The sequence below is a fragment of the Excalfactoria chinensis genome, chromosome 8, assembly GCF_039878825.1.
Source record: "Excalfactoria chinensis isolate bCotChi1 chromosome 8, bCotChi1.hap2, whole genome shotgun sequence".
Classification (NCBI taxonomy): Eukaryota; Metazoa; Chordata; class Aves; order Galliformes; family Phasianidae; genus Excalfactoria; species Excalfactoria chinensis.
Genome location: NC_092832.1, coordinates 6,346,362 through 6,490,540, shown reverse-complemented (window position 1 = coordinate 6,490,540; position 144,179 = coordinate 6,346,362). Strand labels below are relative to the sequence as shown.

The window sequence follows — 144,179 nt, the reverse complement described above, 5'->3', positions numbered from 1 at the left end:
AGTGGATCAACTATTAATCCTCTGCCTTTCCAGTACATACAACTTCAGCGAATGAATCTCCAAGAGTTATTGTTCAGTGAAATCACTGCAGCAGCTGAACTCACTGAGGATACACACACACACGCCTGTACAGTAGAATAAGAGTCTCTAGTATGAACACAATTATCAGAGTGAAAACTCTTTCACTATATTTTTAACTGTGCAAAGGTACATATCAAGTAGAAATCCACTGAGGAAGAGTATCAAAATTATTTCTTAATTTATTTACTTAATCTTAAAAATGGAATTTGCATTACTATCTTTATATACTTTCTAACTTCATTTATGTATTTACATGTCCAGGCCAACAGCTAGCATTTTAATCTCATTGATACATCTGGGAAGGGAATATGAAGCCAGTGCACTGAATTAGTACAGTTTGTACATGGACAGGATAATCATTCACACAGCGTGAGTACCATGTTTGCCAAACCTTCAACAGACTTATTATACAGAAGTAATCAAATGAATCATGAAAATATTTTCCACATACCGCATCCAAGATTATCTATATATGTGCCATGATTCTCTAGGAACAAGAGTTCATGTTCAAGTCAACAAAGTTGACTTCACTTTAGCCTTCTATTTACTTTTCATCTTTAAATGGCCACATGATAGTAGTCAATGGTCTTGAAAGCAACTGAAGCAGCTCAATACTACACTTTGAATGCATAAAGTCAAACTTCATACAAGCAAAAAAGTACTTCCAACAAGACCCAGCATAAAACAAGCCAGTAGGAAAAAGTATCATTCCAAAAGACCAAAATCTCTAACTCAAATTCTTCAATATTCTTTAAAAAGCAACAAAGTTTATACATGTTTCCTAAATTCCTGAGACACGCTTCTGACATGTTATATAACTAGAATTATAGACATACAACGTTTATGTGGAGCTACTTGTAAATTGGCTGTTCTGTATGATGTTTGACATGAACAAGTTGTAAAAGACTGATCCAGACAGATTATATACTTTCAAATGTGCATCTGAACAACTTGTTCTCGTCTAAATACTCAGATAACAGTGCTACATGGGTTTTGAATCTGAACTGGGAGATTCAGACTCCAGAAAGCAGGAAATTGAAAGAAAAACTTTGAACACTGTAAGAATGCCAAGTTGAAAGCGCCAAGAATACAAGCATATCTATATACATTAACACGTTCTTTTGAGGAGTTTAGTAGATTATATTAGAAATATCTGGCATCACCCTCCTGTGTTCCACAGTAACTATAGAGAGACACATACATAAGACTTGTACTACAGCTCAAAATGAGGTTGCCATCAAAGGTCAGACTACTAAAATGGGTAAATACATCAATTCCTGTATTCCTGTCAATATAAAAATGCTGAAATGTATACAGAGGCCAATAACCAGATCCTTGTGAAATCTTATGGTAAGAGCATTTTATGTTTGAACTGTCCTTCTCCTGGCTTTAAAGCATTTTTATGGTCAGCTGTCGCTGTACGTGAGAAATACTACTCACTAATGCTTGACTTGTGTGCTTTTGTTTTTTAAACCCATAGGCTATCAAATATTAGATAAAAAAAAAAAAGATATTTTGTAAAATCAAGGAAGAAACCCATCCCTGAACAAGCAAGGTACCCTTGTTATATACTTAGCATAGAAAGTTTTTCCAAAGATTCAGATATGGCTTCTCTCAGATATTCATAAAAAGAAAATCCGTGACAAAAATGTATCTTACAGCTGCAACTTTTAGATTCCAGGTAAAGCAGATTTTAAGCTGCAGAGATCCGAGGAAGTTAAGGTCCAGAAAAATCACCACACTAAGCAGTCTTCCTGATGAAATACTGATCCTTTCTGGTTAAGGTGATGGTGTACTGCCAGCAGGGATTGTGATATGTGTGTGTATATATTTATATAGTTCTCTACTGAACTTCCCCATTAACTCGCATCACACTCAGTAATGAAATACATGCCTTATGAGTCTTTCTAACCAGTAAATGCTACCATCTCTACTTCTCCAAATACTACATTTGAGTTTTCAGCTAAATGTGGAATAACTAATGTACTGGTGCCAGTTTATATCACCAAACCCCCACAAGCAAATTTGTTTTACACAGCAGTTGAATGAGAAACATCCTGTAGAGAGCGCAAACGCAAGGGAATGGGAACAGAAAACAGCACCAGCAACATGATTTAAATTAATTAAGTGAACATTAATACCTCCAAGACACTGCCTTATTGCTTCATATATATTTAGTGTGAAGAGCTGTAATTTACATGTACAATATTTTTTTAACACCATCTATTAATCAGATATATACAGCCACACTGTTTAATTGATACAGTAAACAAAAGGCCTGTTTGAAAACATATGCTGCAATAATCAGAATGTTATTATGCTGACAATGCCTTTCTTTGAGGAAATTGTAACATCTGTATTAACTGTGATAAGCATTGATTATCTGAAATGATATAAATATTTGGGGAGCTAATAACAATCAGGTAGGGTTTCAGTGCATGCTATAGACAGCAAAGATAAATTGCAGGAAACTTAGATCAAAGTTGGTTTGTGAATAAGTTTGTTTTTGTACTTAATGACTCAATATAAAACATACACAGAAAACTCTTCGGAGATTTAAAGCACACGGAAATGCCATAAAGAAACATCCCATCCTGTGCAGCGTTTCTGTAGAATCTCCCTGTGCAGCGTGTAGGATGTCAGCACACAAGAAGGGGAATGGATTCAATCCATCAAGTACTTACCATGCGCTTTTACCAACATTAGACATTTCTTTGAATTATTAGCCTTTTTTTCCCCCCTTTTTTTCTTTTAAGGCAGAAAGTAAGTATGTAACTCTCATCTCTTCCCTTTGAGAAGCTTATTTTAATGATGCAATAGGTCAACTGCAATCGAGTCCCCATTCAGACTGGGTCAGCTGTATCTTGGTTCTGAGACAGACATTTATTTTGTCTGAGTTACTTTGATTAAACTACCAAAGACTTCAGTATGGGTTTACATCACCTGCCTTGGTACTTATAGGCGCGTTTTCCTCTCCCACTCTAATGCCCCTCCCTATATACCCCCTTCTGTGGTCATGGCACCTATTTTAGCAAAGACTCTGGATTTCTGGAAAACATGAAGACTTAAGATGGAGTCCTGGTAAAAGAGGCCAAGTGACATCAGTCTCAGTGAAGCTGAAATGGCATTACTGAAAGCAGGATCTGCCCTGTACATCCATTAAAGAGAACTTTTACTGCCACTCCGTATCATTCTTCGCACACAAGACAAAAGCCCATTCCTTTCTGCAAGCAAAAGAGAGCACCAGAGACTGGAGAGACACAGCCATGTGCTGGCATACACAAGTAAGGGCTGAGGTCCTGGAACTGATCCTGTCTTCAGGACTCTATGTTGCTGCTACTGAAACCAGTACTGGCAAGAGAGGTGCATAGTGCATTAGTGGGACTCTGGCCCCAGTAATAAAATGGGTGCTTTTTGTTGACAACAACAGGACCAACTTTTTACCCAAATGACCGAATCCAAACACGTACCTCATTTCATGTGACTGAAAAGCCCTATTGACTACATGGCCCCATAGGACTCCCCATATTTGTGATCAGGAAAGAAGCACAGTTTATGTAAACCTTTGCCCATGATTCAGGGTTGAGTAAACAAAGACTTTCTATATTTTCTGCAAGCGTTCCACTGTTAATACACAGCATGCAGCATTTGTTTCTTATTAAGTCGTATTTTCATTTCTTTGCTCTTGTAATTTAGGTCTTTCCAACAACTCTAATTCTTTTAAGCATTGCATTAACTTGCCATCCTATAACCTCTGTACAGCTTTCTCTGTGATTGTTGTAACAATCTGTACTATTCCAAAGCACAGGCATTAATTGCATCTCTAGTTATTATCTTGTCCTTGCTTCCTTCACACTAGCGGTCCCTGATTTTTATTTTTTTCTAACCAGCCAGAAGGCTAGAAAGACATCATCTGCACAAAGCGTGAAGTAATGTTCTGTAGAGACAACAATAGCTGTTTATTGCTCCTTGCATAAACTACTTTAATTACCTTTAGATTACTGGTGTTATTCAAAAACATTCACTTACAGCTGAGAGGGTCCATGGGTATTTGCTGAAATTCTTTGCAACACTTTGTCTTAGGTTGCAGCAAAGCGTATTATAGTCTTCGTCTATTCAAAGACAGAGCGACTTATGAAGTGAAAACTCAGATATTCACATAGCGGTGATAATTGTAATACTACAATGGCATTTGTTATTCTAAATAAAATGAACTTACAGCAGTGCAACTGAACGTTATAACTTAGTGCAATAACAGTGCCAGCATGATCAAACTGCTATGTCTAATTCCATACCTATGGCAAGTTAGTGCATTTTTGCTCAAAACGCACACAAATCCAGTTTTATACAGTTATGTACACATCATGCTGGCCACAAAAACCCAGCTTGTTTGACAAGCTAAATGATTCATATTATTTTCTTCAAGTCTGCTAGCTATCACTGGGCTACAGAAGCACAGAAGTACAAGTTACATGGGAGAGCAGGACACCTAAGAACAGAGAAATAGAAAACAACCACTTAAAATGTACCTCGAACGCTTTTGCAACATTAATAGACTTGCATAGGGCACACAACCAACTGAAAAGATAATTATTGATTATATGTTGCTGAGTACCACAGAGAGATTCAGCTGAGTAGGGACCTTACTGGAGGTGATGCTAGGAGAATAAAAAGGGTCTTGATAAGTGCTGTCTATTTGGTCTCTTCAAAAACATCAACTGAGAAGGTAGAAAACTGTAATGAAACATGGAGGTCTGATATTTCCCAATTTCTTGTGCACTACACAATAGAACTATAAAATAAATTCCTCTAATGCTACTTGTGCAATAAAGATCTGCTTTGCCTTACTATGGCCTCTCCTAAGACAGCTTCTTGGCACACTGTATTTTGCAGGAGGCCTGTATTTATTACACCATAATCATAAATAGTGCTGGACTGATTTATTCAACATTTCAATTACAATAATTATATTTTAAATACGTAAAGGTTGCAGTATCTCACGTATCTTCCCACTACAAAACAAGGAGGTACTCAGTCTTAAGATTCTATGTCCCTTTAATGAATCTTTTCACCAATGCGGGATGTAATTCCATTTAGATGTTACAGTGAGGTGGAAATTCACATTTAGGTAGATATTTGCCTTTCATTGCTATCTCATACAGTTACTGAGTGCACTGAAAGCTTCACAGGTTTTTCAATATGCTGGAACAACTCTTGTGTGTTACTGTTATGTTAATGATTGCTGTAATATGAGACTATGCTTTTGTAAGTACCAAAGATGTCTGAATGCATTTGTTTCTAAACAAGAGACAGTCTGTGACAAACACATACTGAATAACAAAAGGAGGCAGAGGGGCTAGGGGACTGGAAATAAAAAAGGAAGAAAGAAAAAGAAACAAAACATAGCACAGCAGCCTATCTGAACAACCTTGATACAGGACTATTAGCTCTATATAGGGCTTCAGCTATTCATTCCATTTTGCTGCTGTCGGATGATGCTACCTCTATTGAAGAAAGAAAGGAATTTGGGCAGAAATAATTAGATTTTGTCTGAAAGAAAAAGAAAAATGAAAGAGTGACTTAACAGGGGTATTATAAAATCTCATGTGTCTCCTCTGTATAAGAAAGCATTTGTATACAACTATAAATTTTTTATGTTTCTATCAAACATTGATAATAAAGGTTTTAATATTTATAGTTACCCTTGGCCAAAGTCTCAGAGTTCCAGCTCCAGTAGGGTACACTCACAGAGGTACTCATTGCCTTTGGGTACCGCTGATTGGGACAGCAAGCACATTATGGATTTCCCTTCGGAATATAGCACTGATATCCAGCTCTTCTTAATCTTCTTAATATTCAATTTTACGCCTTCCTCGGTAATCAGCTTTATCCTGAATTCTAATGAGTTCTTGTTTTACACTGGGAACTGTGTCTTTTAACAATCAATGTTATTAAAATGACCCTTGATAGTGCATGATTCCACAGTGGGGATTTTCAAAGCTATGTACAAAAATGCACTTCATTACCACTTTAATATGGAAGTTTAAAATCAGAACTTCTTTCTGCTGCGTTCAAAGTAATTTTTCTAGCTTTGAACAGTTGCAATACACGATAGCTTATTGCAAGATTTTGGCTCTCTTCACAGTAGCCCAGAAACTCCGAGGAAAGAAAATACAGTGCTGGAGCACAGCTAGTAGATTTATGGTCACTGGTCTGCTTGGTGCCCAAGAGCGGATGAATTAAAGGGCTCTGTGATGCAAGGTGCTCTGGAGTGGTTACATGTTTTAATGCATTAAATAACTCCCATGAAGTTATAATAATGATATTTTAACTAGCTTTATTGCTCACTGTTCATAAGAACCATCACGCTGCTGGCATAGGTAAAATATATTACGAAATGAGTTTCATCTCAGTTGCCCTTCTAGTGAACCTGTGAATCTCTGAAGTTTGTTTCCATCGTACAGCAAATACGACCAATACAATTACAAGGATATTATACATCACTTTGTTGCAAGCATATGAACTGGGCACTAGTTTCTAGTTGGAGCTGGGACTGAGGGAAGGTACTGGCCTGCAGTACCAGTGTTACACTGAATAAGATGCAACACACAGATCTACCATTACGCTCACTTCTTATCAAGGAGGAGAGAAGATGCTGCTTTAAGGGGGCATTTAAACTGAAATCAAGACACAAAAACTGCATTGCAAACAGAGGAAATGAAAGCAAAGCAGCGAGTGAAGAAAGTTTTCTCAAGTCTTTCAAGGCACACAGCAGAGGAAAAGGATTTTAGTTAGCAGCTTTTTGTTAGCTCTTTTTTTAAAGACTCTGTAACGAAGATTAACAGTTGCTGTGCAGGTAACTACTCATTAGAAATTACCAATAAAAAGGCTGTTTAGACTCAGCAGAAAGGTACTTCACGTATAAAATGGAGGAGTGTAAATACGGACTTCTGAAAATCAAATAAAGAAGCCTTGAAACTACTTACCCACCCTGCAGTTTCAACTCTAATTTGTTCCGTCCTGAAGCAGAGTTCAAATATTTAAAAAGTAAAATATAAAACAGAAATCCCAGGCATCTCAGATTCAACAGCAGTTTCCTTTCCACCCAAATGTCATGAAAGGAAAGTCTAAGAAATCAAAAGATTGTTTCAAAAATAAAGGACAAGAATGCTCATACCAGAAGAACACTGTGCCTGCTCCGTGTGAAAAACATTTCCCCTTTTCCTTATTTCCATTATCAAGAATAAATAACCAGATTAATCCTAATGGTAAATTTGAAGTAAGCAAGGTAAAAAGGCACTGCTTCACTTGAAAAGAGGACATATCTCTAAATGGAAGCAGGTCTAAGTGGAATTTGTTAACTTGCATTACCATTTAGGCTGAAGTTCATATCATATAGGTGACCATAGGCAGATCTTTACCATGAAATAGCACCACAAAAAAATCATACTTGGAAATAAAAATACACTCTACAAATAAAACTTGCAGAACAAAGCAATAGCAGATGTTTGCCTATGCAATTTAATTATATTTTCCCTTTAGTGCATCTGAATTTGGATGCTGCTACTATATGGGTCTTTTTCCTTTGCCTCACCCACTGCCCAGGCAGGACACTGCACCGCATGTGGGCAAGGACTCCATAACAGAGGAGAGGACTGTTATCTAAACACTCATCTCGTTATGTCAGAAAAGAAGATGTAAAAGACCTCTTGATGCAAAAGATGCAGAATAAAAAATGATGCCATACATCACCTGATGATGCTGGTATCCTAAATTAGCAGAACTATGTCATACACAGATGTCATTGTATTCTACCACACCTTATCAGTTTGCCGCTCTGAACCCAGACAATTCATCATGGACTTGAAACTCCTCTATAACTGTGTAATATATCTGAGCCCAGCCTTGCGTACTTGCCAAACACAACCAATATTTCTTAGTCTTTCAGCCCTTCATCTAAGAAGATCTGTAGTTTAAGAACTCTCTAACTTTTTCTTTAACTAGAAACAGTTATGGGTTTTCCTTTACATACTCGTTCTAGAAAAATGAAAATTAAGATTAAATTTCATTGCTTAAGGAAACCTTACACAAAAGATGGCTTGCAGCTCTCTAGAGAAGAAGACAATTGAGAAGACAAGTATATCACATTTCTGTAGGCTCACCTGAAACAAGCCCCTCATGACTGCTTTTGCAGTGACACGCTGGAAAGAAGGAAGTGAGTGGCAATTACATTAGGATGCTCACAAATCCAGGAATTTGTTACCCAAATTCAAGATTCAATCTATCTTCTTGTCACTGACTTCCTAACTGAAAAAAAAAAGGATATTTTTTAATGCTCAAGAAATTATGAAGGGAAAGATATTTACTGTCACTTTAGACTACCTGCAGCGCAATTGATTTATCACCAGTATAAAAACGGAAGTCTCACTGCCTTGTGAATCAGTATTGGAATCCATGGAAACAAGGAAGAGTGTAGGAATAAGCATTTATTATCCTATGAAAACAGCTGAATTCATTTAGTACTTCATGAATGACTGCAAGATAATAAGCAAATGAAAAAAAACACCAAACATTACTTGTTTCTTAGGGGCAAGACGTGAGGACACAGCTAGATCTAAGTACTTAAATATACTCAATAGTCAGCAACAGCTTGTAAAGTGAAAAACCTGAGTGAGTTTAAAGAAATAAGTAAGAAGTAGCCATATGTAATGATTGCCCCTTTTAAAAATGTAAGCTGTTTTATGCACTCTAATATTGGCAGCATATAGAAAAAAGTAAAACATGAAAAATTTTCCTAGAAGACTGCATGCAAAAGCATAGAATTAAGCAGTTGACCTTTCGGATATTATTTACTTTGTATAAAGAAAAGAGCAAAGACCATTAAAAAAAGTCTAAATCTCATCTAAGATTACTGAAAGATTTACTTGAGGCCATATTGCATTTCTTGTTTTCCTGATTAACAAATCATCACTGCACAAAGCAACACAGGTGGTCAGTCCCCTTGGGGTCACATCAAAGGGGCCACCATGAAGCTTCAGATGTTATTCAAAAGCAATCTGAAACTTGTCTCTCACTGTTTGTCCCATCTATTGTACTCCACAGGGTCATCTTTAAAGGAGTGTCTGGTTTACAAAAAAAATCCACTCATGAAAATGGTTTTCTAACTGTGGCTGTTTTAGGAACGGTCTGTTTTCAAAGGACTTGCATCATAAACTATGTCATGCTAAAACTCTATTTCTATATGAAGCAACGCGTTTAGTCCTTACAAACCAGAAATGGGTTTTTACTAAATAACATTTGTATGTCTGCAATCACATCCATAAGTGATGTCAATCATGCCCATAAGAAAATCATACAGACCAATAAAAAGAAAAATGATGTCAGAATAGCTCACTCTTTTCATAGCTCTTACAAGAAATTCTGGTCTGACTATTGCATGTTATCAGTTCAAACCAGTTGTTGCAGCCCTTAGATCAGCTCTACACAAAGATTTTATTCCATACATTTTGAAGTTTGTTCTGGAACTTGAAAACATGTCAGGACTTTTCTTCTTTTTAATAAGGCCTTAGAAAGGCTCATGAAGTAATGATGCTGCAGCCTACATCCTCCGCTTGTGGAGAAGGTTTGGTTGTTTTTACATTTGCTTTCTAAAATAAACCAACCAAAAAACATTAGCACTTTGAAGACTCTTTCAACATCTTCCCTTAGAGTATGTGAGTTGCAGGAAAACATCAAAGTCTTATTAAGTTGACAGTTATTCCATCAATACCAACAGGATGTTTATAAACCACGATTCATGTTGGGTATACCAAGAAGAGAACACAGACTTGTAGCTCCCTGTAATAAACAAAACCAACAACATTTTTCAGCTATGGAAAAATGATAAAAGAGTTGTGGGCAAGCTGTCGTAGGAAGGAAAACCCGACAGGGCTTCCCATTTTTAATAGACAGGAAGCTGACTGCAGAACAATTTCTGAGTTTCTAACTTTATGCTACGTGCAACAAAATGATCTGAGAAACCCTTCAGAGAGGATTTACTAAAACACACAGTATCACATACAGTGTCAGAAAATTCTTTCAGAGAATAATGCTTTCACCAAATGTGGTTTTCAAGTCATCAAATGCAGAAGTCGAGCATTCCATTTCCGAGTTAACTCTGTCTTACTCTAAATAAGGCGTAAGCATCCTACAAATGTACTTATTCTACAGTCTTAAAGGACAAAACTTCACAAGTTAGCAGTGGATAAGGCAGGTTCCCGTAGAAATGTTTCACTTCTAAACATGAACTACAGCTTCTGACTCCCAACAAATATTACTTCACTCCTAAGCTGCAAAATGCTAAGGATTTGTAACTAAGGGTATGAAAAAAGTATGTGACACACTAATGCTTGCGTTCTGTATGAAATGATCATTGTGAAACTGTTTTCATAATGCATATTGTAAGATTTAATAATTTCAGTACTGTTATAACCTTACTGGATCACAGAACTTCCTCTTTTTAAAACGTTGTCTGCTTCCAGCAATAGACGTCTTTAGATACGTTGCTGCTAGTAAAGAGATCATCCCTCGTGAAAAAGTGACTTATTTAGAATCAAGGATAAATCTGAGTAAAATCAGATAGTGGAGCAATAGCCTGAAATATAATTTAACTTAACCAAAGACCGTGGGTGGTCAATGCTTACAAATGAAACAGCAAGAAAGTGCATTCTTACTGTATTGCCTGGAGTGCTTAAATTGACCTCTTAGGAGGGTAAATATTGTGTCTATCCAGTTGACTGTGTAGTCAATATCACGTAGAGCAAAGGGTTTTTTTCCATACTAGGAAAGCAACCCCTCAGTGAGACTAATTAATTTCCCAGAAAACATCCAGGATATTGATCTGAGATTTGAAAACGCTGTTGATGTACAGTAGCCAGTCACACATGAATAAGAACCATCTTTGAGGAAGCTCTAAAGAAATGGGACAAGCACTATTACAGGATCTTTGAATTAACACAGACAGCTTAACTGAGAAACAGTCTGAGAATTCTGACAAATATTTCCTGCTTTATTACTGCTCAGAAAAAGAAACCATTTTCCACAAATCACAACCAGGCTTTTGATAAGTTTACTGAATATTCTAGCAGAAGAGCTTCTTCACTAACTTGTTTTTCACACCAGAAAGTGCAGTTTATCAGCTGTGAGTACGCAAGTGGGGTTTGTCTGATATCTTAGAGGTACGAACCCTGTGTGGAACAAACACATTTGAAATGTGAAAGCTTGTTAGATACAGCACCCGTAATCATCTTTGGTAATAAAGTCTTTCCCAAGCACTGTCAGGATATTTCCTATCTAGAGACACATGCACACCGAGCATCTATTTACATCACCAGCGGTAAAATATTTCTTGTTACATCAAAAAGTACCTACCAAAGGTATGACACAGAACTCAGCTTTTTGCAGAGGGGATGATTGTTTGCATCAATTACCGGAGGAAGAGACTGTGAAGCCCATGCAAGAATGCAGATGTCACTTCACACCAGAGTAGTTACTGGGTTTCACATAGGGTTTAAGGTGAAGATCAACACCAGTATCAGGGCAGGCTGGGCTGGACCAGCATCACTTTGTGCATCACTGTCAGTCAGAACGAGATCTACAACAAACATCACAGTGATTCTAAAAGCCCGGACTATTTGAGGTAATTGGAAGCCCATAGAGGAGCTTTGCCCATAGGATATCCCCCACACCACAGAAAGCCCCAAGTCTCCAAGGAAGATTTGCAATGCCAAAAGGAGTGGTATTAGAAGACATCACTGCGTTGTGTGGTAAAGGTTTGCAGCAGTGCACAAGGTAAATAAAGTCAAAGACAATGTGGTAACTGGAAATGAAAGGAGGACAGAAGTTCGGGACTTCCTTGCTGCAGTGGTGGATGGGCACAGGGGGTCAGCCCAGTAGGAGAGAGATGAAGAGTGCTGTTTTTGCAGTCGCTGATATTCAGAATACTCTGCAGCACATACAAGATGGTATGTGCCTCTAAGGGCACAACAAGACACTTACTTTCAAGATAAAACATCCAAATAGTTAATTATGAAAACATGGCTAAGGATCAAATGCAGCCTAGAATAGATTTTTCCGCGTTAGAATTTCCTGTTAAATTATAGGGGTTTTTAAAGGAAGTGCTGACAGTCTCTTAACCATTGCAGTGTGAACAAATGAATAACAATATACGTATTCTTCTTGCTAATAAAGCTTTATAGCCTTGAAATTCAGCGCAGAGTCAGTCTATCGATAGTGGAGAATTTTTGAAATAAAGGCTTCATGGTGCTTTCCTCATTCCATGATGCAAAGAAACCCAGTTGTAGGGTTTTCTTTTATTAGCAGGCTTCTGGAGATACCTGTGATTGTTTTTTTCCCCTAATATGCGTGCTCTTTATGACAGCATTAAAGACATAAGCACAGTTTCCAATGGATGCAATGATTTCTTCTGACTTGAGAAAGCACAGGAACAAAATATCAAATTTTTTATTCATTTAACTAGAGTCACTGCTTACATCTCAAGTTCATCTTTCCCTTTGATTTTACACTACTTTTCCCAAAAGGTTTTCCCATTAATATATTAACAGATTTATGAATCTCATTATTCTGATTTATGTCTTTTCAATATATTTAAGGCTATGTCAATATTAAGTTATTTGTCCCTTGTGAGCACCTCCTACACACTTTGGATTAGAAATATTTTTAAACATCTACTGAGAAGTACTGCTTTGGACTCAGAGGTAATATCCTTACATAACTCAACTGCTTCTTCAATTGTGTAGTTTATTTAGTGAATCTGCTCAAAAAAAACCCCACCACATTTCCCACCTATGGCATAAAACATAATAATCATAATCAAGCCATAATAAGCTCTTTGAGAAAGTACAGACAGGATGCTGTAATCACACCATACTAAAGGACACAGCGCATACACCATCTCCCATCAACTCTGCAGACTGAAGCTGCTCTGCAGCTTTTAGAAGGCCATCTCAGCCACATCTGGGCCTTTACACTGAGCTGGTTAGCTCAACTCCACATGCCTACACAGCTATCATACTGCCACTTGAACTCCCCATGTTGCAGTCTTTCCCCGTTTGAAGTGAGAGCAATCTGCATGGGATGAAGGAAACGACTTGATAACTGCCAGTAGCTGCATCCCTTAAGAACACTTGCCAGAATACACAGCTTGCATCTGAAACAGCTAAACTGTCAGTGTAGTGCTCCATCTGTCTGCTTGACAACATGATTTTTATTTATATGAATATATATTATAAGATGCTCGTTAATTTCAAATACAAATTCCAGTGCAGCACATTAGAACTTGTCCCATCTCTGTCAATATTTCTCTGTTCAGTATTTCTTCCTACATCACTGATTTTCACACAGTCACATTGCAAAGTTAGTATGCATTTCCAGAATGTCTTCAATGGGTCCAAAAGAACAAGGCTGCACAAAGAAACAAAACAGAAAAGCTCATTTCTAAAGTAGAGGGTCCAGGTGTTGGGAGTAGTTTTAGCAGATTTGAGTAACACTGAAATTGATTGCTAATTACCACATTTGCTAGTTTCTATTACTATGTCTATAATAAAGATAGAGCTGGTGTTGAAACACTTCAATATAATTGACGTTTATATTCTAATTTGGTCATACAATGCCCCTTTTTACAAGCCTTCATGTCAGTACTAGAAATGATCAGAAATATATTTTGAAAGTAATACTATGTATGATGGCAATCAATGTTTGGGAAAGAAAATCCCCTCCACGGACACACATTATTGAGTCTATCAGAAAATGACTAATGCAAATTGCTTATTAGAGCAATGCGAGGACATCATTTCATCTCTTGTTAGGTGAGCTCTGCTTTCTGCTCTGACCTCCCATCGTTGGGCCTTCCCAGCTCCCAGAGATTAGTTCTGATGACATTTTATTTTGCTTGGTTGTTTTTTGTTTGTTTTTTAACAATGCAAGGGGAATTTCTTAAAGGAATACTTATCATTTCTTTGATGCTGACACACAGACAGCACAAAGATTTTTCCCAGCCTTCTAGTTCAGCTTTTTGCAAGATAAAATCTGAAATCAGTTGTTCCTCTGACTCCATGAGCTCACAGCAGATCTGGATCAAAGACAAGATCCGTCTAGCCTGCAGGCATGTCACAAGAAATGATTTTGTCCGTGTGCGTCCACATATATTCTGATAAGCTTAGCAACATTTCTAAAAGTATTTATATAACAACATAGAATTTATAATTGTTTTAAGTCAGAGCTAGAAAAGACCATACTCATTAAGTGCCTGTTCTGTCATTCATAGAACAGGAGTCTCTTACTACAATAAAAAACAACATCACTCAGGAAAAGTACCTGCTAGATTCTGCAAGTTCAAATAGACACTTATTGCATCACAAAATTCCTAGGGAAAAAAGCTCCTTTAACTCATGAAACCTGGACTTTCATGGCCCTGGGAGAACTGAAGGTGTGCTAATCTATGCTCATCCTTCTCTCAGTTGCTTTCCATTAAGACATCCACAGAGCTCCTTAATAAGTTTTACAGAATCATAACCCTCTCTCTGTACCTTCTAATTATCAATACAGGCTTGAGGATATCCTTTCTCATATGGGTTATTGTGAAGCACACTGTCTCTATTTGGAAGAAATCAGCATTGAGCTCATTTAAGAGGAAGCATCTTTTTCACAGTCAAACTTTTACTGAGAAATAACTTGGCTACCACCATTTCCTATCATTCTGTGCTAATGGTGACACACTTTATTAAAAGGAAATACATCAGACAGAACAGCATGATTTACAAAAAGAATGATTTGTCCTGGACTTACATTCACCCACGTCAGTAAAAGCAAACCTCTGCTTGAGCTGAGAAATCTTCAGCTGGACTTTAAACAACGGTGCATGTTACAGTGCACGCAGAGAAAATAAGCAACACCAGTTGTAACACATTTGCCAGCACACTGTTTGGCATCTATTGAGTGCGGGGCCCTAATCTTTCAAATAAGCTGCATGCACAGATCCTGGCAGGCCAGAAGATGTCCACATTTTCTAAAGATGCCATTGGGAAAGATCCTCTGCACATACATTTTATTGTATTATTCACTGCATTTTGAAAGTAGGACTATATAAATGAATATAGTTATGATGTATTATTTACACAATATTTATATCTTTCTGCATTGATATTGATATCTGCATTAATAGATGGATATTGATATCTCTGCATCTAATGATATCTGCATGCTGCAGTCAACTGAGACCATTATAATGTGGAGACACTCTCAGGATGATCAGAACCATAACACTATACCCAGAATTGGTCAAAGCTTTTTTCCTGAGGGGAAGGTGAGTGTCTTGGCTAGCAGAACTTTGGTGAACAGCACAAAGAACAGCAAACCCATCACGTCCTCTTCTCCCTTCTGCAGCACACTGAGGAGGGCAGAGAGGAAGTATCTGCTCTGGAACCATGCTCCAGCAGAGCCTACTGCACAGGTTACCACCACCCACAGCAAAGCAGAAGCAGCCTTGATTCAAGCTTTCTAAAGAAAAGCCATTCCAAAAGACATCCTCTAACAACACCAGGTTTCAGTGCAGTGCTAAAATACATCTAACTCAGCTGCTCTGCCTTGTGCTGCTGATCCCAGACAGAGAGGTGGTCATTCTTAAGGAGAAACGCAGCAGAGCCAGCCCCTACAAGATTTGCAGAGCTCTTTTCCTTCTGTGTCTGCCTGATGCTGCCAAAGCCCTCCCAAGGACTCCACAAAGGAAGATGAAAGCCTAGGGAAGGAAAGAGCAGAGAGGCATTCACAGGAGCAACGGTGAAAGCCAGGCAAGGGAGGGGGCCAGCAGCCCTGCATACACCTGCCCAGTATCAGACCTCCAGCACCAGCACTGGTGCCCCCTGGCTGGCCAGGGAGCAGAGCCAAATGGTGGTGGCAGAAAGAAATGAAAGACAGCACTCATGGCAGCATGGGATACCAACAGATAGATTTATCTTGGAACGATACAAAGGTTTGCTAACACCCAGGTTCCCTTCAGCAACTCAAGAAATAAGGTGTTTTACCCAAGCTATCTGCCAAATTCTTTCTTTAGGTGCTAGAGAAACAGAAGTCCCATGTATCAGTGATTCATCCTGTCTTAGTGAATGGCTTACTACAATTCATTGACTGAAAGTGCCTGCCTCTCTACAGACTAGAGGAAGCACAGTTGTGGACAGGTCACATGCTCCACTTCAGACTGCCCAAATTAGGTGAAATAATTTAAGAGGCTAAAGAACAGTAATTTATCTGTAGTATTAGCAATAAGGAGAAGAGGTTCCCCAAAGCTGGCATTCCCTGAGACAGGGAAAACCAAGACAAGGTCAAAGGAAGAACAGAGTTCACCTATAAAAGTTCACAAGGGTACAGAGTAACCGCACTTAGTTTGATCAGCATTAAAATAGTAGAACATACAGATTAGATCATGCAAATCTTCGAGTAACAGCAGTGAATTCTCCTCAAAAAGTACCTGATGAAACACTTGCAATTTCTGTCATGGTGGGAAATATCCAATAAAACCAAGTGGAAACCCATCAGAAAGTTCACTGCTGTTTCTATCTCACCATCTTCTCCCTCGCTGTGACAGAGATTAATATTTTCCTTTCCATAAGTCCAGTAACAGAAAAAAAAGAAAAAATAAGTTTGTTTTCAACTTTCTGGTATCAGTGGGGAAACAAAGCCACGATAAAAAGGACAAACAGGAACCCCACACCTGACAACAATGAAGAATCTTGCTTTCAAACACCACACAATTGGCTGACGCTTTTTTTTCTAATGGGCTAGCAGCTGCGTGACTCATTTATGTATGTTTTGCCTGCCTTAGCACTAAGCAGACTGATGTAAATAGGAAATGATGAGGAAAATCAATTCAGGGCAAACACATTTTTTTCAAGGCTGTAACAGGAAGAGATAGGAAGCCCAGGAAGATACTTGATAGATATTCAACTCTGTAGAAAAGAGGAAGCAGCGTGTTGAAGCACTAAGCTGGTTATTTTGAGTTGCTGAACGGAAACGGGATACAGCACAGAAAGGATGCAGATAGGATGCATTTTGTTGCATAGCAACCTAGGGAATAGAAGCTCCCGCATATAACTGGAGACCATCTGCTTGTAGGAGAGGGAGAGAAAAAACACGTGTTTAAAAGGGAAAAGAAAAAAAGTGCAACACTGAAGAAGGAAGTTTAATACCCTGAACATGTCCTGGTCAAATCAACCTGGTAAGAATTCAAGGGTTAGAAGTATAAGTCATTGTATGCAGCTTCCTTCTACAGTACTTTCGCACTGAGAACGTTCTTAGGGAACCCAAGTAAACTCTGGAGTAAAAGAGGCAAACTGCCAGCAAAGATAATGAATTTCAAGAGACAGAGTTTGCTCGCACTGAAGCGGATTGAGACTTCTTTTATTCCCTCTACAGTAAGGTAAAACCACATTAATTTTCAGCACACCAGCATTTTTTTTTTACTTTGCTGTACTTTTGCACCTCCTCCCAGAATACCACCCAGTCACCAGATTGCGTGGAAATACCCAGCCTACTTCCAGCTCTCAACACAACAATTTTCTGTCTATTTTTACTAATGCAACTTTTGGCGCTTAAATAAAATAACTGTAGATTGATTTCAGCCAAATTAGAATCAGGATTTCCTGCAGTGCATTGAATTGATGATAATTCTACAGGAAAGGATTTACTAAGATGAAAAAAGCATTCTGAAGAAGAGATTTCCATTAGTAGGCATGAAAAAGAACAAAGGGGGGGAGAAGAAACCAAAGTGTTGCCAGATGGAGCTACTGGTATCAGCTAATAGTCACAGTTCTGACTCTGAGGCAGCCACTACCCTCAACTGTTGATGGAGACTCAAATGAAAGAGGACAGTGCAGGGCATGCCAGAAAGAGGCTTCATGTACCTGGGTATTCTGGCATGCCTCAGTCTCAGCCTGTTGCTGATGCACCCAGCTCAGCTTAGCACTGACCAGAGGAAGTGCTGGTCTCTACCTCTGTGTGCAATTATGGCATTATGGCCACAGGGCACGCACTGTCCCCTACATGAGTTTACAATGTACATTCCTTCATAGTTCAGGAAGGAGAAATGCAAATAGCTGTCCTTGTGTTCCTCATTCCAGCTTTCCATTCTTTTTCTAACACTTCACTATAAAGATATTTCAGATGGGCTCATAGTCATTTTCAGAGTCACACGGTATGTAATTGTGGAGGAGAAAACAGTTATAACCACCGTGTCAAATTTATGGCCAAGACCGTGCTGCGCTGAATAGCTTCTGGTAACATCACAGTGTTCCTTTGATTGTATTTTTCCTTATCTGGTAATCATTCAGATGGGGCTAGCAGCAGTCTATCACATAACATGAGACATTAGGAAACTCATACTGCCTTTCTCATCTATCAGATCTCCCAAGCAGGGGTGGTTCTTCACTAAGGTTTGCTCTAGCAGCTCATGCTTTATGTATTTTTTAATATCTACGTATCAGATCTATTTATATCAAGGCAGATAAAATCAATGCTTCAGCACATTCCCTGGTTTAAGCACTGGCGCTGATGCCATCAGAGTTCATCCCTGAAGTTGCACAGGCTGATTATTGTATGCAGGTGGCAGCATAAGCATCTACTTAGAAACACACATAGCACGTACAAAATATAAAACAATAGGAACAAGCATGAGCTATTGTGAGAAAATGAAATGAAAACAAAGACTTTTTAAACTTGCACCCAAACACAATGATTTCAACGTTAAAAAAAAAAAATCACCTCTGTTGCACATGCATCTGGAACCACACAACTTTGTAAACATGGGTTTGTTTCAAAAAACTAACTCCTAAGGAGGTCCCCAAAGCTGTTCAAACCAGAACACTCTATTATTCAACTCCATAATAAGAATTGTTTTATGTTTCAAAGATGCTTCAAAGGTAGATGGAGGAAACCTAATGTTTGCAAAGACAGGAGGAACTGGCGTCTCCTGCCATACCTGGAAATGCGTGGATCTAATGCATGGATCTCCCAGGCAAACCAAACCTAAACCAGCAGTAAGAAACTCTGCTGATGTACAGCCCAGTTACATGGAGCCGATCCACCAGGCACCAAGCTTCCAGCAGGGAAAGGTTGCACATTTCTATTATACACTTGAGGTCCTATTTCCACACCTAAGATTTCACCTGAATTATCCCTTCCATTCCCTTGATTATTGTTCCCACACTGACGATTTATAAAATGCCTTTGTCCCACCGATATGCTGCTGCACAGCGGGGCTGCCAAATGCAGTCACCCAGTTTTGCCGCTGAAAAAGAGCGAAATTATATGAAAACTCTTGCACTGACACAAGAGTAGTAAATGAATGTGTTAACACATCCAAAGAAACGCAGTAAAGACCTGGCAGTACTCCACCATTGCTAATTACACGATAGCAGTACACATTTTTCCATCTCTAGGACACCTTCAAAATGTAGGTAGTCACAGCATAACAGACAGGAGGAGCGATCCCCTTGTCAAGGAGCGTATGCAAATTCTCAACAGCTCTCAGGAAGAACATTAAGCAGCAGTGACCAATTGCTGGTCAGAATGGGCTCCTGTTCTTGAATCAAGAGCTGCATGTGTTGGCTACAGCCTGAGAAAGAGTACTGGCCCAGAATGAAGACTGGTCCAATGAAGGCTAATAGTTCCTGTGCTCACTCTCCACAAGATCAGTGACAGTGAAGAAAAGCGTGCTATATTCTATTTGGCTTTTAGAAGATTCAAAAGGTAGAACGTACAGCCAATCCATGATAAATCAGCCTTCGTATGACTTCCCCTACAATGGCCTGATTACATAGATAAGGAAGCTGACCTCAAACAAGAAATTCAGCAGTAAAGAACTCCTCCTACAGGAAAAACAGCCATCTTGGTCAAGGAAGATCCAGTACCTGACACAAGTTCCTAAGTTCTTTGAGAGGCAGTGATATTAATCACAATTATTCATTATCTGATCCACATCAAACACACATGCCCTTTTTCTTTTATGTGAAGAGGTGTGTAAAGAAAAGATATTTCTCCTGTAGAGCTCACATAAGATGCAGAGACTGTTTAGATGAGCTTTTTTCACCAACTGCCAGAGCTAGGCAGTCCCTATACCACCAGCACCTATGGCTGCACTGATGCTCATTCAGCTCTTCCACAGAGCTTTTCCTACTGTTATAAAGCATTGAAAAGAACCAACCTATGTGAACAAAGGTCTTGATACAAGCAAAAGACTCCCTGAGTTCACGCCAAAACAAGAGAGCCAAGAGGTTCAGCATGGGCTTAGTTATTAAAAATAAGAGAATAAATGTAATACTTCTTATTTAAAAAACATATTACAAGATGACTAAAACAACCACTTGTTTCCCACAAAGAGATGCCAGGACAATCTAAGCAGAACACGTTTCTAGTTAAAAGGAGATATTTAACTTAGGAGAAAATGTTTTGTGTGTTCACCTTTGCCAAGAAATACTCCACCTGAATAAATGTGAAGCCTTTCTAATTACTGTGAAAAGGACTGTCAAGATGACAGATACAGCATGCTTACAGAGACAGCACATAAAATCATTTTAAAGAGCTGTCCAAGTTTAAAGAAGGTTGAATTCTGAACATTTTCTCCTCACATTCTGTGAGCTCAAAGTCAAGAAAACCAGCACATGCAATTGCTTTTGTAGTATTAATGTGTTAACTGCATGTTCAGAAATGACTATTACTTGGAAATTTTGTGATCCTTAGCCAAACATTAGATGGTAGAAGCAATCCAGAACCTTAACAAAATCTGAGTTATGCCATCAGCTCTCATCATTCTTATATGGGGAGTTAGTTAATCCTTAATGTTTCAAATTAGAGAAGTTATTTTTTGCAAGTCTTCTCTCCAACGGACAATGACATAACATTTAATCAGATCACAGCAAGTCTCCTGGCACATTTAACAAGGAGATGCTAAAAGAATATGCATCTCTGCATGCCATTGACATCCATCACACTTAAAGATGTGGTTGAATATTCCATACACTGACAGATTACCATTTCACTTGTTTGCTTGGTTTGTTGTTCTCTTTTTTACTAAACAGGGTCTGAAAAACTGTGTCAGTTACTCCATGAAGGAGCACTGAGTTGCATCACAAGCAGAATTTAGTACATATTACAGGTTTTAGTTGTTTTTAACTGAAAACTGAAGCCCTGCTAATAAAACAGAATTTATTACATCATAGTATAGGAAATTTGGCATCCCATTCCATGCTTTTCTAAGGCAGAGCCTGAGCTAATTGTCATGAACATTCATTTGATATTTGAGAACAACATTGCATGGACACCACTGAGAAGTTTCCAGGATTGTTTTCTTCAGCTAAATATTTTTCCTTCTGTTACCCACTTCATCTGACTGGAAAAGCATTGACTTTAGACATTTCTCTAGCATAACTAGCAGCATAATGGGGGGAAAATGCTTCAGCTGTATGGATATTTATTAGAAGAATGTAGAGAAACTTCATTATTTATATGTATTCTAAGTCATTAAAGCAAGTTGTTTCCCTGCGTTCCACAAACTGCTGTCTTGTGACATCGCTTCCTGTTGTCAAGCATGTTATACTGTGATATTCATTGCAAAAACTCCCACCAACTGAGGCAGTTCAATTTTAATGGATAACTCCTTTTACCATTTCCAAACTTATTCCCCTCCCCAGCAGATGAATGGCTGTACTGTCCGTACTCCTTACACATACATTTGTGTCTATGTGTGTATATATGTATATAGATGGAGAAATTATATACTTACACAGTACTGAAATTTATATTAAATGCACTTTCATAGATACAAATACACACACAAATACAGCAAACGCTGCTAAGCATTTTGATTTAGTGTAATTATTTAGCAAAGTCTTGTTAGTATAACTCTCTTTACTGGTTTGCATGGTTATAAGAGCACTGGGGAAAAGAAACAATAGAATAACTTAATAATAGGCAAAAACAATTCCTAAAAGTTAAAATTTTACCTAGAATGTTTTGCTCCCAGAAAGGGAATCAGAGCAGGCCACAGGCTGCATTGGAGGTTGTTTCATATATCTGAAGTTACTTCATAGTCAGGGATTATATCCAGTCTAGATCAGAATGCTACTGCGATGAAAAACTGTCGATTATCTAAGAACAGATTTATCTCCTTCATTGAAACTGTCAGTACTGGCTTATCTCCTTTAAAATATCAGGTGGCAAAGTTAGCCAGCTGTAATAATTTCAGTATGTGTTTACTTGCACATTTGGCTTTCTGATTTGGTCTTGATAGTAAGTTTGTGCAAATCGTTCTCTTTGGGATTGTCCAACTTCCTTCCACCTTCTCACTGGCCCCTCATGCAGCAGGACATCCTGCATTTTAGGAATTTCAGTTTGTTATCTCAGTAGCTCTGAAAGCATTGTCTGAGTCAGGAGTTTTCTTTTTTGTCTTAAGTGCCTGGTATGCAGCTGGCATCTAACCTTGTACACATGTGCATACGCTCAGATGTGCCTTGTTCAAGCTGACATAGACATGGATACAGTGAGTATAAGTGCTGAATGAGACACTAGTCCAATGCTTTTCCTAGCAGAAGCATTGTAGAGCCTCTTCTCTCCATTTGACACCCATTCAACGTTAATGAATTTGATATACACAAGCATGGAAATCTATTTACACACAGGATTTTTATTTCCCACTTTTCCTCTCCCTTGGTAGCTACCGTGACACTGAGCAATTCTTATTAGTCATCAGTAAGGGTACAGACTTGATTATCTGATTACCTCTGAAGTGATCTGTTACCTTAAAGGCTGAAAAAGTTCTCCATACCTATGCCAATGCTCAGAGATCCCCATTAGAGCCACCCAATTCACTACTAGTATTTCACATTGGTCCTAAAGTATGTATCACGGACTGCCTGCTAGGAGGTTACAGGACTTCCACCTCAGTCAGCATTCTCAATAGTAAATTCTGTTTGAAGATGTCTGTCTGAAATATTTTTCCTCAAATATCCAAAGTAGGGAGCTCACAAAAACAGTCTTGTGTCAAAAAGGACTTGGAGCTAGGGCTAAGATGAGATAAAATAGTAGGCACACTACCCAGCAATGCCTCTTGTTGCCTTCAAGTGCATTGTTTCAAAACTGTGTATTTTTCATCTTTCATAAAAGCTTTATGTTTGCTCAGTGAGATTATGGCAGCGGTGTTTCCAGGAATAGGTCACTGGATCAGGAGCCACCCTTGAGTTTCATTCTGGGTAGTGCCATAGGATCACTGTACTATCTTAGGCAAGTCATTGAAACACTTCACACCCTATTTACACCGGCGTGTGACATGACCTAGAAACCACATTAACACTGGGACTCTGCATGGTAACTATTCCTCTTATACATGACTGAGATTATAGATCAAGCAAGATAAGTTGTCATTTCTCAAGCTTAATTCAGACAAATATTTTCTGACTTAAATTGCAAATGGTAAAAAAAAAACTGTGTAGGTTTACAAGTCACATTCCGCAGCCATTTGTTAAAGGGTCTTAGTCCAGTTTGAAGCCTGAAATATCAACATTATTTGAAATGAGAAAATAAGCTTAAGGCAGAATTTTGTTAACTAATGAAGCCCATTTTATCTCTATAGCTATACCCAGAGTACCAGTCAAGTTCTGCAAGAGCAGCCTGTTCTTCATAGACACTAGAAGGAAAATAAATGCATAAATAAAATCACACTTCTGAATTTAATACAGCAAATGCTTTAAGTTAATCCTCCTTTCACATCATCGTTACTAGCCAAGATACCAACCATATCAGCACTCCCTCTGCAACTGCCAGTGCCAGCTTCCTTGATTACTGAAAGAAATTTCTAGATCACTTTTATGAGTTTGTCCAATTTTTTTTTTATCCAAATCACAGATTTAGTGTTCTATTTACACATTTATTTTGGTAGTAACTGCAGCTCATAGTCAAGACCAGTAGCCCTATGAATCAAGTCTTTGCACAAGACATCTTAGCATCTAAAGACGCTCAACTCTCGTCACTCTTGTAATGAGATACTCAGCACCTACAGGACTGTAGTGAGAGGATTACACAACATTTGGTAGTGATTGCACCCCACTTCCCTTCTGAGAACTCGAGATAAACCCAGAGATAACATCACATTAATACCAGTGTCATCTACCAGCAATAATATATTAGAAGTTCCGTAGTAGCTGCAATCACCTGTTTTAGTGTCTTTTCCCTCATGGAGTACTTGGTATGTGTAATGGTGTGAAGCTGCAAATTATCACAGCTAGATAATTCAGTTAGTAGTTAGGTGAGTTAGCTGTAAAAACTGGTTCTGAAGTGGGTCTCTGCTGCAGGTCAGCTGAGAAGTGTTTTCTATAGAGCAGTACAGACAACTGTTTGCTAGAGACAGTTGTTTTTGTTCATAGACATCCAGGATGGCTTTAGATCAGAATCATTAACACAGGCTGGGATTCTACTGACTTTTTTTTGCAACTATATTTTACTTCTTTTGTTCCTTACAGGTTGCTTCATGTAAGGCATTTAGAGTAACTTGAAAAGTAACAGCACTTCTAGTTATTAGATCTGATCTCTATTTCCCCATGCTACTTTGGGAAAAAAATGTTGCCACCATTTTGAATAGTCATAGATAACCTAAATCCAGACTATACAGTGGATGTGACAGGACAGCTCAGCCAAGATTGGCAATGTGATGCAAAGTCTTCAGACTGGTATAGGACCTAACATTATTGTATTGCAAGAGAAAGGCTGCCTTCTTCTCTGGCCTGCCTCTGGAAGTTTGAGCCTTAAGCTTAGTATCATGACAAAGCAGTCAGTTTGCCAAGGGTTCTATGAAATCCAGAAGGATCACTCCTTTTCTATCCTAAAAGACAGTGCACATGGCTTTACCTACTGAGGGCTACATCCTTAACTGTTTATCTGATGGCTAACTCACATTTCTGTTCACATCCACTGCCACTTTGACTCCAGCTGGTAGTGCTGACAACTCGGCACCAGAATAATGCAATCCAGGAGACTGTCAGCATCAGCCTCGTATTGGTTTGGTCAGCCCTGACAACCCTGCACATAGTGATCTTTCTGTTGCTGTGTAAGCATTTGTGGGACCCACCTTTGTGATAATCCAACATCGCATCTGTCATTTACAATGCACCGAAGCCAATATTCAGCTCCATACCCAGCTTCCTGATTGTTATCCATAATTCAGCTTATCAAGACCCTCTCCATTTTGTGGTGTAATATCTGTGCATGACTGTCCAGATCATGGCTTATCTTTCATATCACTGTTGCCACCTCACTGCACTCACATCTGCCCTTTAAGTCTCCATCAACATTCAGCAAGCATTGCTGAATGCCATTTCTTCCCCCATATGGAGGAATGCAGTGACACACCTCTGCTTCATACACACTTCCACATCACACACCATTTTCTCAAACTGCCCCTCTGCTGCCACCTGTCACACAAATACAGGTAACAATACTGACAAGAAGGTTCTGTCTTTCCTGCTATAGGATCGACATCCACCTCTGACATCATGGGCCAACAAAATAAAATGCGGCATTACTTGCAGAGCAGTCCTTATCTATTTACAATATAGGGCTGCCTTTCTTCAGCCTGCCTCTTGGACTACAGCACAGGGATATGCTGTCTGAGACAACAGGAGGAAATAATAATTCACGTTAAAATACAAAGGCTTTGAAAAGGAAACATGAGGTATTACTGATACTTTTCAAGTTACTTTTCAAGTTACTGACACTTCAGAGAATCAGGATGCCGTTCCACTCCACTGGCCTAACAGACCAGATCCTGGGCAAAGGTTTTTAAATGAGTCAGATTACAGCTTTGCAGTGTCCCACTTTAAATAATTCTACTGAGCGTTTGTACCAAAAATATCAGAATTTCATTGATTTTTTTTTATGAAAACGGTCTTGGTTAGGAAGGCTGGAGCTCTGGAGCTGAAAGCAAGCACTAGCACATGAGAACAAGAGTAAGCAAAGCAAAATGAAGGGCATCAGAATAGCCATTCCGCTGGTAGATCCAAGACAAAACACTAGTTTACAAACAGATAAGATTTTTCACTATGATGTCACCTTGCACAATACTGAGGAACATGTAGTTCCCTCAACTTTACATTGTAGTTTTCCTCAAGGATAGAGTTAAGATGGCATTTTATTTAATTTTGTCTGCAAGCTACAGGCTGAACTCCATTGCTTCTGTTGTAATGTCTTGTTTTTAATCTAATCAGGGTAGTCAAGTCATCAGTCCAAACTGCAGTTAAAGGGAACCTGATCCCATCTTCCTCATGCTCACATGCATTTAGCCTTGATCACTCACCCAGAAGGGTAATTTTCTATAGATCTTGCCAGCTTTTGCTGCTATTGCCTTGCTGGTACCCTTATATTCCACACTGCCATCAGCAGGCTCCTGCTTTATTCTTAAGTGTTTGCTAGAATATTGCCCTTTAGATAAACTGATCTAGAAGTGAGAATAGATTCCCAAGGACACAGCTCATGGTTACAGTTTTGAAAAGTGAGCACAGTTACACTCCAGACTCTTCTGCATACATCTGAAAAGCTATTTGGAGGACGCACAGAGTTCTAAAATTCTCCATTATATTTACTCGGACACACTCAATAACTAAACCTAAACTAAACATAACTAAATAAATAATTAACAATAACTGTAAGGAAAAACAAAATTACAGTTCTCTTACATGGAAAGGATTAGTGGGCTCTCCAGTTCAGCAGATTACTCAGAGCAGCCTCAGCCCACAACAGGCTGCATCTTTAAGACAGCATTTAGCATGCTTCCCCCAAAAACCAGCTCCCGTGCTTTGTTAGACTGACTTTTTCCTTCTGTCCCCACCTCAATTTACAACTACAGCCTTTGGTTCCCCACCATATGACTCAGTGAGAGCCTGGCCTCCACTGCCCCCTCAACCTCCTGCAGAATGGAGCCCCAGTCCCATCTCACAGGACACACACTCCAGCCCCCCCAGAAGCTTGGTGGCCACTGCTGAACTCAGCCCCCTTTAATCCATTCTCTTCTGTTCCGAGAATATAACCAGATGCTAATAAGCGATAACAGACATATTAAAAAACAGCCCACATTAATTGCTCACAAGCAACAACTTCAGACAGCCATGTATTATTAAATACCAGCTATGGGTGTGCATTTCTTTTTATTTCCCTTCAGTTTCTGAACCTCATGGTTTTACTGCAACTGAGTTAAAGATTTTAACACTTCAGAACTAATGAAGCAGCCGAAAAATTAATTGAAATTTCTTAGCTGAAATTTCCTCGGTGCTTAATGGACAATGGCTCAAACCTCTCCTGTGCTGAAGTTTATACAGACTTTGATCTGAGAGTAAAAGGCAGCACAGGTTGAGTGATAACCACCGCCTTTTAATTCAGAACTCTTGATAGTTTATCTACATATATTATAAAAGTGGCTTCAGTATTTATATTTATTAGTATTTATATTTAGTATTTGTATTATATTAGTATTTATATTTTATAACTATTTATATATAATTTATTTGTATTAGTGTTTATATTATATTAGTACAGAAACTTAGTAGCATTGATTTCTTTGCATTGGAAGGAAGGATTACTCACACCTTTGATAACAAAACCCAAATGATTTGGATCCTGCATTATACACATAGGTACATACTCTCTTCTTTCATGAGCTCTTTATGCCTTCTCAGTTTCTGCCATTACTCTCAGATGATGAAACTAAGAGGCTTCAGCATCCAGTTTTGTACTCCAAAACTAGAAATGTTCTAAGCTCTGGTGAGTAAAGATGTCTCCTCTATGGTTGCTACCTACAACTTGCTATTGCCTTACAGTAAATTCAATATCTTACCACTTTCTAAAAAGTAAAACACCAACCCTTGAAACAGACCAAAGTGCTGTAGATCCTCACTTAAATGAATACACTGAAATGAATATCAGCCACACCTCGTGGACAGAGCAGTGTCAATATTGCTCAAAGGGTTTTCATATGACACAAAACCTCCCTCAAATCCATGAAAAAACTGCTGAAAACAGCTGTATTTATGGTGAAATACCTTACAAACATGAAGGTCTTGAGTTTGCCTTCCTCCTTGTGCCTTCCTTCACTACCATGGTCTGGGTTTCTTCCAGTTTTCTTTATGAAGTAATTAAAAAAAAATAAAGCATCAATGTATGAGAACAGAAAAATCTTTCCAGTAGAGAAGGAAAATAAGTCAATTCCTAGAAGAAGGACCTGTATGCCATCATTTCAGAGTTGTCTCCCTGGGTTTTCTTCTGGTTTTGTTGGTTTTCCTTCAATTAATTTTTATTTTTAAACAAACTGGTTTCAACCAAGTTCCAAAGATGAAAATTTGAACAATAACAAAGTTACTCTTTGCATCAGATTAAGTGAGAAAGAAAATATATGTTACCGGGTATCTGGAGGGATAGGGGAAAAAGAAAGTTAAATTATTTCTTGCAAGAGTAAAACAACAAAACTTAAACAGGGGGACTGAGAAAAACAACACTTATTCTGGAGCAACATTTTTGCTCTGTTTTCATGCTTTCATAGTTTCACAAGCAGTGATCTCCACTGGTGAGCCAGATGGAATCTCTTTGGTTTCATTGAGGTGCTCCCTGTGAAGAGAGGAGAGCCTCACCTCAGCTCTGCTGGGCAGAGGACCTGGCTGCCCAGTAGTTTAGTCCCAGGCTTTGAGGAAGAAGGACAACCTCACTCAAACAAGAGTTAAAGCAGTGCTCATTTTTGGAATAATACTGACTAAGCTAGAAGATACCAGAAGGAAAGCAGAGTAAGGCCACCTATGCTACCTTCACACAAGAAATCTACCTTACACTTCCCTTTTTTCTGATCTGTAGCAATAAGCTGAATCAGATGAACTTAAACTGATTCGGATGAGGGCTTTTACGAATCTCCCGGCCAATCAATTTCTACCCAGATTTTCTATTATTTGCAAGACATTTTTTATATGCAAAGATTGGAGTTTACAGCAAAAATATTGTCGGAAGACATGTGGATAATGGTTTTAATGAGAGCATAAACAAAGCTTGTTATATGGTAATTTAAAAAGAAGAGATGAAAGCTGTGCTGTAAATCAGACCTCGCTGAGTTATTACCAAAGCCATTCCTACTGGCACAGAATCACAGGTTGAGCTGATTCTGTTTTGCTTTCCTGTAAATGCAAGTCTAATATGGAGAACAGAATATTTTGTGTTGTGCCAATTTAGGGAAAACTGTTTTAAATACAATTAAAACATCCCCAAGCACAAGGACTGAGCATACTGTGTCTAGTACTAAAGCTTAAATCTCATAATTAGACGAAAATATATTTAAGACATGCTCATTATAAAACTTCCATTTCCTTTTTTTCTTAACTCAAATTGGAAAATATATTCTATCAAGATGGAGATAAATGTCAAGATACCCTCCAGAAGGAGCAAAATGAAAGTGCTGTTATCTAATGACAAACTCAGGGTACTTTCCAGGCTGACTTAGATTTCTCAAAAGAGGAGACCCCCTGGTGTAGAACTAAACCAGAGACATTGGCTCACGGGCCCCAGTCAAAGACATTATACATAGCCATGTAGTCAAGTCTTAATATTTGTGCATAAAATTATGCTAAAATTATTTCCTAAATAAAGATCAATTAATACAGCATTATCAGCAGGCAATAAAAAGATGGCTCATATTATGAATTATATACTGTTTCACCTACATGATTTTTACCATTATGTCTTCTATGATACACTGGAAGTTTACAGCACTTCACCTGTCCTTATACATTGAAATACCCTCACAAACTGCACTGAAATAGCTTCAGGCATTTGTAATATAGTGCAACACTAAAATAAGGTGAGAGCTGGAAACATAAATGCTTTTCTAAACATGTTAGAATTGGATTAGTATTGGATGCCCTGGTCTGACAAGAGCCTCCTGCACTAAGGCAACCAACTGAAATTAGCAGCTGGCATGTAAATTACTTTACAAGAAATTGCATTCCTTCCCAACTTGCCTTTCATTACGCATTTGCAAACTCTATATATAAACAGATTAAAGTGAAAAACTTCAACTAGGAAATGAGCAGTATAAATAGGTTTGTTTGTTTGTTTTTTTAAATTAACTCTTAAGTACTTTTAATTCTGGAAGGTTTGATACTTGAGAATATTGACAAACTGAACCCAGCATTTTGAGCTTCTATTTCAGAACACATCCAGCTGGTATGACTAACTTGTTGAACGCACACTTCACAATGGATGTGACCTGACAGCCTCAACTGGGGCACTGAATTTGTTCTGCTATTTCTTTTTTATAAGATACCCACAATTTCACACTTGGGATAACACAGAATGAATGGTGAGGCAAGAAATAAGAGGCTGGAGGTTATTTCTCTTTAAATTAGCAGTTTGGGACTGCTAATTCCAAACAAGAAATGCAACATACCCTGTGTGAGTTCTGAGACAGCTTCCTGAGACTTTCTACACGTGCCACATGCAGTACTAGAAAGCAAATGCCAACAGCACCTTGAAAAGATTTATGTTGTTGCTTATTGTTTTCATCTAAGCTTCTTTGAAGCTTAGTTTGATTCTAATTTTCTGTACCACCGTAGCAGGTATACAGGTTGCTAAGGGCATCCGCAGCAAGATACAGTTTTGAATGCTACTATTTATTCAAAACCTAAAACCTATTTTAATCACCAATTGAACCTTTTCTCCCTTGTTCTCTCTCTCAGAACAGACGTGCAGCACACATACTCTGCATGCTGACAGGTTTTTGGCTGCTTGTAAATCCTGAAAATATTGATCAGTTAAAAATATTCGGATGCTTGCATCCCTTGATTCTGCTTACCACAGCCTTTCTTTCTGGTCAGCAAGCAGAGCACCAGCAATTTTGTTATAATGATAAATGACCCTCATAGACAGGTCACTCTTTTTTACCTAAAGCCACAATTTGCTCCTTCCTTTAGGTCACAACCTGATTTTTCAGGGTGACAGATTTATTACTTTCTTTGTGTGCTAAAAAACAAATCACCAACAATTGCTCAAAATACCGTCCTGTCACAATAACTTCGAGCACTTCCCAGGCAGAATGATGCAACACAAGAGGGTTTTTTCCTGTTTTTAAAGCAGCAAAATCACTTGTACATTTAGTCTTGCTGTTGTGAAGATCTGTTTGGTCCATCTCATCATACACAGCATGCCCACACTCCCCAGAGAATAAGGTACTAAATGCCTTATTAAAAGCACCATTAAGCTTCTCACAATAAGGTGTCACTTTTAAAGGGATGGTCCACAAGAGCAACTTGTAACCGGCCTGTGGTCCTGAAGATTGTACTTTCAAGTAGAATTAGTAAAATATTTGCAAAAATAGTTTGCTTTATGAGTACTTCTAGTTCATCCCCATATCTGAAGCATTAGAGCAACTTGAGATTTTTCACAAGGAAAAGTTGCCATTTCAACTTGCACACTTGCCTCCAGGAAGACTTTCACCTGATGACTCGGGCCAATACAATAGTCTCAGGATGTTGGTCCCAACCAATATCATAAACAAGGATTTACTTTGAACCTGAGTGAAATCCAAATGAGCAGTTCAAGATCTTGATCCAGCAACATTTCCCCTAATAGGACACTTGTCATGAATAAGGTAAGAGGAGAGCACTCGAGCATTTAGATTTTGCCCCTGTTTTCTTGGATCATAAGTACCTCTGGGTAAATACTAGTAATGACTGTGCACTGGATAGTAGCTAGCAGATCAACCAAAACCAACCGACAGGACAGGAGATGCAGGCATACTTCTCTGCATTATCTGAAGCAGCTTGTCATGATGTGGGTTCTTCCCTTCCAAACCTCTTGATTAATCTCCTACCAGTAACAGTTTAACTTTATAGGTTTGCATGGACCACATAAGATTCACGACCTACCTTCTGTACCCCTTTGATGTTCCGCTGTTAGTAACAACTGCTTTGTGAAGAAAAGCACTTACTAAGACATTCAAATAACAATTATCAAGATATACAAATCATTCCAAAATGCATTAATTGATACAACTGAGTACCAGAGTGTTGCAACAGCATTCAGTCACAAGGTGTGTTGGAAGCCAACTTAAACATCACCTAGTTTCAGTCACCTGCTGTGAGCTGGATGGTAGCAACCAACACAGACTGCACAGGGCCCCATTCAACCTGGCCTTGAACATCCCCCCCAGGAATGGGGCAGCCACAACCTCTCTGTGCAACCTGTTCCAGCATCTCATCACCCTCCAAGAAAGATTTTCTCTTACAATCTGATCTAAATCTTTCATCTTAAAGTTTAACACCATTTCCCCTTGTTCTATCACCATCAGACTGCAAAGTTCCCCCTCCTGATTACGAGCTCCCTTCAAGTACAGGATGGTCACAATGAAGTCTCCCTGGTATCTTCTCCAGACAGAAGAAGCCCAATTCCCTCTATCTTCCTTAATAGGAGAGTGCTCCAGTCTTCATGGCTGTGACCATCTAACCAGTTCCTTATCCAACAATAAGTCCATCCCCTGACATCCCCCATCCTTCCCAAGCTACCCATCTCTGCATCCACTGCCATACATCTCCCTCTTTTCCTTTGGTTTAATCAGTAGATCCTCTTTCATTCATGACAGTTTCCTACCTCCTCTGCTTCCTTTCTTATGCTGGGGGGATGGAGGGCTCTTGTGCTCAGAAGGACATCCTTATAGTGCTGCCAACTCTGCTCATTGCACTTCTTTGTCCCTAAGGACAGCAACCCAGGGGATCTCTTTCAGTAATTTCTTAAAAAGACAGAATTTCACTCTCCTGAAGTTCAGGGTCCTGATTCTGCTAAGATCATACTCCTTGAGATCACAAACTCAACAAGGACATAGTAACTACAGCCCAGATTGCTTGCAGTCTTCATTAATGAACTCCTCTGCACTGTGCAGCACCAGGTCCAGTAATGCTTTTCCTCTGGTCACTTCGTCTAATACCTGGATTAGAAAGTTATTTTCAAGACACTCCAGGAGACTCCTGAATTGTCTGCAGCTTGCTGTGTTGCTTTCCCCGTATACATCTACGTGACTGAAATCCCTCATCAGGATATGAGATCCTGCAAGCACAAAGCTTCTTGTAACTGAAGCAACAAGGCCTACTCCACAAGCTCCCCTTGATCAGGTGGCCCGTAATAGACCCTGACCACCAGATGTCTTTGTCTGAGCTAGCCTTGTTCCCATCACACACACAATACTTCTAACTGAATACAAGGTGCTTTCTGGTTAACACAGTTCAGCAAAAGAAGGTGCAAGAAACATGTGAAACAGAACTATTTTACTTAGAAAGTGCAGCATTCTCTGGAATAGCTGATAAAAACAAACACCAAGTGAATAGCATCACCAAAACAAATAAAAGGAGACTCTGCAGGAGCAAGCAGTAAGTAAGGAAGAGTGAGCATTGAGAAGCTCAGAGAAAGTAATCAGGAGAGGCTACAAAAACATCTCTCAATCTAAGAGACCTCCTGTGCCAATTTTCAAAGTACAAATATATTGAGCTGTATCAAGTCCTGATTTTCAGTGAATCCTTGACGTTATGCCTCAGTCTTTTGGATACTTTTGAATGCGTGTTCCTACACTGTTTTTATCACCCGTTTTACACATGCATGCAAAGGTTGCCAAGTTGTACAAAGATCTGTAGTGCATGTTCAATCACACTGAGCTACTTCAAAATGTAGCTGTTTGCAAACATGATCTCTTGCCATACCACAGATTTCCACATTCTTCAGCTTTACCTTGCACATAGTTTGCAATAACTACAAGCACCATAACAAACTGCTTTCAAGGAATTTAGATTAACCTCCCAGATGCAGCTCTGTACATACATACAGCTGCCTTCAGCTGGCAACTCTCCATTTCTGAAGAGCCACATAAACTCAACTTGTTTCCATTTCTCCCTGAAGGTTGTACTGAGTTTGTCTTCTGAGATGTCTTCCATAAAAGAAATCAGTCCTAAAACATGCAGGACTTCTGCTGACTTCAACAGCAGGTCCGCATATACAACAAAAGCATGAATTCAGGACACCAATATTCAGAAACACCTATCCATCTAGTTAGCTACACACACCATACATGCACTCTTTACATGAGAACAGTAGTGTTCGGCAGCCTAACAAAGGCTACTTATCTTTACTGATATATAACGAAGACTAAGATGTTTTCTGTGATGCTGAAAGAAATGAGCACCTTCTCAAACCCATCCCCTGAAAGAAAAAAAAAAAAAATAATAATAAAGTTGGCGATCATTAGCCAGCTTTATTTTATTTACTGAGATAAGGTTTATAGCTCTGATAGGAGAAAATTCTCTCAGGACAGCTCACACTAACCTTTTAGCACAGAAAGTATCAAGATACTGAGACACGGAGGGGGACTTAACGCAGGATAGATTGAAAGGGTCAAAAGTAACCACCAAATTAGGCTCTGTTGTGTCGGTTTGTTGTCCCCGGGTCTTGAGAATACACCTCCTGGCAAGCTCTAACAAGGCACCAAGTTAGCATGCTGGTTTAACTTCACCTCTTGCCCACATTTTTTCAAGTAACTAGATTTTTCATTTTCCACACCTGAAAAGTGGCAAGAAGGGGGCTGAAATGCTAAGTTTCACTTCAGAGTTTTCTTTCCCTTCCTATCAGGCTAACACAGACACTTGAACAAATGACTTTAGACTAGTAAGTATGCAGGTCTCCCATCTGGAGTCACAAAAAGACCCTGATGACTTGCAGGCTGGTCTGAGCCCACAACACTGGCAGGGAGCTGTTGACCAGAGGTGCAAGCAGACAGTTCAAAAGCTCACCTGCAAGGCCCTCTCATGATTGTAAGCCAGAACACGCCATTAAGCTCAGAGCAAAATAAAAACCATACAGTTGTACCAATACAGTGGGAAATGCTACATTTCCTTGCACAGGTGCCAGCCAGCACAGCTGCTAGAACAAAAGTTCCATACCATGCCCTCAATCTGAACGTGGTTGCTTCACTAGTTGAAGGGACAGACCGGGGCAAGGAAAGAGGAGAAGCCACGTGGCCCCATCTGCTCCCATAGCTGCTCAGGACTGAGCAGAAACCAGCTACTAATCCAGACTAAGTTTACGCAGTGAGAAATTTCCCTCAGCTAAACTTGTTCCTTTAGAGTTTCAGGAATTATACAAATGTAAGCAGAAAAATTGGTTTGTTGCAATCGTCTACAAACAAATTAAACTGGTAAAAGCCTGTCTAAGTGTAAACACCTTGGGAATTACTGGCATCTAAAGAAAAATGTGCAGAAACCTAGAGGCAAGTACAACTCTGTTGGCAGAGCTGCATTTCTGTTTGGTCCCCATTAGCCTACCCTAATGCTTTTGTTTTTTCCTGGTGAGTCTAATTGAGCTCGCTTCCTAGTCAGAGCTGTTTGTGCCTTTCTCTGGAATCCAGGACACAGGAGGAAGTCACTGCTCTTGGGCTTCTCTCACCAACTTTGCTCACACATCACTACAATGTTGACAGTCCTGCCCTGCACTTCCCTTCCTATGACAAAGCTTTTTGTGGTTTCATTAAATGTTTACCAAGTTGTTTACAATCTTCAAATCGAGGCCCAAAGAGCACTACTAAGTTAACAACCCCTGAGATCTGGATGACAAGGCTTTGTCTCAGTCTGCCTGTTTCAACCAAGTATCTTAGTGGTCAAACTAAGGTCTGCTCACCCCTGTTTATCCACAGTAATAAGGACTACCTGCACATTTTGCTGCATTCAGTGTAAAATAAGCAATTCTGTGCCTCAGTGACAGCCTTTGCAGGAACCTCTCAGAACAAAAACTGCGTCCCTCACTGGTCTGTGCATAGATTTAATGCTTAATTCAAAGCTGCAATAACACACCAGAACAGCTCCACTGCAGAGCATGAACCGCTGACATTTTCAATTAGAAATATCCAGCACCACTTTTAGCTAAAGCACATCTTTCTGGCACCATCAGTTACCAGGCCCCAGGAGGACACACACTGTTCAGTTACAGAAGATACCCACGTACATCCCATACAGACAGAGTGGTGAAATCCCAGCCAGAAGAGATAACCAAATAAAAACAGTAGCAGATTTAGATGCCTGCATGCATAAGATGAGGCAGCTTTATCAGAGAAGACAAAGCTTTTGCCAAGGCATAACCCAGAGTACAACAGTTTAAAAACAAACAAACAATTTCTGCATACCCACCCTGTAAGGATCTCAGAAACCACTGATGCTGGTGAACTCAGCAGCACAGAACTATTTACTCATGAAAGAACAAGTCACACCAGATATCGAACCATCCCACATTCACCATTGGCTTTATGCACACACGAGGCCAGTGACAACAGATCAATAGTCACACTTGCTTATTCTTGAGATACCCATATGCATCAGAAAGAGGCCTAGAATTCAAATAACGTGCACAGAACAGGTTCCTGAAATGCAGCCCAACTAAATCAAGCTAAAACAGACTGCTTTTCCAGCACATGAAGAACTCAACCCCTGACACCGAATCCTTTCACTTGGGCTCTGCAACTTTCACCTCTTCCAAGGAACTGAGAACCAGCCTCCCTCTCCCAGCAGCAGACAACATGCTCCTCCTTCTGCATACCCCTCTTCTGCAACACAGCACGTGTACATATAGATGGTACAGAAACACCACACTGGGATAACCAAGGAAAAAAACCACAATATTAGTGAAGATAAACATCTAAGATCCTGCTTTTCCATACGCTGAATGACACGTTCAGACTCAATGACATTAGGTTTTAAACTTAGGTCTTCCAACTCCTTCCCACTCCCTACTCAGATCAGTAAGCACTGAAAAAGCTTCACACTGGTCAGCCCTCTTCTTAATTTTTACTTCCTTAAATCTTCAGTTCTCATCTCTTGACAAAATCCATTCAAACAGGGTTCTCAAGTTAATGGTTAAACTTGTTGTTTGTAGTACCATTAATATAGGTCAAGCAGCACAATAGTTACAACTGCTGAGAGGGAAGGTACATAAAGACACAGTAAGCAGTTCAGGACCTTATTACAACACGTCTATCAAACGCAGGAGTACAAACAATGTGCCTGATTCATCAGAAAGATAACTTCTGCTGACAGTACACAGTGTTCCCTGGAGTCCCTTGCACATGGCTCAAAAATTAAAATTGGAAATGTAAACTACAGACACATTCTTACAAATACGAACACATTTCAGCACAGTGAGCAAAAAAAAAAGCCGATACAGGCAACGGGATGAATTCAGCTCTCATTTGCATCACTGAGCACCAAAGAAACTCAGTAGTAGCTATGATTTTATTCTGCATTTTCTCTCACATAACCCAATGGAAGAATTTGTCCCACCAGGCCCAAGGACACACATTTTTTCACTGCAGGATGCACATGCATAATGCCTAGAAAAGGGATTACCTTATGCCTTATTCAAGAATATTCAAAAAGACCTCTATGCCTCAGAAAGTTAGTATTTCAGGAACACTGACAGTATTTTTCAAAGCTAATGGCACCCTAAAGCTTCACGACATGGATCACTTCTGCTCAGTGCCAGTCATTCACTGCCTGCAAGTTCAAATACATAACGTTCCAGTTTGGCTCCTGAGCTCATTAGCCAAGGTTCCCAAGCTCAAGTGAATTCCCAGATACACTACTGGAGCCAAAGCTGAAAGGAGTCAGGCCTCGGGACTACAAGTACCTACTGCATGTGCCACAGACGCCCTTCTCTTTCCAATTACTTGCATCACGATGGCACACAGAAGCATGAAACAAGCCAGCAATGTGAAGCACGTCTCTCCCCATTCCCAAACATGACAGTGCTGCCTCTTGTGACCAAGCATTTTGAAAGCACAAATGGCATATGAAATTGTTCAGCCCTCAAATTGAAATCGCTCTAATAGACTGAGGCACATGAAATTTAAGTAGGAAGCTTCTGACACACCAACTGTAGTGCCAGGATGACCAGTTCAACTGCTGTGAATCAAGACTGAAGGGATGAGATAAAGCAGAATGTTTTCTCACAGAGCAGAACACAGAACTGACACCCCAAAACATAATACATTGCAAATTACAGTGTGTATAAGAGATGGGGTTTTACAACTGGTAAAAACGGAAGACTGTTTTCATCTGTCTCACTAGTAATTTGCACTTGTGTTACTTGTTATCTCTTATTTCAGTGTGGCTTATGAACCTTGGACTAGATCTTCAGCAAGCAGGAATCAGCTTGATACTGACTTTAACAAAGCTCTCTTCAATTACAGTACCTGAAGCGATCAACTAAGATTACATGAGTCTTACAGCCAGGCTGGACACGTAATGACATCAGCTGACACTGATCTCTGGCATGAATTTTCTCATAAGATTTGTAGCGCTCTGCAAAACCGTAGTTTGGAACACTGGTTGAAGCTCCCCTAAAGCATTCTAATGGCTTTAAACACAGACAAACCTGCATCGCTTTGTGCATTTCGCACATTATTATGCATATCACATTTCTGGTACCTTCCAATAAAATAAATCACATCACGCAATTAAAACACTTTTGACACTTCAGATGAACTCCAGTACATACTACTTATTGTACATAGCAGTTCAATTGGCTGCTGTCTTCTCATTGTGTTTATTTTGGAAAGGCAGCCCATCAAGACAGCTTGGATATAACTGTTCATGTTAAGACAAATACTGGCATGATAAAGGAGTTTTTATGCATCATACGGATATTTTTTTCCTACTCTGTATTACAAATCTGTTCTAATGCTCGATGTGTTGCATTTTCCTTACTAGGATGAGACATGCTGCACTTCAGCACAGATGTACAGGAAATCCCACTACAGTATAGTTCCTCCCTATGAACAGGCTGCATGTTTTTCTGTAGAGACCGCTTATATTAGCACTAACAGCACTGCCTCACACTATTGTTTTTCTGGAACATTAATAAAGATTTCAGAGAAGGAGAAAAAGTAAAGGAATTGAGAACTGTCCACAGCACGTGTGGAATAAGAAACATAAGAGTGCACAGAACATAATGTAATTGCCTGCAAAAACACACGTGTCTCCTGTCTTCCTCCCAGAATGGTAATCCATGGCACACAGGCAGTGGAAGCAAGGCAGCTACCTTAAGCACTCATGAGATCTCTGCCCTGTCACTCAGGAAGCACGAGCCAAGTGGTTCTCTGCTGATGTGCACACTGCTAAGGTAAGAAGCAAAAGGCTTTGCCTCCTCACCACCACCTCTGTTTCACCCTAAGATGCTATCTGCTGAATACAGCTAATGACACTTCACCCCATTTAAAATGAGGAGGCAGCCAAGAAACTAACTTAGCCAAACTAGTTCTATCAGTCCCTTTTTAAAAATGGTGTTCTGATTACAAAAGTTGGTGTTACAACACAGAGAATTCCCCTTCCAATATTAAGGCTGTCCCGTTTAAATACCACAAGGGTGGATGAAACAAAAGCTGTGACTCTTCAATAAGCTTTAAGTCAGTACAACTCAGCATTCAGACATGCTTACATTGTGTCAGTCAGAATGATAGCAATTCACCTTGTTTAGTCTGAAAAGTCAACAGAAAGACATTTGCCAATAATGCTCCTGTAACTTCACATCACACCTCTGTAAAACTGCTGAAAAAATGTTCTGAAGACCATTAAGCCAGGATAAAAAGTGTCACATGAAACCTAGTTTCTTACTTGCAAGTCTGCGCACCCAGCTATGAAGCTAGTGGATGATTCTGAAAAGATCTCTTATCATTAAGAAACGTAGACTGGGAGCTCCATCTGAAAGCAAGCTCACACTAAACCTACTTACTATTCTTCCTAATAACTTTAAGTTATATGGTTCTTTAAGGTTGTCATCTTTTATGGCATACTTAAAATATGTGATGAACACAAAACTGCAAGTAGCAAACTCTCCTTTGCAGCTCTTCAGGAGCCTGGTAGGACAAGGTGGCCTACAATAGCTTCAAAAGGAGAAGCCAACTCAGAGCTCTCCTGTGCACACAGAAGTCTTGCGAGGAAAGCTCACATTTCACTAAGGTTTCATTTCAACATCGACATGTATTTCCTAGTCATCTCAACTCAAAAATGGCTTGGCAGAATCACAGACAGAACTGTGAAAACTCCAGGATGCATCACTGTTGAGCAGGATGGACATATTGAAGTGGGATCACAACAACTTCTACAGTAATCACAGTGTCAGCAACAGTTACCACTCATAAACGAAGCAGTTAGACATACTGATATGGCTGTCTGATCTAAAGCTTTTCTCAACCATCTTTGCAGTGTAATAAGAATTAGCTTCAAATCCCATAAGAAGCTATTACAAAGTACCAGGAATAGAGCTTTTTCATTGTTTTTGTTGTAAGAAACAGAACACGCCTTCTTGTAAGTGGCAACCACTTAGTTTGTAGTTTCACTAATTGTTCTGCTCAGGAAAAAGCTCCCTACAAAACAGCCTTTCAAAGCACAGCTGTTTTCACAGCAAAGCAGAAATGGGTCCCAACAGCCCCCAGCATCAGGGGGACACAGTAACTGAAGGAACTATGTGAGTTGCAACAAAACTTCGTGGATCCAACTCCAACTGCCATACTGCAGCTGAGGCAAAGAACACCAAGGGCAGGAAATGTACTGCAAGCTCCAAGGTTAAAAGCAATCCTTAGTCTTCCAAAGATGACAAAGCAAAACAATGCAGTTTAGGTTACTAGTGCTACCCGTTGTCTTAGCACTGTATGTGAGGATTATTCACCGAATCCAATTTTTCTAGAAAAGAAGCATTTCTAACTACAGAAAACAACGCTATTACTGCAAACAGTACTAAAGCCTAACTTGAGAAAAGGCTGAACATCCTCAACAATTGTATTTCAGAAGGTGCTCAGTGTGGGAGCCAAGATCAGAGATAACTTGGGAAGCAGCAGCAGCAAGAGGAATTCTGTCCACAACAGAAGACAGAGCAGGACCAGACAAAAAGAGAGTAACGGTATCTAAAATCAAAAGGGAGAATGGGGAATAAGATCAGACAGTAACAGAACAAAAAAGCAAGAGGTAAACGTCTGCATTCGATGTAACAAAACGTGCCTTTTTTCCCCATGTTGTGGAAACATTTAGAGCTATGATTTCACTTGGATTCTGCTAGTTCCTTAAGCTATAGGAGAAGTGACACAGAAAGGCCTGACTTTCTGCCAAAACCCGACCATCTGTTGCAAAATTACTTTTTAAACTTCAAAATAGAGCCTCCCCTCCTGCCCATCCCCAACGTTTTACACAACCACAATGTCAGTGTATTCACTAAAGCAGCTGACCCTGGGATAAGTTTGGATTCTAATTGTTTTCAGTAAAAGTAATAAAGTTGGCTTCAATCTCTACCAGCCCAAGTCGGTCCCTCTCTCCATTTGCCTGAACGCTGATCTTTGAGTTAGAAAGAACTTCTACCCCATTCCATCCCTCTTCTGTCATTCACTGTTTGTCATTTGTCTCAGTGTGCTTTGGGTAAATAATTGATCTAATGCATTTATTTATTTTAAGCTTAACAGATGTTTGCTTCAAGACTGAAATTCATTGTAAAATGGTCTATTTCACAGATTGTGAAATTCTGATACCTTAATGACAGTTTTAATACAGCTTCTTGGCACATGGGAGAGGGATACAGGAAAGAAAAGATGATGCTTCTTTTGCTACAAAATAGCACTTCATACACTGGCAACCCAGCCTCACTAACTGATCAGAACTTTCCATGCCGTTAATATGAAATGAAAAAAATCAATTGTTATTGTTCAGTCATTACCTCCCATGAACTGATGTGCAAGCATCAAACATGGCAGTGAGTTAATGGTAACCCAAAGCAGTTGCTGCTTGTCAGAAACAGGCTTCAGCCTTGCCTTTTACATGCCCTAACTCTCTCCAGCTTTTCACCTGGAAAAATCCTCTGTCTGCTCCACAGGTGCAAGTTAAGTAATGAGAAGGGCACCTGCCACATTAATGTCACCTGCTTCAAGCTCTTCACTAGTAAGGTCATGTGAAGGTCAGTCAAATTCTGTGCAGATACCACAGAAGAAAAAGAGCATGTTCTTTTTAACTGCCATTCATTGTAGCCCATGTGCATCAAATTGCTTCCCCCCAGTAAGAGAAAAAAGCCAAAATTATACACCAAAACACAAAACCCTAAGAGACCAACATAACTGCTTTCTGAGAAGGATTCACACTTCAACTGAACAGCCTTCATATTTTGAGGGGAAAGCACACACAAGTTCCACCAAATCCATGTGCTTCATTACAGAACCATTAGAGCCCGCTCCATGAAGGAGCGAGAGCTTCTACAAAAGATGTGTAGAGAGAAGAGTGGAATGTGGAAAAATGAGCACAATTCCTACTAGCTTTAATCACAAGAGTAATCTCACTGAGCTAAACAAAGAATAGCAGAAGCTCCTCCATTGCATAAGGGTAAAATTAATCTTGCAAGACAGAGAACAGCAACACCAATACAAGAACACTGACAAAAAATTCAGACACTCAAAAAATAGATGTTTACCTAATACAGGGCACTTATTTCACTGACTTCAGCACAGCCCTTAACACAGGACTTTGCCCTGAGGATTTTTTGTTTTCTAAACCAGAACTTCTTGCAGGCTTTGAAGAAACAGTAGAGTAGACATTCTTTGAATAAACAGCTCTATTTTTCAACTGGTGAGTCTTAGATGAACTAAAGGCAGTAATTTCTTGGCACAAAAGCTGTAAAAGAACAGCAAAGGCCAACTGTACCTTAAAAGGAAACAAACTAGCAGCCAAAAACAAACACAATAGTTTGGGTAATAACCTTACCAAGAGTAGGGCCCCATAGCGCAGGAGCTGGTTGAGCAGAGCAGCAGCAAGTCCTATGGAGTCACCAGCGGTCACCCAAAGGAATAAAAGACACACAGTTAAACCAGAAAACCCAAAGAACAATGCAAGATCAGACCCACATTAAGCACAGCTCAAAGAAAAAGCTGAGGCTCCACCCAACAGCTTATATGGCCCCACAGCCATGTGGGTAGGTGCACAGATGAGGCCACTCATGAATCAGGGTAGCACAGGTGAAGTCATTAAGGCCTACCGGTGCCTTCAGGGATCTGATCAAAGCTTCTTCTTAAATTATCCTTCCACTATTACTCTATTAAATTTCTCTTTTTGCATTTATCCATTTATTAGTTTGATGGGGTTTCTAGAGCACACCATCAGCGATCTGACTCAGTTGTACACACTGTTGTCTGCACCATAGAAAAACATTTCAGTCCAGTAGGAGGACAGGCAGTGTTGAACAGAAGAAAACATAATGGTGTTAGCATGAGGTTAATGTGAATTTACACCTGTTAAGGGTGCGGGCTGAAGTACCCCCAAAGCCTCAATTTGAGATGAAGGATTTGGTCTGAGCATTATGCAAAGTGGATGGCAGAACAGCTCCACACACATCACAGCAGGTGTGGCAGTGGTCTGATTTAAAGCTGTTTGCTGCCAGCTGGGGCTCCTCAAAAATCCCACAGGTTCGTGCTCTCCCCAGAAATACAGACACCCCAATTCCAGCATCACTCCTATTTTGTGCAGTCATCCAAGCGTTTCATGAAATAAGGATGATGTCTGACAAACTCTGGGCGCACGGTATAAAAAGATATAAAAACATTAATTAATATGTTACACTAATCTATTATTCATGCGGCTGCACTGGGGAGATACACTGTTGAAGGAATTAAGCATTTCTCAGATCTTAAGTCTATTTGTTCTGTTCTTTAAGAACTGCAATATTTATCAAGAGCGGCGCCTCCACGACTCAGAAGACAATGAAAAAGCGGTGTTTTCTCACTGCTACGTGTGCTTGTGAAAGATATTTTCTAAACACAACAGATACGGTGTTTTACCACGAAGCTCACATCTAAAGTAGTTGCTGGTGTCCAGATTTCATCATATGCCTCCAGAAAACAACTACATTAAATTTTAAATTGTCAAGATAAAGACTAGTGCGCTGTTTAATTATTACTGCCATAAACCAGAGCGATATTTACCTGCCTATAACAGAGCTTAGGAAAATCCACTTATCTCTCTTGCCAGGTGCTACATTTCTCACAGTTATTAATAAAATGATCAGAAATCATTATTTCTGAATGGCCTTTGCCCCACTTTTCTCTGCTGTCCAGCATGCTTCCCAACAAAAGCTGGCTTTGAAATTGGAACAAATTCTGCACTTGTTTGCTGGGAAGACAGAAAGAAGCAAATGCTCTCCTCTGCACCAGACCCATCATGCCAGCAGTAAGCCTCAATTCCTCCTGCCTCCTGTAGCACTTAAGCCCACACGGTGGGCATTACGTGCTGCTCCTCTGTTCCCCAGCCCCCAGATAGCCCTCGTTTGTGGTTCTGTTAGGAGACCCCCCGAGCAGGATACAAATTGCCATGCTGAGCCACTTGCCTTTGCTGCCTTCCACTTTACATTAGCACCCAGCTCTGGTGCACCCACGTGAGGCCGGCCAGCGGGAGATGCAGCACACGCCTGGTGTCCCTCAGGGGGACAGACTGGGAGAAACTCATCAGAGCATGCGGGGTCTTTCAGGATGTGACATCCTGAGGAAAGGCTTAATGCCTCCATCCTGCCTCAAGTGCAAGTGCGGGGTCTGTTTTTGGTTTTGGTTTTTGTGAGGGGCTTGTTTTCTGCAAGGGTCACAGCACATAACTGCTCTCCCCGCACATATGTTCAGATCTTGAAAAAACACAGCACCTAGCTACCAAATTCAACAGATTTTAAGTACCACTTAACATTCACTTTAGGACTCTTTCTCCTCTCCTCCCTCCAAAGGAACATCTTCCTAATCTTTTATTAATAATGCTCTAAGGAGAAGCTGCTTTCTGCTCCTGAGTGCTGTGTAAGATGATGGATGAGTTCACAACACCTGTTACTGGTACATACGTGGAAGTAATTTCCCCTTGCCTGTTCCACAGAAATCTGTTCTTTTCTCACATAGTCAAATAGCCTGTTCCTATTTCTAGTAAATAGCTGCTAGATAAGCTTTGAAAAGGTTTCGTAATTAATTAATATCTTTTTTCTTTGTCTGCCAGTAAGTTAGATTATTGAAGGAAAGAATCTGTGCAAGAAATCAGAACCGAAGCCTCTTACGTAGACACAGACAGACAGACAGACAGACAGACTCAAAACTTGCCTAGAAAAAGTTTGCCAAGAAAAAGGTTGATTTTCTCCAATGCAGAAAGTTGGCATTAAATCGTGCCCCACCACAGCTTGCCCCAGTTCTGCTTCGCTATTTGGTTAAAGCCAAAGGAGGACTTCTGTGATCCACAACTGTATGGTCCCTTCTGCACACAACTGAGTTTTCTTCCTAAGAGCTCCTGAAATCTCCCCTATTGCTCATTTAACCGAGGGAGTATTTCCAGACATCTGTACTTTCCTCTCTTACTGGGACTGCTCCAAAAGTAACACCTCCAATTTTAATGTATCAGCCTGTGATGTCAGAGGTGGATATTGGTGGTACAGCAACAGAGGTTGGACCTTCTCACCAATATTCCATTGCGTTTTCTGGCTGTATGACAGATGGCAGCAGAGGAGCAGCCTGACAAAATGGTATCTGATAGGGAAGTGTGTACGAAGCAGAGATATGTCGTTAAATTCCTCCATGAAGAAAAAATGGCACCTACTGACATTCACTGACGTTTGCTGAATGCTTATGGAGACCAAACAGTGGATGCAGCAAAATAAGGCAATGGGTGGTGCATTTCAGCCGTGGCTACAGCTGATCACCTCCACTGTTTTAAGCATGGCATGCAGGCTCTTGATCCTCATTGAAGAAAATGCGCAGCTAATGTTGGTGACTATGCCAAAAAATTATCTTGTGTAGCTGAGAATTTGCTCTATAAAGAGTGCTATTGTGCTCTTCGTCCCTGCTGTAGTTTCCATGGAAAAAAAAACCAAACAATAGGAGACATTACTTTCAGAGTGACCTACAGGTATGTATGTATACATAAGAAAACAAGCAAGACATTCAATAGTGCAGTTACACCACATGACCAAACAGTAAGTAAGAATCAGCTGCTGGAAGTAATCTAATAAATCAGAGCTGTTACATTTCAGTACTGGAATTGTCTCATTGATAACCCCAAAAGATCATCAACAGATATATCAGATTTTCTTAATTTCTGTTTTCAGTTCCAGCTTTGCACATGCGAAATAATATAAAGTTACCGATGGTGGAGAAAATACACTGAAGCATGCAAAAGAATTTTAAATCTCTGTGGTAGACCAGGAGGAGTGACTGAAATGAAGCTTTTACAGAGTGATTTCCAGATAAAGGAACGGGGCTCATAAATCTCTTTCTACTTAAAGCTGCAGCTGAAACCAACTGGCCTACTCTCAGGACCAGGTAGCAGCTCACACCTGGTGGGTACCATGCCACATTTGCCCTGGACTTTCAGTTACATGAGGATTCTGTCCCTCAGCTGGTGTGCGCTGTGCCAAGCGTTTAGCTTCACTGAGATGTACCGCTTGGGAGGTCTGCGATACTTTGAGATGGCACAGAAAGATAAAGAGGAATATATTGGATTCGCAAGAGCAACATCCGAACTACTAAGAGAAAATGGCAGACTCTTGGCTGGCCTCAACAGATTTACACCAACGTGAACAAGGCAGGGTTTAAGACTCTTGGGAGAGGTCACTGTTAATTGTTCTAGCTGTTTCCAGAGCTTAACATCCTCAGGTGCCCAGATGAAATGCCATGAGAGAAAATGTCCATAGGAGGAGAAACTCCTAATCCCTTTTGTATAGTAAATGGTTGCAAAATAATTTGATGGGCAAGAGTCAAAGGAGGTATCACTGCCAAGCTTTTGAAATCAGGTGCGTTTTCTTTGAGGGACATTTGACTACGGGACAAACAGGGGACAATTTCATCATACAAGAGCGGGCAAAATAAAGACAGTAAGCAGTTTTCAATTAATCGTCTTCCTGAAAGACCTTTTAAATATACAGAGATGCCAGATCATGGACTGATACAGATTGTACAGAAGTTCTCCTATGAATTTACTTTTCCCCCTTTGGACTCAGTACAAAGAAAGGCAAAGAAAGTCTGTCTGGTCATGCACCTGGCACACATTCTTGTATCCATGGAGACAAAGTATCAGAAAGGGGGGGAAAAAAAAGAACATTTTTAAGCGACCCTGACATTTGATACTGATGCAAAAACAAGGAAAGGAATGCCATAGTTGGAAGCCAAAAGCACGAAGTTTCTTTATTTCCTATGATTTAGTATCTCTCTCCCTCACATAGGGCAGATTCCTTTATAGACACTCCTGCAGATGGGCCAGTGGAGCCCCTGCAATGTCTCCAAATGCACAGTAGAAAGTTTCAAGCCTTGAATTCTCTTTTATCTCCTGTCCTGGAAGACATGCAGGTTGCTTTATTATTATTTGATGGAATAAATGATTGGCTTGTATTTTTATGAACAGAATTTAAAAGCTATTTGATGATTAGATGAATTGGAATAGACAGAGAGACTAATTATTCAGGTTTGTATTAAAACTGTGGTAAAAGCTGGCTACTTAGCGTCCAGACAATGTAATCAGATAAAAGAATATCAGTGACTTTGTAAAAACACCCATAGTGTCTGTTTAACCAGACTTACAAATTATTTTTCCCATAATAAATAGGAAGATGTGTCTACATTGCATGCTTTTGCTTTTAAAGCATCTCATAAACATTACAAGACAATAATTCACAGCATTGCTGAGAGGTAGTTCGGTAGTTTGCTCACTTTACAAGTATGAAAACAAGGAAGAGAAACTTGATCTCAGGAAGTTTTTGGTGCACAAGTCAATATGATTTTACTTGCTGCACATACCACAAACACGATGAATATTTACAATCGGGACTCATTAAATGGGTGAACAAATGGCCGATTTACACACACCATCAGGGCAGATAAAGCATCCAAAATGCACTTGCAAGTGTTTAATAAGAATTCAGAAAATCAGGTCTTCCCCCTAAAATCCGACTCCTTTTCTGGGGGCTGCTCAACAGTGCAGGGCTCCTGGCCATAATGCCCAAGCCTTACAAGTCACTGCAGAGTTTGCCACAACAACCCCAGTCTAAGGAGAAGCCTGAAAAGTTGTCCCCTTTCAGCACAAACTAATTGCTTCATCCAAGTCCAACCATGGCAAGGAAGCACACAAAAGAGCAGATGTTGCTTTACAGCCCTCTGCAAATCTCAAAAGCAAAACTTCTAAAGACTTCAAGAGGCTTCAGATCCAACCGACAGTGGAAGAACTTCTTGATTTTCCAAGAGAACTGACATATCAAATATCATCTGATCATTCAGGTGGGAGCCTGCTCTCACACCAGACTGCACCTAGGCCATGGTGAGCACTGAGGGCACAGCAACGTACCCCTACATGGCCCGCAGCTCCTACCCACGTGCATTACATGGGGTGCCACATGGCACAGCACTGCAGGGCTGGGGTGCTGCAGGGCAAGGTGCCCCACATTTCCTCTGCTGGCTGCTAAGCAGGACTTGACCACTCAGAGCCAAGCTAAGCAATCACCCAGACATCAGCACAGCTGCCCAATGTTCTAATTTGTACTTACAGAAAAGCATCTGCAGCCATTTTGCATGCTGCAAATGCATTCTGTACCTCAGCAGCCCCAGAGATGAGCCGATACCATCTATGGATCATAATCCTGAGTTTCAATGCTTAACCATGCTGTAAAACTCTTACTTTATTGAGAAGTGTTACACTTTCGACTATGTGGCTACAACTTGGAGCTGTCTCCAGCCTGCAGGCTGGGCAATAAAGTGCTTTGTCTGACAAACCCATCACAGAGGTTTGCTCACGCTGTCACCGGGGCATAGAATCCCAAGCACATTCCCAAGCCTGCTTTAAGGAATTAACACTTGCTTGCTTTGCCATCCCGAGAGTGTTTACAGAAGCCAAAACAACCGTGCTTGCAGTACACTGTGCAAAGAGGTGATGACATCAGGAAGATAGGTCACAAGCTTGAGTTTATAGTCATTACACTTACATTGGTATGGCTTTTCATCCACTCAGTATAATCTTATGACCCCACAGCTTTACAACCCACCACTCTCTGGGTTTCATAGCACCTCTCCACTCTGGGTTAATCATTTCTCTGTCATTATCTGCCAAGAGTTCTTATCTTTTCTGCTGTCACTTTATAACAGGGCCTTCTTATCAAGCTGTACTAAATCACGTGATGGAGCCAAACCTATCACAAGTTCCAATTCTTCTGATTACAGACTATCATGAAATGGGATACATGGTTTACAGCAGGTCACTAATGCTGGAAAAAGTACAGAGTCCACCGAAAGACACGCTTGTTACTTTCTGAATTCTGGGATAATTTTTTTTTGTTGTTGTTCATCACTCCGACTTTCACTGAGGGTTATTATAGCCTTGGTCTCAAGGCCAGAAAAGTTTACAGGCTGCACCTCTTCCGTGCTCAATGCTGTACACCTTGCACCCAAGGGTACTGTATATTTACACTCAATAATGTCTTCTAGTTCTCACACGGCCATCATACAGGAATCTATAAAACATGGACTTACATCAGTCGGTAAGTAACAGTTTTCTATTTTGATGACTCTGCGTAAATATATTAGATTGAGGCTGCCCAAACTGAAAAAAAAAATCATTACGATTGGGCGAGCAAACAAAACTGATTAATTTACGTGTGTTTTTAGGCAAATGAGAACTTTATGACACTATGTAAAATGAAAGTAAACAGCCGATGACTGAGTGAATGATTTTCTTCTGCAGAGATAATGTGATTGCCAAATTTACCATTGGAGCTTTAATAGCATTTTTAAATACTATAATTGCTAATAACTAAGGGATTGCATATGATCGTGTGTGTATAAGCACCGGTGAAAAGCATAAATTGATTCTGGCCTGACTGTTCCTATTGAATAAAATCTCAGGAATATTTTTGGGGGTTCTTTTGATGTTGCTGTTCTGTAAGTAATATGGATGTTAAATGCAGATGTTTTTAGTATCTAAAAACACAGACATATACTCATTTAGTAGGAATAGGCTGGATTGTGAAGGTCGGTTGATACCTCAGAGCAGTGAAGAAGTAAACACTTCCAGCAGGATATGGAACAGCACCCGCTCACTCTCCATTGAGAAAGCCAGCTGGTGTGAGTTGCTCTGGCTTGCCAACATGAGGGGCACTGTGCCCCACCTTCCCAGGGCTTCAGGGTCTGTGGTGGAGCCCCAGCAGGGCTGCAGATGGCACACCAAAGCGGACTGCTCCTACATGGACCGGGAGGCTCCTCTGCCTGTGCAAGGCAGCCCAGCCATGCTGCAGGAACTGCAACCACTGGGTGTACAAGGCTGTGCCTTGGCACAGCAGTTTATGGCAAGGATGAAAAAGGGAGCTTTGGCCCGGGGTGCTGTACCTGGTATCACTATCCTCTTCTTGCCCTGAAGTGCGTCACTGCGTGCAGGCAAGGCACTCATCCTGATGCAGGGTGTGATATGGGCTCCTCGCCATCAAGGGACTGCAGCGATGGAGGGCGCAGCAACAGCTGCAGGAAGTAACTTCAGATCTAGCTGAAACCTGATCTTGATATCCTAGGTGGAGCTGCTGCTTCTCAGAGGGAAGGGGACGGTACCCAAGAACAGGTTCCCACTTAGGGGCAGCCGGCCCCCAGGAGCTCCCTGCTTACCCCCTCCTCCTGCTCTACATCTCCCACACAAGGGCCATGCCCAACACCACACTTTACTGGGCTGTGAATGAATGGCTACAGGATAATGCCCTAAGACTGTTCTGTCACGGTACCTGTCCACAATAGCAGAAAATGAGACATTCCTCTCCATCATACTTACACCAAATAAATTTTGGGTACCCTAAGTCATGCAGATACGAAGGACAGAGGGGCATGAATTAGCAAAGCCCTGTTGTCACCATACTTCCAAAATGCATTCATATGTGCCATACTGTGGACATACCAGGTCAGATTCACTATGTAAGGCCCAGGAAAAGCAGATTTGAATCCTATGACAGTCTCTGAAATCCTTAGTGCTCTGTGTCCAGGGCAGGACTGTTGCCTTGTATGGCACAGCACGTCCACAGCTCCTGGTGGTATTCCTGATAAGCATGCCTAACTTGATGTGTGTACCCTGACCACCATGTGCCCTTAGGGTTAAACGTAAGAAGGAGCAGGATCCTGCTCTTATTTACTCTTGAGAGTATATCATTGAAAGAAAAAGCCATCCCTCCATGGAATAAGCACAGCCTGGACCAACACCAAGTAGACTAAATCCCATCTCTGGACTTTCCCTTCTATCCTGTCCTTCCCAGCACATCCTTTGCTTTTTCCTCTCCAAGCCAAAGCAAAGCAGGTGGGTGTGTGAGGTGCCCTCACTGGGGGCACTTGTACATGAACAGGCAGCCAGTGCTTATCCACTGGGATAAGTCAGTCCATGGTACAGAGCAGTAACATACCGCCACAAGGGTGAGCCTGCTTCCTCTTGGCCTCGTCCAGTTCCCATGAAAGCCAATAAAACTCTTTCATTTAAAGGGAGTGGGTCTGCTCCTCAGAGAGTAAACAGCCAGACTGGAGCTGACACCTGCTTTTAGGTTTACAGTCAAGTAGTAAAAAATGTAGCTGGAATTCATGGGATCTTACTAGCACATGGTATCTTCCGAGAGAAGATCATCATACGGTCCTCTGGAGGCGCCATGATTTTTTTCTGTTTGGATTCCTAGGCAGCACAAAGTCACACAGCCAGCTGGATTTTCCTCCAGTCAGACCGCCTTAGCATCCTTAGGGACACCGCAACTGGTGTAAGCAATAGCTGTGATTATTTAACAGAAATAACTGTTTCAATAACTTGAAAGAATGGTTGTAGAGCAGGACAAATAATCTCCTTGTGATTTCTTACTGTGAGGCTTTTCAGCTTGTGTAATACTTATAGCCATCTTAATTTTAGTATATACCTTCCAGCAATTTATGGTATTCTAACCAGTGGTCTCCAGTTTGGCAAGGTTCGTTTTGTATGTATTATTACTATTAGCATGTATGTAGCATGCACTTTCACATGACTGACAAAGGCAGCAAATACTGTCTTTACAAGTTTGGATGGGAATTTTGGGGAGCAGAGCAAGCAAAGCTTCCACAGGAGTGAGCACAGGTTGGGCTGCAAGACCTAGGCAGCTTATAACAGTGATATCTCAATGCTAGTCTTGACTTCTAAGCAATTTCTTTCTCTTTTGCCATCATTATTCTGCAAATGAGCTATGTAGAAAAATGTCACACATACTTGGGTCTCTCCAGTTAGCCTTATAAGGAAGTTAGATTTGAAATACTTAAATACACGAAGCAAAACAGCAATGATGCCCGTGGTCTCCAGAGGAAAACCTCCAGGGCTGCCGAAAGGCCTCCAGCCACCCGTCCATGTGGGCATCTCAGAAGTCAGCTCCCAGCCTGTCCTTATGCAGGATGGCAGGGAAGAATCATCTGCAGCAAGAGCTGTGCCTCGCTGTGGGGGGGACAGGAACGTTACTGAAGAGTAGAGTTTACTCACCTATTCCACAAGTACTTTATACGTACAGCCGAGCCGATATGTGCAGCAGTAGGCAGTAATCCATTGTTATAAATAACGCACAGGCTTGCATACATACACAATCCTTATCGAGATTTCTCAGTATAAACGACATTATTTTATCTTTTCATGGTTTGTTTTATGAGTCTGGACTTACGTGTGGAGAACCCTTAGATGATACATAGATATCTACGAGCTCTGGGTTTGCTCACGATAAAGATCAGCTATTAAATTACTTTTGGTAAATAAAGTTTGCAAGCTTCAAAACACAACCGTTATTTGGGAGGGGGGGAGGAACCAACCTGAGCCATCTCCTTCTTAGTTTTTTTCTTTTTCACCAGCAGATCAAGGTCAGTTGCCTCAGCAAAAGAAATTTCATTTTTAAGCCTGTCTGTGCAGGATAGAAATCAATTATCTCTTACGGTACAGAGGCCAGCGCTCAGCCCTGACAGGAGCCTTGCTTTATACACAAATATATTTGGAGTATTTCCAGACCAGGCTGCAGCCTTTATAACTAGATGTTCCATGCGCAGCTCCAAAGGGGCAGCGCAGCAGTGACAAACGGACCCCACCAGTGAACTAAACAAATACCGTGGGTGGGTTCTTGCACCCAGACGTTCGTGCCGGGCCCCGGAGGGCAGCACGGCCGAGCACCCCTCGCAGCTCAGTGCTGCTCCGGGCAGGGCTGGGGTTGCTTGCGACTCCGCCGCGGGGCGGGCGCGGGGAGGGGCCCGCTGCTTGTCTTCAGCGCCTCGGCCAGAGCGAGGACCGTTTTCCCTTCGCACAGTTAGCGGCAACAGGTCCGAGCAGCGCTGGCATTGAATGCGTCTTCCCTACGGAAGGCATACCACTTAGCGTTAAAAAAGAAAGAAAACTAGCATGTTTTCTACTTGCAAAACCGACTCTTTGACTGTGTTAGGCTACAGGCTGGCTGTGGCTCGTTGCTGGTGTTGCTGATGCAGGGAACCCCCCCGCAAGCTCCGGGCAAGGCTCGCCTCTCCCGAGTCACCCGTGCCTTCGGCCGCCCGTGTCGGCCGCGTTGTCTCAGCCCTCGCCTCCCCCCCCGGTCCCCGCAGGAACGCCGGCAGCCCCTCGGGAAGCCGCCGGGGAGATCCGCTGCCCCGAGCCGTCCGGGGGCACCGCTCCTCTACGCCCCGAGCCCGGCGGGCTGCGGCAGGACGGGGTGCGGCATCGCAACGCCTTCCGGTGAGTCACCGGCAATAAAAGAAAAGCACGGAGGTGCTTTGCCACCCACTTGGCCCGACGCGCTCCTCGCCCTGGAGTATCCCGTAGTTTCGCATCACCCGTCTCTGCCAGGTGTTTATAAGGCAGCAGGGCGTTCCAGCGCGCAGCAGTAAGCTCGGCCGGGCGTTAAAAATAGCTCCTCGGTCAATAATTGACTGCTTGGAAAAGGCTCTCCGGTTCGGACCGGAGAGGATCGGCAAGCCCGCAAGGCAGCGGTGAGTGATTTGCAGCAGAAAAAAAGCAACAGGCTTTGGAAAGTGATCCTCTGTGGTGTGCGTTTTGCTTCAGAACGCACTGCAGCCCGATCGCTGTCTCTGATTCGCTGACAGAGGATCAAAAACATTACGGAAAAATAAAAAGTATGTTTTTGTGCTTTCTGCAGTTTTCTGGAAGGGCCAGTTTGCTTTCTAAAGCCTGAGTCTGAGGCACTAACGACCTCCACCCAGCTCAGTCCCCAGGAGCCAAAAGCAAAGGGATGAGAGGAGCTCACGGGCTGAGCGATTTCAGAGGTGTCAGGGAGCTCTCCCTGCCGTACTGTGGGGGTGATTGTGATGGTGGGGATGGCAGGGACACAACGGGGATGATGACATGGGGCAAGAGAGGAGAGGGGGAAGAGAGAGAGGAAGAAAAAGAGGAAGAAAAAAAATAATAAGGAAAAGGAAAAGAAAAAGGGGAAAAGAAAAAGAAAGGAAAAGAATTAGAATGGAGCCCGTGGTAGATACATATTTCCTGGCATAAACAGTCTCATAAAGTTGGGAGTGAGAGGTGAGTGAGATGAAGCAGAAGCCGCATTATAAATGTTACAGCTGCAGAGGGGAGCTGCTCATGTCGCTGCGTCACACACTGCCCTGGGGGCACTGCCCGGGGCTGGGGCAGCATGAGGCAGCATGGGGCGGCACGGAGCAGCACAGGGAGGTGTGCCAGCTAGGGCTGGGTGCTGCTGGGGCTGGGTGCTGCTGGGGCTGGGTGCCACTACAGCCAGCTCTGTGGCAGGTACACTCACCCACAACTGGCACTGATTACATGGAGAGATCCTTGAGATTCACTCTGGGGCTACAAACGCAATACTCGGAGGAAAAGGACAGGGGAGGGCAGAGAACGGATGAGGATTTCTTTCCTTCTTAAATACTTCCTTCTAAGTCTCTTTGATTAACCTGGCATTTAGACTTCTCGAGAGGAAACTTCAGCCTTTCATTTCTCTCTTTCATTTGCTCCTGCAAAGTTTGTCTCGGATGTCTTCGTCCCACCCTCCCAGCCCCCCGAGGTTCCCTCTCACTACAGCTTGCTTGCTGGGAACATAAACCCAACCTTCTTTGAGCCACTTCCCCCCACCGAAGTGGCAGGGAGCTCTATCTGCTGCTCTCCAACAGATCCCCGGGGATGGGGATGTCCCTGTGCGTGCAACATCTGCCCCAGTTCTGCGGCCTCTTTGAAGCCGTAAGAAATTGGAGCTTGAAGTATCACCGTACAGAACCCTCTGCTGTCAGACAGGGCTGGAAGAAGCTTCAAATTATTGAAAATCAGCCTGTGTGGGTTTTTTTTTTCAATGTAAATGTACATACATTTAAATAGGGAAGTATAAAATATTCCAGGTCTTGCTCCTTGTACTAATCAAGACTGCTGGAGGCTCCCCGAGCCATCATCTTTTATAATTATAATTACACGCGTCAATCAAGACCTTCAGGCAAAGTCAGAACAAGGCAGGCAAACTCAGGAGAGAAATCACATTTAAAAAAAGTTTAGAGAACTTGGTAAGGAATGGAGAAGAGATTAGAAGAAAGGGTAATTAAGGTTGCTCAAGGCAATCGTGAGTGCTACAACTCCATGTTAAATTAAACGTAGCCACAAGGGACCAGGTATCATTTATAATGTGTACTGCCCTAAACTGTTACTTCGGAGAAACGTGGATGTGTAAGAAGCTCTCCAAAGTATGTTCATCTGTAGCGATGGCTGGCGGAGCAGCACTGCAGTGCACACTTCGAGCGCAGCCCCCGGCACGAGCCCCGAGCTTCGAGTCCCGGGGCGGGCGCCCGAAGGAGCGGAGCCGTTGCTGCGCTCAGCCCCGGCCAGAGCCGAGCCGCAGCCCGGAGCCGGAGCGGGTGACGCACGGCGACGCGGTTCTGCCGGCTTGTTTGTGACTGGGGCCCGGGGGACATGATCCCCAGCGGCCGCACGGTCTCGGCCGGGCCTGCTCCTAGCAGGGGACGGGCGCACTCCCTCGGGAGCTCTCGGCCGCCCCGCAGAGCACCGCGCTGGTGCGTCCCGCGGCTTGTCGCGCCTCTGCGTCGCGCTGCAGGAGAGCCGCTAAGGTGTGAAGTTACAGCTTGAGAAATAACGCCATGACATGGACCGAAACTTCCCTGTCCGGCTTCATCCCGAAGGGAACGGCAAAACGTAAGGAGCCCGTAAGCTCCGAGCCTCACTGCCTGCTGGGTCCAGTCCCACAACGCCCTGCACGGAGCGGGAATGACAGACACATTTCTGTGCCTGCGTAGGGCACGCTCGGGGGCTGCGCTCAGTTAAGCAAAGCTCTCCCCGTCGGTGGGTGAGGAAAGTCCGAGACGTGGAGAAAATGGCACACGCGATGCGCTCCCCCCCGCTTCCTTTCGTTCATCACAAGCGGCTGTAAGTTCGAACACGGGTCCGCTGCTCTGAAATCTGTCCCATCCGATGGGAAAAGCGGTCCCCAGCGCCGCAGACGGTTCCGCGCCTCACTTTCAATCGGAAGCAGTTTTCAGCGCCGAATATTTTCAGCTTTTCATATACACAACGGTGACTGAACTCCCGGGGCAGCACGGGAGGGGGGTCTCGGATGCTCGCACAGGTGACAGTAACGCTCAGCCCACACCGCCCGGTGGGGGCGGCCGGAGCCCGCCGTGCCCGCAGCGTGACCGAGACGGGCTGGGAGGCGGGGCGGGCGGACCACCGGCCCCGGCGCGACTCTGCGGGCGGCGCGGGACCCCACAGCCCCCGGAGCTGCCTCGCTCTGCGGGGCCGCTCAGCTCCCGCTGAGACACCGCTGTAGCAAAACGAGTTATCCGGGATAACGCGGGGAGTGGTGCCGCTCGCTGCACCGTGAGCCGCGGAAGGGAAGCTCTTGCTCAAGCGATGGCTCGGCCAGAGCATCGGATTTTGTGCAAACGATGCAACCGGCACCGATAGATTTCGCAAGAAGTTTTAGGGAAAGGAGACGCAAAGAGACAGAATAGACAGAGCGAGCTCCCGCCCGCTACGTTCAGGCTCCGGGGCACAGAGGTGGCAGCGGGTCCCGAAGGCCGGGGATCCCCAGACGCCGAGCTTCCCGCTGCCTGCCCCCGCCCGCAGGAGGACAGGCGAGCGCCGGGGATCCCGCGGGAGTCAGAGGGGAGCTGCAGCGGGGTGCGCGGCGGTCCGGGGGCCGTCGGGCTGCTCTGGGGCGGGCGGGTTCGGCTGCAGCCCCGGCCCCGAAGCCCGGCCAACAAGCGGGCGGGGGGCGATCACGCTGTGCGAGCGTGTGCGAGCGTGTGTGCGCGCGTGTGTGCGCGGGGGTGTCGCTCGTTTCTCCTCCGCCGTATTGGCTGCGAGAGCCGTGTCGGTGCCCCCCTTCGCCGGAGCCCCCCGCGGCCCCCAGGCTCCGGGAGCGCCTCCCCACGGGTCCGGGGCGAGAGGTCCCGGCTCGGCACCTCCGCACTTGTGGCGGGGGAAAGGGGGAGGAGGAGTAGGAGGGAGGAAGGGAGGAGGGGGCCGGGGGTGGGAACCCTGTCCAGCAGCACCGGCGGCGGCAGAGCGCTCCCGTGCACTGCGCCTCTCCGCATGGATCGCGGCGCCGGGCTACCGCCGCGCTGAGCCCCGGGCGGAGCTGCTGCGGGCTCCCGGGGTCGCTCCTTCCTCTCCGACACCCCCCGGTCTTCCTCCTCCTCCTCCTCCTCTCCTCTCCGCCCCCGCCGCCTGCAGACCGACAACCACTCCGCGGCTCTCCCGGCCGCGGGCACCCGGCGGCGCTTCCCGGCGGCCGGGGCCGCTCGGCGCTCCCGCTGCAGCGGGGCGAGGGCTGGCGCGGAGCGGAGGGAGGGAAGAGGAGGAGGAGGAAGAAGAGGCATCGGCCGCCGAGCGCCCCGCGGTCCCGCTAAATCTGTGCTGCCGTGTCCAGGTACCGGTGCCGCGGACGGACACGGAGCTCCCAGCCCGGCCCGCAGCCGCCTTGTCATGCTGCCCAAAGTGGAGACGGAGGCCCTGGGACTCGCCCGGTCGAATGGGGAACAGGGGCAGATGCCAGAAAACATGCAAGGTAAGGGAGGAACTGCACGGCGCTCCCACTCCGCGCACGCTCGGCTCCCCAGCCCTGCAAACCGCCTCCGCGTCCTGCTAAAAAAGTTTCGGGCTGCCGCCCGCGAGCTCCTCCGAACTCGCTCCTTCGCGGCTCGGGCGAGCACCGGCGCCGGACCGCGGCACAGCCCGGCCGGGAGGTGCGGCCGCGGCGGGCGGGAGCTGCTCGGGGACACCGCCGTGGGCCGGAACGGACGCGGGCGGCCCATCCCCGCTCCGCCCGAAACTATCGCTAAGTTTACGGCGGAGGAGCGGCACGGAAAAGCCCCGGTGAACAGCCCGCGTGCCAACCCCGGGGCCCGAGGGGACGGACGCTGCCGGCGAACCGCGGGTACCGCGCAGGTGGCAGCAGCCGCGGGGCGAAACTTCGCCAGGAGCCCCGGCGCGCGTGCACCGTTCTGGGTCCGTCCGCGGGTGACGGCGGGACGCCCGATCTGGAAGCGCCTCGGCCGGCTGGGGAGAGATCGGTTCCCGCAGCCCCGTGAGCGGGCAGTGCCTTCCCCTCCCCTGCATGCCCCGAGCGGCGGGTCCTGCCCCGTGGCTCTTCGGAAGCCGTCCCACGTCCTCCCGGGAGCCCGCGGGGAAGCAGTGGCGGAGTGGGCCGGGGGTTCGGAGGTACCAGGGGCGGCCCGTTCGCCCCTTTCTTCGCCCGCAAAGGAGGCTCCCCGCCAAGCGCTCGGAAAGCCCCCGCTTTCCCACTTTATTTATTTCTTTTTCCTGCGAGGAGGAACTCGGTCTCAGCGCCGGGTCCCGGAGCGGCAGCCGCGGGAGCGGACAGGGGGCCGGACTTTTCTCCTCCCCGGTCCGCTGCCGCCCCGCGTCCGCCCCACGCCGCTGGCAGGAGGTGACTCCGGCCGTGCCGAGGCCACCCCGGAGCCGCTGTCCCGGCCGCGTGTCGGCGGGTTCATGCCCCGGCGCGCAGCACCCGCGGCCCCCAGCCGGGCTCCCCCCGGGGCGTTTCGGGCGGACTACGGTCGCTCCGCCGCCCACGACCCGCGGCAGCCGCGGGGCTACCGGGAGGGAGGCGACGTCCCGAGCGCCGTCGCTGGGCGCCCGGTGCCTTCCGCGACCGCTCGGGAACCCGCCGCCGCCGCCCCGAGGTCCGGGGAAGGAAATCGGCGGAGCCGCTCCGGGCGGGCTCGCTTTCCGTGAATCGCCCGCCGGAGCTGCCGAGCGGGCTCTTCGAAGGGAGCCCGACTCGAGCGACCGCGCTCAGCGCCCGCCTTCAGCCCGCTTTGCTCCCACCGGGCGGCTCCCCAGCCCATTCCCCGAGCGGCCCGAACGCCGGGCGCGCAGCCCCTGACCCCCAGGGACGCCGGTGCCGAGCCGGGACCCGCTCCTCGCCCGGGCCACCGGGGCCGAGCAGCAGCGCCGAGGCTGAGCGTGACGCCGTGCTCGGCCGCGACACGCCGGAGCTGCGGGCAGCGCTCCGCGGCGACTCGGGGCCGGGCTGCGGAGCGGAGCGGGGGGCGGCGGTCGCCCCGAGCCCACGAGCTCCTCCTTAGCGAGTAAGTAACTTGACTGCAGCGCGGCACAAAAGTGCTGGGCTGTAAGATTCATGCCTAGGCTAAGTAAATATTTGCAGGCTGATGTCGAAAGAAAACTTTAAAGGAAACGAACCGAGTCACTTTAAATACGGCGGTGACGCTTCATCTTTTCATTGCACTTTTTTAAAGCCCGTTCCTGATTACTCTCGGATTTAAACGAACTCACTCAGTTTGTGATTCCCTCGGCTACACGCTGAGTTAAGAGCACTCCGTGAGCAGAAATACTGAGAAGCTAAACGTGAGGAGCTGAGGGGTTTGGCTTTGCCTGCTCTGTTGGGCAAAAGTTGCACGTTCCAGTGCAAGCTGTACTCTGAAACATCGAACTTACTGCAGTTCTCAGAGCTGTACTTTAAAGAGAACTGTTCTACTAGATGAGAACAGCTGCAGAAAAAAGCGAGTCATTAACATAAATCCTAATAGATCGTGCTATTTCTCCTCTTCCCAGTGTCTCAGTTTAAAATGGTGAATTATTCTTACGACGAAGACCTGGAGGAGCTGTGTCCAGTGTGCGGAGATAAAGTGTCGGGGTACCACTACGGGCTGCTCACCTGCGAGAGCTGCAAGGTTCTGTACTCTTTACTTCATACAAACAGAAGCACGGCAAAAAAAGTTTCAAATATAAACAAAAAAAGACAAACTAGGGCAGATGTTTAATAGTTGGGCTTATTTCTAATGTGTTTCTTGCTAGATTCTCACAAAAAAATGAAGCAGCGAGATGCTGTAGGGTTAGAAGTCTCTCTGAGAGATCTCATTTGCACAGAAGGGAAAAAACAATGTGGGCTGTTTTCCATCATAGCTTTAGTGTTACTTTAAAGTGTTTTGCTGCTGTAAAGCGATGCAGTTATAGCATAACTTTTATTCCTAGCTGTCCTGAGTACCGATCTCTGTTGATTTACATATGCTCAGACTAGTTCTTTTCCCGGAGGACAAAGCAAGAGTCTCCTCAGCACAGCTCACTTTCACAAGGTGCCGTGCAGCTGTACGATGTTCCATCCCTCTGTACCACACGGTGCATTTCTGTTATGGTGACTTTGCTGTTCTTACACCAACCTGACACTGCAGGAGCTCACCTGACACAAAGTTATCAATGCTTGACTTGCTTTAAATTGTTCCTTATTTCGAGAATAAGACTTCTGTAAAGGTAACCACCTTTATCTACTTCTGAATTAATTTATCTGCATGGTTTTATTACACTACAGTTTAAATATGTATGAATTTATGGCACGCCTAATTTGTCAGGTAAAAAATTGCAAAGTTCTTTACAGCCATCTAAGTAATACACTGTGAGGAAGCTCCGTGGCTTGAACAAAGCAATTTAAAACACTTAGTTGCATGGCAAAACTAACTTGGCACATTATATCTTCATTAAAAAAATAATCAATGAGAATTGAATAACAAGCACTTAGGCCTTTAGATGCACCACTGGGATATACATTCACCTGAGGTATTCCGTATTGTTTTTATCTTTGCCACAGTGTTCCTGCTTATTTTTCAGATAACTGCTTTGAAGGGAACACCTATTTTACAATTAAGCCATGCAGAAGGAGCTGCCCAGACGCTCCTTTCGCTGTGCCAACAGCCACTCTTGCTAAGCTTTGATGCAAGTCTAAAAGGCAGAGCCCTAGGCTCAAGTGAAGCTCCTGCAGGGTCTGGTGCTTCTTTTGCTGGATACGTCTCACTTTCATTTAAAACCAACTGCAGAATTGAGTTAGTTCTGGCCCAGAGTCTGGGAAATACGTTACAGTCCTTTCTGTGCAGTGAAATGCTGAAACAGGCCACTTGCACAGAAAGGCTGACTTTTCTGTCTACCACACAGGGATTCTTTAAGCGGACAGTCCAGAATAACAAGAGGTACACGTGTATTGAAAACCAGAACTGCCAGATTGACAAAACACAGAGGAAGCGATGCCCTTACTGCCGATTCCAGAAATGCCTCAGCGTTGGAATGAAGCTAGAAGGTAAGAGCCCCAGCCTTGCTCATATCACCTGCAGCAGTACGTGTTACGATAAACACCTGTTTATAAGCATTACGCTATATATCACGTTTTTCAAGTTGTAGTAAAAGCTGCCTTATGTTCAATGTGACTGTGGCTTCCTACAACAACAAGTAAAAAGGTACATCTCCGAAAACCTGTCAAAGCCACACGCTCCATTTTCACGTATGTACATACTATGATATTTCAGTACCTCCAAGCTTGCAAAGGGTTCTAGTTAGTATGAAAATTAGTTCTGCAGTTTTATGAAAGGATTTAATTTAGATTAAACTAAATATGTAAGAGGCATCTAGATTTCAGAAGTTCTTCGTTAGAGTGATGTGATTTTACTTCTATTTTATCCAGGCTTCTTTTTATAGTATTATCTTCTGATAATATGGCACAAAAAGGGAGACAGAATGTACAAGTCCTTTCTTACAGCAACTTGCTTTGGGGATTAAGGACTGAAAACTTCTCAAGTCATGTCCTATATTTTTTGTGATGCTATACCTGAGATGGTATTACTAATGAAAGAACCAGGACTTCAAAGTATACTTGCTTTACTTCATTTGGCTCTGTCCTGTACAGAGAGGAACGAAGAGGATACAATACCCTTTGAGAAATGAAAATGCAAAAGTGTCACTGAGATTCAAATGTGAGACTCAAATTGATTCTAGCACTGATAAATAAAACAAACCGAACTTTCAAAACAAACAGCAGTTCTACTTAACCGAGCACATCCTCAATTCCTTATGTGCTGAAATGGCATTTACTTGAGACACCTAACAAGGAAGAATCAGACCAACAAGGGATACAATAAACCATTAAGGGAGCTATAAAGGACAAGTTCCAACCACCTGAGTTTGGCAGAAGAAAACTGTTGCTATAACTGAAGATGAACACAACAATTAGCCCTCTGCAATCTGATTAATTCAGCACTATTCTATCTGCCCACAGCCTCAGCTACCACTGACACTGCACTACACATCCCAAACCCTGCATGCACATCCAAATCCAAGCAGGAGAATAACCAGACATTTGGAGTCATTTTCTCCTTGCTGTTAGAGAATAAGGATAAAATGCATGAACTACTTTTACGCCCTCTCACTTGTGGGCAACGATACATTTTCATGCTTCTGTGATTGCATGCAATACACCCTAATTTTTGTAGGAGTTACACCAAGAGCATTTGCTAATAGACTTTGCCATGCAGCCATTAATTCTGGATACCTGGAAGGATACTGTGTATGCAGATTTAAAGTTAATTACATTTGGCAGCACTGCGACTTAATTAGTTTTCTACATTTCACTCAAAACCAACATTCAGCAGCACTATTAGGAACATTTTGACTGCAAACGTAAGTAAGGTGCGTGTAGTTTTAGAGGTGCTTTAGATGTGTACTCCAGCTCCCTTTGCTGTACACCCATACAACTTCTTTTCCTCTCTTTAGAGAACTGTTAACAACATGTGCTTCCGTAATTGTAAATCCTCGTGACATTTATACGTGTATTTCCCTGATAGTGATATATAGACAGCCTTAAAGTCCTGTTCATAAATTACCAGGCACTAAAAAAATAAAGAATCATTAAGCGTTAAAGTCCTTATGATAATGTACAGTATTATGCGTATCCAGCATCCAGAATAAATTTTTAATGTTCTACTAATCCCTAAGATAAAAAGCTCAAGAACTTAACCTCCAGCAATCTCAGCAGACTCCACATGTCACCCGGCTGTCAAAGGTTCCTCTCTCAGTGGGACTGCCGTTGGGCGAGGTGGGCTTAGCAAGAGCTCCTCACTATTGCATTACACCTATAGCACAGTGACAGTCACTGCTGTGACACGGACCACCAGCGTGACTCCCAAGGCAGCTGTTGACGTGGATTTGTTTTAATTATTTCTAATTCCAGAGATATTACAAGCCAAAACAGAGCCAATAGTTTGTGTCACTTCCTCCCTCTATGTGGAAGGCAGCAGGCTGACAGCTTCTCTCTGCGCGTTCCAACTGCAGACACACATTTCTGTAGAGCTGTTCAGCTACCTGGACATTTCTTAAAGTCACACACCAGCCTGAACAGAATCCTCCAAAGGAAACAGTTCCTTGTTGCCAGGAGAAAAAAAGATGTTTTCTCCTTTCACAATTTACGTTTCAGATGTTTTAATGGAATGACTGCGATGAGGCAATGCGGTCTACTGGATATGTCTCAGACATATTCTGGACACCAGCCCTTGTTTCTTAGTGACGCAGTACCCTGATACAAAACCAAATCTACAGTGAGATCTCCACATGATCCCATAGCAGGTGTGAAATTCCCGTAGCCAACCACTGTGCCCGTCCCTGTGTCTTAATCACTGTAAAGAGCAGTCCTTCCAGGATAGCAATGTGCACATGCTATTTCAGTTATCAAAAATAAGCGGCACTTGTTAAATCAAACAACTCTTTCTTTAGGAGTAAATACTACTTTGAATTTGAAAAAAAATAAATAAAAAAATGCAAGAACCCAAGGAGTTACATGTCTGCATCTATGCTCTGTCCTAATGTGCGTTTTGTTACAGAACGTCCATTTCCAGTTTTCGTTATGATTTAATTCTTCCTCTCCCCTGACAGCCGTACGAGCTGACCGAATGCGCGGCGGCAGGAACAAGTTTGGACCGATGTACAAGAGAGACAGGGCGCTGAAGCAGCAGAAGAAAGCTCTTATCCGAGCAAATGGACTTAAACTGGAAGCCATGACTCAGGTGATCCAAGCTATGCCAACTGACCTGACAATATCCTCTGCGATCCAGAACATCCATTCTGCCTCCAAAGGCCTACCTCTGAACCACACTGCCTTGCCTCCCACAGACTATGACAGAAGCCCCTTTGTAACCTCTCCAATTAGTATGACGATGCCACCCCACGGCAGCTTGCAAGGTTACCAAACATATGGCCACTTCCCAAGCCGCGCTATCAAGTCTGAGTACCCTGACCCTTACACTAGCTCACCAGAATCAATAATGGGCTACTCATACATGGATGGTTATCAAACAAGCTCACCAGCAAGTATTCCACATCTGATATTGGAACTCCTGAAATGTGAGCCAGACGAACCACAAGTCCAAGCTAAGATCATGGCATATCTGCAGCAAGAGCAAGCCAACAGAAGCAAACACGAGAAGCTCAACACATTTGGGCTTATGTGTAAAATGGCTGACCAAACCCTATTCTCCATCGTCGAGTGGGCTAGGAGTAGCATCTTTTTTAGAGAACTTAAGGTAGGTAACAATTTCACATTATATTATTTAAGAAAGAAAGACGATTTTTAATGTTGTACTTCGAGGAAGAAAGCATGGTTTATTTTTTTCCCTAGGCATCTCTGATTTATCTGGCTTTAAGTAAGCAAGTTGTTATGGGGAGAAATTTGTACTTGTCTTCATCTTAGTCTGCAATAGGCCGTATCAGATTTCAGGGTTTTACTCTTCTGTATTTTACTGTTTATCCTAATAGTTGTTTAACTCCATAGGAATAGCATGAACTTTACTCCTTCCTTCTACACAGCCTCTCTCTGCCTTGTACTCAGAGTTGAAGAATGTCTGTTACCATTCTGCACTCATTTACATAATGATCTTATTATCTCAAGTAACAAACTTGAGGTAACAACTTACCTCTGCCCATCTATGTTCACTCCCTACTTAAGTGCATACCGGAATACTAACTTTCTCATGTGGCTATTATTTTGTATGCATACGTGCAGTTAACTATGAAGACTAAGTTGTAAGCAGGGTATGCATCACAGATAGCAAGGAGGAAGAGAGTATCTTAAAGGCTTATTTGGTTCTTATCACCACTGATACACTGCGACTCCTGTTATCTACATCATCTACAATTACCTTCAGGCTCTTCGTTATGAACGCTAGGCAGCTGGACTACTCAGTGCATCCAATCCTTATGTACCGCTCTCTGGTGCGGAAATCTCCTCCAACTAAAACAATAACTATGTAAGTTCACTGAGAACTGAATCTACCTATACCAAGAGCACAGAGGGGAGAGCCCATTAAAGACCTGCAGCCAGGATGCTTGCCACAGCAGAATTTCTATCATAGCCTTAATGATTCAGACACAAGAAATGAAGTCTATGATTGCAAGAAAAGTGAGCTGTATACATTGTTTATACAACTCCACTTGTTCTCAGATGTTTTCATGACAATGATTGAAGGAAATATTATAAACTCAGCCTACATTAAGAGAAAGAAGGGAGGAAGTTACTGGGGGGTAGGAAAGAAAATGGATTAAAAAGGGGCAAAAACTGTCTTGTCTTTGTTTGTTTGCCATATATTGTTCATAATCTTTTAGTAAGCCATACTTCTCATTTTAAATAGTGTTCAGATTAGAGTGACAAACAGAACACATTTCAAAGAGACTATGTCCTAAAGTCAGGAACCAGGAACTTGGAACCTGTTAAGTTTTTCAAGTTGGAGTAATCATTTTTAAAAGTTACTGAGATTCACAGAAGATATTATTCAGTATAAGGGTTTTTAAGTTATCATGAGCTGCCTTAAAATTACAGTTATGATTACAGTGATGATATGGAAAGATATTTGAGCAATAGTTACTTCTCTTGGTTTTGTTCCTTACTCTGTAAGCAGACTTTATGGGCATTCAACATGCTGTGCTGGGAACAGCCTTAGGGATGGTCTTAATTTCTAACCTCAGACTGGTTGATACTCTTCATCTAATGCATGCTGACTAGTATGGACACAAAAGGTGCAGAGAAAGTGCCATCAGTAGCTCCTGTCTCTCACAGTATACGCATACTACCATTGTACACACAGACCTCTAGAAATACACGTGTTCTAGAAACTCACGGCATACAGGCTTTGGCTACGTCTATCAGAGGCAATGGTTTCTCCTCAGTATTTGTGCCCTTGATATCGTAGAACCTCCAGTTAGTTTGTACCCTGCATCATACCCTGCTCATTTTTCTTAATCAGACAACATCTGCTAAACTGCACAGCATTCCAGAACAGTATCAACATACTTTGAAGCCCGTCATTTTAGGAACTAAGTTACAATGACTTCCAGCTTTTCAGCTCGAGGTTCTACCAGCACACTTAGATCAGACACGGCACTATTAATGGTACCAGGTAGCAGTAACTCCTTGCAGCTGAGAAAAGAGAATCAGAACTGAAATTTTTCCTGACCTTTCTGTTGTCACTTCATGTTGTCAGCTCCTTCCGATCAACGTAGCAACAGCTATTTCAGGTTGCTCTGGAGAACACAGGTACCTGTGGGGAGTAAAAAAAGGACTTAAGGATATGACAGATTTTAAATACAGAAGGAAGGAAAAGGTAATTATGGGGAAGATGCAAATAGATTTTCAAAACAGCTAACTTGTTCCCTACCAACACGCAGAAGAGAAACATGTATTTGCTTGAAGTATTTTCCTATTATTCTGACTTTTCTACATAAAAACTGAACCATCAGATGATTGCAGATAAGATAAACAAGTGTAATTAGCAGATCTAAGACTAAAATTTCAGCTGCTTCAAATAATGAAACAACTTGAAGTATTAAAAGGTACCCTTATATGAGTTCTAAAAGTATGTAATGTAAAGATCATACTTGGTAAAGTGCAGAACCTTCCATCTGCATACTGGGTATCAGAAATTAATGGAAACATTAACGAAGCCAACTAGTTGGAATAAGTAACAATGCCAGAGTAAGAGCCAAAGCAACAAGCTGCAGTCTAATAATCTGCTAAAATCTCAAACATGCACCTGTCTTGTGGAGTAAGGATACTCTGCAATTAGTAATTACATGAGAAATGTGGTTCAACATCACATAATTCTTGCTTCTTCATCAAAACAAATGTCTCTGTACAGATGAAACACGAACACAGAAAACCTCCAAGTACAATGATAGTACTAATAGTGAGGAAGACCTTTGTTTGCTGTTCTGGAGTTGCCGAAAGCTTAGTAAATATAAAAGTAAGATACATCCATCTTATCCTCAGCTATGAAAACTCAGGAATGCCCCACGGATGTTAGATTTGTAGCCAGCTGTCTGAGTCATGTGAAAGGTCTCTGTACAAAGCTAGAAAGAAAATATTGCAAGAGTTTCTAGAGTCCAAAGGTTATCTGGCCCCAAGAAGATGCAGACAGTTCCCGGGGACCGGTCTTTCCTCATCAGCCCACAGCAGGGAAAATTCAACAACTACTTCCAAAGTACTCTTCAAACCATAAAAGCAAGCAGCCTTTGCTCGAGGCAGAAGAAAACAGAGCCTGCACTAGAGAACAGTCCTCAGGATACTTTCACATGGCTGAGGATCAGAAAATTCACTAAACGTTGACAGTTATAAAAAAGGCACTAAAGAACCTGTGACTCACATAAAAATACTACCTTGACTTATTTGCTTATTTTAGTGGGGATGTCATAGGTCAAAGTACTATGTGAGCACAAGCCCAATTAGTGAATGATTGCAGGAAGAGCCAGCATACTTCATGTTGAAGAAGTTCATCCTAAAACCACTCACCGAGTTTGCCAATCGACTTTGGCCGCTCACTGATGTCAGAGCACCAGCTCTGCGACAGTAAGTACACATCTGTCCATTAGCTGTAAACGCACCTTTCAAAGAAGCGATGCTTTAACCACACTTCTCCAAAGGGCCCTGTCTGTAGGACTGCTACTGCATGATGGCAATACAGATGTTTTGGCAGCTAATGAGCAAACAGATGCTTAGTTTTGTAGTTTTATATTTCTCAAAGGCACAACTGTATTAGCAGAGTTTCAAATTATCTCTTAAAACAGTATGAATTGGGTCCACAGAAGCATTGGAGTCTCTCTCGTCACATAAAATGCATTTAGATAAATATAGTAATAATACTCAATACACGATGTTTAATTTCAAACTTCAATCTCCATAAAATTAAATATCAAAAAGTGCACAGAAAAAATAATGCATCGAGGTCCAGAAATTGAATTATTAAACCAAACTAATAGAGATGAGGGAAATTTTATTCTTTAGAAAATAGAAAATTACCAGCAGTGGAATACCTTAAAAGTTTTTCTTCAGAGTGATAAAAGGTTGAAATATTATTTCAACTTAAGTAATCAAAGGCAATTTGATAACCTGAAGTGCTTTTGGACTTTGTAGCATGCATTTATCAGGGCAGGAAATGTAACTAACAAAGCTGATGAAATAAAACTGCCATAGGATTCTTTCAGTCGGGGAAGCAGTGGGAAACTGAGGTTGAGGATTTGCCTTAGTATCAGCAGCCTGATTGCAGAGCATGGTGCCATATGTAGTTATTGATGTTTAGCCTGGTTTAAGCATACCAGGATCTGAAAAAAGTCATCATTTCTCAAACTTTGTATGTGTTGTGGGAAATGGGAAAGTATGCTTCTTAGTGACACAAATTATTTGCGTTAGAAACACTGATTTGATTTAACTAAGTGTGTTTCATAGTAAGAAAAAGATATTTCTTTTGACATTATGTGGGAAGAAATAGTGAAATGACTGCAAAGGAAAGAAGCCTCACCAGAAAAACCAGGCTTAACGAAGCATGGAATTAATTATACCTGCTGCCCCACTGAAACTTGTAGGGACCGCTCTGTTAGAAGCCCACGTGATGATCTTCTTGACTTCTTCTGAAGAAAGCCTGTGACTCAATGCAGTTTTGCAGCATGCAGGGATGCTGTTTGGTAGCCTTTCTGAACTGCTTGTTCATTTCCAAGCCTCTGGTGCCTTTTCTAAGAAGATGACAATGTTTCCCTATGCTCATTCATGCCAAAGCTGTCTACTTTGCCATATGCTGCTGTCACCTCTGGTAGCAGGAGGCTGAACTCAGCACTCTGCAGTTAGTTGCTTTCCTATCCGATGGCTGATGTTCAGCAGAAAGCGGAGATGAAGCAACTATGCTTTTGGTGCTGTGGGTGCATTTGGGAGCCTGTCACTTCTAATAGGCAAGTGTATTTTCCCGCAGTAGTTCACTGCAGCAAGCTTAGTTCCATTCCCACAGCCATGATGCAATATTTTGCAACTTATTACTAGAGAGAAAATAACGAGCATCCTAATGCTTACAGCAAGCATAGATACGGGCTGTAGTATGGACTCAGGGAAGTCTGTAGCTGCAGCCACTACTGCTAGATACCCTGAACCTCACACTGCAGGCTTGGCAGGAAGGATGAACCACACTGACATATCCATCTGCAACCTGGTGCCATTTGTGCTATACAAAGTGGAAGTTTAACATCAGAGTTCATTCTTTTTTCCTTCAAAAGAGCAGGATCACGATTAGAAGCACGCAACAGCTGACAGCAGTGCCAGATTATCCAGGTGCAGCACAATGCACTGTTTCAGGGCAGTATGTTAAAAAAGAACTACCAACAGTGCTGTTTAGAACTTGCATATCATGATGGTTCACAGAACTTGGAAGTTCCTGCCACAGAATTAGCCCTCCCCTCCCCTTACAAATGATGGCATTTCTTAGGAGCAGGCACTAAGTCTTATGTGGGAAGATCATGGCTCTTAGCTCTGTGGAAATTGTCTCATTCAGATCCAGTGCTTTGTATGACACTCATGTTGCTCTAATACAGTGCTTACGTACACTCATTTCTGTTCATATGAGACAGTTCCCAAGCCTCTATTAATGTATCCAGGCTGTTTAGATATAAGGATATTCTTCTGTTAGCCATACTGAAGTCACTCTGACTTCCTACCAACCCTGCCAAAGCTCTATAATATACATCCATGATAATCTATACTTTCTTATATAGAGATGAGCTGTTCCAGATCAGTGATGGTCACTTGTGCACACTCAGCACAGTAGAGCCAACAGTTCACCTAATGCACCCAGCCCTAGGGATGAAAAAATGCTGAGAAAAAGCAGAGGGAAGTATGATTTATGGAGTCAAAATGAAGAGATCTGAATAGCCACAGCTTAATGGAACAACGGGCACGGCCACATGGCAGCCCTGTACAAGCACAACACCTGAAAAAAGAAATAACCCAAAGCACTGAACGCACTCTACAGCTTTATATGCACAGGAACACAGCAGAGGACTTCAGTCTTTTCCTTTTAAAAGTTCTTATAAAGCAAAGCTTCAGATGGAAGCAGTAACACCAAGAAGAGCAGACTGAAAAAGAAGAGCACCGAAACTTCTCAGTCTGCTGCTTCTCCGCTCCCAGACTTTGCCCAGTCTGCACTAACAAGCAGCTTTTCAGCTGCCTCAATCAGCAGCTTGCCTGCGTCCAGGGGAGTGTGTCATTCGATGGTACCCCAAAGTACAGCCACACGTTTCTTTATTTCGGTCACGTATCAGGCTGTCACAGCTTACTCCATTTCATAGCCTCAGGTTAAAAGGAACCGAATCCGTGCCAGACTACTTATAAATGGAAACAAAGTTTAATTCCGTGCTCTGCAAACAAAATTCGGTTGCTTACCTTCCCCCCACCTGTAGGCGAAGGTGCAAAAACAGCCTCAACAAAGAGCGAGTTTTGGTGCGAGAGGAAAGTACCCAATACAACAGCAACATTCCAGCAGTCCTTTAAATAACAAGAAGAGCATTTCGGGGAACAAAAGAATAGGTAAAGAAGCTTTGCTCTGACCCTCATTACCGAGGATCCAACACGTGGGCGCTGCACCAAACACGAGCAGCACAACCCGCGCACTGAGGTGCCACACCAGATAAAAGCAAGCAGAAAGACAACGCCGCCGTCTTCACCAAGCTTTAGTCAGCTCTAACGCTCGCTAAATCACGGCACATCGTGCTTACCTTCGTTCTAGAAGCGAAGTGAAGCACAAGTTTCCACGCGGCGGTTACCGCGCCACACCTCAAGCCGCTCACTTCTCCTTCCGCACCTCAGGCTGCAAGCCGCTCTCTCCTCGCGCTCCCCAGGCTGCAAAGCGCTCGCTTAACCCTGCGCATCTCACGCTGCAGGCCGCGCTCCTCCCGCCGGACGGGCAGCAAGGAGCGAGCTGCTCGCCACGTGCGGAGCAGGCAGCTGCTGCACGCTCTGGCCACCTGCACGGTGCTGCTGCTGGCGTGGCTACAACAGTGGCTACAATCAACTCCCGAACAAATGAAAGGGCAGGTGTTAAGGTTTGCTGATGAGAGAAAGGACGGCTCCAGTAGGAAAATGAAGCTACAGTTTCACGTGGACATCTTTTTTCCACTCCTGTAGCTGGTAGCTCTGGGCTGCAGGTGTAGGCTGGGCAGATAAACAACACTGCCATGGGAGCACCTCAAGCATTAAAGCAACCGTTATAGTTTATATATATATATACATTTATAGATACAAGCTAGCAAAATATAATACAAAAAAGAAGGGGATTCATTTTGTCCAATTGCCCATCATACTCATTGCTCGGAAATGGAAAGAAACTAAATTCCCCCCCCTTTTTTTTTTTCAGAAATTCAGAAATAGCAAAATGCTTTTGTTTCGCATCTAAATACAGCTCTTCATTTGTTGAAAGAGAACTTACTTTGATATTTGTTGCTAAATAAAATCTTGGATCAAGTAAATTTAATTAAAAAAATTAGCGAAGGCAACAATAAACACAGGAAATATACATGAATAAAGTGTTCTAAAAGTCAGGCAACTCTTTTAAGGCTATAAATATAACCTAAGCAAGGCCTCTATAATTAGCAAAGGGTGAACAAAAGAAGACATCCAGAAATAGATGGGGAGGGGGGAGGTGGGGAGGGTGAAATGTCTTGGTTAGCCTTATTCAAGTGTTCTTTCCATAGCATAGGAAATGGTTCCAGCTAGCTCATGAGTTCTGTTGGTACTAACTGAGCTTTAAAAGGACATTTCCATGTTGTCTCTATGCCAAGGAAATTCTTTTAGTGGCATGTTTGCTGAATACAGGAAGCATCGTCCCGTCTAAGTGACACTGGATGTGACGGAGAGTTGTGTCCTTACTCTGGTGTTACAGTCAGCACCCTCTGTTTGTTTCATCTGGACACCATTTGGTACTTACTGGGGAGGGAGCACTTACTGCACTCCTGCCATTTGTCCTGAGCAATGAGCGTTGGCTGGTGGAGCTGAGTCACAGCTCATCATCCATGAACCAACTCATTGCAGCCCCTCGGGGCGGCACCAGGGGTGTCTGGTCATCCACTGTTCCATCTCAGCTCTTAAAGGTTTGCAGGGAAATGTCTATAGGAGCAACAGAGTGCTGGGAAGCTCTCTGTGCAGTGGCAGGAATTCCCTCTGTGAGTAAATAAACATCCACCTAGAGCTGCTCCTAGACAGAGAGCTGAAGAAGTCAGTCTTGCTTGGTGATGGTCAGTGTTAAGTCAAGCTGTGCTTACGGGCCTGGTTTTGTTTGCTTATTGGAAGAAAAGTTCACTGAGGCTGATGAGAACTGTGTCCAAATAAGAAGTGCAAGTTAAGATCTTGAATAGTGCATTTCCAGTTTCACTCACAGCATCTGCCAGTTTCCTGTTTTCTTCTGCAGAGCTGCCTGGGTCAAGTGTTTAAGTTTCATTTGCTATGCATTATTCCTAAATCCCCTTCTTGTTATTTACTGGCTCTTCTTTTCCTTAGTGTTAGCACCGCAGTCAGTACATGAGCAGCAGTAACTGGGGCTGTTAGTGGCCGTGGGCTGCACAGACCTTCCTTTATATGGAGAAAGTGAGACAGAAAGACAGCTACTCACACATGCTACTGGAGTATTGTTTTGAGAGGTACATTTGCACTGATATCACACGTGAAAAGCAAGGCTAGACAATTTTCTGCCTTTGAGGCTGAGACCCTGAATCTCCCAACAATGTTTGGAATATTGGCCTCATCACTAAGTTTCTTCCCAGCCTTACTATGCCTTGAGAAATCCAAAACTGCTAAAAGGAGTAGCATCAGAAAGCAATCTTTGTGGTGCAGTACTCGGAAAACAAGGGTCCTTGTTTAAAACACAGAGTAAGTATCAAGAACGGTGACAAGAATAATAACTCTTTAGTAGAAATATGCATGTGGCAATTATTTTACTTTGATCTGTCCTTGCTGAGATAGGTTCTTCTTCTGCAAGTGTAGTCAAGGACAACGCTCCCTCCTAAGAATGAACTTTCAGTGGGAGTATTTGCAGCGGGAAATGCTGTGCCTCAAAGGCAGTGTTTACATGGTTAGCTCATTTGCCAACATCGAACAGCATTTACTTTTCATTCACATGCCTCTCCTTTAAGGCGTACTCTTTTCCTCTTGACTTCAGTGGGAGCTCTGCATGTTTTGCTTTTGATTCCCCTGCATGCTGGCCACTCTAATTAATCTGAGTTTCAGTGAAGTTTCTCTCTCCCTCTTTTTCAGTAGAAGACAATAGCTTTCAGCAGCTTACCCCAATACCAGCTTGTGTATTGACTGATCAGGTGCTGGGGCATTATCAGACTGGCACATACTGCCTATACAGAATACAACTTCATTTTTTCTCTGTCCCAGCCAAACAGGACTTTACCTCTTACTCTGGACCTCATAATAAATGGTGGCATAACTAAGAAAAGAAAAAAGATGACACTGATCATTCTGACAAAGTCCTCTCAGTTTTGAAAATGTTGCTGAGATCTGTATTTGTTTAACAGTTATAGCTTTAGCTAGCTAACACAATCTTTCTCTATAGGATGCTTTCATAGTACGATGGTGCAATAAATATCAATCAGAACAGATCCATTCTCTCTTTGAGACCACCATTCCCTAGGGCTGGATTGTGCAACCCACACTAAACCCCAGCCTGCCGTGCCCTGTAGTAGCTGTGCTTTGGCCTTCAGAGATATTGCCTATGGGATGCAATACTACACATTGAGGAAGACTGACAGAATCTGGTCCCTTTTTTTTTTAATTTATTGTGTTATTAAGAATAAATGTCCGACATTTTGATCTCAGACCTGCATATCTGCATAGCCTGGGGGACACAATGAACACAGGAGCCACTTTTCTCCTCCGTAAAAACTATTACGTGTGACTTTCTGTGCTAACATAACCCTCTTTACAATATTTCAAAAGATACAGGACTTCCCAGCATGATGATAAAGTTTTCCTGTGTTCCAATAATAAAAGTTGAACGTACCAGTAATTTCCAGTTCCTCTGAGGCTGGGCAGCCTGTGAGGACTAACTCAGAAGTAGCCAACCTGCAATATCAGTGTGGGAGTCGGAAACAGATGTTCACCAGACAATACAATTTGTTGTCACTGTCGATACTATATGGCACTTTTCCCAACAGAAATTGTTTGTAGCTGGAAAAGAATGTAAGGAATGATTCATGCCCCCAATTAGTGTTATTACTTTAAAATGTGAAATAGATTCTTGCTTTCTTTTGTTTTATATGACTGATTCAGGGAGGCCTAAAAACTCAAATATACAATTAGTTGGACTAGGAGCACCTGCACAGTCTGTCAACCAAGTAATTTAAGGCTTTTTCATTGGGGCAAGAGAAATCATATACAAAAACCAAGAATCAGCTTCACTTCTAAAGAATGAAGGTGCTGTAACCTTCCTAGTCTTATAAAGTACTTGACGTTCATTACGCAGTTACATTAAAGTGCACTGCAGTGGGTAAACTGGATGTTGTGTGTGTGTCTGAGAGTGTTTATTTATAAAGGTTATAATTTATCAAATTAATGTAGTAATATTTTATACACATACTAACGTTCGTAAGTAGTTGATTTATGCCCTAGAAATAGGAGGCCATTTGCTCATTCCGAACTGATGAAACTCTTAAATAAGAAAAATCCTCTATTAGAGTAACATGATGCCTAGCCTTGATTTCCAAGTTTCATGAATATTACAGAAAAAGATGCACAAGATCATACTTACTGTAAAAGACACTGGATTAGGCTAGGTGCTCTTTAAATTAAATATTAATTTTACAGGGATACATCAAATATATCCAAAGAAAAAAAAAAAAAGTAAAAACTGGATGCAGAAAGAATAAATGAAATCAAGCCTAAATACAAATGAATATATTCAGTAGGAGTCTCAATGAGAGCTAAAGATCTGAGTACCAGAACCCTTGGATATATCACCTATATTTTACATCAAAAAGGAATGCTCCGGGTATTTTCAAAAATGAAGACATCTGGGATCTAAACTGGTGTTCACTGAAATCAGTGGCAGAACTTGGATATAGATGCTGACTACTGTATCTCTGCCAGGCTTCTTTTAGAGCTATATAACAAAGGAAAAGCTGTGTGTAATCACAGGACTCAAACAGGAGCAAAACATTTTAGCACTGTAAAATCAAGCAACTGCCTTGTTTTTACAAAAGCATGTAGTAACACTTCACAGTAATCTTTCTTTAACAATAACTTCTGTTTACTGCATTTACGGCTGCAGTGTACTGCATCAGGGTAGTTTAATGATCTATGTCAGGCTTTTGTCAATGAAATGATTTTCAGCCGCACGTTTCTTTTTAACTACTGCAATGGCTTGGCCTCAAGTCTCAACCGTAGTTCAAATTTTTCATGATTTTAGATTGAGCAAATTGAGAAATGCTTTAATAGTGGAACGTTGTCCGTTCAGATCATTTTGCACGGGAGCCTGAACTCTATACCAAATGTTCAAAGTCAGCATATGATAAGACTGGATGAAATTAGCCAGTCAGATAATGCGTGGCACACGTGTAAGTAGCACACTCGATGTTGTGCATGTGCCTGCTTATGTGCATTTTTATATATACTCAAGGATTAAACGGAGGTTTTCATCAACTAGGTGGTGGCAAGTGCCAAAATGATTTAGGATTAGGGTGGGATTTAGGCTGATCTAGCTACAGTTGTATTTCTTATTTCATTATCATGCTCGGGATACTGCAACAGTTGTGTTGTGGTTGGGCTTTTTTCATTTTATTTTATGAAATAGGCAAAATTAAATGCCCATACCAGACACACCATTAGGTTATGGGGAGTGGAAGAGAAACACGGCGCTAGACTTCTTTTGTCTGCACCCAGCAGAGATGTCCTGAATGACGAAAACAGCTGGGAAACTTCCTATACACAACAGCTTGAAAAATGGCTTCAAGATTTTTCTAAAAAAATCCATCTGATTAGACTTTATTCCAAAGGACTGATACTCTGATTCTGTAGCATGTCTGTGTAAAACATCAAGCAATACAGATGCTGCGTTACCTGGCTGCATTACATCATTTTTGATACTAGCTCCACTTTCATTGTAACTGTCATGAGCATTGAATCTCAGTAAACATTTTAGGCTACGAGGGCTTCTCACTGCAATACCGGCGAAGGAGATGCTTACACAGAGCTTCACTGTCACTTAGCATTCCACAAATTACTGATTTAACACAGACTCAGTTGCAGAAGTGACTCTTGATGTTTCCGATTGGTATATGTTCGTTTTGATCTGCTGATCAACATTCTGTCGTCTGCTGTCAGTTCATGTCTACGAGCCATTTTGGAAAGCAGCAGCTTTAGGAGGAAGCCAGTTCTGATGGTGGCGTTACGGGGATGGTTTGGGCAGAGAGGTGAGCAAACGAGGCGGCTTCAATTAGCAGGAACGCAGCCCACCCTCTGGCTACACCAGAAAGGGAGGCGAGCCCAGGCCGCTGCTGCCCACACCAGAGTTAGTTAGAGCGCTCTGAATCTCATCTTTTGATCTCGGGCGATATTTTTCTCTGTTATGTCACAGAGGTCACCTGGCTCATGTGTGACAAACTGCCTGCATAAGTCACAGTGCCAGTGGCAGAGATTTGTAACCATGTCCCTGGTCCATTGCCTTTGAATTATTTCACAGGCCCTCTGCTTTACATTTACACTCTGTCGGAAGATGAACAGGGGAAGGGAGTAAAATCAAGGGCAGGGTCTCATCCTGAAGGACAAGGGGAAACAGGTGGAAGGTTAATGGCCCTGGAGCGTATCCACAAGCCTCTCAGGCTTGATATATGGGCCTCAGGCCTAAAACGGGCATTGGCTTTCAAAGATATATTATTTCATTTGAGGAGAGACATTCTGGAGTTCCTGCATTTGTCTGCTGATAGATGATCCTCTGTCCACAATTGGTTATGGCGTGTGAGTTTTCCTTGGGCCTGCTCCCGTACATAAAAATTTTGCTGAGCTCTCCAACCTTTCACATGCCTTTAAGAATGGGACGTGTGCAGGCCTTTTGGCAGGCTGCTGGATTTTTGTTGCTGCTATTTTTGTAGTTCCTTTTGAACCGGGAAGCAAGTGGGGGATGAAAGACACTTCTGTTCATTCATACATAGCTGGACAGGGGTGGCCTCGTGGGGACAGCATGGGGGAGAAGAAGATGTCAGGAATCAATTATGCATACGTGTGTCTGCAGCCCAGACGGAAGCAAGCCTGCCTAATCCACTCTTTTACACTGACACATGCCGGTGTAGAGATAAAAGCAGGGAAATCATTTACATGATGTTTTTACAAGCCCTCTTCTTTTATTGTATTACGTTTTCACAAGGGTTTTCACATGCTTGAGCTTACAGGAAAGAGCAAGAGCAGTGATCCCATGCCTTTTATCAGTGCCCTCTCCAGAGAAGCGACAACAGGCACCTCCTAAAGATGTGACACTACTGGCTGCTTTACAACTGAGATTCTGAAGGCCCCTGGCCAGCTCATGCCATTTTGTATGCCAATAATCTGAGACTGGCCAAAACAAGCAGAGGTTCAGGCAACAAGGCAGAGGCCTCGGTGCAGAGAGGAGAGATGTCCCTGTAGGTCCTACCCAGCAGTGTTCTCACAGCGTCCTCTGCCCCAGCATACCCACCACATGATACAGAAAACTTGTTTAAAAAAAGCAATTTAGAAAATAAACTCAACATACTTCATGGTGTTAATGTTACTTAGGAGCTTGTTAGTCAAATTGTCCTTCTGATATTTTACATATACTTGTAATAACTGTTATAGGATTCTGTTTCTAAGACCCACTACTCAATGACAGAATGATTTACAGAATTTGGGATGTATATTTTTACTATACATATGTTTTAATAACAAATAATTGTTCTGTTTCAGTGGATAATGTTTGAAAGAATTCAGCCTGAATTATATTTCAATAGTTCCAAATTTTACATTCTTATTTTCCCTATAAGTGCAGAAAAGGAAAGTAAACACAGAACGTATGTGAAGTGTTTTCAATATAGTGTGCTTTGCTGTTGATACAGTAAAATTTCTACTTATAAAAATTGGGATAGAAGATTAAATTTAATCCTACCTCATGTCTGAGTTTGAGACTGTCATCGAAGTGTTGCATTCACAAGCAAATCGTTTGAGTAATCAGGTTCTGCTTTTGCTGTTATTGAACCCAGCTGCTAAACCCTCAGCGCCTTAGTGTGAACAGGATCGGGATCATGCTGAACTTCAGTCAGTCCCTGTAGAAGATGTCCTGTTGTAATGCAATTATTCTCTCTCCCGTTAATGCCCTGCAGAGTCTAAGTTAGACAAGTGAGCTAGAGACTTGAGAGACATATTTAGTGTCTACTGCAGCAGTAGGAAGGAAATCTGAGGAGTTGTTAAAAGGAAAGATTTAGAAACAGAAATTCTACAGAGAGAACTGAACAGAGCGTTAGCAGTCAGGAGGATCTGCTTTTCCACTTGTTGCTTTGATAACGGATAAAAGGCTGTCATGAACTGCTGGCTACCAGCTGGGAGCAGATAGAGTAATCCCAGCAGAGGCTGGCCCTGGCATTCCTTTAAATCTCAGAGACCACAGGAAAATTGTTTTTTTCCTACCATTGTCACCATCATTCACATTGATGTTTTCCACTCGTTTAACGTTTTGTTTAAGTAAATCTACTTTACAATATTATCTTGATTGAAATATAAGCAGAAATCATGTAGATAAAGATATTTCAGCTACCTCACTCAACTGCCTAGAGATAAATTCCAGAGAACCAGAGATCAGGCATAAAATACCTTTGCTGTAGGAAATGTGCTGTTTGACTGTAAAGGTGAACTGCACCCAGCCTGCAGGCAGTCACAGGGATGGTCTGTAGCGTATGTCCTCCTTGTAATCAACTGCTTGCTGTAATAAAGAGACTGAGTGAATTAAATCTAGAGGATGTTAATTGAAAGAGAAGAGCAACAGAATGTCACTTGTTAGAAAATGAGCTGGCATGCCCCCTGCGTGGTACAAACAAGTACAAACACAGTGACGGACAGAACCACGCGTGTTTGGCTTTACTGGTGTGCACTGGGCCACCAAGGTCACATTACTGACATGCTGGACACATGCAGGAATTGGGCCAGTAGCATCTGCTAGCACTTGTACAGATGCTTGACTGGAGCTGTGTTGTTTCTACCTGTGTTATTCTAGTAAAGGGGAGGAAGAAACCAAAAGAGTATTTCAAGCTCTGATTGTCATTCTATACTCTTTAATTTAATGACAGATGTAGGGACTGAGCTTACTTTGTATTCTTATGTGTAATTACCCTTATTAAAAAAAAAAAAAAAAAAAGAAAAAAAAAAAAAAAGAAAAAAAAACCAACACTCATTAGTGTTCCGTTCCACTGACTTAATTATACTCCTTAATTAAATCTTGACTAACCGGGGGTCACGGCAGTGTCAGTGGGATTTGTCACTGTTTGTCATCAGGTGTCTGGTCACATCTATTTCTGGTATCCCTGTTGCTGTATTCTCTTTAAGAGCGAGGTCTTTTCTAAGTGCACAGAACAATCAGGCATTGCCTTATTGTGTTCAGAGCCTTACAAATTAACTGAAACGCTAATGAATCTGTTCTATAACGCTCGCACTCTCCCAGTCTTTACATGCAGAAGGTGGGGAATCAGGCAAATATAAACCTCTTCTAAATATACTTCATTACCTTACTTATGCTCCTTTTCGAACGTTTATTCTTCCTGCACTCAGAAGCCACGGTCTTATTAATTTATCAGATAATCTTGTGTTCAACAGGCGTAAAAATATATTGCAAATAGCAATCCAGGGATGCTTCTCCTTTCCTCTATCTCCTAAACACGAAATGAATTTGAAACATGACCAGCAAGAACGAGCTAAATCAATATTACATGCATAACAAATACAACATGGCATGTGCTGCTATTGCCGTGCTGCTCAGAGTCAGAAGACTGAGGCTCCCAGTTCAGTGTTTTCTGAATAATTCAGTGGGAGGTCTGCACGTGCAGTAAGTGCATAATAGTGCTGCTTCTCTCCATTTCAAATTTGCATGTTTGGGGTTTGTTATTTTAGAAAGTTACTTATGGGAAATATAATTCCCATGTTTATGCATATAATAGGCACCTAATGTTTATCTGAATAATTGATTAGTCAAGTCAGGCTTTCATAATTAGTGGTTGGCTTTTCAGTATAAGCCCGCAAAACACTTGTCAATCTACAGATGTTTTTAGTTTATTAATATATATGTTATCAAAAGGGCTGTAGTCATTACCTGGAAAGCATTTATTATTTATTCTGTGGAGGCTAAGGAAGCATTCCCATTCTAGATATGTATTTCCAATATATTCTAACTTTCCCAGTAGATCATCTTTTAGAGTTTTCCTGAACGCTATCAGTCTGTAAGCTGCTCACAATGGAAATCTGAAGGAGGGCGTTTAAAAAATGCATTCAGCCATTCCTCTGTTACACCGAAGCTAAAAGGAGAGGTTTCATTGATGACAAAATAATACGTATCACTTACTTGTAGGCAGATAAATAACAGCCACCTAAACAGATACTACTAACGGATATCCCTACTGCAGCCATAGATGCTGACACCAGACAGGTGCATCTGTTGATAGCTCATGTGGCAGTGATACCGCAGTATGAGCTGGAGACCTACAAAGTAAATTGTAGATTTATAAGATTAATTATATTTATTGTCAACTTGATGACTTCACCTGAAGTCTAACCCTTAAAGTTTTTTTGGCTCCTTATATTTCTGACCAGTTTTCATGTAGTTGCCATTAAAGGAGAGAAGTGACTTCTTACTCCAGAAACTTTGCATTTTATGCCCATGATATAAAATTCATAAAACAAAATACTTGTGAAATCCAGAATGAAAGTTGGTCATTTTTCACTAGTAGTAAGTTAAAGTCTGATTAATTAAAGTTAATTGTCTGATAAAAATGACTGGACTATACATTGTGTGGTTTATCTTATGGGGAAACAAGCCACCTTTTCACTGGAAGGCAACTTCTTGCAATTTCTGCATGTGTGGCAATCAATTTATAAAGATGTTATTATTTACAGAAAAGGTATTTCAGTTTGTTTACATTCCCTTGATCCTGTTCAGAAGAATCACCTCCATTTTAGTGAAAATACATAAGCTTCCACTCCTCATCAGTCAGAACAGAACGAATGCTTCAATAAAACTGGAAAGTGCTTTCCTGAGTCAATCCCCTCCTCAGGCTAGAACCATCGGATGCATACAGAGTTCCCTGCTTCACAAGCAGAAGGCTACATATATAGCAGCAGAACTCTAAAAGCATTTCAAATCTAAAACACTTCTAGAATAGCTTCTTTGTTTGGAAAAAAATATGATGTAAAAATCCCATTGAAGTGGAGGGAAATAAAATGGTATGCTCATTTTTCTGCTGTTACCTATTTAATTGTGATTCGCCACTTAATTATGTGGTCTTACAAAATTCACACCATAAAGTTCTGGAGCAGTACTACAGCATCTGGTATAATGACACCAATGTACGTAATATGCACATATCCTGTCTCAGTTTCTACTTAAAGATACAAGAAATTGTAGAATCCTTCTCTTCAAGCCCATTTCATTACAAGCCTTCCATGGAAAAATGCAAATATATTTCTAAGAGTGTCATTATAAAGTTCCTCGTCCACAATATATAAGTACTGTACTAATGTAAATGCTCACTATCCTTATATCATCACAAAAAAAACCCTCAAACAAACAAACAAACAAAAAATGAAACACTATATTGCAAAGAACACTCTCTCTATATATATATGTTGGAATCAGAGCTCAATTTGCTAGTACTGTTTTAACCTGCAGTGCAATATTTTGCACAGTGTTAGAATTTCAATCATGGTATTATACTAATACATGGATTTTCTATTGAGATATTTTTAAGCACAGCAGTTGTTACCTGGAAAGTATTTACTATTTCGACTAGTGAGCTAATTAAGGACTCAAGCCGTGTGAAGACTGAAACATCTACATTCTCACTATTAGTGTAGAAAGTTCTCACCAGTGCCCCTGTCTGTTAACCCAAGAGTTCAGAAACATTTCCCATGGGTATTGTATGGCTATCTCGGTCTTTCCATTTAGACTAAGAAAGAGTACCGTCTCAAGAAGTGTTATACAGTTGGATATAGATGCATTTTGCTGAAGAAATTCATATTTTCATTATTAGACAGCTGATCTGATCACAAGGTGGGAAAGAGATCATGTAAATAAACAACGAATTAGAAGCCTGAATATGATTGCTAGGTCTGTTTTTCTAAGTTACAGTTAAAGGAGAGGCATTATGTGGGCTTTCAGATAAACTCACAAAGCTCTTATCTATACAAACCTGATAGATCTGCCATTATTCTTAGTGAACAACAGAAGTTATATCATTGAGTTTCATTAAAAATGCATTAATCCCTTTTTAGTAATCTTCTAATTCATTGACTCAATTATACAACGAACTATAAAAATGTTTGGTATAATAAAAATACAGTATTGCAATGTGGTTTATGCATAAATATTTCATTGCAAAGAAATTATTCACGGTTTTAAAAGTATTAACAATATGAACAACGTGATCTGAGGCAACAGAGTGTAGCTCTGTTCAGCATCTCTGAAACTATATGTCAGAAAGATTAGTCTTTAAAACAAGTTGGCCTTAAATAGTTGCTCATAGCATTCCTTGCAGTACTTCATGTACAGGCATCCTGTAAAATTAGTGACACTTACCGGCATAGGTCAATTAAGGGACAGGATGGGACTCAGGATGTAGACTGAGAAACCCAGCGCCTCCAAGGAGCTCTGCACAGCGGAAGGACCTCACCAGTTTTACTGGGTCAGGATTTGATCGGCACACTAGATGCTCAGGACACAGCAGATCCTCTGCAGGCTTGTCCCACGGCACAGCAGGCTGTGACTCCCGGTGCTGGGCCCTGAGCTGGTGCACGCTGCTGCTGGCAGCATTATGCTCGGCAGTGTGAGCAACTCCACTGCAGCAACAGCCACTGCGACTCCAGGGGCACCAGGGAAACACCTCGGGCACTCAGCCTAGCTCTGGAGCAGACAGAGCAGCCAAAGCAATCCACTGAAGGCTTTAATCGATTTTAACACAGCTGATACTTTTCAGAGTTTTGTGCTCAATTTCTTTTTGTTCATTTCTTTTTGTGACAGGAAGGCAAAGTAGCGCTGGTTGTACTAACATGCCCTCAGCAGATTTTAGCCTGGCATGGCCTGGCAAGTCCTGTGCCAGACTGCCAATGGTGGTGGGAGCTGCGAAAAGCTGGCCCGATTTTTGCAAGCGTTCCAAGATGAGAGAAGAAAGCACTTCATATTTTCATTAGTCATCCCTTTGCAGATTTACTTTTAATTCTTTCAGCAAAGCAGATTATTAAAAGCAATGACCTGAGGTCTTCATTCTGATAGCAGACTTGCAATCCTGTATAATGCGTGCCTGAGGGCAGAGGTCACACTAACGAGTCTGTTAATGCAGTCACTCTGGGATAAGATCAATCTCCATACTTCACCATATTGATCCAATAGCTCATTGGCACTTCCCTCTTTGAATTGATTAGCTCGTGTGTGAAAAGAGATGGATAGGTTTCTGACCCTGAGCAGCCTGTCAGGGCACACCCATGGCAAGGGAAGTGGATGTTTTCACTGCTTCATTTGGGTGGCTCATTATGTGGATGACTCACAGGGAATAAGGGTCATAACATAGTTGTATGAATTATTTACAACAAAACATCAGGTTTTTCCTACATTTGATGTTCTACCTGTACTTAATCCCTTATAAATAGAACATGAAGAAATGGACACAAACAACTAATAAATGCCAAATATTTCTGTAAAGGGAATCAGCACATATAGGTGACCTGAAAACGTAATTTTACTAATATGAGGTAATAATAATAGATATGAAGGTAAGAATAGACTTCATGGGTCATCTAGTCCATTTTCCCCTTATACTGCGACAGAATATTGATGATATCTAGAAATGAATTACATTTTAATTGCATATACTGGAGAAGTACTCACAGTGAATCTAGTTTGGACACCTCAGCAAACTTCGTATGCACACTGTACTGTAGACAGGCACAATCTGCATGCAACACGTGAGCTAAAAATGAACTACGCGCATCACAGTTGTTAGAAGTAACCTAAAAATAAATAAATAAATAAATAAATAAATAAAAAGTTTCAACTCCATTTATCAAATAGTCACATATTTACAAAATGCATATATTTGACACAGTAGATTGGATTTTAGCGCTGTGTGTGCTCATGCAAGAGGGAATATAAAAGGAGCTGTCGCCAGAGTCTGAATTCAGCAGTTGGCTTATGTTAGGTTGTACTAAAAAAATACCATCCAACCTCAGGATAGTATATAACACCATACCTAAGGTGCTGTTACCTAGGATGTCAGGTTATACAATAACCCTGTAAAAATAAAAATACAGGCAAAAATATTCTCATTGTGTTGTTAAACGGATGCTCACATTTATGTAAGAAGACAGTGCACTTCAATAATAATATCTTGCTGTATTATTTAACTGGACGTTCTGGATTTATTTGGTAGGCTGGCTGTTTAAACTGAATGATATAAAACTTTATTTACAGAGAAGTGTCCATGCATGCTTCACACAGACGGGCAACACTTTTCTACTATTAGATTTACGGTAGCATAAATAGGTACTGCATAAAAACATAGCAATTGGCAGACCCTTCCTTAAAGGCTTTGTAGTCTGAAAGAGACAGACCCTCAGGCAGATTGGTGGTGAAAAAAAAGAGCCAAAGAGAGAAATCAGTCTCTTATTTGTTAGTAAAATTATGCTGAATGTTTGTATAATCCTGTATTCATTTAGATTTCAAAGCCATTCAGGCTGTTATAGCTAGGAAAATTGCCCTGATACAGATTTACATGGACTTAATGTGGAGTCATACTAAAAAGTAAGTTCCAATACACCTAAAAGAGAGCTATTAGATTCAGTGCTGGAATGTCCTTTCCTTTGATAAATCTGGGATTAGCGAGTGAATCCTCTTACATCTGGGTATCAAAGCAATATTTTAGTTGTGGTAAACCTTCAGAAATAAATCTTGTGAACTTAATTACAAAGCAAAGAAAAAGGTGCTCAGATCTAGATGAACAGCTGATTGACAGACACTTCAACACAAGCTGTGTTCAAGATGATTTCTGAAAAACAAAATTTATGCTATCTTATTATAAACTCCTGTCCGTCGATCAAGGGTCTGCCAGTCTGACTAGAACTCAGCTTTCAGAGTTGTAGCATATGGTACACTCCTGGGTGAATGGAGAGGCGTAGAGGCTGAAACTCTGGATACCTGCGAACGTGTCCAGCTCTGACAACAGAGAAAAGTCAGTGTCTTGTTTAGCTGTGCTTGTCTCCTTCACCTGTCCTCAGTCATTTTTACCCATAAAGATTCTCTCGATCCATGTTTTGAACTGCAAAAGCTCCTCTCATCAACAGAAAAAGCAGCTCAAATAAAAAACAGTTTATTTGAGGATATCTTTAAACAAGCATTAATATTAATCCTAACTGCAGTGCTTTTATCTGTATGGGACGTGTGCAGAGTTGTGTCAACCTTATTTCAATGAGACTTCAGAGATTTCCAAATGAGCAAACAAGTAAAAAGCAGTGGGATAAATGTAGCAATGCCAAATAAAGGGACAAACGAAAGAAACATTTTAATACACTACTTCTTGAACATTCATTCAATCAACACTTCCTGTGATTTTTAGTAGCATGGATCTGTCCGCTCTTCTACACTTGCCTTTGTCAGGGAAGCAGCTTATTTTCATCTGGATGATATTCAGAATTGAAAGAATTTAGCTAGATGGTAGTAGCTGCATACCAATAGTCTCCTGCAATGCTTTTAAGACGTAAAGAGAAGAACCGAGTGTTTGGGATCACTCCTATGTACAGTAACTCAGCAGTTCTTACCTTCTATGGCTTCAACTTCACTGGGGGATGTTTTTAAGTAACTTTTCCTATTTAATTAGAAAGGTACTGGTTTAGTAAGTGACAAACCCACTTCTAGTGCTAAATATTCTTTCACTTCCTCCCATATCATTGCATCTTCTTTCTCTATCTCTGCCCCAGTGACTTACCATTACTGCTGCAGCTCCCGGGATGTAAAACAACCTTTCTGTATCTTTTCTTCATCGGTACAGCACTTCCTTTCACATTCTGCCTGAAGAAAGACTGACAAAGACTGAAATGCTCTGCAAACAAGAGATAAAGAATATTTAAAACATAGAACTGGTCTTTCCATATCCAGCACAGTTTTTTGCACATATAGCATATATATAATAAGTAGGCAAACAAGTAATATCAATGTAGCATTAGCAGAAGAGGGAAGTCCAGGGGAGTCACATCAAAAAGCATTTTAATCTGGAAAATATTACTGATGTAATAAAACCAAAATAAAATAAAAGCTAAATGTTACTATGCAAATCTAAAGAGATCCTTCAGAATAAAAATTAGTTCTACATTCACACTTGGTGCCTACTAGGAATGGTATGTAACATCTGATTTACTAAATTCTTTATGTGCACTATATAGTTTCCCTTCCCGGGTATCTCTAACACATACCTGAAACATTTCTCTTCTCTCATGTACGCTGCTGTAGCTTTAAAGTAACTCCTTTTTAGCCCTGAAATCAGATTACTTGCATACCTCCCATATGGGGAAAACAGTCCAGTGCTGTGCTCATAAACCAGCATTTGTAGGTGTCAGCTGCTAAAAGAACTGTACTTCTCTTGGCTTGCACTTTTCCCATACTCCATACCCCTTGAATAGATGTCCTGGATGTAAAGAAACACAAAATGGGAAGGTAACCACATAGTGCAATTTAAATTAGAGCCAATTTAAGCAACTCTTTTATAAATGTATGCAAAAAAACAGTGTTTTGGGGCATGCAGCACTTGAAGGAACAGGATTCTGTGTGTTGGGAGATTGCTCTGGCAGCCTGTCACCATGTTTAAGGTTCTTTCTGAAATTAGCATGTCTCTCATGTCACAAGCTACAAATATTTTTCCCTATTATCCACACTTGAGTTTTAATGGAATATTTATTTTGTAGAAAATAGCCATTATTATGTGTTTAATATTTTACACTATTAACAATGTACATCTGTGTGTTGTATTGATCTCTGTTGAGATTTGGTGTTATCATTTTAAGAAAAATGATGTGATAATTTATCCAATAAATCATCAAACAGGAAAGGAACATTATATATTAAAACTCCTTTCAGATAACGCTGAAATACTTGTGACTTGGAGAAGTCCTTGGAGACTTTAATCAAAAGTTGCTGTATAATAGAGGGAAACTGCTGATTCAATATATTGAGAATAAATTCACCACCAGTACCTTAAAATCTACGAGACTCAATAGTCTTGTCTTCTGATTCCCCAGAGAACATCTCTGTGGCTCTTAAAATGCAGATCAGACCCGCAACGATAATGATGAATTGTGTGGGTTTGACATAAGTTTCAGGACTTACATTCATGCAAGTTGAGAGGTAAGAATCAGGCCCAGCACATTTTGGAGTTTAGTTTGTTGATATCAGAAAACACGGGAGTATTTCTGGAGTAATTCAAAGGAACCAAACAGTTTTACTCTCAAAACTGATATACAAACTACACAGCATTATCTGGTTGTTTTTTTAAGTTCTAAACTGGACTATGCATAAATGTACACTGTAATAACATCAGTAGAGATAAGCACAGGAGAGGTATTTTGAAGATCAGTTCCATGGGTCCAGTCCTGAAGAAGACATTGCCTTCTTCACTCTGTGAAACGGGTGCTGAGAAGAATAATTTTCCTCTTTCCTTGTCTTCGCATTCGCTTTGAAAGGGAAAAAAAACACTGCATCGTAAGCAAAACTTTCAGATGGGGCTAAAAAGAAATTGTTTCTTTATTTTCAGATTAAAAAAAAAAGAACCTAGGAAAAACACATTTATAATTCATCAGAAATAATGCTGACTGCAAAATACTGAGTAATCTTCATGCAGTTTGCAAAGAAATGCATGTATTTTTCAGGAATGAGAGAAAAATACAATTTATGTTGCATTTGCTGCACCCTACGTATAAACACAAAGTTTAAAATGACAGACCTTTCATTTGATGTTTGAAGAACTTAAATCTGTTCTATTTGGAGAGTGGGATGCTCTCCAAACAGAGAATCTGAAGACTAATGAAAGAAGAGAGATCTTATTCTTTAATATTTGCTGCATCCCTATACACTTTCGCAACGGGAGGCCCCTAGACCCATACACATTGTTTTATATTCTTGCAAGGACACAGGACAGTCAAGAACTGTTGATGAAGGCTGGTTGTTGTTTTTCTATGAATGTATTTGACTTAACAGAAGGCAAACGCTGAAACTGGGAAATGCCTGGTCACAGTTGGTGTGATACCCTGTTTCCCAGTTATGTTAGAGAGCTGTCCTAAGGCACCAGGGGAGAGAAGATGTTACAAAGCCATTGCTCTCCCCCTGAGCATTTGCTAAGCAGGAAACACTATGTGCCATTCAAAGCATGGGCACTGTGTATTCACTTCAAATTTTGTGAATACAAAAGCATGGGGCCTTTCAAAGACAAAGCAATGCTTTCTGCTATAAATTCCTTACCTATGCCTTTAAATAAGTGAAAGGCAGTTTGATATTCCAAATATTAACAGTTCTACAAGCAGGGAATTAATGAAGCATTTTAGCCTTCTCTCTATCTCTCTCTCTCTCGGTTCTCTGATGTTGAATATACGGTAAGCTTATTAGTCTTTCCTTCAGGGTGGTACTTAGCACTTACTTTCCTCTATCTGGATACGATTCCTGGAAGGCATGTAGGAACGTAATGGCTTGGATACATGAACTCTCTGTTGAAGCCAGCTGACACTGGCTGATGGATTTAGAAGTTACTGAAGGCAAAAGCATGTACATATGCGCATACACACACGCAGGCACATAGTGAGTATAATTGCATCTTTGTAAGATGCTCTTTATAATGCCATAAAGGAGCAGGAAAAGGCACACACTGGAATATTTCTATATTTCATTTCTAAATCATGAAAAAAATGTAGATTGCTACCAAACTCTAACATGTCTTATACTCCCTTCACGCTAGAGCTAGACACCAACAGGACAGTCATCTAAGAGGGGCTGTAAAGATGTTCCCTGGCTTTACAGAGAATGGGCAATTTTGCATAACACAGGTTTATAGTAAAGAGACAGAACAACTGTAGTTAATATTAAATCATTTTTTCTTGAACTCTGTAGCATTTTATTTCTGAGGTTATCAGTGACGATCACATTTCAGTAAGGTATTCACTGATGATGAAAGTTAGCGCATTTTCTTTCAAAACCGCATAGGCTTTTGACAGCAACCTTGCACAGGTTTCCCACTGTTAGCAGCAACCCATGTGCAGAGCTCAAATACTTTTCTACCTATGTAATGATTTGGAAACCACGTATGCATTCGGTAGTAAAAATTAGCCTCTGGAATGCACTTGTCTTATAAAACTTGGATTTGGGGCAATTTGCTTCACTACAGCATAAGAAAATGAAGCAACAACTCAAGCTATATGTCTGCAATGACTTGTAAGGGATCTCCAAAGCACATCTGAAAGGAAGTTCAACCATCCCTTGAACCCTTGTGCTTCAGGCTGAACAATTCAGACAGATGTTTAATCACTTTATGTTCATGAGGAAATGGCTATTCAATGGCCGTAGAACTGGAAAGTGGCATCGGCATTCCCTTTTAGAAACATAAGTAAAAACAATCCAGCTGAATCCAACACATTATTATCGCGTACATTTTAAACATCATATTTTTTGTTTTAATCATTAGATACCCATTTGAATTTTCAGTAGCAGAAAAGCATAGAGCTACAGTGTCGGCTGATGCAATTGAAAAGATGAAAAAGGATTCTCTGAGAGAGAGGTGCAGACTGGATAAAAAATGAGCATATTGTTTAACTGAATCTGCAGCAATAATTATAGCGAAGATATTTAGCTTAAAGCAACACACACAAAAAAAAGCACGACCCTGAAACTCTTACCAGGTATTTCATTGAGAGCCAGGCTGAAAATACCTCTTCAGAATAAATATCATAATAAATCTGTGGGTTATTTGTTACTGTAATGCTAAATACTGTGAAACGCTTTCTTAAAAGAATGATACAGTGTGGTTTTGATAAGATTACGGAGCATTTCAGCAAAACATACACATTATTCTTCATTCTACCATTTGACTATTTGAATGTTGTTCTTCAGAGAATACAAAAGTTTATAATGATTAACGTCCCGTGCTGTGGGAAGCATACACTCTACAACAATACTACTCTTGTGTTGCACTAGGACTCCTTATCTATAACATCAGCACAAGTAATTTTTCAGATGAGTAACCAGCATTTCTGAGATAAGTCCTTCCTTTAGCTGCAATGGATAATGTGGGATTGGGTATTGCCGTGTCAACAGAGGCCCCAGCAAGCTGGACAGCCTTCCAGTCATCACCCCCCCCCGCCCAAAAAAAAAGCTCAGCTCCTGGCTGAGTGGGACTCAGAGTTGGCAGACAAATGCAACTGCCTCATCCCTACCCCAGCCCAACTTTCTGTCCCACCTAGAGATCATGTGTCAGCACAGCGCTCAGGATTAGACCTTCACACTTCAATCTGAGAATCTATTTCCTCCACCCCCAGAAATATCTTGCATGACTCATTATATAGTGTAAGATAAATTATGCAAACCAATAGTTGTGTCTAAATATGTCCTAGTGCATGCTTGTTTTCTAATCCTTGCCAGCAGAGAACTCACAGAACTCAAGCGATTTCAAATCACCTTATAACTCCAGTTTGCAGGGAAGAACTTGGTGGTGCACCTGGGAATCTGTATTCAGTCCTGTATCTAGATATTTAACAGTGTGCAGCTCACTGTACAGATGAACAAAGCCATGTGAATCTTCCACAAGAGACACAAAGGAGTGTCACAGTGCCACCAGGCCCCGTGGTCCTACTGAATCCCAGGGAAAAGGTCAGAGGACATGGAGAGAATGAAGAATCACATCTCTTTGTTTCACTTTTTACACAAACCTGACTTTTTTTTTTCCACGTTCTGAAAGAGAAATACTACTGCATAGTGAAATTACGAAGGAAGCTAATGCAGGCAGTCTCTCGTGCTTGGGGCATAGATCCACCTTTATCTGGTCTGGTCCTGAGACATGCTCTCCCCCAGCCCAGCCATACAGCAGTTCTGCACTGGGGCCTGACTGAGAAGAGCTGGAATGCACAATAGCTGAGACAACCAGGAGAGAGCACAGCCCGCAGCCTTTTGCCTTTTGAAGTACTGAGACAAACAGGCTGTGCAAGCAGTAATTCCCTCATTTGGGAGAATCCCAAAAACACAGCACATCACTCTACCTGCTGAGGGCTGTGTCCTGAAATTTTTCTTCAATGGGGAATTAATGTGTTGCTGTTTTGACCCCTGTTTTGCCTCCTGTTTGTAGAGGTAACACTGTGTCTCACCACCAGACAAAATGGGATCCCGAGACTGTCACCTTCAGCCTCATACTGGTTCAACAGGCCCTGACAAACTTGCATATAGTGTTCTTTCTGATAATGTGTGAACATTCTTAAGACCTACCTCATGCAAATGTTGCGATATTCTAACATCAGCACCGCTGTTTCCAATATTCGGCTCCACATGAAGTTCTCTGGTTATAAACCACCAATTCATGCAGATGAGCTGATGGAGATACTCTTCATTTTGTGGTGTGACAGCTGTGCATGGCCATCCAGAATGGGGCTTGTCTTTCACATCATTGTTGCCGCTGCTGAAATGCACCACCAACTGCCTCACTTCACTACATTTGCTGTTTAGTCTCCATCAATGTTCAGCTAGTGTCAATGATGTCAATGGGTGCAATTTTTTCCACATGAACGAATTCAATAACACCCCACTGCTTCATCCGCACTTCCATGTCAGATGCCATTTTGTCAGACTCCTCTTCTGCTGCCATCTGTCACAGGGCAACAAAACAGAATAGTGGTGGGAAGGTTCAGATACAACTGGCATCCACTTCTGATCCACTTCTGACATTGCAGGCCAACATAATAAAATAGAAGGCATTACTTTTGGAGCGACCCTCATAGATGCAGGGAGATTTTTTTAATTCATTCTGACTAGCACAGTATCTGGGGGGCAGCACAATGGGGTGGTGGTAGGTGGCTTTGACAGTGTCCATTTATCTCCCATATTGTGATGTGAGGAAAATGCTGTAAGTGATCTGAACAGATAGAGTCATAGAATCATAGAATTAGTGAGGTTGGAAAAGACCTCAAAGATCATCAAGTCCAACCACAGCCTAACCATAGTACCCTAACTCTAACAACCCTCTGCTAAATCATATCTCTGAGCACCACATCCAAACGGCTCTTAAACACATCCAGGGACGGTGTCATCATCTTCACCTTCATGGTTTTACCTGACATCCAGCTTCTGTTATGTCCTCTCACTGCACAACACCTTGTCCTTTACCAGCCTCCTCCTAAGCGCTCTCTTTGCTTCCTTAGTTATCCAGTCACTGCTTTACTAGTAAGACATTTTCCTCCTTTCATAAGCTTAATCTTATTATTCTTTCATGCCACCCTATGTGCTGGAATTATCCCCATTTCTTTTGAATCACACACTTTCCCTTAGCTTTCTCCACATCTTTCCTTAAAAACCATTTCTTCAGCGACAACTTCCAGTTATACTGTCCCTGCTGACTGTTACATGAATGCCACTGGCCAGACAGCACCTAAATTTAACCATCTGAGCACAGTATTCACTCTCAGTTTTGCTTGAGGCTACATAGTTGTCAAACAGATATATCAGATATATCAGGTGAGACATGGGTTACATTATGTTTATGTCAATAGTTTGTTATGGCAGGAAGCAGCTGCAGATCTGGGGAGAGTTCTTGTAGTATTCAGTTGTTAGCCATATGAAGTTCAATTTTTATTTATAAGCATTCCCAGTAGTTGTTTCAAAGGGCACTTTGTTGTTCCTGTTAATTGATAACAGTCTCAACAATTTCCACAAACCAAAAAAGCTCATGGTTTAGCCACCAGAACAAGCTTTTGGGCTTGCTTCTAACTGAATGCATGCTATGAACAAAACCAGTGTTGATTACTGAGGGCTAATGACTGGAGCTAAGACATCATGGTCACAGAATCTTACCCCTCCTCACCATGTTAATGGAGGAGCAGCATGCTTTGGCTTTGGAGCCACAAGTCCACAAGGTGCTTTTTCTGCAAAGTACCTTCCTTTTCAGAATTCACTCTGCACTTCATTCATCAAAGCTTAAGCCTCACTGGCTTCAAGATCATTTTAAGAGACGCATTTGTTGTGGCCAAGTACTACTTTTTTGTTTTGTCAGACAAGGTATGCTTATGCACAAGCGTGCCACAGAAACACAAAGCTATTTGTGCTCTGCTAACATTACACACTTCTGAAAGTTTACCAGCTCATCCCAACAAAAGGTGTGCTATGTTACCATGTTTACTCAGTGTCTGTGTTGTTTTCTATTTTATATCCAGTGTCTGTTAGCAGAGGGATGTCATTTTCCTCATCTACACACCTTTCAGAAATAGGCTGTAATTGCTCCACCACTTTAGCAATTGGTGACCCTCCTTAAAGCCATCTCTGCTTCTTCCTTGTACAAACTGGGAAGCATTTTGCTGTCCTGCCAGCTTTCTTAAAATGGCAAAAGCAGCTGGATCTAATCGTTTCCTGAAGCCAACACTGTTTTGGGTGTGTATTCTGCTTTTTATGATATCCATTTTATAGGCTTTCACTGGTTAAATTACAGTGAATACGGAGAGACAGATTTGGTGAACTACTAGCAGATGTTCGCTGTTGCTAGTTTTATGAGTCTTGTAGAACAGCAGGAACAGGCTATGTGCAAAACAATTTTTTTTTGTGATTTTGCCATCTCACACTGTTCTCACAGCACTGTCTCAGTAATGATATGATAAAGCTTGGGAGGTAGGCTTTGATTGCAGACTAGCTGCTGTTGGGGCCTTCAGAAAGCCAGACCTGTAAAGTGCAGTTTGTTTTCAAAAGTTGCTGCCTGTGGCTGAGACAGATGGGTTAGCCAGAAATATGTCATTTATAATACAATCAAATACTTGACCTCTTATTCAGGTATTGGTTGTTATGACATGGATGCTGAATGTTTAAACTGTCTCACAGCTTGTTTTGTTCAGATGTAAGCTGTGGTAGCTTTATCTGAAATGCTAATTTAGGATCAAATGATCGTGTTGGCATTATTTATTTGAGTTTTGGAACACTCTGTTGTACACAGGAGAGAATGATCATGAACAATTCCACATAAAAACCAAGAGTGCTGGAAGCTGTAAATTTTAAACAATTCCTTCTAAGAATGCCTTACTTGATATCGGGCACACATTTGTGTAGTGAGTGTTTCATTGGGATAATTCAGAAGAGCACTCCTGAGCTAACAATGCACCTGGTGGAAATGGCTTCATAGTCGAAGACATGTTGCAGGCAGGGGAATAGATACCTTTTAATACACAATCAGCCTTGCTCTGCAGTCTGAACAGAAATGAATTATCACAGGCACAGACAGCATACAGATAGAGCAAGCTGAGTCTGTGATAGCACAAGCTTTACTCTGACTCTGTAATATATCCATCTACTGTGTTCACACCTCCTTCTGTCCTCCATCTCTGCTGCCCATGGCTTATAGGTGTTATCTGAGCTTCTATGTATTAACTGTGACTGTAGGCAGAACTGCAATTGTGTTAAAAGATTATGTTTAAAACCTCAAAGCAAAACTTTTGAAATATCAAAATTGAGAGTGTTTTACCCTGTACTAATTCAGCCTTTTCTTGTACCTATGCATTAATATCTCCACTACAACACAAATGCAGACTGGAAAAAACACAGGAATAGGTCAGACAGTCTTAAGACAAGCATTAAATAGTTCTGCAGTGATTCATTTTTGCAACCTTAAAATGTTATTTTGGCAACATTTAGAAATAATTTCCTTTGTTCTCTTTTCTTTTCTTTTGGAATACCAAAATGAAAATAAAACAAACAAACAAAAAGTTAACAAAGAAAAAAACAAACAGAAAATGCTATCAACATAGAAAATGCAACGGAGGGAATGAAGCATTTCCCATCAGAGATACCTGCTGGAGTTGCAGAGAAGGCCCTTGCGAAGGCACAGGTGCTTCCACATTAGCTTCATGCTGATCTGTTGCCTTTTGCTCCTGATATCATTTTCTTGCACAGTCCAGCGAGGGGGAATAATTTGATACAGGAACCTAAGGGAGAGAAAATGGGACCAGAACAGTCAGGAAAAGACTGTGACCGGGGAGAAAGAAAGCTGACAAATGAGGGAGGCAAAGAGAGAACTGGATATCTAAGATGCTGAAGTTTGAGCCATATGGCAGGTGGTTGGAAATAGGGACATCAGTAACTTCCATAGGTGACGCTTGGAGAATCCATTAGTAACAAACATTACCACTTTCTCTACCACATAACTGGAAAACAAGCTTGAAATGATAAAGTGCAAAAATTCACTGTACAGATGATTATCAAATTTGAAAAGCAAATCCTGCAATATCTAATTCAGCTTGTGCAAAACTGCTCCTCATATGCAATTTCCTGAGCATTATCGTAGATCCAAATCAATCAAAATAAGAACCCCTGAAAGACTATTTTAATACAACTCACTCTGAGAAACTTTATGCAACTGTCCACTGCAAATAATCTCTGATAATTTCTTCTTTATTTCTCCTATTTAATATCATCTTAAATCTGCTCCGAAGTTACTATCAACGCAGGCTCTTAGAGCCCTTTGAATGATATAGATGTTATTGCCACATCTATCTTAGGCACTTAATTGTAGCAAAGTTCATGTTTGCATTCTTTAACCCTTCTAGAACCGTCTGAAGTCAAAGGCTTTAGGAAAGAAGTCAGTAAATGCTGTAAGAACAAGTCCAGAGGATAATGATGTTTACTCTGACTTGAAGTTTTTCCCCTACTTTGGGCATTTTTTCCCACGTTCCTGCAAATATTCATCCATTTTCAGTTTTTTAAGTGAATGAAATTGAATGTTATCTAGTTGCAATTACAGTCAGTTTAGTGAGAGCCTTTATTGCCCAATAATCTGCACATCCTAAATAACATTATACCAAAAAAATTAATGTAGGCTGCTTTACGGAATGCCCGGAACACTCCTGCTATCCCCAGATGCAGGCAGTGGTACTTCTGTCACTGCCTTGTATACACCCCTTTTGTGCCCGGCCGGTGACACCTGAAGACACCCAGCTTGTGTTTATGTTTTCTTTTTTCATACTTCCACAGCCATCTTAGAGGGAATGTTTACCTGTCTATTCGCTTTTTCCTTTTGAAAGGGACTTATCTCCAACTTGGGCTTGTTGCAGTGTTAGTGGTCCCGAACCTGCAGAGGTTCTTTGTTTACAGAAGCTGAGGTTCAATGATGGGGAGTATGGGAAAGTTCACATCAGCATTGGATATGCTATGTGCTAAAAACCACATAGCGTTGCTACAAGGATTTCAGAACTATCTTATACTACTATTATTACTTTGCATAACATAATCAACTGTAAATATTCTGTACATTTTACAGATCATGATTTCAGCAGTTTTCTGATTATTCAGCTGAGAATAGCAGCTTTTTGAACAAATAATTTTTGATAGCATTTCTGTTCTCGTGACCATCCTGGTACTGGAAGGAAGAGGCTCGGTAGCCAGCTTCCAGACTCTGTAGCATGATGTAAGGCTCATTTCCAGTGTAACACCACTGATGTCTGCTTTACAGGTTGATGACCAAATGAAGTTGCTTCAGAACTGCTGGAGTGAACTCTTAATTCTAGATCACATTTACCGGCAAGTGGTACACGGGAAAGAAGGCTCCATCCTTCTGGTTACCGGGCAACAAGTGAGTACATGGGCTCAGAGAAGTATTGATGGCTTTTTAATAATCATTTTCAAAATAGCATGAGTTTAACTAGGTCAGAAGCACTTCTGTGTTCTCAGAGATTCTCCACAAATAATGTAGCTAAAATGACTTGTGCACTCTGTTCCTAGTCTGTTGATTACAGTTAAACTTATAAAAGCAGATATAATCATAAGCACTTTGCTTTTCAAATATACTTGTATACCTCAGTGATTGAAAAACAGCAGATGAGAAGTGTTTCTCAAGGATTTATTTTCTTGGAGCTAAAAAGGTTTGTTTCTGACAGCACAACAGACATCCCAAACTCTGTGCTTTAGGCCTAGGCAATTTTAGTTTATTTAAACCTACAGAATTGTGGTTTACTCAAAAGAATCGCTAACTGGATCAGAAACCTAGAGAACTTGCAGCTACTGCCTCAGAAATACCTTGCTTTTAGAGAAGTATGCACTTGTGTGAGAGACTGGGGAGCTGAGACACCTAAAACAGGAAAATAATTCAAAGCATAGGATATACATGCAGATCTTGTCTCTGGAGCTGTCCTGGGCAATGCACACTGCAGTTTCTGCACAGTTTTCTAACAGCTGTCAAATGCGTGGGTTATCAAAAACACAGGAGCCATAATGTGGGCAAATACTAGGAAAACTGTGAGAAAAGCTGAATAAAGTAGGAAGCGTTGGCTCACCCATATTCTCCAAAGCACAGAGAACGCAATAAAGAGCTTTATTCCTAAGATTCTTTGTTCTGAAAAAAAAGATCTCAGTATCAAAGAGAAGTAATGTACATCTGTGTGTTATGTTCCCGATTCAAAGTGAAAACAAATGATGGTCCACTGCTATTTAAGCAACTGCAAAGTGAACCGCCTAGATGTATACAGACGTGGGAAAGAGTTCCTTTTTCTAGCTATACAGATGCATCATTTGTGCCTGTGCGCTCTGGAATCTGCATTTAGCTTTAGTCACAATTCTAACACTGTAGCCATTTCTTAATGCTAAGCGTTTACAATGATGTTTATAAACACTTCTTAGCATTAAGAAATGGCTACAGCTTTAGAAAAGGAAGAGAAATAGCTGCGTCTGTGACTAAAAGATGTACAGTAGAAGGGGAAATGAATCACTTGTACAGGAAAAGTAGTGGGAAAATTCTATAGAACTGACTCCTGTACCTTGGAGGAAAGTCCCTAAAACCTAGATGAGATAAACTTGTGGTCCCTAATTATACGAGAAAAAAAAATAGTTGCATTATTCCTGATTTATATCAGTGCTAAGGAAAAAAAATACTGATTCAATTTCCATTTCACAATCTGCAAAACGAAAAGAATTATACTGGCAACTATCTTATTTACCACACAGGGTTCCGGTGTGATTCCTTTGTTGTTAATCCACAAGCACACAGACTCATTTCTGTTACTGAATAAACTGCTAAATTAATGCCTCCTTTGTTATGTGATGAGCTAGCTTTTAAAGGTGCCAAGTGCATAAATTCCACAGAAACTGTTAGACATTTACATACCTTTACATTCTTGCCACTGCCTCCATTTTTCCACACTAATAGTTGTTATCTGGATTAGCCACTTTTATCTTTTTATTTGCAGAAAAGAAAAAAAGCAGCTGTATATGTTTTCATGGCAAAGCATAGCATTTTATTGCTGTTGGACAACAGCATGCTAGTTAAATGCACTACTTAGAAATCTTCAGCTGGTTTTGGAAGCTGTATGTTTCTAACTAAATTTAAACCTGAGTAAATTGAACAGATTACATCAATTTTTGCCCCACGTTTGTCAAGTAAGTTTAATGCATCCCCCTTTCAACCTAGTCTGGCTTTTCTATGCCAGTATTTGTCACTTGCAACTGGTGCAAGCACCCCCAAGTTTTCCATCCTCTGCTGTGCATTCCTCTTCACGTTTAGGCTGCCTGGGGAGCAGGGAGCCATATTATCAGAATACTGAACCAGACCCTTTCCTTTCAGCAAGTTTTTTCAGCATACGACTGCCTTCCTTCCTGAATTCTGCTGCAAAGCAGAGTTTTAGGAGACCAGTAAAGACTGATGCAAAGAAGGCACTGAGTACCTCAGTTTAGTCTACTAGCCTGTACTAAATCACCAGTCAACTCAGCAACAGATTTTCCTTGCTCTTCTCTTACTAGTGATTTGACATCCTGCACAAGTCTCAGCTTTAGCTGATTTAAACAGGCTAGTTTAGAATCTTCCTTACATACTTGGATAGGGCTTCTCTAGTTTTTGTTCCTGCTTTCACCTGCTGCGTGCTACTGTCTTTTCACAGTGTTACCCAATAGTTAGTTTCTTGTTAAGCCCATCTGATCCACCACAACTACTCTTGAACATCAAAAAAGGACCATCTTGGCAGCATCAAGTTGGCCTGTGGTTCTTCTAAGACACAAGTTCAAATGTTTTTGTAACAGGGGAATTATGAACATTCCTCTCCACTATTTAATTACAAAATAATTCTGGAAAAACACAATTCTAGACCATGGCACTACCAGTATTTGCTGCTCCACTAAATGCTGCAAACTTGCTGGCTGCTGCCCCGATCCTTCCAGTTCCTCCAGTACGAAAATGGAAATAAACATGCCACCATCTCACAGAAATTAATTGATTAAAGCGTGGAAAGCACTCTGACACTTCTGATGAAAAGTGCTGTATATGTTTTTACTTACAGCTACCAGCAGAGCACTATGAGCAAAATTACAGTCAATCACCTTGCTTTCAAATATATTAACTTTAAACTGAGGTCCGGAGCTAGATAGCCTACTTTATTACCTGAGAGATCATGATTATCGCCACAAGTTACCAAATTTAAGACCTTAGAAGCCTCATTCCTTGCTTTCCTTAATATATTCCTCCATAAAAGTTACTCATAAACACAGTCCTTTTTACAATCGCAGTCAAGGGGGAAGCTGTCAGGGGGGAGCTTACTACCACTTAATTAGAGCATACCTGCTCTCTCTGCTCTGAGTGCACAGCCTCTGCTCCTCAGATATAAAAGTCAAACGTAATCTAGCTCTCCAGGGCCATACCATTTTTTGTTCAATCCTAGGTATCTAAAATGGGCTAGTAGTTAGAAGCACACTCGATAATTTTCAAGCACATCAGCTCACACCTGTTACCCTAGGGCATTCTTATCACATTACCATACATCTGCGTTTCCCTCAAGCCACTGGCTTATGAGTTTTTCCCAGTGTCAATCCACTATTCCTACTTTGATTGGAAAAAAGTGTAGTCAGCAACAAAGAAGTGAACAATGTCCCTGGTACAAAAAGGTTTACTTTATTTTGTTATTTATTTGGTTCGAGTTTCATAAATGAACCTCTTTTGTGTGCATGTGTGTCAGGAAAGCACTTTTTTCATATCATTACAATTCCTCAGCAGTTCCTCAGAAACAAGTTCCTCCCTGTGCTGCACACTTCATTTTCTGCACTAACTACTGCCCCTCAGCAGCAGTAATTACCATTTCAAAAGGAAATAAAGTAGCACAAATGCATTTTACAACTCTCCAAATTTCATAATAGAAAACAGTCAAGGAGTGATTTGCAATGTGGTAGTTAATTGTAAATCATTGCCAACATGCTCTCCATCCGCCAAGTTTAGTAGGCTTGCCATGTGCCTTGTAATTTTAACAGTTTGCAATTATAGAAATTTAATGCATCCAACTTGAGCGCTTTATTTTTGTATCTTCTACCCCAACAATACACAGTCAATTTCCTAGACCCAGCATATACAGGATAGATAGTGAAGTTCTGTACAGATTGTCACTGCTCTTGCATTTTCAGGCAGCATTCAACACACATCAATTGTAGGGTTGACGACACAGACACAAGTCGCTCATTTTGTTCATACCTCCACTTGCCAATGTTGCCAAATCTGTTTGCTGAGGTTGGTCAAAGCCTTTCAGATTAAAAAGGCTGCTTAAGAATGTGCCTAAATCTGATACTTTTTGAGACTGTTCAAAGTATTGATTAATTCGCATACATCATACATACATATCCTCTCACCCAGACTTATATTCTAAGAGAACACCAGAGGAGAACATGAACAATAACCAAGATCTCAACAGCATTTTGCTTTGAAGCAAATCATAATCTAGTTTCAGTTTGGATCAGAATTTTGTGGCTTGAACCTCCACTGAAATGGGATGCTTTGTAGCTCTTTTAGCTACATTGAAAGGCATTTAGCCTATTGAAAGGCATTGAGGTATCGCAGAGGGGCTTTGCCTGGGGAATTTTCTGTGGCAGTGCCATTTTTGTTAGACTTACCACTTGCAGAGAAGGCTTCTACTCTCCTGATGTATGTAAATGCATTGGCCTCAGAGAATCTGCTTGTCTAGGTGACCAACTTGCCTTCCTGCTGAAAAGGTTTTCAGGAAACAGCTTCATTTTCAGATTGTAGGCTGCAGATGATTGTTTCACAAATAAGGATGACCCTTTCAGAAGCAGCACCGTCATACACATTTAGAAGAGTGTTAGAGAGAGAACACACCTGTGAAAGAAACACACCAGATCTCTATTCACATTTGCTTTGCTATCGAACCTATCATAGCACTGAGGTTTTAAGGATAAAATTCCAAATCCAGTTCAAAGACAGAAGCAATACATATATCTGTCCCAACCATCTCTAGTCTATTGAAGCAGCAATAGTTTTGGGATCCAAACTAAATGCAGCCAGTCTTCTGGACTGATAGGAAAGAGTTCAACATGGTAGAGAAGAGGTTCAGATAAGAGTGTAAGAAAGGAAAAAGAAATCAAAAGACTTAAAAGTCCCTGAAAAAACAGACGGAATTAGTACAGTCCTAATGGTGTCACCCAAACATTTACAAAAAATTTCCATTGATGGACTGTCTTCCAATACTGTACATTCAGCAGTGGTTGAATATCACCTCTTCTATACATAAGAAACACAAAGACCATTGCAACACTGAAGCAAATAAATGGATTCTATTGTACTTTAGGTCAGTTATATTTTAACACCTTCATATTAACAGTTTGAAGAAGGGACTACCACCATTACTAAAGTAGAAAATGTAATGTTACTGGTTAAAATAGCTCTCTGAATTTAACTTAAAGATATCTTTACCATCATGACTTTTATGACATAAATATATCTACTATAGGTGGATTTGTAAATGATCAACAACAGGGCACAGAAATTTTCCAATCTTGATGTACTAATCTTTTTTGAAACTAAGTTAGACACACTTTGCAATACTTTAGAGTGTTACCATTTGCATTTTATAACTAATTAGCAAGCACAATAACACCATCCTAGGGGAAAGGTCCACTGGCAACTTAATTCATTATCTTCTATTATTGTATATCATGTTAAAATGACAAGCATCTTACACTGCGTAGCTCATCACAATTTTAATTAATATATCCAAAACTGATACGAGCATTTGCTGATTTTGTCTGTGCTGAATCCTCCTCGATTTTTGTGGAGGCACTTCTATGTATTTTTCAACATTCATTTGCTTTGAAACATAATATGCATTGTTTTAAATATAACTAATGAAAGTATTAAAAACATGAACATATGAACATGAATTTAATAACCACCACAACTGCCAGCAAAATATACATTCTCTCCCACCTCAGGAAATAATGGATGAAATTAAGTGAAAATAGTGAAATTAAGGATGTGATAGTAAATTAACTTGCTTGGTATATAATATTCTCAATGCCTTTTTCTGGAAGAAATGCTCACCCAGCCACGTAGCCAACTCAAAGGCTTCAGGACTTTCAGTGCAGGTTGCCACCCGTGGATGGGAGCAGCAGCAGAGCCCCCCCAGCCAGAGGCAGGCTCTGATGCCAGAGTAGCACAGCAGAGCAGGGAGGAAGAAGATGATCATTTTGCTGCACCCAGATGTTTGCTGCCAAAAAGGCAGTGAGCTAACTTAATTTGAGAAAAAAAATCTGCAGTATTAGTCATTTCCATCTCTTAACTGCTCTGCTTATCAGTTGAGAATTTTTTTGATAGCTGACTTTATAAATGCTGCTGAACCAGAAGTACTTTACCAAGATATATTATATTTAAGAAGAATTTTCATAAACACTCAGCACTGGCCTAACTTGCTTCCACTGTCATTTAAGGCATTTGACACTTTTAAGTCACTCTGAACTGGATCAAAAAAAAGGACTTAGAAAAAATACTTAGCATTATCATATCCCTCTGCAGTACCATTTAAGTTATGATCCTCTTTACTATTAGATTTGTTTTGTTTTCCCGTTGCTGTTAGCAAATGATACTACAGCACAGCCTGCAGTATAGCACATATAGTGATATACACGCCAACCCTAAACAATTAAGTGTAAGTACCAGAATGGCAAGTTACCAATTACAATGGTAGTAGCATAAATCATCATACAGTGCTGTTCCATTGGCACTGCTTTTGTACTGAGCTAACCCAGTCAAATCCCTATCATTACTTCTTTATCATTTCTATATTCATCACACAAGATAGCACTGAGTACTGGTACATGAGGAATTTACACCTCCAGTCATCTGTGCAGCCAGAACTTTATGCCTATTGCTTTATTTCTAAACTAGGTGATACGAAAGCATCACTGAAGCTTCTGTTTTCAAAAATGCCAGTTAACTTGTCACCAAAATCAACTAAACTGTGCAGTACTATTAATGGGGGAGACATTTGTTGATTTGATTTTACCAAACAGAATTTGTCATACAGTGTTAAGTAAATATTAAGATGTCAGTATGCAAGCAAGCTCAAAAACAACGCTCTTTTAATTTTTGTCTTTTAAAAGCATGTTTAATCATGAAATGAAAGGTGAAAGTATTAAAACACCTTTTAGTATCAGTTTCTGCATACAGAACCAAACAAGCAGGACAGCATACTCTTTAATGTGACCAATTTTTTCCAAAAAGACATTAACTGAGGCTTTTTCATGCACAGTTGATTTTGTATAAGCTGATTGACACCTTTGGGGGTCGTCTTTCCACTGACTTATAATTTTGCTCACTCTTGAAAAAAGCCTCCCGTACACCCAGTATTCTCTAGTTAAAGCCGAAAATTCAACTCATCATATTTACACAATAAAAAAAAAATCCATCCCGCATTGTTTTTAATTGCAAATCCTACTCAAGGGACCAATTCTCCTGCTTAGGAGGCAGCCCTGCGCCTTCTACTAGAGAACCAACTGCAGTCAATTATGGTAATGAAATGTCAATAAATATAAAAATTTAATACAGTCTGCTCATGGTGAGTGGCAGATGAGGACTTGCCTCCCAGACAAATTTGCTGGTGTTGCAAATATTAAATGCACCTGAAAGAGTAGCAGGTTGCGTGAGAGCTCTCCAGTAGAGGGATGGTGGGAGATCCAGACATCTACTGGGCTTTTCCATTACGGCATAATTGCTGCACTAAAGCCACTGATATTCTTGACATCCAGACATCTTAACTTCTTATTATGAACTGAAAGGCATATTTCCCCCTCAAACTGGAACCTCAGTGAGGGATTTTGAGCTTTCTTCCTCCACTTAACAAAGCATTAACATTACAAAATGGAAATTAAGTTGAGAATGAGTTGATATTTGTATGTGACTGGTTTCTCAATAGGAAGCAGTTGAATCATATCACCATATTAAACTGTTCTATGAATAAAAAGTATTTGGGCATGTTACTAGTTTTTAATTACTAATTAAGTAAACATATATCCTTATATATAAAGAAATACATTTTTGTATATGGAGGTGGGGAGAGAGAGAGAGAGAGAGAACAGACAAAGTGGAAAGCAGATTCTGAAAGACAGTTTGTCTGGGAGTCGCAAAGACTGGATCCTAGGTTAGTCACAGATTTCTTTGGTCCTGAATAAACAATTTAATGTCACCACTTCAGTGTTCCCAAGTATAAAAGACAGCAATAAAAACGATCTCATAAGATATTTAAGCATAATCCATTGACTTCACTGAAACATAAGCATGACTCTAAATGCTCTGCAGTGCTATTTTTAACATTCATGCCAAAAGTGTAACTTCATTTTTCTTGTACTGTTGCTTCCAATCAATGTCTCTGGAGCACTGAGTATATAGAAATAAAATGTCTTATTAAAGCCTGTAACCTATTGATTACACAAAGGTCATCTCTAGGAGAGGTTAGTTTTAGTCCTTTTCAATCATCTATCTTATCTTTCCTGGCTGAAATTTTGACAGGCTTAAGTCCTGGAGTTTTCTTCTTGCTTTACAGCTGTTTATGATTGAGCAAAATCTATTTAACACTTTTAAAACAAAGAAAAAACATGTTTCAATAACAGTTATTTAGAAAATATAAATCCTAAGGGATCAGTGCCTGGAAAAACAAAATTTTCAGTACTTTTCTTTTTCCTTCAGTGGTACCTGGTCCTTCTTTATTAAGTACTTTATTATGAGAAACCTTAAAGACTGGATTAGTGCACTGACATCTTTAAACACACTATTAACCCAAAGCATGCACTTACCGTTGAGCTTTGCCTTAGTTTAAATCTGGGCTTCACCAACGTGTGGTTATAAGAAGTATGGCTGTCAATTCCCTTGTTGTTGTGGAGGCTCCTAAGAGACTAAAGCTCTGCAAATATGAGAACAGCCAGGCAAGAAAGGAATTTTGAAAACACCTAGTACATCACAGCCCCCATGTTTTGTCTCTAGGTCATAGCATTCCCTGAGGCCACAGGGCAGGAGTATATCTCAGCTTTCATCATCCCATGACAAAGTCCACAGAAGTTAGCAGAGACCATCCTCACAGTAACAGTGGCTGGTGCAGCCATTTGTACGGATGCATCCCCTTAATGACACCAGCATTTCCATAAACAATATTTTAGCGTGCACAGTGGTGAGGCTGACTGATTTCAAGAATCACAACTGAGTATAGCAGATAGGAAAGGCTTTAAGTACCCTTGGCTTATAAACATTGCCCTTTTAAAAATACAGAGCATTCACTGCAGCTTTCTGTTGGTTCTCCACACACAAGAGCCATTTAGGACAGCTTGTGGAGAGGCCAGTCTCTCCAAGAAGGAAAGGGCAGTATGACAAGGGCAGCAGACCTCCCCTGCAGTCACACTCCTTATTGTGCTGCAGATCAAGGGGCTTCATGTGCCACGGTGGCTACCCGGAACAGTGTTGGTGCAGCTGGCCTGTGCCATGCACCTGCCCAATCCTCCTCCCATAGCAGAGAAGGAACTGCTAGAACAAGTCCCTTGGAGCCAACTCCAGAGAGTGCCAGGATTTTGTGTAGCTAAAGAGAACAGAAACTACCCTCACAATACCTCCACTTCCTGTGGGAATACACCGACATTTCTGGGCTTGAATAGATGTTTCTGGCCAAGTTATGGGCACCAGATTGTTTCCCATGAATGCCTCTGTATCCCTCAGGACCAATATGCCTGGTGTGGATGCAAAGCCCAACTTAATCAGTCTCTCTCCACAAGATCATAGAGTTGCAATGAGAACAAGAGACACCAAGTGTATAAAACAAATTAATAAGGGACACAGCTCCCAGTGTCATAAGCAATATTCAGATATAAAGCTTCTAACACAAGCTAATACAGACAAACCAAATTCAGAGGTGTGACATACCATTAAGATATATGGTTTAATAATAACTCCAATATATACTGTTGTGCTAAAATGGGTTTGTATATGAAATCATCCCGACTTGATAACATCATTAAATTGAGAGTGATTCCTTCATCCAGGAGTACCCTAGCTACATGTGATTGCATGAAATACTCTAAAGTTGTTCTGTGGGCACAGACAGATGTCAGACAGAAATATACTTCTCTTTTACAGGTAGATTATTCTGTAATAGCGTCACAAGCTGGAGCCACCCTCAACAACCTTATGAGCCATGCACAAGAACTAGTAGCAAAGCTTCGTTCCCTGCAGTTTGATCTACGAGAATTTGTATGTCTCAAATTCCTGGTGCTGTTTAGTTTAGGTAGGTAAATTCTATTTTTCATGCTTACATTATTCCTTACTTACTACTGTTGTGTTGTTTCTTTTTTCCCTAAAACTGCTAAATATATTTTGCTTTTGTTATTGTTTCCTGAAAAACAAATATATATTATGAGATCCACAGTAAACAGGTCATCATCTTTAAACAATCACTTGCAGGACAACTAAATGGAAAGATTAAAAGTGGGTTTTGATGGAAGTGGTTCCTAAAACCTATAGAATTTAGTAGAGTATTACAAGCTTACTCTGTTTACTTTCTGAATATTCCTGAAGAAAGATAACATTCAATTATAAATTCCAGAGGACAGAGGAAAATACAGATTGGTATATTTTTATGATATTGAATATGTTTATGTAAAGCAGATGATTTGGAGATATGGTTAAAATTTATTTTTTTTTTTTTTTAAAGGAACTTCTGGTAAGTATAAACAGTCTTGTTTGCATATGGTTGTCATACAGTAACACATCAATCAGGAATGTAACTCATGGTCTTCAAAAAGTGAAAGGAACTCCTGAAGTGCAGATTAATGATAATAGCTTTGTGACAAATCTAAGTAGGAAATAACCTTTAAAGGGAAGATTGTTTTGCACTGGCAGAAAGGACACAGAGGAAAGATACCTATGCAAGACAAATTAGTTAAACCAGTGCCCTTCAATCAATCAGTCAAGAAAAATCACCAGTGCCAGGAATAAAAAAAAGGGCTTAGGGAGATGGATTCCTATTGACTTCATAGGAACAGATTTTTTCTGCCTGTCTTCTGTTTCAGGTTTGCAGATTGTTGACTCAATAGAACTGGTCTAAATAAACTTTGGCAAAGTGAATTTCTTATTTTCTGGCAGGCAGTTGAAAGGAGAGACTTAAAAACATAAATAAGGTCAAATCCAGCAATTCCTCCATAGCCAAAATTATGGTTTTACTCAGAAGTTGTTTGTCTACATAGAGAGCAAAGAGTTGAGCCAAGCACAACAATGAAAGGAATATCAGCAGTGCTGACATTTAATGATCTTTTTCATTAATTATCATTTTTTTAAAAAAGATTCTCTAAAGGAATAAAATTCTACAAATTATTATAATGTAACTGCAGATAAACCAAGAGGAGTAAGACAATTTTGCATATGCTGAGAAGACTCAATTACTTTCTGAAATATGTCCATCTGTGCGGTATTTACAGCATTTGAATCTGCTATGGAAAGTTTAGATGAAGCTCTCTCAAAACACAAATAGCATTTTTTTCTCATTTATGCTGCCATAAAAAGAGCTTGTTTTCCTGCTAATGGGAGCCTTGTAGTCATGCTACTTCTTTATAGAAATGATGTAGCAAAGAAAGGGTCAGCACCTTTCCAACTATTAATTCACTATTTTGCACTTTGCATAACTCATTTTGTTAAAAGTCAAAGCAAAATGTTATTCTGTAAATAGTAAAATACAATGATGATGCCCCGTGACCCAGAGAACTAAGGCATATATTTGTAGAGAATGATGATAACACTGAAACAAAAAACATAGATACCTTTTCCAGGTAACTACCTAAGTTTGTGCTCAAAAGTATGAATGAATAGTCTGGCTGAAGTTGAGTGAGTCAGGCTTTTTAATACATTAAAGTACCTATCAATGCTGGTAAGCATTCAGCAGAGTTGTTAAAACTAGCTAGGCAGCAAATTTTGTGGAAATAATTGGGAGCAATTATTGTATCTAAGTACTGAGATGCATTTGATGCATATCTTTGTCTCTTAAGGCATCTCAACAGAAAACTGAACTTAATGCTGAAAACACATTATTAATCAAAACAATATTTCAAAAACCTGAGCTGACTTACATTGAAAATCTGACTCTGTAACATTAATGGGATAAGAAGCATATCAAGACATACTAACCTTTCTCATTTCTAAGGATGGTCCCTCCATAGTGTTCACCAAACCAGTAGAGCCTTATAATATTGCTTCTGTGGTAGCACAAACTCAATAATCCACAACATTCATTTATTAAAAAGAGACTGTTTGAGTCAGTTTATCTCTGAATTATCAGACAGATATCTGACAGCAGGTTGGAAACTCCTTTTCTATTCTGACAGGGTTAGAAATTTATTCTATTTTATTCCATTTGTTCTAATTATTTATTTAAGTGTTGAATTCTCTAATACTGGGGAAGAAATAGATTGCTGTGATTCACATCTTGGCTTCACTAAAGTCAAATAGAATTTCTCACTGATTTCACAAGAATGAACATCTGTCTCATTGTTTCTTTAATTTTCCTCCTATCACAAAATAAAGTTCAGATCAACTTTTCAACCATTCAATTTGATTTAAATGATTAATTTTTTTTAAAATTAATTTGTGAACCAAACACCTGTCTGTAATGCAGGTTACTTGTTATCATCTTCTGAGGTAACAAATCTCTTTTCAGTTCACGATCCAGTAGCATTACAAACTGGTCAGTTAACCTGAAATCAGCCACTGTTCACTTTTTTTACCAAAACTTCCCATTTGTCCTGCTAGTTTTTATTATCTGAACGCAGCAAGGATGATTTGTCAAACCTTCCATCAAAGCAGTTTATAAAGCGAAATGCCAATAGGAAGAAAGTTAGACATCATTTGACCCATGTCCAAGCACTTGTCTGCCTGGAGCTAAATGCTAGAGTAGGCAGCAGCTGACTGGTACTGCTCTCTTATCATTGTCAGGACACAGATAAATGTACTTCATTTAAGAAATGAAGGTTTTATCAATGGGCAAATAATTGCAGAGCCACTATCGATCTCACAACTCACTTAATGTGAGACAAGAGGGACCTGTGGACCTGTAGAAATGGTAAACATTTAATCGCTATGGGCAGCAAACAATGGCCTTTTCGTTAAAGAAAGGGGGAAAAAAAAACAACAAATTTCAAACAAACCACAACAGTCACTTAACGGTTCAGCAGAGATCCACTCTGACTAGGCAATACTCCATACCCATTTCTTTTGGGTAAGAAGAATATTAGCAAATCTTTCCAAGCTTTCAGTCAGAAGTAAGTGCACTGAATATGCAAAGTATAGCAAACAAAGTCTGCCTTGACAAGCCAGTGCAAGTCCAAGTTGGAGCACTCATCCAGAAACAGACGGATCCTCACTAACTGATTTTCCTCTTAATTCCTGTGAAAGGCAACACTTAAGTCTTGAAGACTGTCTGAAGTCTAAAGTCAGTTCTGAGGTCAAAATGCTCGCTTTAGCAGGTCATGCTTTTCATAGTTTGTAAATATACAAACATTTTCACAATTGACTGTATACATACGCTATCAATAGTATGTATTTATACTTGTATTGTTATTATGAGATGGTTATATTAAATCCATTGACAATTTTTTATACTTATCCAAAGTGCATTGACAAGCACTTTTAAGACAGTACCTGACGAACACGCAGCCAAGGGGTTCTGTACAATCAGCATTCAGCCATGTCCTTCAGGCTTCCCCACATTACATTTGAATTTAGAAAAAGAGTTTCCGCACAATTGTTAAATTCAGGCTCATATCCTAACATCATATTTGTCTACATTAAGTATTTGAGGATAATGTTGGCAAAGAAACATTTCCTGAACTTTATGTAATCCTTCGGAATTCAGGAAGAATAAATTAGTATTCAGGAGATGTGACTGTTCAATATTTATGCCACTGAGACTTGGCAGAAGCAAATAATGGTACATAAAGCTGATGCTTGTCTTAATTAAATGCAGTATAATAGGTGTTGAGGGTTTTTTTTCCCCTTAGTGAAGAGAGCAGTTTAGCAGTGACCAGATATAACTCATTCTGAAGTTCAGAGTTTAAAATTAATCAATATGTATTTATAACAAGGGAGGGACAGAATATAATTTATTGTTAGCTGAAAGCTGGCTAATAGATAGACAAGATTTATTTTAGTACATTTTTCCATATACTAGTTTCTGACAAAATATTTGCTCTCTTTGATTCTTAATTATTTTTTCGCTGTACTAACAGTATTTCAAATAGAAGACTTGTTGGAAGGAATTCCCCAGCCACAAAAAGGCTGGGAGTGACACGAGAGACATCAATGAGACATAAAATGAGACATCTACCTAGGAGGATCCTTTCACTGTGAAAAACTCACTGTTCAGAGTAGAATTCTTAGTAGTATAACATTTCCTGATTTTCTGATGAGGAATTCTTAACAGCCTATATTCCTTTAAAGTTAGTGATGTACATACGCAATGACAGCTAGGTTTAAACTGGAAGAGAATATAAAGATGAGACAATTCCAATCCATCTACAGCCCAGGGTCACCTTTCTGAAATGTCAGAGTAAAAGCTTTGAGAGTAGATATGAAGTAGGTAGATCAAGAGTGCTGGGGAGCGCTCCAACTTGGCATGAGTCAGAGTGGAGAAAGCAGAAAGGCACTTTGACTGGAAAGGGTGCGGGTGAGACAGAGATGGCATTGTAGGGCAAGCCAGAGGAGGAAGTGACCTCATGGTGCTGAATGGTTGATGATAAATATGGAAGGAACAGCTACAGGACATCGACAGTGAGCACAGTGAACACAATTTCTGTCTGAGGTAGCAGAGGAAAAGGGAGGATGCAAAGATAGCAAAGCAGTGAGTTTGGAAGGGAGTCTTGAAAGTGATGTTTCCCAAGGACAAAGGAAGAAGTGCTGTGGTAACTGAGACATAATATAATGAGACTACAAGGTATTGTTAAGAATTTAACCCAGCAAACAATGGCCTTTGTGCAGTGTTCATGGAAGTCTATAAAAACATACTTACATGATCAGCTATGTTATATTAGTTTGGGATTAATTATATTAGAAGTAGGCCTATTTAAAGGTGAACATCACTGTCTTTTGGGTGATCTCATCTCAGGATAAAATGGAGGCTCCGTTTCTAGAAATCAAGACAAACAGTTCTTTAGATTACTGTGACATAACTCAATCAAAAATTACAGACATAACGTACAAACTGTCTAGATGGAGATGTACAGCTTGAATTGAATAAAATGTTGAAGGAGATAGTGATGACAACTCAGTGGGTCCTTTCTTGTACCCACATCAGGGAAAGTAAATTTCATAGGCAAGAAGTTCAAACTGTCACAATTTCACTCTTTTTACAAGCTTTGCCCAATCTCCATTACAGACTATTGCAGCTCAGAAGAATTTTATATGATATCTGAGTAACTTTATCTGGTAAATGAAAACTAGAGATATCTTTATAAAAAGTGGTGAAATCCAGAGTATTACAGATACTATGTATGGTACAACCAAATGAAAACAGCTTTGTTTAAATAAGCTGAAGACCAAAGACAATAGTTAAATAAACCTGATCTAAAGTATTTGGAAAATGTTTTGAGCAAATTTGATATTTTCCTTTGGAAACAACAGGAGTTCCTCGCTCCATTTTCATGCCAGTGTCTAAAACTGCAAAAACAGTATTTTCAGAAGTGAATTATAGCATTGTGTGCAACATGCAGGACAAAGTAGATTTTCCTTTTGCGCTGTTCTTTTATTTCTCTGTTTTTATTGAGTTCTTTAGAGAAACAAAAGCAAAGACATCTTCACTTCTCTTTATCTGTCAAAATCTGTAGCACAGTCAAACAATTAAAAATCAGTCCCTGAAAGTTCTTAGAGACGCTAAATGATGATGAATGGAGTGAAGACTCTGATAAACAGACCTTTGCTCCTGAGAACACTTTCTCATGGAGCTGACAGGTTTTAGTTGTTCAGCCTCCCATGCAGGTTTCAAACATAGTGCAGGCAGGATGAAAGAAGTCATGGCAGCAGCTATACTGCAGAAATCTTTCTTGATGAAATGTCCGATCAACTCTTCTTGTGAGTAAGATACAGATTACACGTACATAAATAAATACGGGGGTTACTTATTAGAGTTCTGAATTAAACCAGTATTTTTAAGAAATAATTTTTCAGTAATTCGTCTCAGCCTTGGATGTCAAAATCATGAATGATAAACTTCTTGTAGAATTTTCTGAGGCAGCCTTCTATTTCATTGTTGATCAAAGGTTTGGGTTTTTTATAAACTACATTAAATTATAGAGAAAATGTAATAATCACTTCTGATTTATCCTGATTTTATCTCACTAAATGCAATGAACGTTGTGGACTCTCAAGTAACTGCTGAGTACAAAGGCATTATCTGAGGCATGAGCTTGATCCAATATGATCATTACTGGTTTATTTTGTCTGTTTATGTCTCACAGTTGCAAGCCATGGAAAAAAAGATTAACCATCTTCCAAGTGCTTTTCCTTTTCCTTTATTTTATTTTATTTTAAATGCATATATTAGAAGGTTCTGAAATAACAAAAGGATCAGATGCTTGAGAGAAAATTAGGTCATATATTTGTTAGATAGAAATCTCACAAGTAATTAGAAGCAGTATCTGCATTCTGTACTGATGCCTTTGTGCGCAGACAGTGGGGATTTCAGAATAACCCAATTGGGGTGCACTTTTACACTCTCTAATATGTTCATAGAATACTGGTAAGAATGGCTTTTAAACAGTTCCTACAAGGGGGGGGGAAATCGCTTGCAAATAACTCACATATACATTTGTGCCTACTTTGGAAGTACTTCTGGAATTTTTGTCCAACCTTCAATACACGTCGTAGATGTTTAAGATACAAGAATGTAATTTACATGTAACAAATATATCGTTATACAGAATTTTTTAGCTGGTATTGGCACGAACACTTTACATCAGCGATTACTTTTGTTAGACAAAGTTCCAAGAATCACTCATTGAGTATATTTAAATGTGAGAATATTTAAATAAATGAATGAATACACTTAATTTTAATAGAGACCACTCTATATTTTTCATTTGGACATATACTTAAATGCTTTGCAGAGGGAGAAATATGCTAAATGAATGCAACGGCAAAATTCACTTGACTATCGCTGTAACTTATGAAATACTTTCTATACCGGAAGGAAAACACACATTGCAAAGACTCTTACCTGAAAGGCTGTTTGCTACTGTCAGCCATTCATTGGAGACACACTGCAGACACGTGCCCCATTCCCCTGTCCTTCTCTTATCCCTTTGATGTTTATGCCAGCTTAGACACTGGATGGGAAACAGAGGCAATGGTTGTCTCTAAGAGAGGAAAAAGAGAGAACTGAAACTCTGCAAAGAAACACTGAAAAAATTAGTTGCAGGAGAAATGAACAAAAGCCAGGAGAAGGAAAGAACTGCAAGAGTGGTTGGAGAAGAGAGGTAGAGAATAGGATACCGGGGCAGAACAAGAACCTAGAAGGGGGAAAAGGACAGGAAGGAAAGAGAAACCACAGAACTGTGATCAAAGCCAAGTGAGAGAGGGAGAGGGAGGAAATAGTGGCAAACAGGAAAGAAACAATGAAAGAAAAAATCAGAAACCAACTTTACAGGTCAGCCTTGAACACAGCTGTGATCATGAATTGGGAGTCAGAAGGGGACTGCAGAAATACTCATTCCCAAGCTCACATCTTGGAGCACGTCCCACTGACTTATGCTGGCAGGAAAGGGGAGGGGAGCAAAAACTGCAGCTCCTCAGGCTCTGGCAAAGCCACTACTGAGGCCGGATGAACTTCATAGAGCAGAGGTTCTCCCTACTACTCTGGGCCTTTGCAGAGCCATCGAGAATGGGACAAACTGAAAAATATAATGTAAGTCAGAATGCAGCCCACATGGCTTCCAGAAGTTTAGTCTGCACACAGCCATTTTTGTAAGGAAATTTTAAGAATTCACTATGTAATATTATTCAAGGATTAATAAGGAAAATCTTACATTTAGAATCATCCCCTGTTGATGAATATCATAAATACATTGCACAATACCTCTGCTTGCCAGGTGAAGGGAAGTCTCAGGAAGGAGATGAATTTCAGCATCAGAAAAGGGAATAACACGATAACAGTATCTTTCTCCTCTCCCGACACCAAAGATTGTAAGAGATCAGTGGACTGCTCAGGATGAGACAGATGTTATCCTGTCTTTCAGTAAGGGAAAAACCATATCCCAAAACAGAACACTGTTCTTCATGCTCAGCCTGAGGCAGGCTGAATGGGTGGGTTGAGAAAGTCATTTCCTCTTGTCTATGAGCATCTCTCCAGGGAGACATTTGGTGTTAGAGAATGGAGAAACTGGAAAGGTTGAAAAGGACAGGTATCATACTCACATTCTCTAAAGAAGTGCTGGAAAGCAGTAAGGCACACTGAAAGTATTCTTTCAGAGAGGAACACTGCCAAGAGGCTACTGCGGGACCGGAGTCCTCTCAACTGCCCACCGTGTTCCAGCTGGCCAGTTCACTTCTACCCATCATTCCTCTTCCCTTTCTGTTCTGAGAGAGGAAAGTAAGAGCCCATAATAAATTAAAACTGTAGAAAAATACCGGAGTTGATCCAGGGAGTAAAGAGAGAACAGAGCAATTAAGAACCTTCCTGTTAAACCCTCACTAGGCATACCTTAACATTTTGAGTGTGCTGTGCCCCTCAAAAACATGGCAGAGAGAAGCAGGCACTTAAAAGAGCTTTCAATTACTTACGTGCCTTTGGCGCCCTTTCAGGATGCTGTGGAGCTGGAAACGGCTGTGGTAAAGTTATTTTCTCTGCATTTGCCTTTCTTGACAGAACAGCTCCAATATTTTGATCTCAAGAATAATCAGGGCTTTTGTGTTTCCTTTTCAACTAACTGCAGACTTTTGCAAGTTAAAAATTAATGACAACTTCTCTTCCTTTTTTTTTTCCTTCTCAAACATAACCCTTCTGCGCTTTCCTGAAAGTAAAGCATCATTTTCCCTACAACCTCTAACTGTTAATCTAAACTGCTTTCAGACCATTCTTTTGCCCTCTTTCTGTGGTAAGGCACAAAATGAATTCCACCACAACAAAACAACTCGCCTCGTGGAAACCATTATTCTGAAGATGAAGCATTGTGTTGTGTCCTTTACCACTATTACCGGCAGTCAGTCTGTTAGAACGTATTGGGCGATTATAGGCTGGTCTTTTCAGAGAAAGCCATGGGTTTCAAGTTAGCAGTAACCATCTATCAATTCTTGAGATTATGCCATGATTTACTGTCACAGCATCATGTATTCTCTGATTTTCTGCCTGCTATGAAACATTGTGCTTTCCTTTTCTATTGATGTATCAACTATAATAGTTACAAGCAGCTACAGAAAAATCAATAGCGAACTTTCATTACTGAGCACATAAAGAGTACCATGCTGTGAGAGCACCTAGCTGTTAAATAGTCACCAGCAGTAAGGTACACTATAAACGTCTGTTATTTTGGTCCAAATGAGGAATGTCTGAATTTGAAACATCCAATAGCAAGGATTTCTGACATCACTGGATTCCATGTCAAGTTTTTCAAGTGTGTGATTTTTTTATCCGAGTGTCAGCCTTGATTTGTCTTTTCTGTGCTGGGATCTCCAGCTGACCTAGGGAATGAATATCAAAATAACATATTGCTGGGCTATCCTTCACTGTAAGCTCGTTACGTTTGGCTGGACAGAAGTAGTAAGAATTGTATTAATTTTTATTGAACTAGACTATATCAAGTAAATTGACTGATTATGGTGAACAGGCCAACAATATCTGTGTTAATCTCACAGAGGTTAAAAAGGTACTACAGTATGGCTGCAGGCTCAAAGGAGCTTCTTGGACTGTGCACTAAGAAAAACTTTTCAGTACATGGTTGGAGGGGACAGGGAAGCATAATTTTTGGTTTCAATAAGTTTATTTGCCAGTGGAAACACGTGAACTTCAAATTAATGAAGGTAAACCAGGAATGCCAAGAACAAAAGTGAATGTTAATGGGCATTGCTCTGAACATGTTCAGGCCTATGGCATCCTTAAGCACAGTGCTTGCAGGGCGGGCTCTGCTGCAGGAGTCAGTGGTTACCTTGGCTCTTGGAGACTGTGCTGATTTACTCAGTTTGTTGCTGAATACCTTATAGTTTGAAAACCTGTGCATTGCCATGAAACTCAAACATTGGGATGGACATGTGTACTTACATGAACTGCATCCCGCGACATCGTCTGTCATGGCCACAAGATTAGAGGAAAGCCGCGTTACTTGCCCTGGACATAACGTTTAGGAAAATTAACCTTTAAGGAAAGAAATCCAAAACAGTACTAGAAAAACTGCAAAAGCACACAGAAATCTTGTAATAAAAAATGAGAAATAAAATAGAAATTGCATTCCAAATAGCAATTCAGTCCTGCCCATCAAGAAATACCTGCAGGTGGGGAAATACCCTGCGTTGCATAGCATAGGAAGGCCTCGCCACAACTGCTCTCAACAAGTGGGCACTGATTTCAGTTGTGGTGAATCTGAAACTCAAAATCCTTCTAGAGAGCAAGCAGTGAAGACAAAATCCACAACCTAATCAAATAAAGTATCAGGGGACTCAGATGAGAAGCATCACAGAGTGTCACCATAGCTGGAGATATTTTTGTTTGGGCTTCTTTTGACAAACCTCTCCCATAACACAGCACATAATGCAGGACAATATTTGAGAGGAACCAAACTCATCAACACATTTCATCTAAGCTTGCAAATTTTTATCAACACTAATTATGTGGCATTGAAACAGTATCTCAGAGACAACAACTTAAATGTGCCAAGGACCTCAAAACTGCAGTTTGGTGTTACACTTACGTAGTGAACAGCTGTAAATATCAACAGTGGATTCGAGCTCTTCCAAGTAAAAAAAAATCAAGTGTTTGGCTAAAAGAAGTCATTTCTACTGTAGTTCTGCCATAGGGCTTTCAGCAGTGAGCAGAGAGAGACGGAGAGCTGTGGTATCGTTCTGTACCCCTCCAAGCAGAACAGCACTAAAACACCTTTACTTTTCCTCTTTTAAAGAAAAAACAATGTAACAGCTTCCACTCCTGTGGGATTTTGGATATAAACAGAAGGAAAAGCACAAAGAAAATTCACCAAGTAGTAAAAAGGTGGTCTGAAGTTCTGCTCCTACCTATAAACCACTATAATAATATAATTGGCTGGCCTAACATTTTTAATCAAGTTCAAAAAAGTTTGCAATGTAATAATTAAATGCAAATACAGTCGTGATCCCAAAGACCAGAAGAATGCCTTTAAGCTAGTATTTATAACAAGAACTATTTGACTGAGCTGTCGTGTAAATTTTATCATACCTGAGGCAGTTTTCCTCAGTCGATTAGCTGAAAAGCTGAATATATCCTGAGGCAAACCAGACATCTAGTACAGGCTAAATTCAACTACTGGAGCTTAAATTTGGCTTAATATATCCCCACTTGGATCTGCCTGTTTAATTCTCTTTCATATGATAACGTTGGTTTATTCATAGTCTGGACTTGCCACCTGAACAAACTGTACCTCATATCTTATTCTAATGAAATAAGAAAACTTTGCAAAAACCACAAAAGTTCCTGACTGAAAATCAAATGCAAATTTGGGATTAAAAACTGTTTTGTAAAGTGACTACAAGATTAGTACAGAGAGATTTTTCCCCTAAGGAGCACTGCTTTTTATGATCATGCATTTTTTATACTCTGTAGAGACAGATGGGCTTTATAAAAGGATAGAGCCTGCTACTCAAAAGGGTTTCAGTGGCAGCTGCACTTCTGTGTTTTAACCTCAGTAGAAATGTATATAGAATATTTTTCCAGAAAATATTTATACTACTTCTTTTAGGACTATACTCCCCTTTGGTGTAGTTCCAGTGACAGCAGCAGAAATACCTCTGAGATTCATCTAGTCCATTATTCCTATTTTAAGCAGTACTTGAGTAACAGAGGAGGAATAAGGAGGAAAAGGATAGATAACGTCTAAACTTCTCATGACTGCAAAACACAAATCTGATAATTCAGAGAAGTTAAAAACGTCTGAGCAAAAGCAAACTTTAACTAAAAGGAAGCATATTTCTAAACTTTTCATTCCATTTTGTTTCTGCACATTCAGCGCCTTCTCATCCAAACACCAGACTGTTCCTTGCTCCTCTTTCCATTATACTGCACAGCCGTTTATTGCAAGTTGCATACAGCACCCTTTCTGCCTCAGTTCATAACTTCAAGGATTTTGTATGATGTCCCTATCACCATTCACAGAAACTTCATACATATTTATGGCATTTTAAACTATTCACACCCTACAAATTGTAGACACTGACAGCCAATTTCTATAAAATATCAACAATCCTGTATTGCTCATGCATTACTGAAGATTGAAATTATGTTTCAGAAATTAACTTGGGAAACCACTTGGTTCATTACATTTTCTGTTTATTCTTATTTTGTTAATTCTTATGATAACTCTTATTTTCTTGTTTTCTCAAACAAAATGCTTTTTCTCTGGTCACTGTGTAATACGAAACTAATGGTAGGGCTGCAGGTCTGCCCACATTTAAACATGCATATATTGAAGCCTGCTGATATCATGATAATTACTTTCTTAGCTGTTTTTCTCAGCTGTGCTTATTCCAACTGAATGTTCGAAATACAGTCATTTCTAGCCCATGCATATAATAAGGACCTGGGAATAGGTGAGGGGTTAGGAAAAATTAGTCTTAAGTGATGTTCTTTCTTAGTTTATCCATGAAATCTTCCCTAAATCATTTCAGCCCCAGCTTATCAACACATGCCTGCATACAAATACAGTCACGGCTATATAGGACAGAACTTGTCCCTGAAAAGGAGACTTGTGTTGACTCATTTGTTCTAGAACTGATCTGCAGGCTAACTTAAAAGTCATCATATCAAAAACACAAACAATCCTGAAAGCAGGAACCAGAAAGCCATGTTGGACCAGGCAGTTGTCTCATCATGTCTCACACCACCAACTGACAACCAGGCTATAAATTTGGGCTTAAGCCCTTGCATTCTATCTTTCACAGCACTACAGCTTCAACCCAAAGACTGAAGCATACCTCCAGAAAGAACAGCTTGTAGCCAGCAATAGCTAAGATCACTCTCTGGAGAGGTGGGAGACTCCACTTTCTTCTTTGAATAAATTCAAGCTTAATATTAGGAAAAAGAATCTCTCTGAAAGAGCAGTCAAGTGTTAGAATACGCTGTCCAGGGAAGCAGTGGAGTAACCATTCCTGAATGTGTTCAAGAAACATGTAGATGTGACACTGAAGGACCTGGTTTAGTGGACACGGTAGAAACGGGTTGATGGTTGGACTTGATGACCCTAAAGGTCTTTTCCAGATTCAGTGATCCCAAGATTCTGTGAAATTTCTGTCCTTCTGCACCTGCAAAGAAAGCAACAGCAACTCTCTTATGTGGAACCTAATTACATCAGTGAATGCTAAGCATGGATTAAAATACCACCAGGCTACATTCAGTTCCAGCTAGGCGGAGCAAAGGGTTAAGCACATGCTCCATAGTTCACCTAATGTAAGGATAAGTCTGGAACATCAGAAGAAAATTAACTCCAGGCATAGTAATTTTAAAATTACGTGGTCCTGCAGATAAGACATTTCTAAAATAAAGCACTTGCTGTGCAACAACTGCTTGGATCTTCTGTATCTTTGTCCATCCATGTCTCCTCTGGGATAACCTGCTCTCTCCATTGGCTCTCCACAGCCCTAGCTGTGTTCCTGTACCTAGCCCTACTTTTCCTCATGAGCCCCAGTGCGAAGCACTGGACTTCACATTTATAGGTGTAGCTGCCTATGAACCATGGGCTCAGGACTTGTGAGTAGCTCTTCCTCCAGAAGAGGCCTGACATGATCCTGCTTTGCTGTGTTTCAGTGACTACCATATCACGTGTACGCCAGTTGAAACATATAAGAGTGTTCATTCCTGCGTTGCCAGGATGAGAAGCAGGTGGAGATTTTGTTTGTTTGCTTAACTTTGAAGTCAGTAAACTCTCAGCCTGAGCTGCTGAAAGTCAAGCTGTTTTATTTTCCTGAGTGCTGACTCAGTTAGTAATTACACCAGTCATAAAGACTGAAGAGATCAAATCAGGTTTCGTTCTTTGACTTCACTGAGAGTGCAAGAACAGAAACAACTGAAATTTAGTAAAATATTTTCACAGTTCTGTAAGGAGAATTCAGATAAGTAGTCCCTAGCTCCTTTTCCATTGCAGAGCTAACAGTAGCCAAAGCAATTATAAAATTATTTAATGAAGTAAATAAACACAGGACCTAATAGAGATAAGAAACTGATATTCTCAGTACAAATCTGTCGTTTTATAGTCTTTTTGGTAGGGAAAAATATGCCTCAATATTTTAAATACCACTAGAAAGAAGCCTGTCACTGTGAAATAACACTAAAATATGTTTTAGTTGATTTCTGAATTGTTCTGAAACAAACCAAGAGTCCACCAAGATCAAATACGGGGCATGGAATAGCATTTGGACTATGAATTACAGACTCTTTTCTCATTAGCATCTTATTTTTACCATGGAAATACATTTTATTTTATCTAACACTTACCTACAAACTAAAAACATTGCTACAGAATAATTAAATTAAGACTTTCAAAACAGTGTGCTCATTATCTGATGTTACGTTCAACTCAAGATGAAAATTACTTTATGACCCTCATAAACAGTCAGAGATAAATTTTTACACTGCTACAGCTTAACCACTGCCAGAGAAAGAGCCCTTTAAGAACAGGAAAAGTTTTCAATGCATTTACTTCAGAGCTGGGAATTTTAAGACATATGTGACCTCAGTTGCTATAATGTAAAAGTTTTCCAAGTTTTGGGAAGTGCTGAGTATAGCACCTTACAATTGATTAGTAAACACATCTAAAATAATTTGTTTCCCATGCCTTCTAAGTAAACAATATTCAGTACAAACAAGCTCTAATAAAATCAAGGGGAATTTTGCAATAAGGAGTTTATCTTTAACACAAATATTCCTTCATTACAGTAGTTTGCTTGTCAAGAAAACTTAGACACGGAATGTTGTATATCTGCTTTCATGGCAGATGTGCTATGCTGCTCTTGTTTAAACTACAGAGAATCATGAGTAATTTTCAAGCTAGCAGTTATCAACCATTACTTCTCTTGCTCTCAAAGATTTCTTTATCACATATCAAAATTTACCAAGAATATTTCCAGTCCAGCTGGAAAAAAATAGACCAAATACTTGGAGATGAGTTTGAAGGACATCCTGGCCAAAAGATCCTGCCAGAGTTTAGAAAACACCATATTTTATCTAGCTATACTTTTTTGACCATTCCAAAGAGTTGCTAAGCATTGAGGCCTGTTGGGTATTAATAACATCCGTTAGCCTCCTTACGTGGGTAGGGCTGTCCCCTTTCAAGGAGAGGAAGATGAGCCTTGGGCTGGGATCAAGTCTTACTGCCTGGAACACCCATTTCCAGTCTTCCAGGACTTCTACCCTCAGAGGATCCTGAGCATAACCTTATTTCACCTTTACAATACCATAATTTGCAATGGTGCAAAATCCACAGTGGAAGCTGATGTATCTCTGTGTGCATCTGTTCCTCGTTTTACATGGACAAGGTGCCTGATAAAAGTATGTGTGCAGTAAAATTTAACCAGCTTTCTCTGGGATGTATTTATGCTGCTCCTAAGGAGTTACTATTTTTCAGATTTAAATCTCTCATTCTCTTTCATTTTGCTTTTCAGAATTCCCAGACCAAAGGAATCTCTCTACAGATTAATACACCACCAAATTTTCAGTATTTCATGTTTGGAATATGAGAGGGAGAAAACCTCTCTGAAACCTCAATATTTTCCCCTCTAAAGACCAGACCCATTTTTGGCAAAAATATGCAGAAGTGTTCTTGTTGGTCTGAATGTTGCATGCAGTTTCAGCTTAAAACACAGCTTTATAGCAGATGTATAAAATAATCAAAATTGGGAGATTTGTGGGAATAGTAGCACATTCTTATAGTAAGTGCAGAGCAGATCCTGACACACTATATACTGTTTTTGTCTTAATCGTCAAAAGTAAGCTATAGAGAACAAAACATTCTTTGTTTGACAGAAAAGCAATTGCTATTTCTTGTAAAACATATAATATATTCCAGAAGACCTAAGGGTTTACTTTCCAATAAGGATAGAAATAGATGTGCGCCCCACTGTGAGCTTGCAGTAAGGCTGTTTCATGTAAAAAGTTCGTAATTAGTCCCTGAGTGAATAAAGTAGAAGAGATAAGAGACTGATACTTACTGTAAGCAACACAAAACACTTTTTCTAGCTGCTAGGATTTAAGGGTGTGTGGGTGGGAGGGGGGGGAACTATTCCTACTCATTTAACTTACAAGTGTCTAAACCCTGGAAAATTATTTCTTGCATTAAGCTTAAACATGTGTACTTTAAATTGTTACTAGCCAATATAAAGATTGGTAAGAGACACTGCAATTCCAAAAAGCAGACAGGAGCAAAGAATTACACGAAAGCACAAAAGACTGATGTGTTGTATATCAGCAGCAGATTTCAAGCTCATTATACAGATCTGACTTCATCAGAGTTGCATCAGCATCACCTGGTGTTTTGCCAGTTTACCTCCTTAGCGCTCAAAGGATCCTTATCAAAAAGGAAATACTTGGAAAAACTAAATCAAGCACCTTCAGCCAAAGTTAAATAATAGCTGTCAAGAACAAAAACAAACCCAAAGCGCATGAGAAACATCCGCAACAAAAATAAAAATGTAGTTAGATAAAATCACTGTCATCTAAGAATTAAATTGGCAATCTTGGTTACACCACAAGGACCTCACTCAAAAGACACAACTGGTCATCAGGTTGCCTCCATACCATCTCTGTCATGACTGCACTGCCAGAGAGATCAACACACAGATGAATTGTGTAATGATGTCCAACACTGCAGTCACTTAGACCATGAATAATCCGATTCAGTATGGAAAGAGTAAGGAAAATTCCTTGCATTCAGACTGATGAACTAACACAACCTTGTTTACAAACATCTGATTCTCATCACAAATGCCAGGAATACATTAAATCATTTCCTCTGGCTGGATGCGGCATAGAAGCCCCAGAACTACTTTTTGTTTACTGTTCATGTTAATTGTACTTATCTTTAAATCTGACTCTAATGCTTTTGCTGCCATACAAAAGTATTTAAAGACCTGTTTAAAGTTATTTTGAAGTTATTTTTAGCAGGAAAAAGGTTTGACATGCTAATTCTGAAATCATTATACAATTTATCTTCCTGTTTAACACAGTTTAACTCCCAGTATAGGCCATATTTTCTGGAAGAACTTATGTTCTGCCAATTCATTCATGATTGCAATTTGCCTCTGAAAGTAATCTATTAAACATAATTATAACACTCAACTTTTAAATCAAGTCACACTCACTGCAAAATACCTTAGGAGCTTTAAGTACCTATGTGAAAACATAAACAGTTCTTATAAAACATCCAGAGTAATATATGAAAACAAGATTTACCAGAGACTGGAAAAAAGACTTCAGATAAATAAGTGTGAATAGCTCAGGAGCCATGCACAGCAGCTCTGAAATTTCCAGTTCCCCTCACTCTGGATACTGAAATTTCATATGATTTCACTCGGACAGTCATCATCACCTACGTACTGCTCGGGAATTCTTTAATGTCAGATAGCAAAATTCAAGCAGAGGTCATGTCCTGACTCCCAAGCGAGCGGCATCAGATTCAGGGAGCCACTTGTGTCATTTCCAGAGCGAAACTGGGACAGGAAAGAGGCAGACAGTAATGATGAAAGGAACCATCCACCCTGCAGAAAGCCCATGAAAGAGTGCAGCTAATGGGCAGCCGGCAGCAAGTACAGCATGCTGCAGGGAGCCTCCTGCTCCAAGTCTGTCCATGCTATCCAGCTCTGCCATTGGGAACCATGGTTTCCCTCCTGTTCTCTGATCCTGAGGAAAAATGTTTGCCTCCTTCAACCATTTCCCTCTTATTCTAGCACAGTTATGAGCAGGAACCATAAGTTCTATTTAAAGTTCTTCTAGGAAAAGGTGCAGTTAGATCCAACTTACACAGCTTTCCAGTGTAATGGATTGGGAAACCAAAGTGTGTTCCTATTTTACAAAGGAAAACACTCATTTCCCCTGCATTCAAAAGCTGGGATTTACAATGAGCCAAATTCTGCCAAATTCCCCCTCTCCCTTGCTCAAAGAATATCCATATAGGGACACATTTGTCTTTATTCAAAGAGAGTTTGCAGAGTACATATCTTTGTACTGCTGCGCTCTAGCATTACAAGAAACTGTACTGGAGCAGGCTGCCCAGGGAGGTTGTGGAGTCTCCTTCACTGGAGATATTCAAGACCTGCCTGGATGCCTACCTGTGCAACCTGGTCTTGGGAGACTGCTTTGGCAGGGGGGTTGGACTTGATGATATCTACAGGTCCCTTCCAGTCCCTACAATTCTGTGACTATGATTCTGTGATTTATCCCTGACTGCCATTTCCATAGCTGAAACTTCCTGTGTAGGAACAGAAAGAAGATAATCAAAGAGAGGCAGAGTGAACAAATCTTGCCTGAGAACTGATGTAAGCACCCATGTTATCCAATACCAAATAAAATTAGCACGTTGGATTTCAGAAAGCATAGTCAGGCTAAAGGGCACCATTCTTATCTGGTATTCCCCCCAAAGGACAATGATTTCAATTTATAAAGATCATTAGTCAATGAAATATATATTTTAGAGAGTTTCTAGTAGGGAAGATTATTTTGGCAGTCACTGGAGTGTACCAGATGGTTCATTAACATAGACTAGACAAGTCAAAGGCTTTCAGAATCGTTTAGAAAATGTCAAACAGAAACAAGAACCCTGTCACTTTTTATTAGAATTAACTACATCATACCCTGGACACAGATTTCACCTTGGGTCAGAAAAATTAATACAGAATTATATGAATTGTGTAACATACTAGGTTAAAGATAGGGCTTTCTCTTGGGACTCATTTGCTAGCAATATATCATGGTCTTCTACTTTAGGAATCCTCAACCTTTCTTTTTGTAAGATATGAAAAGAGCTGACCTTGCTCAGACTCCATTGGTGTCTAATTGATTTGAGGTATATGCAGAATTTCAACAAGACACTCCGCTAAAGCTCTTTTGTGATCATTTTCCCAGGAAAGATTGCAAAAGGGTTCGCTGAATATTCAGCAGCTTGTAGAGTATGCTTTAGTCAGGAGGAAAAAAAATAACAATACAAAAAACCCACAATATTTAGCAAAATGTTGCCTTAGTAAGCCGTAATATAAATGCAACTCAACTGTTCTTACTGTTTTTGTTGTTGTTGTTTTAATTACCATCCAGATGTCAAAAACCTAGAGAACTTCCAGCTTGTGGAGGGTGTTCAGGAACAAGTGAATGCTGCTCTGCTGGACTACACAATGTGTAATTACCCACAGCAAACAGACAAATTTGGGCAGCTTCTCCTGCGACTACCAGAAATCCGGGCCATCAGTATGCAGGCAGAAGAATACCTCTACTACAAACACCTGAACGGAGATGTTCCGTGTAATAACCTTCTCATTGAGATGCTGCATGCAAAGAGAGCATAAATTATAACCATTAGAGCTTCTGCTTTCAACGAAAAAATATACTCTGAACTGCTCCAAGCAACACTAATTAAAATGTGGTTTTAAGACTTTGCAAAATGGTATAATAATCAAATACTAATAGTAAATAAGTGATGTATCAGGGTATTTGTATTGCAAACTGTGAATCATATGCTACACATCCCCAAAGGAATCTCTATAGGACTTTATAAACTGGAGAGAAGTAAACTTAAAAAGTGGATACTATCACCAATGCCAACATGAATAAGGACAGAATGATTCTTGTATATTTAACTTCCGATTGCCAATACGAAGAAATTTAGGGGAAAACTGATCTGTATTATTGAGCTAAGAGAGCGGGGAATTTGAGCGCACTAAATTCCTTCATTGTACAGCAGGACTTCTAGAGCAGTTATAACAGATGCAAAGCTGCATCTACACCACCTTCTATCATTCTTCCAAGGACCCAACACTTCTGTGATAAACAATGTGGCATCCATTCAACAGTATGTAAGAGAGAGTTGGCGTAGGCCACGTTCTAGATAGTATGGCCACCACTTCCCTAGAGGCTGGTTTTGACAGTCTCTCAGGCCTGCAAATAGCTGATATGAAGTCTGTTATCAAGTTAGCTTGGCATTCTTACTATGTTCTAAAGTTTGTTTCGTTATGTGTTCACGGTGTTAAATCAGGCAGTATCCCTCTTCTACTACTGTCACCGGCTGTCATTAAAAATCTAAGATAATTATGCAAAAGAAAAATATATTATATATATATGCATATATATATATATATATTCAACTCAAATATATACATCAGTAGCGCAGTGGCTAAAATATGGCTCTGCTATGTAGCTGTGGCCTTTTCCAAAAGAAAGAAAATGAAGCTATCTAAGCCACCAAAAGTGACAGCTTCTTCAACAAAAACCTTTTCTAGGACACCAAATACTGTTGTTTAAGAAAAAATAAAATAAAATGAAATAAAAAAGAACAGAAATGCATTAAGCAATGCAAGAACAGGCAAGTAAATTACATGAGATGATGTCCAATATCTAATCAAACTGTTGTTTTTTTTAAGTTAAGTAATACACTTTTTTTCAGGCAAAAAAAGAAGAGTGATACTGCTATGTCTATGTAGGCCAAAGTCTGCTGCAGAACAAATATTAGAGAAGAACAAACAATTCTCTCTCTGTTCAAATGAAGGTATCAGTATTAAAATGTAGTGCCATGGTTCTAAGTCTTGCCTTATTTCATTATCCTTAAAGGTAACTGTGCAGATGTGGATCAACATATATTTAAAATAAAGTATTAGCCTGTAACATTAACAAAAATGCAGTGTTTACATTCTTTAGGTCCTGTGGGAAAAAAAAAAAGAAAAAAGAAAAAAAAAAAAAAAACTGTGATAAAATTGCAAAGCAGTGATTTCCTTAATGTTGCTTTCCAATTGGTAATTATTTTACCAGTACTTAATTACTGTATGTCGTGAGACACTAAAATCAGTGGGGTGGGAGGGGACTTCAGTTTGACTTTAATTTTGAGATTATCAGCTGTACAATCACTTGTAGAAACTGTACAAAATCCTAAATCTTTGATTTTCTTTTTTTTTCATGAAGATTGCTGGCTTTTGAATAGTTTATTTATACTGTATATGATAGTTTCCACTGTAGACAATTATGATGCTAATTTATTGTTTGTTGGTTTCATCTTTATCTAAGATATAGCCAGAATGAAGAAGCCAAATATATGTGTTTACTGTAGCATGTCTTCGATTTAGTGGAACATAGTTCAGGGACACACAAAGGTCTTCACAAATTTAAATCATTCACTTGATTGTCTGTAAATCTTCATAATCCTAAATGTAGTTTATTTAAATCTATTGTAAATTATGTGAGTTGTAGCTTCTTCTATTTCATGTGAACTTGAAAAGGTGCATTCTCTTATTTTTTTTCCAACTATCCACACACTGTATACCAAAGACATTAATTATTACATCTGCATTAGTTAACATGTTATTTTAATCACCTGTATCTGTCCATGCATAGGGTACAAACACAGCAAAGCCCAATGTCTGCACCTCCTAGATGCCTGCCTTGAATCACAGAATGCACACAGTGTCCTACTGGCCAAAAGCAAATCAAATACACCCCCATAGTCAACCCACACAGCAAGTGTGGCAACGTTATTTGACTAAGAGCATTCTCCCTCAAACAAACCAAATTAACAGACAGTAAGATGCAGGTGGCAACTGACTGTGGCTGTGATATCTACATATCATCAGTATAAAGTCTGGTCATTCATTTCCTTTTTAAAAGAAAAACAAAGCATATTTCAAGTGTTTGCATTCTCTTTTTTCTTCTTTTTCTTTTTTTTTTTTTCTATTTTTTTTCTATTGAAATGCTACAGCGAATATCACCGAATATTTAAGTTAAAAGCTTTAAAAATGTTACTAGCTGTATTTGCAGCATGATAATCTACATACAGGACAAAAGAATTCAAATAAAGATGTAAGAGAGTAGATTTTTTCATACAATTTAATGGAAACTATTTCACATGAACTAACATGTAATTAGTCCGGGCTGGATGTGGCTCTGGGCAGCCTGGCCTGGTGGATGGTGACCCTGCACATAGCAGGGGGGGGTTGAAACTAGATGACCATCGTGGTCCTTTTCAACCCAGGCCATTCTATGATTCTATGAACGTATATTTGCCCATATCTGTCATTCCAAGAATCCCATTTGATTGCCCAAAGGTTGCAAACAAAAAAAAAAAAACCTAAAAAAAAAAGGAAAAAAAAAAAAGAAAAAGAAAAATAACCAAACCTCATGTTAATTGTTAACTACTTTGTAACCAGACATTTGCTTTTGACTGCCTTATTGATTACAGGACATATTAGTAAAAGCAGACTAAAATTCAAAGGTTTTGGCTTTGGCTGGTTTATTATAGTTGTTCTGTGTTTGTAAACAGACAATCTGTAAAGTCTGACTATTTGTACTACAGATGTTCTGCAGCTGCCTTGGATTTAAATCCATGCAACTCTTAGAATGTGCAGTGAGTTACTTGTTGAAGTTGAAGTTCTCCTACTGTATCGGTGAAATACATATTGTCATGTCAGTTCTTGCCAGAAGTTTCTCATCGCCAGTGGATTTTTTTTTTTCAGTATTTCAATAAATATTGATATGTCCACGCTGACTACTTTTAAATTGTCTTTATGCTAACATCATTCCATCGAAACGAAGCACTGGTCAAAGCACAGTTTCTCCAAAGAGAAGAGTAAAATGTAAAACAGAAGAGTTCCAAAAAAAAAACCAAAACCCTGATGCATAGAGAAAAGTAAAAATGTAGAGAACAGCACATGCAAAAGCTCAGACAGCAATGGTGGAATTGTTAGGATGAAGCAAAATCAACCCAGCTAAACGGATCAGAAATGCTGCACTGACTCAAAAAGAAATTTACCAGTTAAACAAGCTAATGCATTTCATCTCATTCTGCACACTTAATTTCACTTTAAACATTGTTCAAAAAGGGTTAAGCTGCCAAACAATCGGAGGAGAAAAATGACAGAACAAAAGAAAATCGGGTAACAGGATCCAGCAGAGCTCAGGATAACCTCTCAGCAATGTAAATACAGCACAGGGCCAGGGGCAACTCCAGAGCTTCCAGCACAACTGCCAGCAGAGGCTGCCAAGGAGGCAGATGTTACAGCTACTAGAGAAAAATATTCTCCTAAAGTTGCCCTCTGGCTCATCTGATTGCCATTTCAAGAGCAGGGGGTGAAGTGGTCCAACAGCTTGTCAGCAGCACCCTACTGTTCTGAGAGCAAGTCCATCGCTTCCCCTAAACTGTCCTGTAGCTGAAAAGGGACTGTTCTGCATGGTGCCAAGTGTTAATGCTTCAAGGGGAAGAAACAGGTCTATAATTAGTTATTTACAAATACCATGTTTGAACGAAACAAAGCTGCGCTAGTGTTGCAATAAAAACAGAGTAAAATAGATAGGATACTTTAACTATAGGGAATCATAACTGAAAATCACAATATCTCATTAGATCTCAGTGAGGTTTCAGGATTAAAATCTCATCTAAGGAAAACACACATATATATGTACAAACACACATTTATATAACATATACATAGACAGTATATTTAGTATATGGACTACACATCTAAATTATGAGGGAATTTATTTTTAACTGTGTTTGACACTAGTTTTGGAACAATCTGCTGTGTGTTTTTATTGGAAACATGGAGAGTGTGAGTTCAATGTAACACAGGTCATCAGTACAATACTTGGTGATCTTGACAATTTCCTGGAATACTGAATAACACTTTTCATTAACCCTTAATATGAAGCCCATAGTCTAGATAGTCTATGCTTTGGGATAAGTGAATTCAGTGAAGAATGGGGAAATGATTCTTGGTGTAAGGTGCAGAACATAGGAACGCTTCAGTAATACCAGTTGTTCATCACCTGTGCTGCTGCAGTTACACAAAGCTGTGTATGTTCTGTGGTGTAAAATTAAATGCAACATCCTCAACCAAAAAGTTCACAGAACAGGAGCCTTCCTGCAGGCATTTGTGTCAGTCACACTCTGTCTGATATTACTGAATGTTTGCTGGATACCACTACTGCCGACTGCCAGTTATACAGTAAAACTGAGACTCTGTATCAAAGGGAATAAAGAATGTTTGCAAGAAGGACCCTGAACAAAACACTGTATGTACACCAGAACCTGCTGAAGGACCCTGAACAAAACACTGTATGTACACCAGAACCTGCTGAAGGCCACTCAGTAGTTACTGGCTTGCCTACAGATACACACACATGCCACAAACCACTTTTGGGAATTCCTCAAGTACACTCAAAAATCCAGTTCTCTGGTGGCTGTAGAGGACAATCTGTGAGGCACTGCTCCCCATGGGGACAGCTAGGGCCCCGTTTCACAGTGCTGTCTTTCCACTCATTTAAGCAGAAGCATGTTGGTGCAGAATAATATAAGAGAGGGGAATGGTTTGCTAAACAATACAACAGCATTTATAACACGCACTACATCATTATAGCTGTGGTGCTCCTCACCACTTGATCTAGATCTACAAGTATCAAAGAGGAGAAGTTCTACAAAGCACTTCCTACAGTGCAGAAGCACGTCACAGCTTTATGTAGGAAGGTGGTCTAGAAAACCGCCTCAGTTTGAATTCCACAGTAAGAAATGCGGAGTATTGTGTATGCCTATTACAATCCGTCCATAAGGTATAGTAGAAAGCGAAAGAGATAACTGGGAGCAGGGGTGTTCCAGAACAAAATATAATACAAACTAAGCACAAATGTAGAATAGACAAGATTATATTTATGTTTCATAAATATTTCATGGCGATTCACTTTTAATGTAAAGGAAAAAAATAAATAAAATATGGTGGATTATTATCATCACTTTGAAGTATTAACAAGGCCTGAATAGATTATCATTTATGTATTTTACAGACCTGCCACACTAAGTGATACTGTTTCTAATTTTCATTTAATAAACCTCATTTCATTTTACAGTTTTTATAGCTTTCAGATAAAAAATGACATGGAATAATTATTTAAATATGTTTAATCAATATATTCAACTCCTGCTGTGACAACTGAAGCTTATCATTGGAGTTTATTTTCATTTAAAACAAGACAATGTAGCTCCTCCCCAAAGTTCACATTGTTGGTTTTTTTTTCCTAGCAAATTCAGTGAAATACCCTACAACAAATTCTTACTCTTCCTAGTAAGACCTGTCCACAAGTTCCACACCGCTTGGGCTTGCAGCTACAGGCCTCCCCCGGGTCTTGAATGTCTTTGGAAACAGAACTGGAGCTGATAGAGGCTCTGGCCCCAACGTGATGGAGCCAGGCACGTCTTATGACTTTTGTTTCTCTGTATTAGTGTCTCTTATCTGCTCATTAATATTATTTAAAACCCACCTGATCCTTCCAGTGATGACACCCTCACTCTACACATGAGCTCTCACTGCCTTTCCACATTCTTCTTGTATGCCTGAAATTTCCCTCTTTAATTTTCTTTTTCTTTGTACCACAAACAGAACTCACAAGTCAACTTGACCCAATGAGTTTATATTTTCAGAAGTCATCTATATGTTTGAGGGTTGGAGGATGGAGGGAATAAAAACAGGAGTGTCAAGGACTCGACAGTGTCTGCATGCTTAGAGGCAGCAGAGTGACCATAAATGTCAAAACAGGAAAACAATTGCTGAAACCTGGCCACACCAGGCTAAAGAAAGCCCAGCCAAAAGCAAGGCAAGGTCACCACCAGTCAGCCTGCTAAGTCTTAGCTTACAACAACCAGCTAAAACATCAACAGTCCTCACCAAACATTGTTTTCAGAAGGAAAATAGGAAACATACAAGAATTTTAGTTTAACAACAACATTATGATATTCATAGTGGAATCTAAACAGAGAAGCAGCATCAGTGCTGGAATGAAATTATTTTAAGACACGTTTTTGGGGTGTTTTGTTTTTTTTCTCCAACAACACACAGTAATATCCAACACAACCAAGAAACAGCCTTTGCCAAAAAGAGTAAAGGGAAGAAAGTTTTCCTTTTTTTCCTTTGTTTATATATCCAACTGTGACACAGCCTTACCCCCTGAGCATCCTGCAAGGAACAAAAATAAAACTAACCAAAAAGCGCTGTACTTTCCAGGTTGACAGACTTAAGACACTTTTCCTTGTCAGAAAAAGCTGGCTGATATCTCACCTGGTGTTCCAGAGCCCTCAGGAATTCTGGCTGAACAGCATCAACCATGTATCAGCACTGTTTTGTTCAAGAAGGAACAACAACCACAAGCACGCAACGGAGGCTGCTGCAGGCAAAGGCGGCAGAGTCTGAACACAGAGTCTGTGGGGATACAGCACACTGGTGTCACAAGTGGTCAGCCTGTGAACAGAAGCAGAAGGAAGATTTTGTGAGATCATCTGCTGCTTTAGCGGTATGTCCCCCTACCTAATACAGAACCACTGTCCATCTATCTAATGTGAGAGTCGTGAAGAAAACAGCAGTATTTTACTAGCATATTTTCTAATATTTAGACTTTATTCATTAAAAGTTCACTGTACCGATGCCATAGTTTTACCCAGCTTATCCCTCACCTCCCTTGTATTTACATGTTAGCTCTGTTTGGAGGTCAATTTCATGTGAACAACAAAACACAGAAATAATATACACAAAACATGAAAAAAGCTCCAGAAAGGAAGCGATCACTTTTGGTTGATAAAATTGAGGCCAAGGACACTAGAAAAACCCTGCTTTCTTCCTGGTAGCTACTTTGTAGTTGTTCTGCTGGGTTTTTTTAATGTCTTCTCATGAAAGCCATAATTAATACAACACAAACTAATTTAACCAAGAAAAAAATGATACGTTTGTAGCGTAAGGAACTGTTTTAGAATAAGCAAACAATTCATGAACTGTTTTAGAATAAGCAAACAATTCACGAATGGGATGGTGTTCTACTGACAGGCCCCCCCTTCCCAAGGAAGGAAAAAGAGCTAAAGAATGAAGGAAATTTCCTGGGAGAACACACAAATGAGGACAAATTCCTTTTTTTCCCCATTACGGAGGATTTTTCTACAAGTTACTTGATATCATTTCAACCACTGATAAGTAGAAACTTCAACATGTTTCTTCAGGCAGCCTTAGCCTCTCTTGGTCAATGTGCAGCCATCACCACACTAAGTTACGTGTTCCTCCCTTAGCTCGTTATTTCCACTCTTTAATTGTTCTTTCAGCCTTCTGTAGTACTATTGTTATCCAAATCGTGTTGGTGGTACTTTCCAAACATGGATGAGTAACAGTTCCTGCCCTTAAGAGTTTATTTTCATGAAATAAACCCTTGAAATTCTCCACCCAAGACAAAATACAACAACTGCAGCTGTAACAGCCTTCAAAAGTGTTTCAAAATGCTGTTAATTCCTATTTCTGACAGGAAGCCAAACACACGCCTTTCACATGTATAAAGATGAGCAGCGTCTTTTCCAAGTAACCCAGTTTGTATTACAAAACTGATCTTAAGGATCTGAACTTCCCCACAAAGAAAGTCTTCAGTTTTAGATCTTTGTCACGCCTCATTCATGTAGGCATCACATACCTCAGAAACTACCAGTCTCTGTATCCCAGCCTAGCTGATTCACAAGCAGAACTCACAAAGCACGTCTGCAATATCCATAACTGAGACATCGCCAAAGGAAGTATTTCTCCCTTTGCTGTTACAAGCTGGTAAAACTCACTGCACAGCTAAATGAGAATGGAACAACTAGGAGATGAGGTTTTACAAGAAACCACACAAAGCCACAGCAGAAATGTAAACAAAGTAATTCGTTCCAATTAGAGAGAAAAGTGAAGCTGAAAATGATTGAGGGCAGTCAGTTCACTTTATCCTAAGAGTTTATTTGCATAGCTCATTCACATAACATAGTTTATTTGGTTTCTGGTCATTCTAACACATTGCAGAATGTAAACACCACAAGAACATCAATTCAAGAGCGCTTTTCTACAATAGCTAGAAGGGAAAAGGATCACATGGAATCACTAAAAAATAACTAAATAAGAGTGGGAAAAACTGCACTACAGAAAAACTTCACATTTGGTTTAGGAATGGGTCTCATTCTGTATTAGCCTGTTACACTCCTAAGCACAGAGACATGCATGGTGATACTGTGAAGTACTCAGTTACTGTAGTGCGATAGGTCTGCTTCAATTTTGTTAGGAACTTTATAAATCATTTTAAATTAGTAACAGTTGGTTCATATTGTGTGAAAAGTGAAAGGGGGGTTACTTTACACCTAGTTTATTTAAATGCCGTTACTGCTATTAAAAAACAAAACACCCTCCAGCACAAAAAGGAGTGAACCAAGGAAAACAGTGAGCAAGAGAACAAAGCAAACTACAAGAGGTGCAGAGAAAACAAGAAGGGTCCCAGAGAAATGTGTTCTCCTGGGTGTGTCAACATTTTGACTTGAAATACATGAATTTCTTATTTCATTCACATTATAAAACATCTCTCTGGAGCACAATGACCTTTGATTGTTACAGGTAGGTTTACAGCCACTGATTCTCCTGATTTGTTTTGCCTCCTCCTTCATTTCTTCAAAGTTACTAAAAAAAAAAACACCAAAAAAAAAGCCATACTCTAGTCGAGGGGGAACATTTTCACAGCATACGACACGCAGGAAGTTTTACTGCCGAGTTTTCAAAGGCACTCAGCACACCATGCTCAGTCTATTGGGTCGCTGAACTGTAATAAAAGACATCATTAAATGAAACATTTGATGGAGGCACTTGGCTCATTGGGTCAGTGGTTTTAGTTATAAGGAACTCCTTGTGAAGCTAATAGAGAAAAAAATTAGCCATTTTGATTTCCAAGACCAGCCTCTCTTTTTAAAGAGGGATACATGGCAGTTTCTAGTAATATACATAATAACCACAGATATTTTCAAGGAGACTACATGCTGCCACCAGAAGAGTTATAACAATACTGATGTAAATGCACAACCAGCACTGATATCAGTAAGATCAATTCAATTTCAAGCCACTTCTATGGGGTTTTCTATCTCCTTAGCAGAGAATCTTTTTGTTTTCAGGACAGAGAGGCCGAATTGCAGCGTGCACGCCTACAGCTGGGAGGAAGTATCACTGACATTATCTTCATGATCGTTCAAAACAAAAATCAAATAAAACCCACTGTGCAGGAAGCATCACCAGCATGACAAAGCCCTGACCTGGCTGAGTATCTAGCTATTGGCACATAATGTATTTGTAGAAATTGAATGTTTAATAAAAGTATATATTTTAGAGATGGGGTACTGGTTAGGCTGTGGTTGGACTTGATGATCTTCAAGGTCTTTTCCAACCTGGGTAATTCTATGATTCTATGATAATGCCACAACACTGTTCTTGACTCTATCTACTACAATCTGCACAAAATGATCCATTAGCTACTTTGCCCCTTGGTTTCTCAGGCTCTAGTCCTTTCATTCTTACACCATCTCCTCAACTTTAACCAGGAAACAAAACAACTGGGAAAAACAAACCAGAAAATCACAAAACAGTTTTCTGAGAATTCATTTACCAGCCTTCTCCAAGCCCAGTGTCACATTACCAAACAATCATTAAAATAATTACCTCTAATAGCACGTTACAAATGATTTCCTGAGAGCTAAAGGTACTTCTATGAAACGCACTGCTATGCTGGAGGAAGTCAGGCATTGCTTTCTAAACAATTCATTATTCATTATATGTAAATTCTGATCTCCTTTTGCTGTATCACCAAACACAAATGGCTTTTGCTATCCTTCTTTACACAGTCATCCCAAAAGAAATAGGATTGTGGAAGCAAACCTTTACTAAGCCTCAGGCAGGCACTGAGATGCTGAGTTCCTGCATCACGCAGGCTATAAACTGGGTCCCAGAGGCTGTCTGTCACTTGATGTTAGTCTACATCAAGCTGTGACAGACACACAGCAGCAGACTCTCCCAAACATGTGCAGTGAGACCAGCAAGGCAACATCTGCTAGGCTAGGAACTGCTTCTTGTCACAAACTATGCCAAACTGTCAAATTGCCTGTGACCTGTCACAGCTAACACTTGCCACACTACTTGGAGTGGCCAGCAAAAGCAATGGACACCTCAGTATCAGCAGCAGTGTGGCAAACCCGAAGAAAATACTTCACCAATATTAATAGCAGAGAATACCTATTGCTTCCCAAACCAAATACAAGTAAGTCTGTTTTTCTGCTACTAAGAAACCTATATATGAATGCCAACTATAATACTTGTTACCACAAGGGCTCAAAAACACCAAGTATCTTCATATTTTCTGGTAATTTTCCACAAGAGGAGTAACCTGATGATAAGTTAAGCAGGGCAGTAACTACGAGGGCTGCCCTGAAAGTAAAACCTCCTGTTATATTATGTTAGGCTACAACATCAGAGGTAGATGGTGCTATGGCAGTTGAGGCTGAACCTTCCCACCAATATTCCTGTTACAATTTGGTGGAAAAACAGATATCAGCAGGTGTGCAGTCTGACATCAAAGTTCATACAGAGCAAAGGTGCATCACTGAATTCTTCCGTGAAGATAAAATTGCACCCACTGACATTTATTGATCCTGGCTGAATGTTGATGGAGGCCAAGCACTGGATGGTAGCACAGTAAGGTGGTAGGTGATGTTTCAGCAGTGGCAAAAGAGATATGAAAGACCAACTGTGTTCTGGATGGCACTTGTTATGAGCATGCTATGCAGGCTCTTGTTCATCACTAGCAAAAATGCACAGCGAATGGTGGTGACTATGTTGAAAAATAGTGTTTCGTAGCTGAGAAATTGCTCTATGAAATAGCATTACTGTGCTCTTTGTCCCAGTTATAGTTTCCAAAGGGAAAACAAACAAACAAACGAGGCATTACTTTCAGAGCAATGTGTGTATTATGGAGATTATTATCAGGATAATAATTTTTTACCAAAAATAAATAAAGAAGAAAAAGGAAAAAACCTTGAAAAAGGTAACCCACTTAGCATGACGACTGCATTAGAGTGCAGAAGCCAGAACATTCAAGCACCACTGCTTTCTTTGGGCTATGGCTGAGGTTTCTGCAGCTGCAGTTTTAGCTGTTTGCCTGCACTCAGTCGACTGAAAATTATTTGGAATCTTCCACATGAGTACATGGAGTAGGTCATCATGTCTGTAGTCACTGTGCTGTCAGTAAGCAAGTCTTCAGAATTACAGTAGGGCCTTAACTCCGGGTAGTTGAGGATTTTCTTGTCTGGATGGGCTTTCTGAATGGCAGGAAGGAAGCTGGGGGCCATTGAAGTGAGGAGGTTTTAGCACCATCCATCTCTTCCCCACTTATCTTAACAATATCAATGCCATCTAGTGGTCAGCATAGCAGGATGTAAAAAAACTGGGTAAAGTTGCACGTTGTCCCGGCTAATAACCCTTGGGATGTAACTTGAGAAATGCAGCTTTTTATATGCCTCTCCACATAGAGAGCAAAAGAGCAGTTTACACTGAAGAAGCTGTTTCTCAGTACCCAGAAATGCTCTTGAAAGCTCTTCTCAATGTGTTCGAAGTACAGGATTTTACATTTGTCTCTGCAACCTTCCATTCCTAAATGCAGTAAAGGAAAAAAAAAATCCACACTCGGGCAAATCTTGCTCTACAAGTGGCAAAACTGAGATAACAATACCAAACAGCAATATTTCAAGTTATCATTGCAAGACTAGTGCATTTATGACCTGGGTTTTCAACACAACCTAGGCTGCCTAGTCAAGGACACACGTCCAGTCAATAACACCCACAACATCCATTAAATTATACTGCGTTTACAAAAGGCAAGAATGATCAGAAGGAAAAATGCACACTTAACACATACAGACATTTTGTTAGAAAGTGATGTGTAAGATCAGTATTTGTCATCACCACCACTGGCACTTAATGCACGTTGTAATATCTTTTGATCAAATTTGATATCCAGGGTAAGGGATTTTTCACTTTGGTTCTGAATGCTTTCCCAAAGCTCGTCCAAAACGAGATATGTCAGGAAATGTGGTAAAAACAACTTTTGAAAGATGCTCAGTGCTAACCAGACATCTTACCCTCCTTTCTGAAAACAAAAGTGGCTGACATAAACAACAAATGCCAGCAAATAAAAGTCAAGGCAAAAGAGTTTTTATGTCTGCATAAAATCTATCCAGCCCCATTCTCCAAAAAAATATGTTAGCAAAGTACAAGGTGTAGGATAAGGTGCAAAAAGTACCCTGAGAAGAAGCATGTCAGCACATTTTGGGAAACGCTGAACTTGTTCCCATATTACAGCATGTATCACGTTACTCTTCAAGAGGAAATGAAAACTTGTTATTGGTTCTAATAAAGGCAATTTCTCTTCCCCTCAGCAAATCTTCTGTACATCTTTCAGACAGAGGTCTTTCAAGCCCACCTCAGTTTTGGTCCCACCTTCTATCTCAGTCCTCTCACCAGAGGCTCCCAGTTTGCTGATATTCCTACACTGCTCCTGCACATGCAAAAATTCTTTTTCAATTTCACTGTACATTCAAATATAGAAATACTTGCAGTCTTCTACCTCATGCACACGGATGCTTGTGCACTAACCCAAACTGTTTGTAATGTTTTGAGTAATGCATCAAAAGAGCAATGGCACCTTAACGATATATTACATTAATACATCATCAAGGCTATGGCACTCTTATGATATATTAGCTTAATACATCATAGCAGTGCCATGTCTTGGACAATGTATTACTCCAAAACACAGCAACAGCCAGAAAGCTCTCAAAATAAGTTTTGTGTTTTTTGAACTTATTTACATCATATGAGTTTGGCTATTCTTTTAATTTCCCAGAAATAATGGTGTTCACTAGGGACAGAAGACTGCAGCCATCCACTCACATCAGTATTCCCAAGAAGCCACTTGACAATCTATCACTTAAGCCATTTTTGTACACACACATGAAAAAGATGCTTTGGTAAGTAAATCGGCAAAGCCAGCTTCCCCTGCTACAAGAATTTGTCTAGTACTTCGCCTGAATTTTGTGGCATTTACCCAGACCTTCTGTTACAGTTACAGCACCCAGCATGACCAAGATCCTATGCATACAATACAGTGTTTCAGGAAAACCAAACGTCCTCAGCACAGCTTCAGGAAGAAATGGCCAGATCACAGTGTAGTTTGCTGTGATGGAGCACGCACAGCTGGAGCAGCCAAGGCTGGTATGCACCTGGTGTCTGACTTGAACCATGTGCACGGTGCTGTGCAGGGACACTGCCCATCATGGGACTGGAGCCAGAACAGGCAGTAACACTTAACACCTCTCTTGTAAGAATAAGTAGCCCTTTGGTTTCTGTGACAGCAAAGGATTACGTTGCATTCCACTTTTTACACAGATGTACGGCCTTCCCTAGATGTTTTCTTGCATTAGTGCCAAAAACATGCCAAGTACAGTCTGACCAATACATCTGTGTGTCTACAAAGTAAATCAGATTATGTATGCATGCACGATCTGGGAAGGGATATTTTGCACAAGTTCAAAGACAAAAAGCAGAGCACCTCCTGGAAAATAATAGAAAAGAACGTACAGAAGTTAAAACAAAGTTCCTGCAGCAAAATAAAGATGAAAAGGAGAAAACAAAATTATCATCTCAAAACAGGAATAACAAGAAGAAAAGAAGAACACAGAGAAAAATCCTCACACAACACTAAGGTGAAAGAAACAGGATTTTCCGCCATGCTGACTATGTGGGAAGGCGCAAATAAAAGATATTGAGAAGCACCAGGCTGCTCTTTGGGGCCACACAAAGAGGTGAAAGTTTAAAAGGTTAATCCAAAATGACTTTTATGGCCACAATGTACATCTTTCCTCCTATTATTTATTCGTAAATTACTCATTAATTTCACTTGAGGCACTTCAAACACAATCACGCAGGTGCGTGATTCTTGCAGAGAACAATAGCAGCGGTGCAAAGCGCCCAGCTGCGGCCCGGCCCCACAGAAGCTAACGGCCGAGCCCTCCGCCTTCCCGCTTACTTGCATCCTCAGGGCTCGGCTCCTCCCAGGCAGCAGGAACTAAAACATTTAACTTTAAAGCGTTTTGCTGAAGCTCCCACGAGTGCTGTCAGGCTCCTTCCACCGCACCCGTCACACCGTCCGACCGTGCACCGCTCACGGTGCTGCTCCGTGGGGCTGCTCGGCCTCCCAGCGTCCTGCCGTGCAGCACGGGTTGGCACCGCCGCGAGGCGAGGGGCACGTGCCGGCAACGCAGCAGCCTTAGGGATGCCTGCCTAACCTGCAAGAGACGCTGCTTTCCCTCTGTGACACATCACCTCTGTGCCTGTAGTAAAACCATCCTGTTTATTGCACATTACCAAGCCACAGTTAAGCCATTCTCTATTAAATTACTCTTGTCACATTCCTGTAATTTGCAGGCAAATGCAAGTCTGGATTCGATTTTAATCTCCCTTTGTTTCAGTACACTACTATTCTTCCATTCCTTTGGTACACAACACTGTAGGTTTTCCCATAGCTCTGAATCCTACAGAAGCACAGCATGCACGTAGTCATGGCATTACTGCAGGAGGATAAACTGCACAGACATGGTTCAAAATCAGAAGTCTTGGCAGAGATGGAAAAGAATAACAGATTTAAATGATAATAAAATGTACCCAAGAAACTAGAAAAGTGCCAGCAGGGCTTGGGGGAACATACAGAGCACCTTTAGGAGTGCAGAATATTAATGGAAAATAATCTATCTTCAGCTCTTAGCCTGTGCAGTAGCTTAGCCCTCAGTAAACAACACGCATTACAGGGTGAGGTGACCCCAGGGCCCTGCGCTTCCACCAGCACCCAAAGAGCAAAGCTGAGGTGAAGGCAGAAGCCCACCCACCAGTGAGACAGCAACAGGAGCCTCTCCTGCTTCCCCCCTTCCTGACTCCCAGCTCAATGGATGCTTTTTGCTTGATGAGCCACCTTGACTTGCTGACACAGCAAAAGTATCAACCCTCTCCACAGTGATGATTTTTGAAAGCCACTAACCAGCTTCAGCTCCTAATCCTAATACCTCTGTCACAATGGATGCTAATAGAAACATCATCAAGACTCGTGTGAAGTAACACCCTCCCTCTGAGTACAGCCACACTGAGCTCTGAAGTTCAGTACACAGAGCAAAACCGAACAGTGTGCTTGTCAGCACTGGGAAGAGTGTACTAAGCACAGGAGGAAAGTCATGGACTTGTTACATCATGCTTAAATGCCATAGCATCACTTGAGCCTCACCTGATGTAAACACATTCATTTAGTGTTAGCAAATATCAAGGGGAAAATGGGCAGCTTACTGACATGTAAATCTGAGGTTTCCTCTTCTGAGGGTGATTCAAGCGTTTTCCTGAGATCCTTTCTGGAGGAGCAGAGGGACTAAAACAGTCCTTACATGCAATAGACACACAGGGAAAAAACACATAAACAAGGAGAGGTGTACAGTATCAGAAATCTTATCTGAAATCCAAGATTCAAAATGATTAAACAAAGCAAAAAAGTAAATCCTCCATATAATTGAACTTGTATTTAAATTCCTCTGGTATCAGCTCTCCCCACCAAGTCTTGTTCAGATCACTACAGGAATTTATTGCAAATTTTGCGGAGCTTTTGACCTGTATCAGCTTATTAAACTTTTATGAAAAATCAATGGAGTTCAATCATGTTATGAGCTGTTCTTCACAAAGGTGTCAGTGGCAAATGAAGAAGTCTATTTCTCCCAGTGTCCGGAGTGAAGACATTAAATCAGATACAAGTGTTTGACCATACACCCATGGTGCTGATGAGCTTAGAATAAACATTAAAGTAAATAAAACAAATGCAACTTAGTGAAAAAAATGAGATGGAGAACCAGTGGTTTTGGAAGACGGGAGGATTACAATTTACATAGGTGTAAAATTAAATAGTTTTATCAAATAAAATGTGTAAAATAGACACCCTAAGGATCTATGTTTCGATTCAAGGAGAAATAGGCAACTTCATCACCCAATCACATTACCAGAATCACACCAGGAGGAAAAGAAAACATACTTTCCCTTTTTCTTGTTTTTATTAAGTCCACTGTTAACAGCACAAGCAGCACTTCAGGGCAATAAGGAGTTGTTGGTGCTCCTGTCTGGGACTGTGTACAATAAAGCAAAGTCTTCCTCTAGCACACACTGTGGCTCTGCTTGGGACCAGCAGTGCAGGACAGTTCAGTCAACTCAGGGTAGGATAGGAGGGTAAGATGGGTCTCACCTACTGAAGGGATTGATGAGAGCATCCAGACAGCCCAAAATCTGCTGTGCCTGCCTGGTGAGTCCGATCAATGG

General features: G+C 40.7%; 1 protein-coding gene and 1 long non-coding RNA gene across 2 annotated transcripts in view; one reads left to right on the top strand and one right to left on the bottom strand.

The window, feature by feature from the left end:
* LOC140255773 (uncharacterized) overlaps nt 1-43,098 on the bottom strand; it is a 46,990-nt gene extending 3,892 nt beyond the window's left edge. Inside the window, exon 1 of the long non-coding RNA XR_011904544.1 lies at nt 42,963-43,098. This is a non-coding gene — a long non-coding RNA (uncharacterized lncRNA). The remainder of the gene's footprint in view (nt 1-42,962) is intronic.
* Nucleotides 43,099-57,876: 14,778 nt separating this feature from the next.
* Nucleotides 57,877-127,356, top strand: NR5A2 (nuclear receptor subfamily 5 group A member 2). Its single transcript, XM_072343320.1, has 7 exons — nt 57,877-58,239; nt 60,270-60,388; nt 61,641-61,782; nt 64,404-65,050; nt 97,746-97,865; nt 107,670-107,817; nt 127,042-127,356. The coding sequence occupies exons 1-7, from the start codon at nt 58,158-58,160 to the stop codon at nt 127,287-127,289; spliced, it is 1,506 nt and encodes a 501-aa protein (XP_072199421.1). The 5' UTR covers nt 57,877-58,157; the 3' UTR covers nt 127,290-127,356.
* Nucleotides 127,357-144,179: the final 16,823 nt, after the last annotated feature.

What these genes read in the sequence shown, in the direction of transcription:
- NR5A2 (XM_072343320.1), top strand. Translation starts at nt 58,158, where the DNA reads ATGCTGCCCAAAGTGGAGACGGAGGCCCTGGGACTCGCCCGGTCGAAT. An exon ending in TCACCTGCGAGAGCTGCAAG is followed by an intron (nt 60,389 to 61,640) that starts GTTCTGTACTCT and finishes TCTACCACACAG; the next exon opens with GGATTCTTTAAGCGGACAGT. An exon ending in TCTTTTTTAGAGAACTTAAG is followed by an intron (nt 65,051 to 97,745) that starts GTAGGTAACAAT and finishes TCTGCTTTACAG; the next exon opens with GTTGATGACCAAATGAAGTT.